The 144,179-nt window shown below is 36.2% G+C and overlaps 6 protein-coding genes and 1 non-coding gene across 7 annotated transcripts; 5 read left to right on the top strand and 2 right to left on the bottom strand.

Moving 5' to 3' along the window:
- Window positions 1–23,165: 23,165 nt before the first annotated feature.
- On the bottom strand, window positions 23,166–23,272 carry LOC127098842 (small nucleolar RNA R71). The gene has a single exon (XR_007793530.1). It is a non-coding gene; the product is annotated as a small nucleolar RNA R71 (small nucleolar RNA).
- A 38,667-nt stretch (window positions 23,273–61,939) lies between these two features.
- LOC127093770 (uncharacterized) lies at window positions 61,940–79,538 on the top strand. Its single transcript, XM_051032672.1, has 2 exons — window positions 61,940–62,438; window positions 79,444–79,538. The coding sequence occupies exons 1-2, from the start codon at window positions 61,940–61,942 to the stop codon at window positions 79,536–79,538; spliced, it is 594 nt and encodes a 197-aa protein (XP_050888629.1).
- A 2,993-nt stretch (window positions 79,539–82,531) lies between these two features.
- LOC127093769 (uncharacterized) lies at window positions 82,532–83,388 on the top strand. Its single transcript, XM_051032671.1, has 2 exons — window positions 82,532–82,874; window positions 82,994–83,388. Exons 1-2 carry the CDS (start codon window positions 82,532–82,534, stop codon window positions 83,386–83,388), a joined length of 738 nt encoding a protein of 245 aa, XP_050888628.1.
- A 16,485-nt stretch (window positions 83,389–99,873) lies between these two features.
- LOC127095810 (ethylene-responsive transcription factor ERF018-like) lies at window positions 99,874–100,597 on the top strand. Its single transcript, XM_051034447.1, has one exon. It carries the CDS (start codon window positions 99,881–99,883, stop codon window positions 100,595–100,597), a length of 717 nt encoding a protein of 238 aa, XP_050890404.1. The 5' UTR covers window positions 99,874–99,880.
- Window positions 100,598–104,020: 3,423 nt separating this feature from the next.
- On the top strand, window positions 104,021–105,638 carry LOC127093767 (DNA polymerase delta small subunit). The gene is made up of 8 exons (XM_051032670.1): window positions 104,021–104,071; window positions 104,147–104,276; window positions 104,416–104,522; window positions 104,840–104,966; window positions 105,077–105,090; window positions 105,171–105,274; window positions 105,410–105,500; window positions 105,585–105,638. Exons 1-8 carry the CDS (start codon window positions 104,033–104,035, stop codon window positions 105,636–105,638), a joined length of 666 nt encoding a protein of 221 aa, XP_050888627.1. The 5' UTR covers window positions 104,021–104,032.
- Window positions 105,639–105,918: 280 nt separating this feature from the next.
- LOC127093766 (uncharacterized) lies at window positions 105,919–106,957 on the top strand. The gene is made up of 6 exons (XM_051032669.1): window positions 105,919–105,948; window positions 106,033–106,109; window positions 106,193–106,289; window positions 106,403–106,481; window positions 106,577–106,652; window positions 106,746–106,957. Exons 1-6 carry the CDS (start codon window positions 105,919–105,921, stop codon window positions 106,954–106,956), a joined length of 570 nt encoding a protein of 189 aa, XP_050888626.1. The 3' UTR covers window position 106,957.
- An 11,695-nt stretch (window positions 106,958–118,652) lies between these two features.
- Window positions 118,653–124,173, bottom strand: LOC127093891 (polyadenylate-binding protein-interacting protein 7). The gene is made up of 6 exons (XM_051032787.1): window positions 123,839–124,173; window positions 122,201–123,075; window positions 121,234–121,681; window positions 121,084–121,154; window positions 120,432–120,556; window positions 118,653–119,255 (listed from the first exon to the last, which is right to left on the bottom strand). Exons 2-6 carry the CDS (start codon window positions 122,981–122,983, stop codon window positions 118,952–118,954), a joined length of 1,731 nt encoding a protein of 576 aa, XP_050888744.1. The 5' UTR covers window positions 122,984–123,075; window positions 123,839–124,173; the 3' UTR covers window positions 118,653–118,951.
- Between the last annotated feature and the right edge of the window lie 20,006 nt (window positions 124,174–144,179).

The raw sequence follows: 144,179 nt of genomic DNA, 5'->3' as shown, positions 1-144,179 counted from the left end.
GTCACTTGCAAAGTTCAAGGTAGTATTAATTGCAATTTTGTTAAAATTATCCCTAGATAATGATTGGAGAGAGAAAAAAAGTAAAGTGAATGTAATAAATAATTAAGGGTATTATAGGTAAAAGAAGAATTAGTGTTTGAAAAGTAACAATAATGATTAACTTCCTTGATATGTGTAAAAAGTAAAAAAATAACACTTAAAAATAAACGGAGGGAGTATATACATAATTGTTAGATTTAAATTTCAACCCTTTAAATATTTTTTCCACTTGCATCTAGGACTCTAAATAAATTAAATAGACCATGTCCTAAATAGAGCATACCTGAAATATCTATAGGTGTTTAGTTGGAGTTCACTCATATTTGCATATTGCAAATGTGTGCAATGTAACTAAAATATTAAAATAAGAAATCAAGACGTACCAAATTAACTTTTTAACATACTACAACCCAAATAAGGCATGCTACCAACTAAACCAAAATATCATTTCTTTGCTATGTTAAGCAAATTGTATTATACATTCCACACACACAAAAACGCAGTGGGAACTGCAGTACTAGTCATAATTGGCTCCGTCCATGCATATACTAACACACTAATTCAATTTATGTCTTTTAAGTATAATAACATCAAAAAGTCGGTTTTGGACCATTTTTTCATGGTCGTTGTTGACCTATAGAAAAAGTCGGTGTTATTTTAGATATGGAGATGAAATTGAATACTATTCTGTCATTGTCAATACACAAGTTAAGTCATAGTACTTTTAGAATTGGATTAAGTGACTAGGATATGAATCTAGAATGTGAATCTAGTTATGGAATGTTAAAAACTGTAGCAAAAGCGGCTAGAGAGCGTTAATATTGTAAAGCATGTGTGATAGAGAAATAATGGCATGATCTATATAGGCCTTGGAAGATGAAGTCTATAGACGTCATTTTAGGGCATAAAGCTAATTTCAAACATGCGAAAGACAAACATTACTTTATGTATTTAAGTGAGGTAAAAAGCTTACTTTTAACTATCCATATATAACAAAGTCAATCAAGTGTGAGTTTTTATTTTTAAAAAGTAACAACGCGAATGACTCATGATGGTTATTACAATTTATATATCCTAACTATTATGTTTAGTCTTATGCGATGGATAATCAAACTTTTTTTTTCCGATCATTCACTCGATTATTCAATATTATGTAACTATTTATTTGTAATAGTATAATTTTATAAGATAATTAGAATTTTCATTTTCACTATTACGAAAAAGATTTTTCATTTCAGTTAAGAAAGAGCTTTCACCACGATTAGGTGTCTGAGGTAACGTAGGGAGTTATGGAAAATCCGTCATTTTTCACCCGGACCATTGTCTGAGATAAAAAGTTGAAAAGTGTGTCACTTTACCTCTCAGTTGGATTGTTAAGCGAGAGAAAATCCCTCACTTTTCACATCGGGTGGGCTCTGAACCAAGGGGAAATCACCTCAAAGTGAGTCACTTTTGCCCTCTATCATGGTGTTAACCGGGTGAAAATCCCTCACATTTCTCACCGAGTGGAGTGTGAACTGATGAGATAGGGGTTAAGGGGCCACTTTTGACATCGATTGTGATTCTAATCAATGTAAAATCTCTTGTATTTTAAAGATAAATAAAAATGAAGAAAACTTCTTACAGAATAATTTTTTTGCAATATTTGGAAGAATCTAATATAAGATAAAGAAAAAATAAATGAATCATACAAACAATTTTAAAGTCAAATATCATTAATTTAATCATTTTTCATAAAAAAAAGGATCAACACAATCCCGCATAGTTCATTAGAATATAGAAATACAAAAGTTACTTTATGATATAGACTAGAAGGAAGAAAACGTCTTCTTCATATATGTAGATCCATCCTTAGGTCCTTTCTTTTTAGGCTTTGATTTCTTCTTAACCAGAGTCTTCTTTGATATTATAAGCTTCTTCTCCTCCACGAGTTTCTTTTCAACGGACTTCTTCTTATTAGTGTGCACCCTACCACATACAAATATATATATATATATATATATATATATATATATATATATATATATATATATATATATATATATATATATATATATATATATATATATATATATATATATATTATTTATAACACTCTGAAAGATATACACGACATTCTTTAATTAATTGTCAAATTACTCTCTGTGCCATTATATATAAAAAAACGTTCCGATAATATCTAAATTAGAGTTTGGAGAAGTTAATTCTGTAGTAAAATGGTGGATGGAGTGAAATTATATAGAAAAAAAGTATTCACGTGGTAATTGACTGGTGAGGGTTTCGTACGGATCGTTGATGTTTCATATGGATTGATGAGGTGACAATATCTTGATCAATCTTACTTTATAATTAGAGTGCAAAATTTTATTACCTAATTTTTCATCAAATTGGACAAAAAATTCCATAGGTTATCAACTCAGTCGAGGAAATATATCATAAATAAAAATAAATAATTAAAATTAAAAGGCGTTAAAATAAGATTTGTTGAGATTCGAATGAGGATTGATCAATTCTTTTTCCATTGGATTCCCCCTTAACTGAGGGAATAAGTCAAAATAAATAAATAAAATAAAAAACGCTAAAATGAGATTCATTAAGATTCGAAAGATATTGATCAAGGGACGAATGCATGTGCATGTATGGTGTGGCTATAGCCATACTAGATTTTCAATATATATATATATATATATATATATATATATATATATATATATATATATATATATATAACCAAAACCATCACCCCAAAATCCACATGAATTAAAAAAGGAAGTCCAAATTGAAAGACTTAACTCAGAGAAATACGACGAAATATATTGTAAAAGAAGAACTAGAGCCCAATGATTTATTTTATTGCAAAATATAGTAGAGCATGAATGTGTTGACACTTAAAAAAAAACATAAATGATGCCATTATATTTTTTTATAAATAAAAAAACAGAGAATACGAGTGCTTTAAAAGATAATTGATAAGATCATAAAGTGTATCAAATGAAATAAGAAACATACTTTTACCCTCAAAGTGTAATGTAGATTAAAAATACGTAGAAAACAATTATAGTTCTTAGATGTTAAATTATTTTCAATTTTTGAATTTATAATGCTATATTTCTTTATAATTTCCACTTTCTAATGATAAGGATGCAATTGTATTATTGCTCATGTTTTTGTTTTTATTTTGTATAAATATTTATAAACACTATTATGCCCCACTATTATGCCCCACTAGTTGAAATATCTAGATTAATCCATTTTAGTAACCAGTTTTTTAAGTGCATTGGGTTGAGGCCCTGTTCGTTTTAATTTCCCTTTAAGTCTTAAGTTAATAGATTCATGTGATGGATGGAGTTTAGTTCTCATGCTTTAGACCATAACAAAATAGTTTTGCGAAATATATGAACAAAGTTATCTTAGAGTGTATGAAATGTATGTTATTGAGAGTTGGATTGTCCAAAATTTTCTGGGATGAACTTGCGAGTAATGCAATTTATTTGATCAACATGTGTTCATCAATGAGAATGTAAGACCTGCATACAACTCAAATTTGGAGAACTTTGGAGCTTAGGCCTTTACGCATACCAAGAAAGACAAACTATATGCTAGACTTGTGAAATGTACATTCATTGATTTTTCTAGGTGTGGATGGTTACAAGTTTTAGAAGATGGTACATATGAGAGGATCCATATACATGTATGTTACTATAAATGAAACTTGCATGTGGATGAAGTACAAATATATTGAAGATTTTAGACTCATAAACAAGAGTGGAAAAGACTTAGTGTGAGGTGGAGTCTTTCACTTGTGTGACTAGATATGATGAAGATGATCATACTCCAACTTTTAATTCAAGTAGACTATAACCTACAATAGCCCATGATAACAATTGGAAAGAGATATAGATTGGAGGGATGTTGTTCCACTAAGAAGAGATAACTATACTAATCTTATTTTTTATGCTCTAAATGCAACTCAAAGTTGCAAGACTGAGCATCAAAGAACTTCAGGGAAGCATTTTATAACCAATAAAGCAAGAAATGGTTAAAGGAAGCAAAAGAGAAAAGGAATTCATGGGAAGGACTATTGGATATTTGTGCAAAATTTGTGGAAATAGATAAGTGCAATATATTCGATATGGTTTATAAGTTTATGAAGTTGGCTTTAGTCTTTCCGGTAGCAACTGCAAGGCACTAAAATGAGAGAATAGGCCATAAATAGGCCAATCGAGGGAATATACCATAAATAAAAATTACAAAAACTATAAAAGACACTAAAGTGAAGATGTTGAGATTTGGAGGGGAGTTTATCAAAACTTTTGCCATTGGTTCCCAGCTAAACCGGGGGAATAAATCATAAATAAGAATAAAAAAGATTAAAAGGCACTAAAATGCAATTGTAGGAAATCAAACTCATTACCAACGCCATGTTTCCCATCAGCTGCTAGGCCAAATGACGGAATAGAATGCTTTATTTTTAATTTTTTTTTTAAAAGGGAGAAAAATTGAATTGATTTACTTCAAACTAATATCTAACCGAGATGAAAACTCGTTAGAAAATATATATTTCGTTGTAGTGTTTTTTTATTCACACCATTATGTCTTATAGTTTGGAAGAATAAAATAATCTTTTTGGTCATTTATTCATCCTGCCAGTTGGACATTGAAATTCTGGTATCAGATATGAGATGTCGAAGGTAATGTCACGACACTAATATCTGAATAATATAAACAGGATAAAAGACAAAGAAACAATAGTACAAGTGACACAAGCAATTGTTAACCCAGTTCGGTGCAAACTCACCTACGTCTGGGGGCTACCAATCCAGAAAGGAAATCCACTAAACAGAATTAGTTCAAAGACTCTCAATAAACAACTTCAAGTTACAGTCTTTTCACCTAATCTCTACCCGTGTGACTTCTATCTAAGAACACTTAGATAAGAGACCCTACTCACTCCCCCTCAATCACAACAGTGATATAAAAACAAATATTACAAAGAAAGAAGACACTCTTCAAGAACACATACTTGATCTTGCTTAAAAGCTTCAACCAAGTAAACACACACTCATGCTTCAAAGCTTAGAGTGGACAAATTACAACACAAAAGTCAGTCCAATTCAATCATCAATAGGATGAATGAATGGCTCAAAATACACAAGCTCACACAAGACTAAAACCCTTATTCTCTCTCACTATTTCGTTCGTTTTCTTGTGTATTAAAACCAGGTTTTACATGGACTTTAAATAGAAGCATTTGAATGGGCTTGGATATCATAAACCCTAAATCTATTTTCCTTTCGTATCTCATTATTCACGACAACTGATCATATCTTATTGGAAAATAAATCAATCTGGTTTTAATTATTGCTTGAATGACGCGTTCAATCTCCACATCAATCACACACAGATTTGCATGAAAGGCGCAATCATAAGATACATAACATTCAGACTGAATGTTCTGTATACACATGTCTTAACATCTCAGCTAAATCCTGCACAACCATATTAAAACATCCTGCAGGAAACTGATATCACATGTCAAGACAACACTCGTGACAACTTGTGATAACTCTAGGTTTTACCAAAATTGATGCCAACACATAGAACCAACAAACTCCCCCTTTGGCAAATTTTGGCTAAAACATACATCCGATCATACGTTTCACAAGAAAATAATCATAGTATCAGTTCAGCAGCAGAAGTAAACAAACACACATTACTAACAAAAATAGCAACTAGTAAACACATAGCAAATACGCATGCGCTTGTGCTCAGAACACACCACCTTCCCCTTTAGCTAGCTCCAATCTGCTTTACACAGACATCATCTCCAACATCACAGAACTTCCCCATCTCCAACATCACCTGTAACATACATAACTTCCCCATCTCCAACATCACCTGTAACATACATAACTTCCCCATCTCCAACATCACCTGTAACATACAGAACTTCCCCATCTCTAACATCATTTGTAACATTATCTAGTATAACATAGCTACTTTAGCTACTTCTTCCCCTTTTTAGCCAAAAGAGACCAAAGAGACAAAATAAATGTCTATTCAGTCAAACAAATAGAATGTAAAGGGTTAAGTGTTACAGAGCCAAGTACATACACAGCTTTAACCAAGCTGAGATAAAATCCAACAAACCAGAAAATCCAGAAAAATACACATCAAGGCAGCAGAACATAACTGCCAAAAAAAACAGAACATCCAACAGAGCTAATAAAAAAATCATCTCATGAATGGGGGCCAACTTCAAAAAAGGGCTAATCAGAGGAGCTTGAGCTTGCATCTTCATCAGCCTCAGAAACAGAATTGCCACTTGTCTCATCTTTAGTTGCAGACCTCTCACTAGAGGTTTGGGCTTCAGCTTCCTTAGCCTGTCCAATATTCTCACTTTCAGCTTGCTCCAAGCTTGCAATCAAAGCCTCTAACGCTTCTTTTCTGGCTGTTGCTACCCTTATCCCTGCATCCAACTCTTTACAAGTTTCCTTCAGCTCAGCAATAAGACCACCTTTTGAGGCTGGCTTTTTCACAGCAGATGTCATGACAATGTCTTCGACATGACTGCCTTCAAACAATTTGTAGTGTACTGATAAAGGAGGTTTTCTTATACTAGGAAGGTCATTGGTGCTCAGAATTCCAGGGTCTTGACTCAGGATAATCCCACAAATCATTGAGTGAAAAGCTATAGGCAACTTTACTGCATTAGTAGAAGCATGCTTGACAATTTGTTCAAACATAAATCTACCATAACCAAATTTCAGCTTGGTTCCAACAGTAAAGATGAATCTTCCCAAGGTATTTGAAATTGTGGAAATGTGGTTGGTAGGCACCCAATTTGCAGATCCTATTTTATACAATATGGCATACTTAACAGCCAGCTTCCCAGCAGGAAGATGCTTTTTACTGGGCCACTCATTCACCTGCCTTGTTGTAATTTCCCTACAGACCTTATTGTCTGTAGCTTCCAGTTCACATGCACCTTCTATACCTCTTCCCAGAAACTTGTTAATGACAGTGGGAGAAAATGTGATACACTTCCCTCTCACAAAAACTTTACAGAATTCTTTGTTGTTTTTATCAGCAATATCTTCAGGAATATTTACAATGAATTCCTTAACCAATCCTTCATAGCAGTGAGATAACCCAACCACGGTCTTCATTAACCCAATATTTTTAATTAGGTCCATGACCTCTTTGACCTCAACAACATCATTTCCTAACTCTCTCTCTATAGCCACCCTTCTTTGGATCACAAACTTCCATTTTGCAGCTCCATCTTCAAGATGGAAAGAGATATTATCCAAATGTACCGCAACAACTTTCACATGGGACTTCCTCACAGTTGTCCTCTTCACAGGGGAGATGTCAGGGACATCTTCTTCAACATCTTCGTCAGACTCATACAATTTATTTGATCAACATGTGTTCATCAATGAGAATGTAAGACCTGCATACAACTCAAATTTGGAGAACTTTGAAGTTTAGGCCTTTACGCATACCAAGAAAGACAAACTATATGCTATATTTGTGAAATGTACATTCATTGATTTTTCTAGGTGTGGATGGTTACAAGTTTTAGAAGATGGTACATATGAGAGGATCCATATACATGTATGTTACTATAAATGAAACTTGCATATGGATGAAGTACAAATATATTGAAGATTTTAGACTCATAAACAAGAGTGGAAACGACTTAGTGTGAGGTGGAGCCTTTCACTTGTCTGACTAGATATGATGAAGATGATCATACTCCAACTTTTAATTCAAGTAGACTATAACCTACAATAGCCCATGATAACAATTGGAAAGAGATATAGATTGGAGGGATGTTGTTCCACTAAGAAGAGATAACTATACTAATCTTATTTTTTATGCTCTAAATGCAACTCAAAGTTGCAAGACTGAGAATCAAAGAACTTCAGGGAAGCATTTTATAACTAATAAAGCAATAAATGGTTAAAGGATGCAAAAGAGAAAAGGAATTCATGGGAAGGACTATTGGATATTTGTTCAAAATTTGTGGAAATAGATAAGTGCAATATATTCGATATGGTTTATATGTTTATGAAGTTGGCTTTAGTCTTTCCGGTAGCAACTGCAAGGCACTAAAGTGAGAGAATAGGACATAAATAGGCCAATCGAGGGAAAATACCATAAATATAAATTACAAAAAATATAAAAGACACTAAAGTGAAGATGTTGAGATTTGGAGGGGAGTTTATCAAAACTTTTGCCATTGGTTCCCAGCTCAACCGGGGGAATAAATCATAAATAAGAATAAAAAAGATTAAAATGCACTAAAATGCAATTGTAGGAAATCAAACTCATTACCAGCGCCATGTTTCCCCTCAGTTGCTAGGCCAAATGACGGAATAGAATGCTTTATTTTTAATTTAAAAAAAAGAGGGAGAAAAATTGAGTTGATTTACTTCAAACTAATATCTAACCGAGATGAAAACTCGTTAGAAAATATATATTTCGTTGTAGTGTTTTTTTATTCACACCATTATGTCTTATAGTTTGGAAGAATAAAATCATCTTTTTGGTCATTTATTCATCCTGCCAGTTGGACATATGTGAAGTTTTATCAATATTGGTGTGAATATCTGAATGGAAAGCCTTTTGTGACCATTTTCTTTCATCTCTTAAAATTTCACTATAGCTCTACGACTAGGACCCATGCTAGAGGATTAATCTATTTGGAGCCGAATGTGCACGATTTTAGGCCTCTTTTGGAGCTATAACCTTTCGAAGATCAGTTCTTTCTGGTAATCCCCCCATCAGTCCTGAAACGCATGCTATAGGTTATGCCATTGGAGACGGAGTAAAAAGAAAATGTGTTAAGTTGTTCCCTAAGTACTGGGTTGAGAGTCACTTTCTGCTGGGGAACAATATTTATGTGTTAAAGGAACATGATCTTTCTGATGAGGCTCGATACTAAAAGAAAAGTTTAACAAATTTTATTAACAACCTGGGATACTACAGATGAGGTTGAAAATAAACGCTTGCAGCACCTTATTGATGTTTGATTGATGATAGGAGCTCGCTCCCAACATGTGAGAAGAGTCATCTTTGGTAAGTTATGGAACCTTTAGGCTCTTTTGTTTTTAACTTTTCTGTTTATGATGCATTAGCTTTACCAATAATTGTGTGCATATCATATGAATGATAAAGTACAACTTCGGCTAATAAGGTGAGGAATACAACCGACTGGGAGTGACGTTATTTTGGAGACCCAACCGACTTTAACAAGTATCCCGAGTCTGAATTCCCATCCACGACTGACGGTGTCTAGCTCTTGCTCTGTAGGAGGTCGTCGACCCCTTTCTTTAGACGTGGATTACTCTCACTTGGCTAACTTGTCTAAGTCAGCTCTATAGGAATAAATGGATGCTTTGGTTCGGTATACCCGACTTGGCTTTACCGCTTTGGCTCTTGGCAGAGTTGGCCACTAGGAGGCTCTTTGGTCTGTTTGGCACCATGTTGGGAAGAAACGGCTGGAAGAAAGCATACAGGATCTAAAACTTCAATGGGATAAATACATGCAGGAAGTAGAGAAAGATTATACCTCTCTTACCAGGGTGGGGAATGCCTTGTTTTCCCTTAATCTTGCCGGTTCTCTCTTTGACTATGTGACTCATCTGGTGAAAACTGTGGTAAAGAACAACCATTATCTGACTTTTATTTAGAGCAGTATGTTGATGATAGTCTATCATTGCATATATTTAGTTAAAGAATCAGAGAAAAACAAGTGAAAGTAGAGCCAAAATGAAGAAGAATGACCAAAGAATGAGGGGGAAATAGTTAAGTGTGAAAATTGTGGACTTAGTGAAAATTTGAGTGAAAAAGGAGTAAAAAAGGATGCAACTTCAAAAATAATCACATGCACCATCACACAAAATCGTGTGTATGATAGGGTCATCAAAGCTGCATCGCGCGGGATGCATAGCATCACGCGCATAATAGGTACTTTTTCTGGGCTTTTCTGACACATTTTGGTCCATGATGACGCCTTTGAAAAGGGAGTTTATGCATTTTCACAAGGGTTACAAAATTGGGAGATCAATGCATAATTTTGAGAGCACAAGTGGAGATTTTTTGAGCATTTGAAGCCATTAGAGGCCATCACTTCAAGGGATTTCATATGTTATCTTTATCTATCAATTGTGGTATTTTTAATTGCACTATGAGTAGCTAAACTCCTCCAGGTTAAGTTGTGTTACGATGAACCCATTTCTATATTGTTGGATTATATGTTGATTTGACCATTATATGAACCTTTTGATCTATAATTCCATTCAATTGCTTATTGTTCTTAATGCTTTTCATGTGAGATACTCTTTTAATCTGATCTTGGGAAGATAGGGAATACTGACCATTAGTCTATGTGTTGGACATAGGGTAATTTTGTACTTACGCTGGTTGAATAAGAATAAGAGACCTGAGTAGTGGCATAGAGAATTAATATTCTATGCATCGCTTAACCTTGCTTACACTTGCAGATTAGGGATAGAAAACTCCGAGCAGTGGTTAGTGAGTTATTTCGTGAGGGAACGACTATAACAATTTTGTTAATTCATTGTGGTGTTATAGTGATAAGACCCCATTCATACAAGGCATCAAACATCAACAATAGAGGAACATTGGACTCTAAAATATAACTTGACCACTTTCGTCATATTGTTTACTCGTTTATTTACTTTTCACACTGAAACTCGAACCCCCCTTTTACTAGTTTTCTATACATTGCACACATTTTATCTTAGTTGAAGGAAGTCCATGTAGATTCGATATTTTTATTACTTCAACATTATCGGTACACATGCTGAGAAGTCATCATTTTTCATCTTCTTAGAAGGAGTTAAAGTCTTTGCGCCTTGATAACCCTCTGTTGACTCACCAATTTGTCTATCTTATGAGCATTATCCTTGAGGCATTTTCACAATCATTTTAGAATGATTTGCAACAACTGGAACACTTCAAACTAATATCTAACCGAGATGAAAACTCGTTAGAAAATATATATTTCGTTGTAGTGTTTTTTTATTCACACCATTATGTCTTATAGTTTGGAAGAATAAAATCATCTTTTTGGTCATTTATTCATCCTGCCAGTTGGACATATGTGAAGTTTTATCAATATTGGTGTGAATATCTGAATCGAAAGCCTTTTGTGACCATTTTCTTTCATCTCTTAAAATTTCACTGTAGCTCTACGACTAGGACCCATGCTAGAGGATTAATCTATTTGGAGCAGAATGTGCACGATTTTAGGCCTCTTTTGGAGCTATAACCTTTCGAAGATCAGTTCTTTCTGGTAATCCCCCCATCAGTCCTGAAACGCATGCTATAGGTTATGCCATTGGAGATGGAGTGGAAGGAAAATGTGTTAAGTTGTTCCCTAAGTACTGGGTTGAGAGTCACTTTCTGCTGGGGAATAATATTTATGTGTTAAAGGAACATGATCTTTCTGATGAGGCTCGATACGAAAAGAAAAGTTTAACAAAATTTATTAACAACCTGGGATACTAAAGATGAGGTTGAAAATAAACGCTTGCAGCACCTTATTGATGTTTGATTGATGATAGGAGCTCGCTCCCAACATGTGAGAAGAGTCATCTTTTGTAAGTTATGGAACCTTTAGGCTCTTTTTAAAATTCTGGTATAGTCAGAGTTCAGATGTTCTACACGAAGTCATGACATCTGATCCAACATTGTTACTAATACAGCAAGATAGTTATAAACATTAAAACCCAGTACTCATACACACTCAGTCACAGATGTCAATACATCTGCCAATATACCACCATGGAAAGAAGAACATCCAATTTTTATCCATCTAATGCAAACACACAGTAGAGATCAAATATAGCCCTTATGTTTATTTATCCTGCCCAGTTATCAGCATGATGTCTCAACATTGATTTGAACATCACCTGTCCCAACATTACAGATGGGTGAACTGTAACATACCAACCAGTCTATCAGTATCAGCAGTCAATAATGAATGTCATAACATTCTGTTTTGCAATCAGACTGTAGGCTATGTGTCAAGTCTGTTATTCTCTTCATAAATAGACTAGAAACAGATTGAGTTATAACAGACAAAATATAGTGTGCAGAAGGTAAAAACACCAGTAATTGTTAACCCAGTTCGGTACAACATTACCTACTCTGGGGGCATACCAAGCCAGGAAGAAGATCCACTATTAGCAGTATTAATTTAGAGTTAAACTCCCCCGTTTACAACTCTTCACTTAATCCCTACCCAATGCAATCTATACCTAGGCACTCCTAGATAGAAACCTCCAGTTTCCATTCCTATCATTACAAGTACCATGTAATGCTTAGGCAACTTGAACATGCTTCATAGCTTCGTTCAAGAACATAACAACTCTTGCCTATAGGCTTTGAGTTACAAATAATCTCATGCTTTCAAGCACTGAGAAACACTTGGTAACCTTCCCACAGTTTGGGAGGTTTACCTCACACATACCCCTAATTTTTACATTGTTTTAGGCTTACAAAACCTAGGTTACCATCTGCTATTTATAACCTAACCACCCAATTGGATTTGGGCCTTCAAAAATCGCAGCAAATCTTTCCTTTGTTGTTACAGAGCTGGCAGAATTCTTCTGCTACAATCAAGGTCTTTAATATTTTATTTCCTAAAAGATCTCCATATTTGGGAACTGTATATTCACTAAATATATTCACCAAATCTTCTGATTGAATCTTCAAGATCTTCACATAGGAGTTAGGATATTCACCAGATCTCCTAATTAATCACAAACCAAACCAGAATTAACTGATTCAGTTTTATACACATGTGAGATGTCACAGTCCCGATGTCGTGACATCTTACATGACATGTTGGTCCAGATGTTGAACTTCTTCAACCCAACATATTAAAACAACAGAGGTGATTACATTATTTGTTTTACAAAATTAATGCCAATCTTAAGGTACTAACAATCTCCCCCTTTGGCAAATTTTAGCTAAAACAAATAACCTAATATGGGTATGCACTTCCTCTTTGTCTTTGACAGCCCCAATGCCACCACCATTGTTAGTGTACATGAGGAAGAAGATGTACAAGGATCAGCTCCACCACAACCCTTCCCCTCAACAGTAGGGCTTCCTGAAGAATATGTAATGCTGAGTACATAGATAATGTAACTCAGATCACAAGACACAACTGTCTTCTTAACTCAGATCACAAGACACAACTGATATACCCAGTTAGTGACTTTTGTGTCTGAATCCATCTTCTCCTTGCTACCAGATATTGCTTGTTTCTGGTGCATCCTCAGGACAATGTTTCTCTCCCCCTTTTTAGCTAAACATTTATAAATGACACCTTCACAAAACCAGATCCAGGAGCAGTATGCCCAAATCTTAACAAACCCCATGGTTTAGAGGGAATGAAATGTCGCTCTTGTGAGAAGAGGAGTGCTGATACATCCTTTAAATAGGCCAGACCATGCTTAGGAATTAACGGTAGGAGTAAATGCTTGGTCAAGATCCATCCATATTTGCTGAGAATCAGTCAGAGAATCACCACCAATATCCCAGACAATCTTTGAATACCTTTTACAGCTCTTGACTGTTTTCAGAAACAGCAGTTCCAAGACTATTCCATAAATGTTGTCAGACACGTTACAAGCTATGTCTTAACATTTGATACTGCTTTTGTCTGTGTTCTTCATATATCCTTCCTATCACCATTTTCTAAAGCCACTTTCTCACCTCCAATGGTAGCTTGACATCTGGCACCACACATCCACATTTCCTTATATAACTTCCAGCAGGTACATAGGATATCTTATGTTAAGACATCACATATGACATCTTGTGAACACTCTGTCCTTTATTTTCACAAGGCAAAACTATCAGCAGTTTAAACCACATAACAGTAGTTTAATCAGCAGCAGAAGCAAAACCAATTACTAGCTATGGCTACTAGTAATACACATATGCACAAGGGTACTTCTCCTCCCCCTAAATCTGTGCAACAATCAACAAAATTACTAGTTATGGATGCAACTAGTAAGACACACAAATGCACAATGCACAAGGGTACTTCTTCTCCCCCTAAATATGTGCATTCACCAAAAAACAGCTACTGTACTCCAGTACATGTACCAGCCAGAATGTCATACTGACATCTGCTAAAACAACAGCACCTGTGCACCACATCCATATTTCCTTATGACTGAAGTTTCAGAAGGAAATAACAATATTGTCCAAGGCAATGTCATGACATCCGGTCAGACATTCTTCTGCTCACTCAGCCTTGACACACGCCCCATCATCTCACTAACTAACAAGGTGTCATACCCTGTTATTTGAGAACACATAGACCACAAGCTTGATGATTACTTGTAGTGCAAAGACAGAACTCCCCCTGTCATGAACAACCAACTCTCCTCTTGAAACTTGGAGATGAACATATCCAACACCCCAAAGTTGGACCTTCACATACTTCCTGATTCAAAGAGAACCCAGACAGCTTGATGAATGGAAAACATAAGACGCATCTTCATGTCTTCAAGAGCACACTCCCTGTTCAACCTTCTTGGCTGAACACATCCACACCCTGTGACAATCTCTCTTCTAACCAGAACAGAAAACAACATAACACCATCTGATATTCTTCAGATATCACTGAATCACAAGCTTGATCCAGACACAAATTGGGACATATACATTCTCATCCCATTACAAGAGATAATCTTCCATAGATAGCTCAGAGCTCCTTCCACAAGCTCCAAGAGATGAATAGAAAACACCTCCTTTTGTCTTCAACATACTACTTTTCTGCTCAAAAGTAACTTGTCTCAGACTATCCTCAAGAATAATCAGTTGCCATATGTAGATTATCTTGATTCTTCGAACTCACTTTTGAGATAGACCAAATGCCACTGGTTGACTACCTCCTTCATGAATCCTCATATGAAAAAGTCAAGTCTCATTTTTGACCTCTCCACGTTTATCAGACTTCTCCCAAAGATATTCTGACCTTCCAAGTGAGACTTGAACTTCAAGCTACATGTTTGAACACAACTTAGATTTTCTAAGACATGAACATGTAACAACCTTTCTATCCAGCAACTCCAAAGAACTGCAATGAGAACGACCTTTTTGAAGTATCCAATCTACAACCCTGTAGACCCTTCTATCTCAAGTTGATATGCCACTTCACCAACTAAGATTCTGATGTTTAACCAAATGTCATAACCTTGTGTTTTGACATCTAGCTGTTGAATTCAGCTCCTTCTTCTGCCACTTGAAAGAACTTCCTCCCTTCACAGAACAAGAGCTCAATGTTCTCATAGACTTGATTGTGGAACCAAGTTTGAGTAAACATCCTCCATCCTGCAGGTTTTCAGTTAAGTCATCCAAGCTCACACCTTGATGAATCCCTGCTTCTTCTCCAAAGACATCAGACACTCTGATGCATGAGTCTTCAGAAGGACCAGTTAGAAACTATCCCTTCAGCTATACCAAGGATTCCACTTCCTAAAGCAAAGCTGTTTCCATGATGTCAAGACTGTTGCCACTTGTTCTTGACACCATAGTGTGCGTTAGCTAATGCACTTTCTTACCTAGATCAGAAGTAAACTGATCCAAGTAACCACCATCAGGACTATGATGTTTTGTTCTTCTTGTACACACCCAGGATGAACATGTTTCTTGCTAGGAAACCTTTTCAGAGATCATATGCTTTTGCTGCCACCAAAGTGATAGATCATAAACCAATGTACTATCCTTCCTGTGATTCTGCACAGGATCTTGAAGATGAGATGTTCCAACATCTTTTAAAAACATCATTTATCTTGAGCTCCAAGGATAATCAATTAAATACTTGTACTTGGCACAAGTAGACATTGATCTTGAATCCTTTCCCAATATTCCTTTCAGATACTTCCACCATAAGACTACTTTGAAAATACTCTTCTAGTGTCAACATCTTCTGCTTGCAAGTACCTCAACAGTCTTGAAAATCTTCCCAGATTAAATTCACCCTTAGGAATGAGAGAGATGAATTCTTCCTTGCAAATGTGTCACACAACCACCAGAACCCATGTGACACAGGTCAACAGCCAACCAGACCCTAGGCTGACCGAACGTGAGGAGGTTAACCAAAACTCCCCCTCAAATTAACAATCATGGAAACTCCACACCAATATCCATGCATTGTACAGACATGTCTCGACATGACATACACCATCCCTACCAGTGGCAACTAACTCTATGAGTTATACCTATACATGCTCCAATCACACCAATCAGACTCCAGCTGACCATCAGTACTAGTGAAAGAAAACAACACCAGTCAATAGTAGATATGCATTGCCAGAGCATACTACCTCAACCAACCTCTGAATCTTCATATTCTCACTCCTTGAAAGAACTGCCACTTCTGAGCATGGTGTTTGAATAACAAGATTCATGGTCCCAATCCTCTTAAATGAAATAGCAATCAGGTTACCCTATTACTAACTTCTAATATCCAGGGAACTTGTCTTCCAACACAACATAGTACTTCAGGGAACAACTATCCAATCCTGATCAATCTATAGGAATAACACAGACAACAGGAAATTGCACCGTGTCACATCTCAACCAGCTCCACTTCTAGAGATCAGACGTCTAAAAGTGACCTTTTTGAGCATACAAACAGTTGATCCTACCCTTGTCAACTTAGCACCCACAGATGTCTCCTCTTCCAGGTCAGGAGTAGGTTCCAAACACACGTATCCCTTTGTTTGACACCTAAAACCATCTGCTCTTCAACCAGTAGCTGCATACTTGTTGAACAACATGTTCTAACATCGCATAGAACATTAGTTCCACCTCCTTGGAACAAACCCTCCTTGAAAGTCTTCAAGGTCTTCATATACACTACCCAAGAGAGTAAAAGAATCAGTGATCAGGTGATTCTTACAATCCTGAAGTGAGAACGTCATGATGAGTGGACTATAGGAGACTCAAGTATCTTTGACATCTTCAGTTGATTATGATGAAATCTTGAATACAACAGCCTTTCATCCACATGAGGGGAACCTTCATCAGAGTTTGAGTTTAGCCAGGTATTATGCAGCGGAAATCATAATACAACTCAACCTATGACTACGCACTTCACCAGATCAGCCTCCAAGAACATACCAAGTTTGAATATGTTTCAATACTAGCACAGTTGTTCCACACAAAGGCCAATTGCCAACCTCCAGAGACAGGCACACACAGTTCCTGTCATGAATAGTCCATCCACCTACTTCAAGGGACCATTCAGGGAAATCACAGAACCTTCCACAGGTTCCAACATCAGTATTGGCATAATTCCTTGCAAGATACCAGAAAGTATCACCCATGGATCTCATCCAGAAATAGAACAGGATGTCTGCTCTGATACCAATTGAAATTCTGGTATAGTCAGAGTTCAGATGTTCTACACGAAGTCAGGACATCTGATCCAACATTGTTACTAATACAGCAAGACAGTTATAAACATTAAAACCCAGTACTCATACACACTCAGTCACAGATGTCAAGACATCTGCCAATATACCACCATGGAAAGAAGAACATCCAGTTTTTATCCATCTAGTGCAAAGACACAGTAGAGAACAAATATAGCCCTTATGTTTATTTATCCTGCCCAGTTATCAGCATGATGTCTCAACATTGATTTGAACATCACCTGTCCCAACATTACAGATGGGTGAACTGTAACTGACCAACCAGTCTATCAGTATCAGCAGTCAATAATGAATGTCATAACATTCTGTTTTGCAATCAGACTGCAGGCTATGTGTCAAGTCTGTTATTCTCTTCATAAATAGACTAGAAACAGACTGAGTTATAACAGACAAAATATAGTGTGCAGAAGGTAAAAACACCAGTAATTGTTAACCCAGTTCGGTACAACATTACCTACTCTGAGGGCATACCAAGCCAGGAAGAAGATCCACTATTAGCAGTATTAACTCAAAGTTAAACTCCCCCGTTTACAACTCTTCACTTAATCCCTACCCAATGCAATCTATACCTAGGCACTCCTAGATAAAAACCTCCAGTTTCCATTCCTATCATTACAAGTACCATGTAATGCTTAGACAACTTGAACATGCTTCATAGCTTCGTTCAAGAACATAACAACTCTTGCCTACAGGCTTTGAGTTACAAATAATCTCATGCTTTCAAGCACTGAGAAACACTTGGTAACCTTCCCACAGTTTGGGAGGTTTACCTCACACATACCCCTAATTTTTACATTGTTTTAGGCTTACAAAACCTAGGTTACCATCTGCTATTTATAACCTAACCACCCAACTGGATTTGGGCCTTCAGAAATCGCAGCAAATCTTTCCTTTGCTGTTACAGAGCTGGCAGAATTCTTCTGCTACAATCAAGGTCTTTAATCTTTTATTTCCTAAATGATCTCCATATTTGGGAACTGTATATTCACCAAATATATTCACCAAATCTTCTGATTGAATCTTCAAGATCTTCACATAGGAGTTAGGATATTCACCAGATCTCCTAATTAATCACAAACCAAACCAGAATTAACTGATTCAGTTTTATACACATGTGAGATGTCACAGTCCCGATGTCGTGACATCTTACATGACATGTTGGTCCAGATGTTGAACTTCTTCAACCCAACATATTAAAACAACAGAGGTGATTACATTATTTGTTTTACAAAATTAATGCCAATCTTAAGGTACTAACACTTTTGTTTTTAACTTTTCTGTTTATGATGTATTAGCTTTACCAATAATTGTGTGCATATCATATGAATGATAAAGTACAACTTCGGCTAATAAGGTGAGGAATACAACCGACTGGAGTGACGCTATTTTAAAGACCCAACCGACTTTAACAAGTATCCCGAGTCTGAATTCCCATCCACGACTGACGGTGTCTAGCTCCTGCTATGTAGGAGGTCGTCGACCCCTTTCTTTAGACGTGGATTACTCTTACTTGGCTAACTTGTCTAAGTCAGCTCTATAGGAATAAATGGATGTTTTGGTTCGGTATACCCGACTTGGCTTTACCGCTTTGGCTCTTGGCAAAGTTGGCCACTAGGAGGCTCTTTGGTCTGTTTGGCACCATGTTGGGAAGAAACGGTTGGAAGAAAGCATACACGATCTAAAACTTCAATGGGATAAATACATGCAGGAAGTAGAGAAAGATTATACCTCTCTTACCAGGGTGAGGAATGCCTTGTTTTCCCTTAATCTTGTCGGTTCTCTCTTTGACTATGTGACTCATCTGGTGAAAACTGTGGTAAAGAACAACCATTATCTGACTTTTATTAGAGCAGTATGTTGATGATAGTCTATCATTGCATATATTTAGTCAAAGAATCAGAGAAAAACAAGTGAAAGTAGAGCCAAAATGAAGAAGAATGACCAAAGAATGAGGGGGAAATAGTTAAGTGTGAAAATTTTGGACTTAGTGAAAATTTGAGTGAAAAAGGAGTAAAAAAGGATGCAACTTCAAAAATAATCACATGCACCATCACACAAAATCGTGTGTATGATAGGGTCATCAAAGCTGCATCGCGCGGGATACATAGTATCACGCGCATAATAGGTACTTTTTCTGGGCTTTTCTGACACATTCTGGTCCATGATGACGCCTTTGAAAAGGGAGTTTATGCATTTTCACAAGGGTTACAAAATTGGGAGATCAATGCACAATTTTGAGGGCACAAGTGGAGATTTTTTGAGCATTTGAAGCCATTGGAGGCCATCACTTCAAGGGATTTCATATGTTATCTTTATCTATCAATTGTGGTATTTTTAATTGCACTATGAGTAGCTAAACTCCTCTAGGTTAGGTTGTGTTACGATGAACCCATTTCTATATTGTTGGATTATATGTTGATTTGACCATTATATGAACCTTTTGATCTATAATTCCATTCAATTGCTTATTGTTCTTAATGCTTTTCATGTGAGATACTCTTTTAATCTGATCTTGGGTAGATAGGGAATACTGACTATTAGTCTATGTGTTGGACATAGGGTAATTTTGTACTTACGCTGGTTGAATAAGAATAAGAGACCTGAGTAGTGGCATAGAGAATTAATATTCTATGCATCGCCTAACCTTGCTTACACTTGCAGATTAGGGATAGAAAGCTCCGAGCAGTGGTTAGTGAGTTATTTTGTGAGGGAACGACTATAACAATTTTGTTAATTCATTGTGGTGTTATAGTGATAAGACCCCATTCATACAAGGCATCAAACATCAACAATAGAGGAACATTGGACTCTAAAACATAACTTGACCACTTTCGTCATATTGTTTACTCGTTTATTTACTTTTCACACTGAAAGTCGAACCCCCCTTTTACTAGTTTTCTATATATTGCACACATTTTATCTTAGTTGAAGGAAGTCCATGTAGATTCGATATTTTTATTACTTCAACATTATCGGTACACATGCTGAGAAGTCATCATTTTCCATCTTCTTAGAAGGAGTTAAAGTCTTTGCGCCTTGATAACCCTCTGTTGACTCACCAATTTGTCGATCTTATGAGCATTATCCTTGAGGCATTTTCACAATCATTTTAGAATGATTTGCAGCAACTGGAGCACTTCCATCATCCTTAGGCTATCTTAAGGGAGCATATCCAACTGGATCAAGTGGTCAAAGATTCACAAATCGTTTCTTTGTGCAAGTAACCTAGTCAATCACTTTTTTGCGTATTATGATAACATGAAATAATATCACATTTTTGGACTCGATTTAATTAAATTATATTATTATTCACTTCAATTTATTTCATTTTATTCGATATTACTTGGTATTTTTCCTTTTATTTGTCTCAGATAGCTTATTTGAAGCACAAGTGAAAAAGGAAGAAAAGGAGGTGCAAAAAGAAATGAAGAGAAGCAAATTTCACCAAACCAAAGCCCAGCCCAAAAGTACCAGCGCTGAGCCTGTGACGAGCGCCACACATGGTGTGACGAGCGTCACACCCTGCAGCCTTGTGTTACGAGCGTAACACATGGTGTGACGGACGTCACACCATTCTCCTATATTTTTGGCTTCAGAAGCGCAACAGAGGCACGTTGAAGCCTATTGTTACGCTTGACCCTTGGAAACGTGAAGACCACTTTTACGGAAGGAGTTTTGGAAATCGTTACAAATTGGGATAATATAAATAGAGCCAAGGAGCAAACCCTACAGCTCCTCTCTTCTTCGTGTTTTTTCTCTTCCAGCCGTGCAAGCATACTTTACAGCATATTTTTTTAAAGTTTTTACTTTTCTTTGCAATTTCTATTTTCTTTTCCAGTCAATCTGTCAGCACTTAATTAATTTTTCACACAATATTTTCTACACCGGAAACTATTGTGTATCTTTTACCGGATCTAACCTTACGTTAGACCCTAAGTTTTTTTTCCTTCACTTTTATTTTCCTGTCCGATTGAAGAATTCAAGAACAAATCCAATCGGTCTGTGGTGGAGTGTTCAAGACTGCTATTAATTACTCAGGTCCTTTAATTATAATTTGAATTTATATATGCCCTGCTTTATTGTTTATTTACATTATTTGCCTGAGATGTTTCTATTTAAGCATGATGATTGTTTAGATCTGTTTAGCATGTCTGGCTAATTTATTTAGGTATCGGTATGTAAAGTAAGCGGAATGAAGGAATCAAAACTAAGTTGGTTTAATTACGTTTAAAAATAAAATCACTCTTTTTATGGTCTCAATTTACAGGTTTAATACCAAGGTTTTTGTACGAGAGTAAAAGACTAAAGAAGTTAAAATCAATAGAACGAAAGTTTGAGTTTTTAACTGGACAGTGTAAATTGGACATTAATTCTAGATCAGGGCGAAAGCAATTTTTAGAGTTAATTAAATTCTAATCTTTTTCAAAAAGTATTTTTAAAAGTTAAATGTGAGGACGAGAGTTAAGCATTTGAATTTAATTATATAATCTAAGTCAACAGAGTGAGAGTTTGAGACGAGGGTGTTTAAACGATTACTATTTCCTTAAAAAGAGTTTCTATAGATTCTATTGTTTTCAAAAGGTGATTTTGGACTTAACTAATAAGTGACAGCTACGTTAATACAAATTCATAGTCTATTCAACAGAGCGAGAGTTTGAGAAAAGACTTTTAATCAATAGTGTCTACTGAAAAGATTTATTTTAAAACCAAGAAACCAACGAAGATTTGATTCCCTAATCACGACGAACTACATACCGATATCCGCTTAATTGATATTTAACTTAGATCTTATTTTAGTTTTTACTTTTCCCCCGAACAATCAAATTATAATCCGCCTTAGCTTTACGAAGTAACCTTAGAAAACGGTATATCGATTCATAAGTCCCCGTGGGATCGATATCTTTTAAAACTACGCGATAGAACTGTGCACTTGCAGTTAGTACCCCAATTCGACTCATAAAGTCGCGATCAAGTTTTTGGCGCCGTTGCCGGGGACTTTTATTTAGTCGATATCGTAACTCTTCTGTTACGCTGTAGAGACTAAGGCAATTTTTATTTTTTCTTTTCTTTCTTTCGTTGATTTGTATGCCACACACTCGCTCACAAGGCGAGCCGTTTTACTTACGAATCAACGACATCGAACTATATCTCCGAGTCTTACGACGAATTCGGGAATATCGTGCTGCAAACAATCTCCCTCCTATCGAAGTGCCTGACCTCAAAAATCTTCTTCCTTCGCCGATACCCGAGATGGCAGAACCAGCTCGTGCTCTTCGAGATTACGCTACTCCATCGCAAGATGAGCCGCATTCGAGTATTGCTCCACCTGCAATCGAAGCAAACAACTTCGAACTTAAACCTTCTCTGTTGCAGGCAGTGCAACAAAATCAGTTCTCTGGAAATCCTACCGAGGATCCAAACCTTCATTTATCCGTATTTGTCCAATACGCTGATACTGTTAAAGCTAATGGTGTCACTTCAGAGGCAATTCGACTTCGCCTTTTTCCTTTCTCGTTAAGAGATAAAGCTAGAAGATGGCTTCAGTCTCTTCCTTCCAACTCAGTTACCACATGGAACGAGTTGAAGAAAGTCTTCCTTGCCTGATATTTTCCTCCAAGCAAAACAGCTATGTTGAGAGCCCAGATAAATGGATTTAAACAGAAAGATAACGAGTCTCTTTTCGAAGCATGGGAAAGATACAAAGACATGATGAGACTTTGTCCACGCCATGGTTTAGAGGACTGGTTAGTGATTCATACCTTCTATAATGGTCTCTTGTACAACACAAGGTTAACAATAGACGCCGCAGCAGGTGGTACACTTATGGATAAACCTTATGCCGATGCTTATCAACTTATCGAAAGCATGGCCCAAAACCATTATCAATGGGGAAGCGACCGAGCAACGGTAGAGAAACCTTAAATGAAAAGTGGCATGTACGAGATAAGTAGCCTTGATCATGTTAATGCAAAAGTGGAAGCCCTGGCCCAGAAAATTGAAAGTTTGAATGTATCACCTCCAACCACCGTGGTTGCCGCAACTCAAAATTGCGAAGTCTGTGGAATCCAAGGTCACACTCCTGCTGATTGTTAACTCCTAACAGGAATCCAAGCAAAATAAGTAATTATGCTCAAGGAAATCCCTACTCGCACACGTATAACTCAAACTGGAAGAATCATCCTAATTTTTCATATAAGAGTAATAATGCTTTATACGCACCAGGACAAGCTCTAAATCAAGCCCCAGCTATACCTCCTGGATATCAAAAGCCGACCCCATCTACACCTAACAATAATGTTCCTAGGAAATCCAACTTGGAGATAATGATGGAGAACTTCATAGCTTCTCAACAGCAAACCAATAAAGATTTCTTAAACCAGAATATACACACTAGCGAACAAATCAAACAACTAGCAAGTAAAGTAGATGCCTTGGCTACCCATAACAAAATGCTGGAAACACAAATATCACAAGTAGCTCAACAACAAGCGCCTACTGCTGCCCCAACTGGTGCATTTCCTGGACAGCCCCAACCTAACCCGAAAAGCCACGCTCATGCAATCATACTAAGAAGTGGAACGGAAGTGGAAGGACCAGTAGATCCAAGAAATGAAAACCAAAACTCTAAGAAGTCAATTGAGGAAGAAAGTACACCTAAGGAAAAGGAAGAGATTAATAAGGAAACCATAGAAAAGAAAGAATCTTATGTACCTCCACCACCTTATAAACCACCTATCCCTTACCCTCAAAGGCTTATTAAAACCAAAGATGCGGGCCAATTTAAAAAATTTGTTGACCTACTGAAACAGTTAAACGTCACAATTCCATTTACAGAAGCTATTACGCAGATGCCCTCATATGCTAAGTTCTTAAAAGAAATTCTTTCTAATAAAAGGAAACTTGAAGATAGCGAAACAGTTACACTCACTGCTGAATGTAGCGCTATAATCCAGAATATGCCTCCTAAACTTAAAGATCCAGGTAGTTTCTCTATACCCTGTCACATAGGAAAATTTGTCATAGATAAAGCCTTATGCGATTTAGGAGCCGGTATTAGTGTTATGCCCTTATCTATGTGCAAGAAACTTGAAATGGGAGAATTAAGACCAACTAAAATGTCTGTGCAACTAGCAGATCGTTCTGTTAGATATCCTGTAGGAATTCTTGAAAACATTCCCGTGCGCATAGGTCAATTCTACATCCCAACCGATTTTATAATTATGGACATTAGAGAAGATGAAGTTACACCCATTATATTGGGAAGACCATTCTTAGCAACTGTCGGTGCGATCATAGACGTAAAATGAGGACGACTCACTTTCGAAGTAGGAGAAGAGAAAATTGAGTTCATTCTTTCCCAATTTTTGAAAGCACCTGCAATAGATGACACATGTTACTTCATGGATATCATCGATGAATGCATAAAAGAAACAGAGTTAGAAAAGGACAAATCGTCTGACTATCTTGTAGAAGACAAACTCAACCAATGTTTAGCAATTACACCGGATCCTACGCAATGCCTTAAGAAACCAACCCTAGACCTGAAAACACTTCCCAAAAATCTGAGATATGAATTCCTAGACTTAGAACTTGAACGACCAGTGATAGTCAATGCAGACCTAGGAAAACTCGAAACCGAAAAACTCCTGCATATCTTAAGAAAATATCCAACCGCACTAGGATACAACATCACCGACCTTAAAGGAATAAGTCCTTCTATTTGTATGCACCGCATCATGCTAGAAGAAGACTGTAAAACTTCTAGGGAACATCAGAGGAGACTGAACCCGATCCTGAGTGAGGTAGTGAAGAAGGAAGTAACCAAGTTATTAGAGGCAGGTATCATATATCCTATATCTGATAGCAAATGGGTTAGTCCTGTACACGTAGTACCGAAGAAAGGAGGTATAACAGTTATTGAAAATGAAAAAGGGGAAACTATAACCAAACGAATCGAATCGGGATGGAGAATGTGCATTGACTATAAGAAACTAAACAAAGCAACCCGAAAAGATCATTTCCCTTTACCATTCATTGACCAGATGTTAGAACGATTAGCAAAACATTCTCATTTCTGCTATCTAGACGGTTACTCAGGTTTCTTTCAAATACCAATTCATCCTGATGACCAAGAAAAGACAACATTCACGTGTCCTTTTGGCACTTTCGCTTATAGACGAATGTCGTTTGGCTTGTGCAATGCTCCCGCAACCTTCCAAAGGTGCATGATGGCAATATTCGCTGATTTTCTCGAAAATATCATGGAAGTATTTATGGATGACTTTTCCGTATGCGGGCAAAGCTTTGAAGAATGTCTTGAAAACCTAGAAAAAGTTCTGGAACGATGTGTAAAAGTAAACCTAGTACTTAATTGGGAAAAATGTCACTTTATGGTACAAGAAGGAATTGTTTTAGGACATATCATCTCAAATAGAGGAATTGAAGTAGACAAAGCCAAAATAGAGGTAATTGAAAACCTTCAACCTCCGAAAACTGTAAGAGAAGTATGAAGCTTCTTAGGACATGCCGGTTTTTACCGACGATTCATTAAAGACTTCTCTAAAATAACTAAACCTTTGACCGGACTATTGATGAAAGATGCTGAATTCATCTTCGACAACAAATGTTTAGAAGCATTCCAAACGCTTAAACAAGCATTGATCTCCGCGCCCATAATGCAGACACCAGATTGGAATGAACCATTCGAAATAATGTGTGATGCCAGTGATTACGCCGTGGGCGCTGTTTTAGGACAACGAAAGGATAAAAAGCTTCACGTCATATATTACGCAAGTAGAACTCTAGATGAAGCACAAATGAATTACGCCACAACCGAGAAAGAACTATTAGCAGTAGTGTATGCACTAGATAAATTTCGTTCTAACTTGGTCGGAGCCAAAATAATCATTTATACCGACCACGCTGCTATCAAGTACCTCTTAACAAAAAAGGATGCTAAACCTAGACTCCTAAGGTGGATCCTGTTGCTACAAGAGTTCGATTTGGAAATCAAAGATAAAAAAGGAACTGAAAACGTAGTAGCAGATCACCTCTCTAGACTTGAAAACCTGGAACCGAAAACAACATCGATCAACGATGATTTCTCGTACGATAAACTTATAGCTACTTTGGAAGAAAATAAAGCTGATAAACAGGTAGAAACCACCTTAGCTGTATGTGTTACACCATGGTACGCTGATCTCGTCAATTATTTAGCTGCCGGAATAGTTCCACCTACTTTATCCTACCAGCAAAAGAAACGATTCTTCTATGACATAAAACACTATTACTGGGATGACCCTTTACTTTTCAAAAGAGGCCCCGACAGTATTTTCCGTCGGTGTATACCTGAAGAAGAGGTAGAAAATATAATCCAACACTGTCACTCCGCTCCTTATGGTGGACATGCAAGTACATCCAAGACCTGTTCCAAAATCCTACAAGCCGGTTTTTATTGGCCAAATATATGGAAGGATGTGCATGCGGCTATCAAGAAATGTGATAGATGTCAACGCACAGGAAACATATCTAGACGTGACGAGATGCCACAAAAGGGCATTTTGGAAGTAGAGATTTTCGACGTGTGGGGAATAGACTTCATGGGACCTTTTCCGTCTTCTTTCGGTAACAAGTACATACTCGTAGCGGTTGACTACGTATCAAAATGGATTGAAGCTATAGCTTCTCCAACGAACGACACACGAGTAGTAACTAGACTCTTTAAGAATATAATATTTCTAAGATTTGGTGTCCCGAGAATAGTAGTCAGTGATGGTGGATCGCATTTCATATCCAAGGTACTCGAAAAACTACTGTTTAAGTATGGCGTAAGGCATAGAGTAGCGACACCTTACCACCCTCAAACCAGTGGGCAAGTGGAAGTGTCGAACTGCTTACAAAACTCGCATAGGGACAACCCCATTTAAGCTTATTTATGGAAAATCTTGCCACCTCCCGGTAGAATTGGAACATAAGGCCTACTGGGCTATTAAAAATCTAAATTTAAACTATAAAGCCGCCGGTGAAAAGCGAATCCTTGATATAAACGAATTAGAGGAACTCAGACGAGACGCTTACGAGAATGCCAGAATCTACAAAGAAAGAACAAAACAATGGCATGACAAGCGCATATCAAGGAAAATCTTCGAACAAGGCGATACAATCCTGTTATTCAACTCTAGGCTAAAGTTATTCCCGGGAAAACTGCGATCTAGATGGTCAGGTCCTTTTCAAATTACTAATGTTTTCCCCAGTGGAGCGGTGGAAATTAAAGGAAAATCCATTGAACCGTTTATCGTAAACGAGCAGCGTCTAAAACATTATCATCATACAGAAAACATTGAAGATTCACAAGTCCTGCACTTAGACGTAGTGCCCCCAAATTTTATAGATTATATTTGATAGTTTATTGTCGAGCTTGCGACATTAAACAAAGCGCTTAGTGGGAGACAACCCACAAATATTTATATTTTCATTTCTTACTTAATTATTCTTTTAAATTTTATTTAGTATTCATTCTTAATCTATTTTAATTTTTCTTCTTCTATTCTTTCGGCATTTGGCCAAATCCTGACTAAAACTCTTGTTTTTCCTTTCTCTAGCTAACACTAACCTGATGGGACAAATTGATCGTATGGGTATCAAATTCAGAGGGAAAGCTCAGAAACACAAGTTTGAGGAACTAGCAGAGAGAGAGAGAGATGCTACCTAGTTTGTACGCTGATGACTGGGCAATGACTGCCCTTGGACTAAGAGAGAGTGTCTTGTATTTGCTGAGTCAAATAGGGTGGGAAACCACTCCTATCCGTAGACAATTCGTCACTTATCGGAGACTGACTCTAGAATTCCTTAGTTCTCTGATCTATCTACCCAGCCATGGAAAAGGAATAAGCAGAGGTTTCATTCAGTTCAGAATGTTCAACATGGAGTATCAATTTAATATTCAAGACTTTACCAACCTTTTAGGTTTCCCTACCTCCCTTGATACATTCACAGTGAGCCAAGAAGAACTTTTTGAATACAGAGAACTTGAACACTTTTGGGGAATCTTGACTGGAAATGACGATCCCGAGGAACATGAGTTTCTTTCTGGAAACATACATAACCCGGCCTTTCGTTATTTCCATAAGATCCTGACCCACACCTTATTTGGGAAGAAGTCAAACAGTACCTTAGTTTCACGTGATGAACTCTTCATCATATTTTGTGCTTCCCAGAACCGTCCAGTAAACGGTGCCACTTTTATGTTGGCAAATTTTGACCGCCTTATCCAAGATGAACGAGCACCAATTCAAATAGGCGGCTTGATAACCATGATTGGTAATGCTATCGGATTACGTCAACCTATGCTTGACTTAAGCCCTTTCTGTGGCATTGCGACTATGAGTATACCCTTCCTCTTCAACACTATGTTTATAGTAGACCTAGGGTCTGAAGAGTTTGAGCTTATAATTAGCAACCAAGTTCTTTGCCTATTCACCTTGCCTAGTCCAAGGACTAGTGTTCATAACCGCAACAACTGGCTCTACAATCTGAACGCAACACCCTCTCCTGCTAGATCTACTAAATCCATCCAGGACTATGAGATTTGTGACGACCAGATCCCTTATGCTGAATCTGACCCTCAGACACCATCTGGCTATTATGATATTGATCCTCCTCCTCAACCTGTCCCGACCGAAGAATCGGCAATACCCGATCTTAGACATCATGTGCCCGGAGCTAATTATAACACCACCATCCAGGCTTTGATGTCAGAACAGGACGCCCTCAGAGAAGAGTTAGCTAACATGGGACAAGAATTTCTGGGATACATGAACAGTATGACAAATCAGTTCCACGAGTTGCTAAACCGTGTTAACTCCTTTGCTCCTCCAGCCAGAGATCATGCAGATGGATAGAAGTTGTTTTTCTTAGTTACTTAGTTTTAGTTTAGGTTATTCATTAATTTTGTTTCAAATTATTTTAGTATTTGTTTTTCTTTCGCATGTTTGCTTTTGTCTTCCAATGTTACATTATGATTATTTTATGAAGCTATTGATTTATTTTACTTTATTATGACTTATGCAAATATCTATCAATAATGCTCTCTATTGTTGCCACCTACATGACTTATTAAAGATATATATATTATAAAAGTAGAATAGCATGCAAGGCAATTTAAAAGTGTCACAATAGCAAAATAAAATAAACATATGCATAACAAATAATAACAATAATATATAATGATAAAAACAAAGTACGTTACAAGAATGACTGTGTGACGAGCGTCACACAATCCATTACGGTCGTTACACCAAGTGCCTGTGACGCCCGTAACATCCCTGTCACGAGCGTGACACCGTCTGACTATGTGAACGTTACTAACCGTTGGGACACGACCGTTACACCATCCCACCTTTTTACCTTCCCCATTTATTCACATTTATTTACTTTTCAACCACTCCCTTTCCAACTCCCAAATTTTTTCCTATAAATACCCACCATACCTTTCTTCATACACCACAAACCATTCTATAAAATCAATTTCATTTCCCTTCTCTCCTTATTACCTCTTTCAAACCGCTTATCAGTATGGCGGGAAACCAAGATTTCGGAAATATCATCTTCCGATCCGAAGATGAAAATTATCAAAGGGAGCAGTTTGAGCGTTTCCAACAGCGAGGCGTCCAATCCACCAGGTATCCCGATTTACATTGTTTACAAGAATTAGGATTACTTCAAGGTATAGAATGGATGCTCCGCCTTGCTGATTTAACCTTTCTTTGCACTCATAATCAACCTACCTACCCCGCTCTCACCTTAGAATTTTTAAGTTCTTATTCGTACAACACTCCTACCGGTGAAGACGAGTACTTAACCGGTACCGCAACCTTCCGCATGTTCAACACCGAGTACTCCCTATCCCAAAACCAATTGAGCACCATGCTACAATTCCCTGTAGAAGGTCAAGTCCACCCTAGAATACCTCCGAACTCCCAGTGGCATATAAACGCCTTCGACCTCTTTAGAAAAATTTCCGGTGTGGAAACCAACAACTGGGATGTATTACTTGCTTCACATATACATAACCCAACCATCCGGTACTTCATCCGCATCCTGCAAAACACTATTTTTGGTCGACCGAACAACAGCAAAGTCAACGCTAAGGAATTATTTTTCCTCCACTGCGTCTTTGCAGCAGATACACAGGTAAACGCTGCCTCTTTCTTATTTCATCATATCCGCACCCTATGTGCTAGAGGCCGTCAACCTTTTGTAATTGGTGGATTAATCACCACCATAGCACTTGGCTTAAATCTTGGGGATCGACTTCAGAATTTACAATCTCTCCCACCCCTATTGATGGATATAAGCTACTGTCGGTCCAACCGCCTAATCAAAAACAGGGTAGGCGGAGGGTATTACCTTATGGTGAACAACCAGGAAGTCCCAAGCGTTGTTCTACCCAACATTGCCCTAACAGATGTCACCAATCCCAACCGCCACATCTATGATCTGAATACTCCCGAAGCTACCGAGCCTACACAAGCAAACCCGCCTTTAGACGAGTTTGCCGAAATGGAGCAGGGTGATCAGATTCCTGCACAACAATCAGTCCCGCTGAACCCTTCTGATAATGCAGCTGGTCCATCCTCACGACGTCGTCGACGAAGAAGGCCAGCAACCAACGACGACATCATGGATGCTATCGATGGTATGCAAGCGCAGAATCTCGAAGTGATGCAGATGATGCGCCAGATGCAACAACAACAGGAGGCGAGGAATGCATTAACCGATCAGCGGTTTGCTGAGTTGCTCAGCAGGTTTGATGATTTGGAAGTACGTCAAAGATCACCAGGTCCAAGAACACGCGGCGGAAGGCAACATTGACTTTAGTTTCTTTTTCTTTTTGTATTTCTTTTGTTTTCTTTGAAACATTGGGGACAATGTTTCATTTAAGTGTGGGGGGGGGGAAACCTTGTTCTTTAAATCTTCCCTTTTCAAGAATGTTATCTTTCCCTTTTCATTGTTATTTCTTTTTCTTATGAATCTATTGAAAAAAAAAAATTAATTATAATATATATTTATTCTAAATTAAGTCCCTAGTGTGAGAAAATTTATATTATCTATTCCCTCAAATTTTCATGAGCCATAACAAAAATTCAACACACTCAGTAAATATAAAGGTTGCTTATTTTATCAAACTTGAGAAAAAATTAAGACAAAAATTATTACCGCCCCAACGCTCTAAACAAACCTCAACATGTTTAGATCAGAAAGGTACCTGTTATACAAGTCCCTGGACTTTTAACTTTATAGTAACCCCGAGTAGTTTATACAAGAAGTCAGCACCATCTTAATAGCAAACTACGTGGAGGGCCGATGAATATAAGTGAATGATTCCCAAAATAAAAAAATATATATCAGGAAATGCACTAACTAAGTTAGGTGATCCTTACCAGATCATTTAATCTAAAGGCTGCATATCATATGAAAGCATAATACGAAAGATCCATTATGAGTTGGTTCAGCAGGTATCTGGTGCTGAACTTGGTAGGGTGAACTACGGTCAAATCCCCCGCAATTTGCAATGGACTAAATAACGAAGTTATCCGACTTATGTACCAGAGCTTCAAGCTAAAAAGGGGATCAGAATCACTAACCGGTCACTCCACTATGTGCGCAAAACGATAAAGAGCTTAATGTGATTTCGCTAGAATGAAAACGGGTGAAATAAGAGTAAAAGAACTAGGCTGGTTATAATAGCATGACTCAAACTGGTTTGAATGAGGTAAGGTTATCAGATGTTGTAACGGTAGTTCTTGATGTCAAGATTAGACTCAGGTTATTTCTAAACAAGGTTTACTTGCAACCTAGTACGAATTGATGTGTGTTTCGAAATTTCATCTGGCCAAATTTTTAAAACGATTTCTATACTTTATCTTGCTTGAGGACAAGCAAAGATCTAAGTATGGGGGAGTTTGATAACATGAAATAATATCACATTTTTGGACTCGATTTAATTAAATTATATTATTATTCACTTCAATTTATTTCATTTTATTCGATATTACTTGGTATTTTTCCTTTTATTTGTCTCAGGTAGCTTATTTGAAGCACAAGTGAAAAAGGAAGAAAAGGAGGTGCAAAAAGAAATGAAGAGAAGCAAATTTCACCAAACCAAAGCCCAGCCCAAAAGTACCAGCGCTGAACCTGTGACGAGCGCCACACATGGTGTGACGAGCGTCACACCCTGCTGCCTTGTGTTACGAGCGTAACACATGGTGTGACGGACGTCACACCATTCTCCTATATTTTTGACTTCAGAAGCGCAACAGAGGCACGTTGAAGCCTATTGTTACGCTTGACCCTTGGAAACATGAATACCACTTTTACGGAAGGAGTTTTGGAAACCGTTACAAATTGGGATAATATAAATAGAGCCAAGGAGCAAACCCTGCAGCTCCTCTCTTCTTCGTGTTTTTTCTCTTCCAGTCGTGCAAGCATACTTTACAACATATTTTTTTAAAGTTTTTACTTTTCTTTGCAATTTCTATTTTCTTTTCCAGTCAATCTGTCAGCACTTAATTAATTTTTCCCACAATATTTTCTACACGGGAAACTATTGTGTATCTTTTACCGGATCTAACCTTATGTTAGACCCTAAGTTTTTTTTCCTTCACTTTTATTTTCCTGTCCAATTGAAGAATTCAAGAACAAATCCAACCTGTCTGTGGTGGAGTGTTCAAGACTGCTATTAATTACTCAGGTCCTTTAATTATTTGTTTGAATTTATATATGCCCTGCTTTATTGTTTATTTACATTATTTGCCTGAGATGTTTCTATTTAAGCATGATGATTGTTTAGATCTGTTTAGCATGTCTGGCTAATTTATTTAGGTATCGGTATGTAAAGTAAGCGGAATGAAGGAATCAAAACTAAGTTGGTTTAATTACGTTTAAAAATAAAATCACTCTTTTTATGGTCTCAATTTACAGGTTTAATACCAAGGTTTTTGTACGAGAGTAAAAGACTAAAGAAGTTAAAATCAATAGAACGAAAGTTTGAGTTTTTAACTGGACAGTGTAAATTGGACATTAATTCTAGATCAGGGCGAAAGCAATTTTTAGAGTTAATTAAATTCTAATCTTTTTCAAAAAATTATTTTTAAAAGGTAAATGTGAGGACGAGAGTTAAGCATTTGAATTTAATTATATAATCTAAGTCAACAGAGCGAGAGTTTGAGACGAGGGTGTTTAAACGATTACTATTTCCTTAAAAAGAGTTTCTATAGATTCTATTGTTTTCAAAAGGTGATTTTGGACTTAACTAATAAGTGACAGCTACGTTAATACAAAGTCATAGTCTATTCAACAGAGCGAGAGTTTGAGACAAGGCTTTTAATCAATAGTGTCTACTGAAAAGATTTATTTTAAAACCAAGAAACCAACGAAGATTTGATTCCCTAATCACGACGAACTACATACCGATATCCGCTTAATTGATATTTAACTTAGATCTTATTTTAGTTTTTACTTTTCCCCCGAACAATCAAATTATAATCCGCCTTAGCTTTACGAAGTAACCTTAGAAAACGGTATATCGATTCATAAGTCCCTGTGGGATCGATATCTTTTAAAACTACACGATAGAACTGTGCACTTGCAGTTAGTACCCCAATTCGACTCATAAAGTCGCGATCATATTACATGTAGAGTACCCTGTAATGGAAGCGTATTTTTGTATATATATTATCATTTATGGAATGAAATGTTTTTTTACTTGTTTAAGGTGTATTTGGAGCATCCTGAGTGCATAGCTCTGGATCTTTGCGAAATTACAAGGTCTTCCCTCGAAGTTAATAGGATGTTAGTGGGGTCGTTCCTGGCCAAAGATCAGTTCCTCATTCCTCCGTTAGATGAAAACTCGATCAGGGGTAAACGTGTAGCCGACCCACCGTGGCCTCTAGGGTGGCTAGCTGCCAAAGATGGGACACCGTGATTGCATATGGGAAATTGATTGTTGTAGCCGGAGGTATAAAGAATCTCCTTCAGCACCCCTGAATTTAGGTGGGAAATTTATTGATGTAGTCAAACGTACAAAGCATCTCGGGCAGCACCCCTGACTTTAGGTGGGGAATCGATTGTTGTAGCCAGACTTACAAAGAGTATCTAGTGGCACCCCTGAATTTATGATCGTGTGCTCTCTGCTCATGAGGAATTGATTGTTGTAGCTAGATGTGAAAAGTGTCTCCAGAGAAACCTATGACTTTTGGTGTATCGAGCCTCGAGCTCATAGGATGTACCCCAGACTCTTCGTCAATATGAACAAATAAAAATAAATAAATATATCAAAAAATGGAATGTTTCATTTATAATCGTAAAATATCCTTGTACATAAGGATAACAGTTTTACTATCATAATATTTAATATAAGTGAAGGGAAGAAACATAACCAAACAGGATAATCACGCTTATTCCTTTTGCTATTCTTTGTTGGTCTATCCATTTTTTGTAGGAAGGATGCCCATCCTGCTAAGTTGTTCGGTGAGGGAAGATACATTGATCTTATTGGCCACGCCTTTTCCTTGATCTTTTTGGAGAGCTTGATAGACTCACTTATCCCTCTCAAGGTTGGTATTAATGGTTGATGATTCTCCCTAGAGATTGTGATATTTAAGCTTTAGATGCACCAGCGAGGCTACAGTGTCTAGCGTGGCTGCAAAAGGTCTTCCCAACATATAGTTGTAGACGCTCCTGCAAGGGACAATGACGAATTGTGAATTAACCGCCTGGATGTCCTTCTCATCACCTAAGGAGACCATAAATTCCATATATCACTAGGGACGAGTGGCTATTTTGTTGAACGCCTGGAGGTCAGGGCCTTCATACTGCCATAACCTATCTTTGTCAAGGCCCATTTTCTCGAATAACTATGATTACATAATGTTGTAGAAATTGTCACCATTGATGAAGATTTATAAAATGTCAAACTTCAAGATGGTAGCGGTGTTCAACAGGTAAAAATCTTGTTGGGGACGCCTCTGACCTTCTCTAAGTCCCGAAACCCAAACATGGGTTGGTTAAGAATCTTTGTCGATGTATCTACATCCTTTTTGTAGACACACATCATTTCGACGATCTTCCTTTTCATAGTCCCCTTAGAAGGGAGGTTTTACCAAGGTACTCCTTCGGTGATGGCAGAATTATATGGGCGCTTTCCTTTACTGGCCCCTCTGATTTCACTGTTAGTCTTGGCGTCACTAGTCATTGAAGGGAATTTGCCTTTAGGTGATTCCTCCCTATATCTTTTCCCCAATGACATGTTTGGCCAGTCGACCCTTCTTAATCATCTCTTCGATGGAATTCTTAGCTAGATGCAATCATATATGTTATATTTGTGACCTCTATGGAAGCAAAAATAATTTGATTTATCAATGAGAGATGTTTCTCTGACGAGATAAGGATGTCAGACTCATGCCTTCAGAAATTCGGTGGTGGCACAATCCTGGTAGATATTTTCTCAAGACACTGTTAAGGGGTATACTTGTCATATCGTCCTTGTGTACCTTGGTCAGATTCATCTTGGTTCCAGTGGGACTCCTTCTTGGGCATATAACTGGATCGGGTTCCGAATGATGATGAATTGTCGAACCGCGTGCTCATCTTTTCCTCTAAGTGAATGAACTTCACTCATGGTGAGCATTTATTGGATGTTCTTCACTTTTTTTCCTCCTTATCTTTGACTTGAATGAATGGTCTCTCAAGACGCAATTATTGAAGATCTAACATTAAAGGCCCTCTCCGGCCCATTCGACTTCAACCACAACTTGTGTGAACCGTTCTATATAAGTCTGCAATCTTTCCTTCTTTCCCCGAACAATCTCACTTAGGGCGGTTTCTGTCACTGTTCGTCTCTTCCGAGCTACGAAACTTTCAAAAACCCGTTCATATAAATCCATCCAGGATGTAATGCTCCCATCCGAAAAGCCATTGAACCATAGTCTGGCCAGTTCAATCAGAGTTAATGCAAATAGATTGCACTTAGATGCATCATCAACACTAAACTAATTCAGTCGATAGTTGATGAGCTGCATGTTCTCTTCCAAGTCCCGTTTCCCATCATACTTGCACATATTGGGTGAATTTTCTATGGATTTTGGTATCTTGCTTTCCAAAATCATGAGAGAGGATGGATATTTCAACTGCACCTTTCCTAGTTGATTTTCTGCTTGAGTCAAGGAAGGAGCATGACAACCTTGGTACCCCCCTGAAGTAGGTTATGGGGAGAAGTCTAATGCTTCATGCTCTTACGTTGATCTCTTGATCAATGGGATTCTTCTTTCTTACCTCATAACATGTTCGGGACAATAATATGGGTCCTCTTTGATGCGATCTTTTGGATTGTATTTCTCTGAGGTATAGTGTTGTTGAGGCTTTCCTCAAGGCATTATAGCCTTCCTTCGAGTGCGTTTGAGTTTTGCTGCCGAATGATGTTGTACACATTATTTAACAATTCGTTAGCACCTTACATTATGAGGTTCGATTGTTACACTTAGAGGCCAGGAAAGGTTTCAGGTTGCAAAACTGGAGGTGGGACAGGAAGACTGATTGGAGTAAGTTGAACAAATTTGGTTATATGTGTAGCATAGAACAAATCTGGATGTAATGGAATCATCGCCACAAGATGTCTTGCGGAGGAGGGAAAGATTATTTAATGATAGTTGCTAAAGCATCAACATAAGTTTCACGGGAAGCGGCGACTTCACACGTTGCAGCAGATCGAGTAGCTCTAGATCTAACTATCACTTGAAGTAGAAGAAACCAGAGATTTGGAAATTTGGGGAATCAGAATCGAGATGAAATTTAATTGGATTGAACATGAAGGATCTTTGAATTCGATTAAGATTACTCTTTGTTCGATGACCTTAGGAGGTTACGAGATGATAAATTGGAGAGCTAACGTGAAATAATGGAAATTGTAGGATTCAGAAGTCATTCCCATATCTGGCGCCACTGTTCTTCTCGGGAACCAGAAATGAGTTAAAAAGTGGTGGTGAAGATGGATCAAAGCTTTAGACATGATAAAGTTGGGGGACTTGAAAAGTTATCACTCAAATGTACAAGTTTGTATGAGAGAAAGAAGAATAAAAGTGAAATTAAATTTGAAACTTGTTACCTCAATTTGACACCTTATATATATATATATATATATATATATATATATATATATATATATATATATATATATATATATATATATATATATATGATCATAGGGGTAATAATTTTCGTATGCTGAGAAGATTTTGGAAGGAGTGTGACTCCTTCATGGTGGTCCGTCGGGGTTGATATTGTAACAACCCGATTTTTAAATTAATATTTTATTTAATTATTGGAGTGTTTATGTGGGTTATTTGTGTTATTTTGGTGGTTCGAGAGATTTAGGGATATTTTTGTAATTTAATAATTATTAGAAATATATTGTTTGAGAGCGGAGAAATAAAATATGATTTATTTAAATTATTAGAGATATTTAGATAATTTTAATTATTTAATAAGAATTGGAGTAATTAGAATGATTAAAGATAATTGCTATTTTTATAAATTTTCGTGAAATAATTATTTAATTGATATTTTTATTTAAATTAAATAAAAGTGTGACGTTTAATTGAAAATATAATTTTTTGTAATAAAAATAAAAGTTGAGATTTTATTAAGAATTGTCAGAATTATAGGTGGGTTGAGTAAGGGGAATGTGAAGCACAATTGAGATCTGGGGTAAAGTTTAGGTTATTATATATTCTAAAGTTAGAGGCAGAATTAGGTTACGTAAAAATTAGAAAAGTTTGAAAGCGGCAAATCGTATGAATTGGGATTGCACAAGGCTTTGGAAACCGATCGTAGGATAAGGAAAAACTTCAATTTCAAGGTAGGAGGATTTCTTTACTCATGGGTGACTCTAAGTAGTCAGGATGGTGAGGGGTCCTTACCCTCATATCTCTATATTTCATATTGTATGGTTTATGACCTTGTTGGTGACCAAAGAGCTTTGGCCAAAACCCACGAGGTTACCGATCGATTGATGATATGTGTTTGCGCCATTTGGGACAATATTTAATAATTGAATCATGATATATATGTAATTTTTGTTTGTATGTTTGTGGACAAAAAAGTTTGCGTTGAACCCTTCTGCCCTTTTCTTGAATACCTTGTATAAGGTTAGGAGTAAATATTTTTAGATTTCTGCCTTGCCTTATGATTGTATGATGAATCATATTTGTGTCCTTTGGGGGAGAATTTTTTTAATAATAACTGAATTAATGTATATACATGTTTGGAATCAGACATGTGTATTTTAGGGATGGTTAGAACTCAAATAGGCGAAATAGTCGAGTTTCGAATCTGTTCAATAGAGAGAAAAACACATGAAATCGCAAGTAGACATAGAAGGGGGTTGACCGTCCTTATTTCAGGCATAACTTGAGTTTCGTAAGTCGGTATGAAATGTTGTCAGTTGTGTTGGAAAGCTAACATAGTAATATTTCTTTTGAAGTAGAGAAATTGGGTTTAGGGGCACTATAACTGTAGCAGTTCGCTGGTTTTTATACCAGAGGCATAGCCAATTTCAATCCTACATTGGTCATCATGTTTCATGTGTAACTTGAGTTTCCTAAGTCCTTTTGGGGTAATGTCAGTTGCGTTAGAAAGAAAATTAGATGATATTTCAAACTGGAGAGTTTCATGATTTTATCATGAGTATATAAATTTTTGTGCTAGTTTAAAGTCATGCATTCTATTTTAGAGTATATGAAGGAATTCTCGCGATAAGGCTGAATTGAGATGAATAGAACTGGAGTTTCGTAACCGCTTGAGGTGCAATTAAGTGCTTTTGAAAGAGGGTTTAAAGGAATTTTGAACTGGAGAGTTTCAAAATTTTATCATAAGTCTATAATATTTTGTGATATTTTGAGGTGAGATAATTTTAGAGTTAGGTCTAGAGTTTTGAGAAATTTTGACTGTGGTGACCTTTAGTTACCTTTTTGATGAGTTTAAGGGTCTTATTTTTTTCAAGGGAAAAATGTATTTTGGTAGGATATTATGCGGGCATGATTTCCTGACACCCGTTTCAAACATAGTAGTTGCATATGTAAAACAAGGTTTGTTTGAGTAACTTGAAGGTATAAAGAGGACTTGGCCTTCGTCATGTCACTTATCTTTCCCCCATCCTATTGGGAATTTGAAGATTTTTGCCTAGAAATGAGTTTGTAAGTAGACTGGTGATTTTGAGATGGTGCGCCCCAATGTTTAGAACTTTGAAACTGATTTCCATCGATTAACCGATCTTTTGAAAGGTCTAGCAAGTCCTGAAGAGATTTGAGGTGGCTTTCCCCTGGCTTAACAGAGTCTTTAGGAAATTTGTCCTTGAATGTGATTACTCCTTTGGAATTGTTCGCCCCTAATGGGATCACTTACAAAAGATTAAACTCATTCACTGATTGCACATCATTGGAACTCCCCTAGTGCAAAATGCTTACTTGTGTAATACCTCAAAATTTGCCCCCCTCATTCATGCATTCATTTTTAGGTCATTTAACATTTCATATTGCATTTCATCATGTCAATCGGAATTAGATCCAAGAAGCTTGAATATCATCCAAGACACTTTGTGGGTCCTATTTTGGTGATCAGTCAACACAAGGGAATGGCTTGAGATACTTCCAACATGTTCAAATGGGGTCTATTCATCAGTCAAAACGTTAATCTTGAAGGAGCAAAAGTTTGTTCATGAGTTGTCATGCTCGCTAGGCGAGCAGAATGGGTCGCCTAGCGAGTCCCAAGAAAAGCCACCAGAATCACCTACGCTCAGAGGAATTTCTTGAACTGTCATGCTCGCTAGGCGAGCAGAATGGGTCACCTAGCGAGTCCCAAGAAAAGCCACCAGAATCACCTACGCTCAGAGGAATTTCTTGAACTGTCATGCTCGCTAGGCGAAGCCCACGCGTTTTGAAAATAAAAAAAAATTAAAAAAAAACGAAAAAAAAAACGAAAAACGAAAATAAAATAAATAAATAAATAAATAAATAAAATATAACAGAAAAATCTTGGACTTGGACCTCTCTCATTTGAGCCCATAAAGCCACGAAAATCAGGTTATAAATTCTAAAAAAAATTCAGTGGAAAAACCCTAGAGAGATTCTAACTAATTCAGAGCAACCTCCAGAGACTGAAGGGAACTCATCTGCAAAGAACCAATTCCCTCTCATATAAACCCTAAGATTGTTCTACAAAGCATACAGTGCAATTCAATTTCAATCGATCCTCCCCAATCAGGTATGCCCTATTTCCACTACTTTATACTTTCAACCTGAAATTTCTGAATATATGAGGTATTATGGGTGAATTTGGAAGAGTGGGTATCGTTAGGTTTTGCATGTGGGCACATGTTTTAGTATGTATTTCATGTCTTGATGTGTGGATCCTTGCCCCCTGACTTTGAATTTTGATACCCTTTTGATGCATGTGTTTGACAAGAGGTTTAGGCCTCCTACACTTGGTTGCTTTTTGTGAGCTCTTTTTGTGAATTTTAATGGCATGATTCATGTGGTTACATTTTGATATGGGGAAACTCTTGATTGCACCCCATCTTGTCACTCTAACCTGTTTGTTGAGTTTTTTGTGAGGGCTCACATGACTCCTGAAAGGATAGCTTGCTTGGCATTCCACTTTATTTGTGGGATACCATTTGGAGATTCATTCCGATTATCTGTATTGACTTGCTTTCTTTGATGGTGTCAGCTCGAGAGATCTATGGGTTTCTTATTTATTTAGCTGTTATTACTTCGGATCTTTATCCGTGTGGTAGATCTCTTGATCCTTTAACTTTCCCGCATTTCACCGCTTTCTTAGCTGGAAGACCTCAATAGGAGGCAATGTTTTCTTTTGTTTATTTACTTTTGTGCCCAAAGACCTCCAAGAAGAGGCATCAGTGCTAAAGACCTCCCTGAAGAGGCAATTGACGGATAAAAGGGATTAGTAATCAATCCCCCGTTATCCAGTGTGTCGTTCTTTATGCTCGCACTACGTGTCGAAGCTTCAGAACAAAAGCCCAAGATCTTTTGTCCGGTCGGTCAGTGGAGAGGGTTCCACCTTTCTGAATCCCCACTTTTTGCCATGAGCTCACCCTGTCCAGGGTTAAGAGCTATGAGGTCTTATCCTCATTACCCTTTTGATCTGCTCACCCTGACGTTCAATATCAGTGGTTAAGAGCTCATTTGATTACCTATTCCATGGCTTGTTTGTCGAGGTTGATATGACCCCTCTTGACTAAAGCCCTACCCATGTATGTTTAAGCCCCCTTGGTGGCATTTTACTTTGTGCATGTTTGTTTTGTATGGTGTGATTTTCTCCCCATAGGATTGATATGCTTCGTATAGTCTCTCGTTTGCATGTCAATTAAGGTAGCATTGTTCCTTCGTCTAGGAATTCCTTTTTTGCATGAGCTTTCCTAAAACCCAAACAAACTCATTGATTTTTCTTCTCCTAAGAACATGTTAACTCCTTCTACTACAGGCGAGTAAGTCTCCAAAGGTCGAGCATCCGGTAGATTGCGTAGTAATGTCGTTCATCTAAAAAACACAACCCTTAACCTGTAGTTAGCCGAACTACGATTTTCTCTGATTCTCATTCCAGATGAGATACGTAGGCATAAGACGCGATGTCTTAGCGAGCACACTCCTCTTTAACCCATAGGTAGCCGAGCTACGAAGACTCTGATTCTCATATTCAGATGAGATACGTATGCAGTGGATGCGACATCCGTGCGAGTCATTTTCTTTTGACCCCCTCTTTTAGAAAATAGTACATTAGATAAACTCACACCCTTTAGACAAGAACAACAAAAGTGGATCCCGTAGAGTACTACGGATGCGTAGGGGTGCTAATACCTTCCCTTCGCATAATCGACTCCCGAACCCAAGATTTGGTTGCGAGACCTTGTCTTTTCATTTCTTTTTTCCAGGTTTACTTCGAGCGTTTCCTTTCCCTCCTTTGGGATAAATAACGCACGGTGGCGACTCTTCTGTCATTTCTTTCTCGTCTGTTGTTTTTTCGCATCTCCTTTTTCAGGTTGCGACAACTTGCAGATACAATTATTCTTTTAAAATGGTAATTTTAATGTGATGCTCATGCAAATTTTGAAATCAAAATTATTACTAATATGATGTTGTGATGTACAGTGAATGGATCACAGTTTTATTCAAAGTGTGAAAGATGATGCGAGAATATGATGCCAATACATATAATTAACAAATCTCTAGAAGTCAGGTTAACGCAAGGTTGCTATAGTATGGTTCCCGATTTTTGAAAGAAAGGGATATAAGGCTCAAAATAAACCTTGCTTTAATTCGTTCTTTTGAATGTTATAATGTGGTCTGGTTCCCGATTTTTGAAACAAAGGGGTATAAGGCTCATAATTTTATTTTAACCCAACAAATTATCCTTGATGATCTTCAGTCTTACGTTTAGTTAATTTGACATATGGTTTCAACTTCTAAGAGAACTTTGAAGGTGGAAATGTGATTTTTTAAGAACTAATGAGGTTTTTTGGTCGAGGTGACAATCACCCTTTTTTTTGGTAGTCACACAAGTTTGATCTTATTTTTTCGTCAAAGATTTTTTGTGATCCTTCTTTTTGTTTTTTTCTTCTTTTTATCCCTAATTTTTGTATGGACTGCTTCTTTGAAGCTTTTAGTCTATCATGTTGGTATAATTCTTTTCCTAAGTTTCCTTTTATGGTTCTCAACTTAGCAGGCTCTTTTTGTTTTTTGGAACGATTTCTATAGAATTTGTTCTTTTTAAAGGTGTACAAATGGACAGGTTCTCTTGAAATTTGGATGCACCATTGAATTAACTGAAGACTACCTTACCCCAAGTTAAGATTAAAGGGTTTTTTGGTACATAAATAAACACCAACTTCTAGAATCAAAGGGGATGATTAGGGATTAACTCCTTATATCTCCAGTGTTTGGGAGTTGAAATAATGCCTTACATCATCAATAAAGTTTTATTCAAAAGCATATCGTCAGTAATTTTGGGTATTTCATTTTTCATCATTCTCCCTCCAATCTTTGCTTAAACAAAAAGTTGATAAAGGAAAGTGCAGTGGAAAAGTATTGATATTGTTTTTTTGTTGCTTTTATTAGAAAAAATGAGTGAACATGACATAACTGATTCAAAAGATGCAAATCTCATTTCAGTAAGATTATTATTCAAGAATATCAAGTTCAAATGCAAAATAGTACTTTTACAAACAAATAAATTGCAAAATGAAACGATTAAAGGGCCCAGTGACTATAAAGAACAAGGATGAGCTTTCATGTATAATCCAATGGCTTTAGGAGTGTATTGGAACTCATCAGGGCATGGGATTATTGACCATATTAGGACTAAAACCTTTGAATGTGAGTAACTTTTTGTCAATCATGTCCTGAACCTTTTCTTGGAGAACTCTACAATTCTTGGTGGAGTGTCCCACTACTCCATAATGAAAGTCACATTTGACATCTGGGTTGTACTCAGGAGTGAATGGAAATTTCATAGGTTGAGTTGGCCTTGGAGCTAGCTACTAGTTCTGAACCATAAGAGGCCACAATTTAGTGTACATCATTAGAATCGGGTCAATATGGCGAGTCTCCTTTTGCTAGCATCTTGAAGGTTTGTACTGATTTTGTTGCTGACTTTGATGTTGATACTGGGGATTAGCAAGTGCTAAATGGGATTGGCGAACATGCGTTCTTGCTGCATAGCATGGTTTTCCACCTTCTACCATAACAATGTTGGGTTCCCCTTCTTTCTTATTCTGGAAGTTCCCATAGAACTTCCTCATTCCACTCGATACCCCAACGACATCAGGAATATTTCCACTTTTTAGCCCTTGTTCAATTCTTTCTCCAATATTTACCAGGACAAAGGATCCAGATGATGTGCTGCCAATCATTTTTCGAAGAAAGGATGTTGTAAGGTATCCATAAACAAATCAACAAGATCTCGTTCAGCTAGAGGTGGCCCAACTTTAATAACTAGCTCTCTCCAGCGTTGAGCATACTCCTTGAAAGATTCTCTATCTTTCTTAGTCATGTTTTGAAGTTGTCTCCTATCTAGAGTCATATCTGCATTGTACTTGTATTTCTTCATGAAGGAATATGCTAGGTGATCGGTAAATTAGCAAGTGTACTAATCTTCCAATGTAGTAATAAGGGAAAATTTCCCAAGTATCAATCTCAATGACTGCTTGACGATACATAGTTTGTGTTTTAATTTAGTTAAACAAAAGACTTTTGAGGGTTTTGGATTGTTGGTTTTAAAAGTAGAAAATAAAGTGCAAAAGAAAGTAAAGGCTGCAGTTGAACAAATTAAAAGATATTATGAGTAAACATGTCATGGAAGGTGTATGATTGAATTCATTAGCAACAGTAAATTAACCTTGGAACAACTTAATTCAACGACATTGACTACCGGTTCTTAAGGGTGTTTACTCCTAAGTCCTTAGTGAGAAAACCTTTAATCATTCATATTAATCCCTATGTACATGGTATCTGCAGGCCTATGTAAATCTACTATGAATTATTCACAATTAAGCATTAACAATGGCGGTCAAACCTAATTATTAATCACAAACCAGACTCAATTTTTCTGAAAGAGAAAGCATTAAGCACAAATTGTAAATAAGTCATATATATCATAAAATCAAAGCTATTACACGGTAAAATTCTAAATTTATATCATAAATCCGAATCAGGAACACTCCCCTAGCATTTGGGGGTTTAGCTACTCATAGTCAAAAATAAAAACATCAAAAAGAGTGTAGACATTATAAATTAATGGAAGAAAAGAGGTATTCAACCATAAAAGTTCATTAAAATCTTGATCCACCACGAATTCTCCAGTGCTTCAGCCTTCAAAACATGTTCTCTATACTCCTAAATTGTTCAACCCTTGGAAATTCGTGTTTTTTTTTGTTGCTAAGATAGACAAATTTGGGTTTTTTTCCAGATCAGGACCACTTATACATGTATGACCTCTTCCCATTCATGTACGACTTTATTTCACACTTACTAACACACGTATGGCCTAGGGTGGGGCGTATGGCTCAACTGGAGCCATACGCGTAAGGCTTCTACTGCGTATAAGGACTTGACTTGGCTGGTGTCATACACGTATTGATCTTCCCATACACGTATGAGCAGAGACTTGTTTTTCACCCCCATTCTGCTGGTACACGTATACTGTGGGTGAGGCTGAGTGGCCATACACGTATGAGAGGCCTCATACGCATATGGGCAGGAATCATACTTTTTCTCCATTTTTTCTCCTGCTCGTGCATTTTCCGTTTGGTTTCTTCTCTGATCCAGCTCCTCTTGATCTTTTGGCCTTTTAAACATATCAAACACTACTTTAAGTGTAGAAAATAGATCATAATTATCCAAACACTAACAAATCAAACTTTTGTAAAAATCTACATAAATAACTTAACCTACTTCCCAAACCCCCAATAACTCACCTGCTTTTGGTATTCAAATGACATCAAAACTAACATGAAAACCACTTGCCCTCAAGCAACTTTCAGAATCAAAACATCATGTCACCAATCATCTGCAATATAAGGTTGAAAACACATACCTCTGAGATCTTTCATGGTTATCTTTCTTTCCTACCTTTCATTCGGTCTGATCATCAAGATCAAATGGTCTGTCACACCAACACTTAAGAACACTGTTTCTCCTGTCAACCCTGTTCACACTCTCACCATTTCTTTATGGTGTTAATGCATATACACTCAAAAGTCATAGTACGCATTACCATACTATAGGCTTGCATAAGCTCTTTTTCAATTACCAGATACACATTACACATACTTTTGGAGGTCTTTTCAGGTTGTAACGGGGCTAGGGCTAAGGTGGAATAATATATGGATAAATGGGCTAATGGTTCAGAATATTTCCATCATTCTTTTCACTACGATCACTCCAAAGTATCACTGCTGGAATTCCTTACATATTGCTTTCTTTATTCAGCTGACTAGACTTCTCAATTTTTCTACCGAGTTCTCTTTCTGGTGAGTGCTCCTATATATATATATATATATATATATATATATATATATATATATATATATATATATATATATATATATATATATATATATATATATATATATATATATATATATATATATATTTTTCATTAAGCCCTTTTTGAGCGTCTTTTTTACTTTCTTTTTAGGTGCACTCACCTTTTTGTATTGCTACATAGCTACCCCAAACTTAAAGGTTGTTATTCCAATAGTAACCCCAAACTTAGAATGAAACATAGATTCAAAAACAAAAGATAATACACTGAACAACGTAGGGAAGTGTTTTAGGCCATTGGTTCATGATGTGGTAAAATAGTAACAAACAAAGTGGATATAGGCTCAACATATGTTAACAAAGGATATATTAATATGAGGGATGTCTAGAAAGGCTCAGGGGTGTAAACAAATAACGTGCTTCAGTGTGTGTAATATGCACATGCTATCAGAAAAGAGAAGACGCAAGTTCTAGATGATAAAAACATACACGAATGCTCTCATATGATGAAATTTGTGCTTGGATTTTTTTTTGTTCGCACCATGTTGGTAAGGGCCAACAATGTCCACAGTGCTTCGCATGTGATGCAACTTTTCACACTTTCAACATGACCTGACACCCCTTTCAATAAAACATCCAGAGAAGCACATCAAATTGTTTCAAGAATATTGTGGTTGCCTGGTATTGGCATGATTTGGGCAGACAAACTTTGTCTAGGTGTTCACAGTGTTATCATCACTTAAATCACATAAACATAAAGATAAATTAACTAAAAATACCAATAATATAATAAACTCAGAGTTTTGGGCAACACATACAAAAACTCAAAATTGAAAGTACACCAGCTCATCAAGCATAAAAGAAAAGAAAACAAGAAAGAAAGATAAAGATAGAGCAAAATAAAACTAATCCTCGTCTGCATCCTTGTTTCTGTCCATCATCAGAGTGTCATAGCTGATCATGGCATTCGAGTCTCCATGATGCAGAAAGGCTGAAATCAGAGACATTTATCCTGTCTGACCTCTCTGCTCTGGACTCCTGATGGACTCTGCTGCTGTTGCGGGGTAGGTTGAGAGAATGGAGAATGGTGGTGCTATTGTTAAACTGACCCTCCAAGCTGGATCGATGTATCCATCCCAGGGTACTGGTAGCGACCGTATAAAGGTGCTAGAGGGTCACCTGAAAACCGGTCTCTGAAGTGCTAGGAAGCTCCGCATGTGTCCACCTGATGGGTCAGGTATCGACCAGGAAAGCCAGCATGTGCATAAAAATCCTACATAAAACAAAACATGGACATCCAATAGGCTTAACTCAGGTACATGCTAGGGTTGGGGCTTGTGTCTACTGGATCCATTAGGCTCAGCTGGATGTTCCTCAATAGGTGGTTTCCTCATAGGGTTCTCAACTATCCACCCAACATCCAATGGTCATTCCGGGTTCACCATGCGGCTATCAGTGAACTCAAGTACCCTTGCATTCCTGCATAAAAGAAGGATGACAATGGCATGTCCCAGAGACTTCTTAGTTTGACTTTGAGCCATCTCATCTATGTCAGCAACAATAATACAATTGGCGTTCATAACACGTTGGTTCAACATATAATATAAAGCCAGAGCTTACATAATGATGAGCTCTGACCCTAGTTAGTGTCTATAGTATGGTGCAAGAAGTAGATCCACGCCTTCGGAACAACATCGAGATCCACTACAGCTAGCTTCCTAGGAATCAGGCTAATAGCAGGCTGCCAATATCTTTCCTCGAGTGCCAAGCGATCCAGTATCGCTCGGTAAGGCCATCTAGTCTTAAAGGATATCTTCATTATCTGATACTCACAGTTCGGCTCTCGGAACTTCATCTTCAATAACTTATTTACCATTTTCTAATCGTACTGGATTTTCTTCCCTCTGGCCCAAGGGGGACATACCTATGGGTGTTTTGTACACTGTTATGTACGCCTATAATGCATCATCCAACTTTGTTTCCCAATCTTTTCTGGAAGCATTCACAGTCTTCTCTAGAATTTTCTAGATTTGTCTATTCGAAACTTCCATCTGCCCACTTGTTTGAGGATGGTAGGGGGTGGCAATTTTGTGCTTCACATTATATTTTTAGCATGTTTTCCATGAGGCGATTCAGAAAATGCGTACCTTCATCACTTATCAGTGCTTTTGGAACCCTAAATCTTGTGAAGATATTTGTTTTCAAGAATTTCACTATATATTTAGCATCATTTATGGGTAATTCCATAACTTCTACCCACTTAGGCACATAATCAACCGCCACCAGAATATAATTCTTTCCAAAAGAGGGTGGAAATGGTCCCATAAAATCTATTCTCCATACATCAAAGAGTTCCACCTCCAACATAGCATTCTGGGGCATTTGATCCCTCTTTGAAATTCTATCACATTCTTGTACAATGAATTGAGCATATTTGAAAAAATGTAGGCCAATATAACCTAGATTGGAGGACTTTTGTTGTTGTCCTATCTCCACTAAAGTGTCCTCCATATTCTGAATTATGACAAGCCTTGAGGATTTCCCTCTACTCTCCTTCGGGGACACATCTTTGGACCAACCCGTCTACCCCCTTTTTATAAAGGAATGAATCGCCCCACAGATACAACCTGCAATCATGCACAAACTTTTCCTTTTGTTAGAATCAAAATCATTAGGTATAACTCCACCTACCAAATAGTTTGCAAAATCTGCAAACCATGGAACACCCGTTATGGCCAAGATGTTCTATCAGCAAACACATCCTTAATAGGTGTGTCTCTTATGTTTCCTCAATCGGGGACATGTGGAACAAATGATCCACCACGGTGTTCTCACACCCCTTTTTATCTTGGATTTTAAGATCAAACTCTTGAAGAAGTAGGATCAATCTTAAGAGTCTTGACTTTGATTCCTGCTTAGCAAACAAATATTTTAAAGCAGCGTGGTCAGTGTAGACAATGACTTTGGACCCTAATAAAAAAGACCTGAATTTGTCAAAAGCATAAACAACTGCTAACAACTCCTTTTCAGTAGTTGCACAATTCATCTGTGTAGGATTAAGAACATGACTCGCATAATATATCACATGTAACAATTTTTCTCTTCTTTATCCCAACACAACCCCCACTGTAATGTCACTAGCATTACACATGATCTCAAAAGGTAGAGACCAATCTGGGGTGACTACTATTGGTGCATAAACTAAATTTCTCTTCAAAGTTTCAAATGTTACCTTACACTCTTTATCAAAATTGAAAGGCTTGTCTTTTACCAGCAAATTAGTCAATGACTTGGAAATTTTGGAAAAATCTCTTATAAACATGCGATAAACACCTCATGTCCTAATAAACTCATTATCCCCTTTTCATTTACAGGGGATGGAGGTTTGTAATAACCTCCACTTTGGCCTTATCAACTTCTATTCCTTGGTGTCAAATTTTATGACCAAACATTATACCTTATTGTACCATAAAATGACATTTTCCCCAATTCAGGATCAAGTTAGTTTGCTGAAACCTTTCTAAAACAAGAGACAAATTAGTCAAATAATTATCAAAAGAAGAACCAAAACTAGAAAACCCGTCCATAAACACTTCCATGTGCTTTTCGAGCACGTCGGTGAATATGGATGTCATACATCTCTGAAAAGTAGCAGGTGCATTACACAACCCTAATGGCATTCTCCTGTATGCAAAAATATCATAAAGGTTGGTGAATGTTGTCTTCTCTTAATCCTCGGGGGAAACAACAATCTGATTGTACCCCGAGTATCCATCCAGGAAACAATAGTATTCATGACCGGCGAGTCTCTCTAACATCTGATCAATAAAAGGGAGAGGAAAATGATATTTCCTTGTTGCGGTGTTAAGCCTCTTTTGTCAATACACACTCTCCATCCAGTAATTGTGTGAGTGAGGATTAAATCATTTTTCTCATTTAGAATCACTGTTGTTCCTCCCTTTTTTGGAACCACGTGTACGAGACTTACCTATGAGCTGTCAGAAATCGGATAAATCAACCCCGTGTCCAACAATTTCACCATTTCCTTTCTCACCACCTCTTTCATTGTTGGATTTGGTGTTCTTTGGGGTCGTACCATTGGTTTGTGAACATCCTCCATCAGTATCTTATGCATGCATATTGTGGGGCTAATCCCTTTAAAATCTTTAATGGTCCATCCCATGACACTTTTGTATTTCTCCAATACATGTACCAATCTCTTTTCTTCTGGTTCCTTGAGCTCAGAGCTTATTATTTCCAGATAATTTTTCTCAGAATCTAGATAGACATACTTCACATTATCCGGTAACTGCTTCAATTTTGCACCTGTCTCAGATTCCTTTTTGTTCTCAGCTTCCAATGGAACTCTTAAATCCTCCCACTGGTGTGGTTTTGATATCACCCGTTGAGGTTGTGCTTTCAACATGGTTAACACTTATTTCTCTTTTTTATCCTTATTTTACTCTATTTCTTAGGTTGATAAACTGAGAACTCTTTCCAAAGGTAATTTAGGAATTTGGCTCTTAACAGAGTGGCTTACTACTGTTTCTAGCACCTCAAATGATCTACTTATTCCCACATCATCTTTGTACTTCATAGAATTTCTAACATCAATTTTTAGCTCTTCATCATAAACCTTGAGGGTCATGGTTCCCTCCTCGATGCCCATCATGCAACTCCATGTTTCTAAGAAAGGTCTTCCTAAAATCAGAGGTATCTCTTCATCTTCAGGCATCTCAAGAATAATAAAGTCAACAGGAAACATAAACTTATCTATTTTCAATAGAACATCTTCTACTATACCATAAGGCCTTTTTACCGAGTGATCAGCAAACGGGAGTGTCATTTTGGTATCCTGAACTGAACCTATTCCCAACTTCCTATAGATGGACAATGGCATAAGGCTCACACTAGCTCCTAAATCAATTAATGCCTTCTTGAATTTTCTATCCCCAATTGTGCATGGAATAGTGACCGAACCCCTATCTTTCTTTTTTTCCGGAATCTTCATACCTTGCAAAATAGCACTACAAGTTTTTGTCATAAGTATAGGTTCAGTCTCAATGGTGCGTTTCTTGGAGATGATGTCTTTCATGAATTTGGCATATATAGGCATCTGCTCAAGTGCCTTATAGAATGGGATATTGATTTCAATCTTCTCAAAAACTTCTAAGAGCTTCTTAAAATTCTTTTCATGTTGATCCTTCTTCTTATTTCTATTAGGATAAGGGAGGTTGATGGTTGGCTTGAGCTCTTTCGGCTTTTCTTTCTCTACCACCTGTCGTGTGACTTTTGCTTACGGAACTTTATGGTTTTCTTTAATTTCTAGGTCTACTTCCATAAGATGGTCTTCTTCCCCTGATTTTTCTTTAGGGCCTTCAGTTGACTTACCACTCCTAAGTGTCAATCACTCACATTATTATGTTCTCTTGGATTAGTCATTGTTGCACTAGGGAGAGACCCTTGTGCCTAAGTACCTACTATTTGTTGGGCTATCTGACCCATCTAAACTTCCATATTTTTAATAGATTATGTAGTGTTCATTTGATTACTTCTTGTCTCTTCTTGAAATTGGGAGTTTTGAGATGCCATCTTTTCAATGGCTAATTTCCAATCTGCCTTCTTAGGAGCTTATTGTTGATATTATTGTTGGAACTGACTCTAATAGTTTTGTTGAGGTTGGTACTGCTGTTAATTTTGATACTGAATAGGATCCTGTTTTTGAACATTCCCCTGCTGGTCTTTCCAGGAGAAGTTTGGATGATTCTTCCAACCAGGATTATAAGTATTAGAGTAGGGTTGTTCTGCTTTAGAAAATTAACCTCTTTAATTTGTTGCACAATTGAAACACAATGTATGGCATAATGAGGTCCGCCATAAACTTCATAACTCACTGCTTGAACAGGTTGAACTTGAGCTACCTGTTGAGTACCTATATTCATTTCCTTGAGTCTTTTTTCAACTTTTGCCCCAACCTGGTCTTCTATCTTTATACTCTGAGTAGCTAGTTTCAAATTAATCTTTCCTTTTGGTTTGCTTATACTCCTATCATACAACACTAAGTCGTTATGTAAAATTAGATGAGCCACCGGCCTCTATATCAATAAGTTGTTTTGTCTTCAACCTGAGGGCATTAACAAACATTTGCATCTATTTAGTATGATCCAAGTTGTGATTAGGACAAGAAAACAATAATCTTTTGAATCTCTTGTATGCATAACATAATGATTCTTCCTCCTTCTGTTTAAAATTCATAATATCCTATATTTTTCTCAAAAAAAACAGAAGCAGGAAAATACTCATTAAGAAAATTCGTTTCCATCTCTTTCCAACTAGTGATACTTCCAACAGGAAGCGAATAAAACCATTCTTCTGCATCTTCAGCTAAAGTAAACGCAACGATTCTAAACTTTTTGGCTTCTTCAGAATGCCCCTCTATCTTCAAAGTAGTACTCATAGTAAGAAACTTTTGCAAATATTTATTTTCATCTTCATTTATTTTTCCTGTGAAAGGCCTCATCTCAAGCTGTCAGATAGTTGTTGGGTGTAATTGAAAATTTATTCCACATTCACCGGTTGGTTCACTATAGTCAGACGACCACCTGAGGAATTTTCTCTACCATAATCCCTAAGAAGTCTTTCTTCGGCAGCTTCGACCATAACCTCTTATTTTTCTTCTCTATCTGAATTTGTATATGTTTCAACTAAGCCATTTACCTCTTTATCAGCCAACCTTGCTTGCCTAAGCCGCACGTGCAACGATGTCTCTGATTATGTGTCAAAAGGAAAATCAACTGAGGGCTTTCCTCATATAAAAATGCTAAACATGTATTAGCAATAACCCAATAAGAATAGAAATAAAATACAATAATAATAAAAATGGAAATAAAATTTTAGTTGCAGAGCAAAAAAAAATTAACTAAAAATAAAATTGTAAACTCTATTATCTTTGGTAGTCCCCGACAACGGCGTCAAAAACTTGATCGAGAAATTAGCAAGAGTACTAATCTTCCAATGTAATAATAAGGGAAATTTTCCCAAGTATCAATCTCAAGGACTGCTTGACGATACAAAGTGCTTGTTTCAATTTAGTTAAACAAAAGACTTTTGAGGGTTTTGGATTGTTGGTTTTAAAAGTAAAAAATAAAGTGAAAAAGAAAGTAAAGACTGTAGTTGAACAGATTAAAAGATGTTATGAGTAAACATGTTAGGGAATGTGTATGATTGGATTCATCAACAACAATAAATTAACCTTGGAACAACTTAATTCAATGACATTGACTACCAGTTCTTAAGGGTGTTTACTCTTAAGTATTTAGTGAGAAAACCTTTAATCATTCAAATTAATCCCTATGTCCATAGTGAATCACAAATGAAGTTAAGCCTTATTTTAATCAAGAATATTCTGGTTTCCACAGGGTATCCCTAGGCCTAGGTGAACCTACTATGAATTATTCACAATTAAGCATTAATAATGGCGGTCAAACCTAAATATTAATCACAGATCAGACATGATTTTTCTGAAAGAAAAAGCATTAAGCACAAATTGTAAATAAGTCATATATATCATAAAATCAAAGTTATTACATGGTAAAATTCTAAATTTGTATCATAAATCCAAATCAGGGACACTCCCCTAGCATTGGGGGGTTTAGCTACTCATGGTGAAAAAGAAAAACATCAAAAAGAGTGTCGACATTATAACTTAATGGAAGAAAAGAGGCCTTCAACCATAAAAATTCATGAAAATCTTGATCCACCACGAATTCTCCAGTGCTTCAGCCTTCAAAACACATTATCTATACTCTAAAATTGTTGCCCCCATGGAAATTCGCATTTTGTGTGGCTAAAATAGACAAATTTGGGCTTTTTTCAGATCAGGTCCACTCATACGTGTATGGCCTCCTCCCATACGCATATGGATTTATTTCATGCTTACTCATACAAGTATGGCCCAGGGTAGGGCGTATGGCCCAACTGGAGCCATACGTGTAAGGCTTCTGCTGCGCAGGAGGACTTGACTTGACTGGTCTCATACGTGAATGGTTCTTCCCATACACGTATGAGCAGAGAGGCTTGTTTTCCACCCCCTCCTGTTGGTACGCGTATGTTAGGGGTGGGACTAAGTGGCCATACACGTATGAGAGCTCATACGTGTATGGACAGAAATCATGCTTTTTCTCCATTTTTTCTCCTGCTCATGCATTTGTCGTCCGATTTCTTCTCTGGTCCAGCTCCTTTTGATCTTTTGGTCCTGTAATCATATAAAACACTACCTCAAGCGTAGAAAATAGCTCAAAATTATCGAAACATTAGCAAATCAAACTTTTGTATAAATCTACATAAATAACTTAACCTACTGCCCAAACTCCCAGTAATTCACCTACTTTTGGCATTTAAATGACATCAAAACTAACATAAATGGTGATTTATCACTAGGTCCCTCTATGATTGGATCTGACCTCTCTCTAGATTCATGTACTATTTGAGAGATGCCCATGTCAAGCTATGTTGAAAACATTAGACCATTAACTTATCATTGAGAGAGTATGATGTCATCTTCCTGCAATATATTATCAGGTGAACCATTGGGCAACTAAGCCCCTTATATTTTTCAAAGTCTAGGACTTTGAATTTTGGAGGAAGGGTTACGTCAGGGACCAAGCACATATCTATAATCTCCAGCCTGAACATGTCATGCCCTTCGACAATTGTCAATCTCTTTTCTAAGATCTGATATTTTCTTTCAGATTCATCATTTTTTACTGTCAATTCATGATGGGTAACTTGAGGACCCGCAACGTGGAATACAAAAGGATGATCCTCAAAGGGACTTTGGTATGTTGAAAATCCAGCATGATACACCTCATTGACTATAGGGACTGGAACAAGATGCTGAATAGAGGGCCCTTGATCGGTGGTATTTACAAACGGAGGAGTATAATTGTGAGGTAAACCATAAATTTGACACTGGATGTTCACTCTTTGCACTGGTTGATGTCCAGTAGAGAAACCTAATGGAGTGATATCATTAGTATGCACATTTTACTGTGGATGATTTTCTTTGGTCATTAACACTTGCAGAGTCTCTAGGATTTTACCCATCGTACATTTGAGAAATTCAATCTCTTCCCTCATAACTTCTTGACCCCTTTCCAAGTTCTCCATCATTCTTTTCGAGTTAGCATGAGTTCCATAGGGATGTCGGGGAAACAACTTTTGTTAGATTTCTTAGGCTGGAAAGAAAGGAATGAGTTTCTTAATTTAGGAAAATGGTTATGTATGTTGATGCATTTATTTATGAAATGCAATGTCATGTTATGCATGGATGCAGAAAGGTATGATATGGTTTCAAACAATAGTTTCTCAAGATTGCTTTCCATATATTGATCAAGGTGGTTTTAGGGTTTAAAGGTTCCTAGAGTTACGAACCTTATTCGAACTTTCAACGCAATAATGGGCTAGCAATATCATGATGAAAATCCAAATAGATCTACTATAAGTGAGATCTTCGTAATGTTCCAACGAGGTGTAGACCGCTCGGTATAATACTACACAATCACTGATCCTAATTACAGGTTTCTTTGTTCAAGAGGTTATTAGAGTCACAGATCTTAATCAAAACTTCCAACACAATTATGGGCTAGCCACACCGTGAAGAAAATTACGAATAGATATACTTTAGGTAGAGTCTTCATACTGTTCCAACGAGGTGTAGACCCCTCGCTTTAATATTACACAACTTTTGATTCTAAGGTTATACTCAAAACTCGGGTACAGAGCTTATCTCACATAATATATCAAGCATATAGAGCACCCATCACAATATTAGACAACCAACTGATAGGTAACATAGATAACACAATAAGATAAAGAGAAAAATATGGAATAAAGGAAATAAAAAGACATTAACATTCATCGCAAGTTGAACTAAATTAGGCTAGACTCTCTCTTGCAAGAGAAATAGTCCCCAACTGTCGCATCTCGAAAAATACAAGCCTCCGCAAACTTTATTTATTCCAAATATGGAAAGGGGAATATCAATAAAACCCTTGAAAGAGAAAAAAAGATATTCGTCACAATCAAATTTGAGTTTGGGAGTCGATTACGAAAGGGGAATGTATAAGCACCCCTCACGTCCGTTGTACTCAACGGGAACCATTGAGTTGGATTTACGATTGAATGTAAGCTTATGTTAACTGTTTTCTTCGAGTGATTAAAATTTAAAAGAGAAAAGAAAAGGGGTCGCAAAAAATGTTCCTACGTATCTTCAGGCGCGATGAGAAATTCAAAGTGGTATAGTTCTGGGAAAGAAAAATATATTTTTGGGTTTTTGTTATAGTGTTTTAAGAGACATTGAATCTCTCTCCTACGTGTCCCCAAGTGCGGAGGGGAACTCAAAACTATATAGTTCTTGGTAGAAAATGAGTGTTGGTTGATTGATTTTAGTGAACGAATGTTTAGGTCACATTATAGTGGTTAAGCGTTGCTTGTGATCGCAATGAGAGGCTTAAGCGTTTGTTTATCTCATGGTAGAATGGATAAAAAAATGTTCTTTTTATGAAAAAAAATTGATCATTCGGGGGCGAGAAAAGATGAGTTTGATTAGTTGAATTTGTTTTTTAGGAAGATGAAGAATGTTTGAGCAATGTAGCGTGCGCCACCTATTCACTTATTCGAGGAGCAGAAAGGTGTGCATCACCCATTCCTTTTTCGTCCAAGTTTGAGATTTTGAAAATTATTGGCGGAAGACGAGTATTCGCAACAGCTAGGCATGCACCTCCCACTTTCTTACTTGAGGAGAAGCAAGAGGTGAGTCTTTCATTCCCTTTTGATCAATGTTTGATTAACATATTTTATTCGGAAGATGAAAGCTCGAGCAATATGGTATGTGCCAATCATTCACTTATTTGAGGAGCAGAATAATGTACATCCCCCATTTCCTTTTTGAATCAATTTTATTTGCAAAAATATTCTGAAAAGAAACTTGGTGTTGACCGAGGGATTTATTTTCATTTGAGGGAAATGATTTGATTGAGTACGAAAAAATGACTTGATGTTAATCAAGTGTTTGGTTCATAATTTGAACAGGACTTGATGTTGATCAAGTAATAAATCCGCGTTAGTTTTCAAAAACGGTTTGATTTTGGTAGTGAAAAGGTTTTGAGTTAATGGTGAAGTAGTGAGATATTTATGAAAATCACTTGATGTTGATCAAGTATTTAATTTGATTTTTGAATGGTTGATTTTATGTGTTCAAGTTGTTTAATTAATCAATTAACCAAATTAATCAATCGAAATGAAATTAATCAATTAATCAAGTTAATTGAAGATCAATTAACAAAATTCTTCAATTAAACAATTAATCAAGTTAACTAAAAAATTCGATTAAAAAAATAATCAATTAAAATAAATTTAATCAATTAATCAAGTTAATTAAAAAAAATAACAAAATTAATCAATTAAAATAAATTTAATCAATTAATCAACTTTAATTAAAAAAATTAATAAAAAAAATTAGTTAATTAAAACCAATTTCATCAATTAATTATAAAAGAAATAAAAGAGAACTAAAAAAAATAATAACATAACAAAAAAAGGAAAAAATGGGGTGGGGCATGGGCCCCACGCGCTCTTCTCTTCCCATGTTGGCACATGCAGAAACAGACAGTCTATTTGAAAAATATACTACTAGTCTATTTGATCCACATATAACTATCTTATTTTTTCACAAAGTCGAACAAATGAATAATGAAAATTCATCTATTCGATCTCATGACACAATGGCATGCTCAAAAATCAACAAACATCAACTAAAATATATGAAAATTAATCGTTTATAGTGGGATGCTCAAGAACACCAATTTTCTGGAAATTCATATTTCAAATTATTTTGCACAAATGATTAAAGGATATGAAACATACTAAGTGAAACAACAAGTTTATGTCAAGAAATCAAGTAAAAAGCAAGAATCAAATCTTACCCATGTGAAAAGCCTCAAAACACGAAGAACATAGACGATTTTCTTGGCGAGTTTGCAAATTTTGATCACCCTCCGATGAAGCTCCAAATAGGTACCAATCAATGTGATATGAATTTCTCTTCAATCCTATCATTTTCCTCTTTCAAATTCTTAAATTCCTTTCCATTTTCGAGCCAAAATTCAAGTAGTGAATATGATATCCTCTTCAGTTTTTTTGTGTGGTGATATGGTGTTGATTAAATAAGCTAAGATGAATATGAATAAACTCGAATGTGAGAGTCATTTTTGGAGGGAGTTAGAATGTGAAAAATGAAAATGGAGAATGATTAGGAATTTACCAATTAGTGATTCATGTAAAAAAAGTGTTAAATCAAGGGTTAGAATTGCATCTAAGTGTGTTTGTTGAAGTTAATTTTATTGAAATGAAATTGTAATTTGGTTAGGGGACAGAAACATGGATAGTGATCTAAGTGAAAATCATGGGAACAGTTGTGAGTTGTTTATGATTTTTATCAAATGACCAAGAGAGTTAACACAAAATAATAAGCAAATTAGGATTTTCACAATTAAATACATTGCCACAAAAATCCTTGGATATTTTTAAATGGTCAAAAATGAATTTAAAAAAATAAAATTCAAATCTTTTTAATAAAACCAAATAAAAATCAAATGATTATAGAATTGGTCTTATTTGCTTGCCATTGGAGAATCTTGATGTTATCTTTGGGATGAACTGGTTGGAGTTCAATCATGTTTATACCAATTGTTATAACAAGTCGGTGCGGTTTCTTACTCCTGGTGAGGAGGAAGAAGTTGGTTTCTTATCTACTAGAGAGTTGAAGGAGCTTTTGGAAGAGGAGGCTCAGATGTTTGCGTTGTTCGTGGCGTTATCTGCTAAGAGTCAGACGGTGATTGATGAATTGCAGGTAGTGCGAGATTTTCCAGAGGTGGTTCCAGATGATATTTCAGATGTATCTCCAAAGAGAGATGTGGAGTTTTCTATTGATCTTGCATTGGTACAAGATATGTTTCTATGGCACCATACGGGATGGCTGCATCGGAGTTAGCAGAGTTGAAGAAACAATTAGATGATATGCTAGAGAAGAGATTTGTGAGACCAAGTGTGTCGCCTTGGGGAGCTCCAACATTGTTGGTAAAGAAGAAAGACAGTAGTATGAGGTTGTGTGTGGATTACCGACAGCTGAATAAAGTGACGATTCAGAACAAGTATCCACTTCCGAGAATAGATGACTTGATGGATCAGTTGGTGGATGCGCGTGTGTTTAGCAAAATTGATTTGAGGTCAGGTTACCACCAGATCAGAGTGAAGGATGAAGATGTACAGAAGACGGCGTTTAGAACTTGATATGGACACTATGAGTATTTGGTGATGTCGTTGGGTGTTTCTAATGCACCTAGAGTATTTATGGAGTACATGAATCGTATATTTCATACTTACTGGGATTATTTTGTTGTGGTATTTATTGATGACATTCTGATCTATTCTAAATCAAAAGAAGAACATGTTGAGCATTTGCGAGTTGTATTGCAAGTGTTGAAGGAGAATAAGTTTTATGCTAAGTTGTCGAAGTTTGAATTCTTGTCGAAAGAGGTTAGCTTTCTTGGTCATGTTATTTCAGGTGGTGGTATTGTTGTGGATCCATCTAAGGTAGATAGAGTTCTTTAATGGGAGGCTCTGAAGTCGGTAACAGAGATTAGAAGTTGTTTGGGCTTGGTTGGCTATTACTGCAGGTTTATTGAAGGATTTTCCAAGTTGGCACTTATGTTAACTCAGTTGACCTGTAAAGGTAAACTGTTTGTGTGGGACGCTCGTTATGAGAACAGTTTCATAGAGCTAAAGAAAAGGTTGACTACAACTTCGCGTTTGATTTTACCTGAACCGGATGAATTATTTATGGTGTATTGTGATGCGTTGTTGATGGGTTTAGATGGTGTTCTAATGGGGGATGGCAAGGTTGTGGCTTATGCTTCATGATAGCTGAGGATTCATGAGAGAAATTATCCTACTCATTACTTTGAGTTGGCTGCGGTGGTATTCATGTTGAAAATTTGGAAACATTATCTCTATGGTTCCAGATTTGAAGTGTTTAGTGATCATAAGAGTTTGAAATACTTGTTTGATCAGAAGGAGTTAAATATGAGACAGTGCAGATGGTTGGAATTCCTAAGAGATTGTAACTTTGGCTAGAATTATTATCCCGGTAAGACGAATGTCGTGGCTGATGCTTTAAGTCGGAAGTCTTTGCATGTGTCTGCTATGATGGTTAGAGAGTTGGAAATGATTGAATAGTTCAGAGACATGAGTTTGGTCTATGAGTTGACACCATAGAGTGTGATGTTGAGTATGCTAAAGATCAATAATGATTTTCTTAGTAATATTAAAGAGAGTTAGAAGTTGGATGTGAAGTTGGTGGACTTGATGGTTGAAAGTTATCAGACTGAAAGTAATGATTTCAAAGTGGATGAACAAGGTGTGTTGAGGTTCAGAGATAGAATTTGTATTCCTGACAAAGTTGAGTTGAAGAATATGATTTTAGAAGAAAGTCATCGAAGTAGCTTAAGTATCTATCCAGGAGCTACTAAGATGTACCAGGATCTGAAGAAGACCTTTTGGTGGTCTGCAATGAAGCGAGATATGGCTCAGTTTGTTTATGCTTGTTTGACTTGTGAGAAGTCAAAGGTGGAAAATCAAAAACCTACGGGATTGATGCAACTGTTGGATATTCCATAATGGAAATGGTATAGCATTTATATAGATTTTGTGACGGGGTTGCTGAATACTCCGAGAGGGCATGACACCATTTGGGTAATTGTTGATAGACTGAAGAAGTCGACTCATTTTATTCCAATTGACATCAGTCTTTCTATGCAGAAGTTGGTAGAGATATATATCCGTGTGATTGTGAAGTTGTATGGAGTTTCGTTGAGTATTGTGTCGGATAGAGATCTGAGGTTTACTTTCAGATTTGGGGAGAGTTTGCAGGAAGCTTTGGGTTCGAAGTTGAGGTTGAGTTCAGCTTATCATCCGCAGACCGATGGTCAGACAGAGAGGAATATTCTGTCATTAGACGACTTGTTGAGAGCTTGTGTTCTCAAGCAAGGAGGTGCTTGGGATAGTCATTTGTCATTGATTAAGTTCACGTATAATAATAGTTTCCATTCTAGTATTGGAATGACACCTTTTGAAGCCTTGTATGGTCGAAGGTGAAGGACACCTTTGTGTTGTCATGAATCTGGTGAGAGTGTAGTCCTTTGACCTAAGATTGCCCAACAGACTACTGAGAAGATGAAGTTAATTCGAGAGAAGATAAAAGTTTCACATAGTAGGCAGAAAAGCTACCATGATAAGAGGAGAAAGGATCTTGATTTTCAAGAGGGAGACCATGTATTCTTGAGAGTCACTCTGGTGATCGATGTAGGACATAATTTAAAGTCGAGGAACATTACTCCTCGATTTATTGGTATATCCGGGCGAGTTGGACATGTTGCTTATAGAGTGGTGTTGCCACCGAATTTGTTAAATTTACATGATGTGTTCTATGTTTCACAACTTTGGAAGTATGTTCCGGATCTGTTGCATGTGATTTTGATGGATGATGTTCAGGTGAGGGATTACCTTACAGTTAAGGCTTTGCCTATAAGGATTGATGATCGAGAACTGAAAAAGTTGAGAGGCAAGGAGATTGCTCTCGTGAAGGTAGTGTGGGGAGGTGCTGCCAGAGGAAATATGACTTGGGAGTTAGAAAGCAGGATGCGAGAGTCGTATCCAAAGTTGTTCACATCAGGTAATTTTCAAAGACGGAAATGCTCTAAGTGGGGGAGAGTTATAAGATTTTTTTTCCAAAATAACCATTTTTTTCAATTTTTTTTTAAAATAACCAATTATTCAAAAAAATATCAAAATAACCAAGTCTGGTAGAGGATGCGTCAGATGAATTGGCGCATCCCCTAAGCTTAAAGTGGATGTGCCAATAGCATTGGCGCGTGCATTGGGCTCCTCATGAGGAGACGCCAATGCTAGTGGCGCCTACATTGGGCCTCATGAGGAGGCGCCAATGCTAGTGGCGCCTAGGTTCATTTGGTTGGTGTATACGCCAATTCATCTGGTGCATACACCCCCTCCTATTTTTTTATTTAATTTTTTAATTTTTTTAATTTTTAATATTTAATTTTTATTATTTAATAAATAAGAAATAGTGATGAAATTTTTTTATTGAATATGTAATAATTGGTTACATTGGACTGACAATAAACTAATGACCAACCCGATTATAACGTCCCCCGGTTCCATAACCCAGTGTGTTAGTTTGTCTCCGAGGTCTCCCAAGATTTTCTTGAGGTGTTTATGGTCTTTGAGTGCTAACCTAATCGAGCGATGGCTGGTTGGAAGGTCTGGAGGAAGTTCCAGCAGTATTTGACAGATGTGTTATCATTTGCTCCCAATATTCGGAGGGGCTCTGGCCAACGGCGCTTCCATAATGGAGTTCGGTGCCCATGTCATCGTAGTTAGGGAGTTGGGGTTGGGTGAATTGGGGATGGTATAGTTGCCCAAATTGGGCCATTGAGTCGTTTTGGAAACGAAGCAATGGTTCCTAGGTCGTACTATAGTTAAACAATGGTTGGGTGTTCATTGGTGGGGGGCTACGATGAAGTGACCCATATGAATCATCTAGGCTATAGACGGTTGTGGTTGTGGGGTTTGATTCTTGGTTTTGTGTTTGGGTGGGTGGTATGAATGGATTGCGACGTTGGATGGTTGGTGTAACACCCCGATAAAAAAAAAATAATAAGATAATTATTTAATTTAAGTTAATATTATATTTATTAATTTAATTAAATAATTGGAATTTTGGATTATTGGATTATTATTATTATTATTGGAATAATAATTATTGGAATATATATAAGTTGGAAATAAGAAAAGAGTTTCATTTTTTGGTAAAGAGGGTTTTACGTGAAAAGCAGAGAAGAGGCAGAGCAAGAGGAAGAAGGTTGGAGAAGAGAAGAGCTTGAGGCTAAAGGATTGCCTGATTAACTCAGGTAAGGGGGGGTTTATCGTCGTTTAATGGGTATTATGGGTTAACATGTAATGGGTAGTGATAAACCGTTGATTTGACCCTAATTGGGATGTTGAATGCTGAAAAATTGTGTTGGATAAGTTGTGTTAAAACTGAAATTGAATCTGTAATTGGATGGGTAGTAATTTTCCGAAAACGTAGCTTTTTACGGAATTGGAATCGGAGGTCCGGAAGTCCTCCAACGGCGGAAAATGCGGAGAATTCTGCATTCTGCTTCGTGTTAGCACAGGAGCAGCTTTCTGTCTTGCGTTAACCGGTTAACCCAGGGTGTTAACCGGTTAACACTGTTAGGAATTGTGAAGTATTGCTGTTTTGCTTGCGTTAACCGGTTAACCCAGGGCGTTAACCGGTTAACCCTGTTGTGATTTCTGAGAAATTGCTATTCTGTCTGCGTTAACCGGTTAACCCAGGGCGTTAACCGGTTAACACTGTTGAGTTTTGCCAGAAAGCGTGTTCTGTGTTGCGTTAACCGGTTAACCCAGGGCGTTAACCGGTTAACACTGTTGGAAATTGGAAAAATTAATATTTGAATAATGTGTGCATAGTTGGTGTTTGGCCTATATTGGCGTATGATGTAATAGGGATTAATTCCCGCTGTTTTGAGCAGTATAGGTATTAGTGGAGTGTGCTAATACTGTGATTAATTATTTGACATGATATGATGTTTTGATACATGTGCTGATGATGTGTGAAAATATGCATAATGTTGTGAATGTATATATTATGCATGTGTTGGTGAATGGACTGTTTTATGGCTTAGAGTGTGAGCATATGTCCATTGTGGATTGTTGTTAATGATGTTGCATTGCTAGGTGAATTAGCATGCATATTGTGGCCTTTATGGTGGTAGCTAATTCCCATGGTGAGGAATTAGTGAGTAAATCATTGTGGATTATTGTTGATGATTTTGCATTGCTAGGTGATTTAGCATGCATATTGTAGTCTGTATGGTGGTAGCTAATTCCCATAGTGAGGAATTAGTGAGTTGGTGGTAGCTAATTTCCGTGGTGAGGAATTAGTGAGTGAGTCACTAGGTCTCAAATGAGTGGGACTAGTGGGCTTGGTAGCCGTATCTGGATTTGATCGGTGAGGTGAACTATATGTTCACGAATAGTCGGTACCGCATGCATGGAGTCTCATTGCATAATGTATGTATGACGTATAATATGAATGGATGTATTCCAATATTATACGTGTGTTTGTGTTGGCATTGGGTATGAGTATGAATTGTGTTGGTATTGAGTATGCCATTTGAGTTGATGTGCCGTTACCGAATGTGTGATATGATTAGGGTGATTAATGTGTTATTTACTTAGCATTACATGATATTTTATAATGCTTATTATATCGATTGAGGAACTCACCCCTTACAACTATTTTTCAGGTAACGAGCAGTGATTGAGTAGAAGCTAGTGCTTGGAGTCTAGTGTAGTCTCCTTAGTGGGTCATGCTCTGATAGATGTAACATCGGGACGGGATGTTTTACCTTGTTGAATAATTTTACATGTAATATGTTACATGTTTTGCATGATTGAATTGATTTCTATCCGCTGTGTATTGTGCAAATGCTTTATGTTTTGAATTAATAAAAGAGCATGACAGTTATTATGGTGAATGGTGTGAAATGATTGTGTGACACCCTTAATTGCATAATTACTCTGATTGATGTATTGCTATTTTAATTAAATATTTGGGGTATTTTAGAAGGGTGTTACAGTTGGTTGTTGGGTGGTTGGCATGAACGGGTTGCAATGTTGGGTGTTTGGTTGTTGTGTGTATGTGGTTGGTTGATGTTGTGTGGTTGGTTGTTGGGTTTGGATGGGTTCACATTGGTGTTGGGTGGTGAATTATTGTGGGGCGTACGATGATGAAGCATGTTGGCGTGGATCCATCAAATACCGCGGCTCAGATACAAATTGATGAGTTGTTACCGACCTAAACCATGCCATATATTGTTGAGTCGGTCTTGCACCATGGATGACTGGTTCGTTCAAGATGTATTATCGTTGATTCCTCCATTGACGACACATGTCTTTTGCAAAGTCTCTCCAGTCAAAATAATCCCACTGTGCATCAACCCTTTTTTGATGCCAATTCCTCAAACACATGGGAGATTCTGGAATCTGTTGTAGCATTCCGAACTGCAGTTTGACCCGGTCACTCTGGTGCATTTCCATCATAGTGAATCGGATAATCGGTGTCTTCGTTGTCCAAACTGCAGCATCGTCATGGTTCACATCATGATCCAGATCCAGATATGGCCTCCAGACAAACTGTAAAACAATACGAAACGATTAGATGTAAAATAATTTGAGAAGTATTTTTAAATTAAAATATAGTTGGGTAGGATTATTACATCGTCATGTCCAATGTGGTCCAATAGATTTCGATAGACTACAATAGCGTGTTTCAGACATCTGTTGTAGTTCATTCCCCTTACTGACCACCTAAGATAAAAAAGAAGTGAAAAATATTATTTACTGTTAATTACAATATAAAATATAATTAACTAAATTGTGAATGGTAAAGTGTTAGACTTACTTGGTTGCAAACGGGAACACGAATTGGAGGGAATCCGAATGTTGTAAGAATGGGAGTTGCTCGTCAACTAAGTGAGTTCCAGAAGAACAATCCTCCAATGTTCAAGGGAGCATACGATCCAGATGGTGCTCAGAAGTGGTTGAAGGAGATCGAGAGGATCTTCCGAGTGACTGAGTGTGCCGATAACCAGAAGGTCAGGTTCGGTACGCATATGCTGTCAGAGGAAGCAGACGATTGGTGGGTTGCTACCCACACTGAGTTGGAAGCTGCTGGGAATGCTGAGATCACTTGGGCTGTGTTCAGAGAGAGATTCCTGAGGAAGTATTTTCCAGAGGATGTTAGAGGAAAGAAAGAGATAGAGTTCTTAGAATTGAAGCAGGGCAACCGGTCTGTTACTGAGTATGCTGCTAAGTTCACAGAGTTGTCGAAGTATTACACTCCCTATGATGAGGCTACTGGGGAATTTTCGAAATGTGTGAAGTTTGAGAACGGGTTGCGTCCCGAGATCAAGCAGGCTATTGGATATCAGCGGATTAGAGTGTTTTCTGATTTGGTTGACTGTTGCAGGATTTTTGAACAGGATACCAAAGCCAGAGCGGAGAGCTATCAGCAGAGGGTTGATAGGAAAGGCAAGAATCAGAATGATCGTGGGAAACCGTATGCAGTTGGCAAAGGTTTCCAGAGACAGAGTGGGATGAAGAGGCCTAGTGGGGGAGACTCTAGTGCCCCTGCTAAGTGTTACAGATGTGGTCAGGCTGGACATCGTGTCCATGAATGTACCAGTGCTGAGAGGAAGTGTTTCAAGTGTGGAAAAGGTGGTCATTTGGCTGCAGAGTGCCGGTCGAAGACTGTGACTTGTTTCAACTGTGGAGAGTTAGGTCATATTAGCCCACAGTGTCCTAAGCCGAAGAGAGAGAACCAGTCGGGAGGCAAGGTCTTTGCTTTATCGGGTTCTGAGACTTCTGCAGATGATCGTTTGATCCGAGGTACGTGTTATATTAATGGCTTTCCTCTTGTAGCTATTATTGACACAGGTGCGACTCATTCCTTTATATCTTTGGATTGTGCTGTGAAACTCAAGTTAGAGATATCTGAGATGCATGGAAGTATGGTGATTGATACTCCTGCGAAGGGTTCAGTGACTACTACTTCAGTTTGTTTAAATTGTCCTTTGAGTATTTTTGGTAGAGACTTTGGGATGGACCTTGTGTGTCTCCCACTAGTGCAGATTGATATTATCTTGGGTATGAACTGGTTGGTGTTTAACCGAGTTTATATCAACTGTTTTGATAAGACTGTGATTTTTCCTGAGATTGAGGAAGGGAAGAGTTTGTTTCTATCAGCAAGGCAGGTGAATGAGGAAGTAGCAGATGGGGCAGAGTTGTTTATGCTGTTAGCGACTTTGGAGGCTAAAGATAAACTAGTGATTTGCGATCTAGCCGTGGTGTGTGATTTTCCTGATGTGTTTCCTGAAGAAGTGAATGAATTACCGCCAGAACGTGAAGTTGAGTTCTCGATTGATTTGGTACCTGGTACTAGGCCGATATCGATGGCTCCGTACCGTATGTCTGCTGTTGAGTTAACTGAATTGAAGAGTCAGCTGGAAGATCTGTTGGATAAGAAATTTATTCGTCCGAGTGTGTCACCGTGGGGTGCACCAGTGTTATTGGTTAAGAAGAAAGAAGGTACTATGAGGTTGTGTGTGGACTACAGGCAACTGAATAAAGTGACGATCAAGAATCGGTATCCTTTGCCGAGGATTGATGATTTGATGGATCAGTTGGTTGGTGCGAGTGTGTTCAGCAAAATAGATTTGAGATCGGGTTATCATCAGATACGTGTGAAAACTGAGGATATTCAGAAGACTGCTTTCAGAACGAGGTATGGACATTATGAGTATTCTGTAATGCCTTTTGGTGTGACTAATGCGCCTGGAGTGTTTATGGAGTATATGAATAGGATTTTCCATCCGTACCTAGATCAGTTTGTTGTGGTGTTTATTGACGATATTTTGGTGTATTCGAAATCTGAAGAAGAGCATGCTGAGCATTTGAGAGTGGTTTTAGGAGTTCTACGAGAAAAGAAATTATTTGCTAAACTATCCAAGTGTGAATTTTGGTTAGAAGAGGTCAGTTTTCTTGGTCATGTGATTTCAAGGGGTGGTGTTGCTGTTGATCCTTCTAAGATAGAAGCAGTATCTAAGTGGGAAGCTCCTAAGTTTGTTGCTGAGATAAGGAGTTTTCTTGGTTTGGCTGGTTATTATAGGAAGTTCATCGAGGGATTTTCTAAGTTGGCGTTACCGTTAACGATGTTGACTAGAAAGGGGCAAGCGTTTGTTTGGGACTCAAAGTGTGAAGAAGGTTTCCAAGAGTTAAAGAGAAGGTTAACTACTGCTCCTATTCTGATATTACCGAGTCCGTCGGAACCATTTGAGGTTTTCTGTGATGCTTCAATGTTGGGTTTGGGTGGTGTGTTGATGCAGAATAAGCAGGTTATAGCTTATGCTTCGAGACAACTGAGGGTTCATGAGAGGAACTATCCGACACACGATTTAGAGTTGGCAGCTGTGGTATTTGTTCTGAAGTTATGGAGGCATTACTTGTACGGGTCAAGATTTGAGGTTTTCAGTGACCATAAAAGTTTAAAGTATTTGTTTGATCAGAAAGAGCTGAATATGAGACAGAGGAGATGGTTAGAGTTTCTGAAGGATTATGACTTTGGTTTGAATTACCATCCGGGTAAAGCAAACGTAGTGGCTGATGCATTGAGTCGGAAATCACTGCATATGTCTATGTTAATGGTTAAGGAATTGGATTTAATTGAGCAGTTTAGAGACTTGAGTTTGGTGTGTGAGAGTACTCACAATAGTGTTAAATTGGGAATGTTGAAGTTAACGAGTGGTATTCTGGATGAGATTAGAGAGGGTCAGAAATCCGATGTGCTTTTGGTTGATAAGTTGACTCTGGTGAATCAAGGTCAAGGTGGTGAATTCAGAGTTGATGAGAATGGTGTTTTGAAATTTGGTAGTCGGGTGTGTATTCCGGATGTTACCGAACTTAAGAAGAGTATTCTTGAGGAAGGACATCGTAGTGGCCTGAGTATTCATCCTGGAGCTACGAAGATGTATCATGATTTGAAAAAGTTATTTTGGTGGCCGGGAATGAAAAGAGAAATTGCGAGTTTTGTTTATTCTTGTTTGACTTGTCAGAAGTCAAAGATTGAGCATCAGAAGCCGTCTGGGCTAATGCAACCGTTGGCTATTCCAGAGTGGAAGTGGGATAGTATCAGTATGGATTTTGTTTCTGGTTTACCGAGGACAAGTAAGAATTTTGAAGCTATTTGGGTGATTGTTTATAGATTGACGAAATCGGCTCATTTCATTCCGATCAGAATGGATTATCCGTTAGAGAGATTAGCTGAGTTGTATATTGAGAAAATTGTAAGTTTGCATGGTATTCCGTCGAGTATTGTTTCGGACAGAGATCCTAGATTTACATCGAAGTTCTGGGAAGGTTTGCAGAGGGCTTTGGGAACTAAGCTGAGATTGAGTTCTGCATATCATCCGCAGACTGATGGTCTGACTGAGAGGACGATTCAGTCATTGGAGGATCTTTTGAGGGCTTGTGTTTTGGAAAAGGGAGGTGCTTGGGATTGTTACTTACCTTTGATTGAGTTTACCTACAACAATAGTTTTCATTCGAGCATTGGTATGGCACCGTTTGAAGCTTTGTATGGTAGGAGATGTCGGACGCCTTTATGTTGGTACGAGTCCGGTGAGAGTGTTGTGGTTGGACCGGAGATTGTTCAACAGACTACGGAAAAGATTAAGATGATTCAGGAGAAGATGAGAATTGCTCAGAGTCGTCAGAAGAGTTATCACGACGAGAGGAGGAAGTCACTTGAGTTTCAAGAGGGAGATCATGTGTTTCTTCGTGTTACTCCGATAACTGGGGTTGGTCGAGCTTTGAAGTCGAAGAAGTTGACACCTCGATTTATTGGTCCTTATCAGATTTTGGAGAGGATAGGGGAGGTAGCCTATCGTATCGCTTTACCGCCGTCACTTGCGAATTTGCATGAGGTTTTTCATGTGTCTCAGTTGAGGAGGTACATTCCTGATCCGTCGCATGTGGTCCAAGTAGATGATGTACAGGTGAGAGATAACCTGACTGTTGAAACATCACCTATGAGGATCGAGGATCGAGAGTTGAAGCAGTTGCGGGGTAAAGAGATTGCTTTGGTAAAGGTAGCTTGGGGAGGACCAGCAGGTGGCAATGTGACTTGGGAACTTGAGAGTCAGATGAAGGAGTCTTATCCGGAGTTATTTGCTTGAGGTATGTTTTCGAGGACGAAAACTCTTTTAGTGGGGGAGAGTTGTAACACCCCGATAAAAAAAAATAATAAGATAATTATTTAATTTAAGTTAATATTATATTTATTAATTTAATTAAATAATTGGAATTTTGGATTATTGGATTATTATTATTATTATTGGAATAATAATTATTGGAATATATATATAAGTTGGAAATAAGAAAAGAGTTTCATTTTTTGGTAAAGAGGGTTTTACGTGAAAAGCAGAGAAGAGGCAGAGCAAGAGGAAGAAGGTTGGAGAAGAGAAGAGCTTGAGGCTAAAGGATTGCCGGATTAACTCAGGTAAGGGGGGGTTTATCGTCGTTTAATGGGTATTATGGGTTAACATGTAATGGGTAGTGATAAACCGTTGATTTGACCCTAATTGGGATGTTGAATGCTGAAAAATTGTGTTGGATAAGTTGTGTTAAAACTGAAATTGAATCTGTAATTGGATGGGTAGTAATTTTCCGAAAACGTAGCTTTTTACGGAATTGGAATCGGAGGTCCGGAAGTCCTCCAACGGCGGAAAATGCGGAGAATTCTGCATTCTGCTTCGTGTTAGCGCAGGAACAGCTTTCTGTCTTGCGTTAACCGGTTAACCCAGGGTGTTAACCGGTTAACACTGTTAGGAATTGTGAAGTATTGTTGTTTTGCTTGCGTTAACCGGTTAACCCAGGGCGTTAACCGGTTAACCCTGTTGTGATTTCTGAGAAATTGCTGTTCTGTCTGCGTTAACCGGTTAACCCAGGGCGTTAACCGGTTAACACTGTTGAGTTTTGCCAGAAAGCGTGTTCTGTGTTGCGTTAACCGGTTAACCCAGGGCGTTAACCGGTTAACACTGTTGGAAATTGGAAAAATTAATATTTGAATAATGTGTGCATAGTTGGTGTTTGGCCTATATTGGCGTATGATGTAATAGGGATTAATTCCCGCTGTTTTGAGCAGTATAGGTATTAGTGGAGTGTGCTAATACTGTGATTAATTATTTGACATGATATGATGTTTTGATACATGTGCTGATGATGTGTGAAAATATGCATAATGTTGTGAATGTATATATTATGCATGTGTTGGTGAATGGACTGTTTTATGGCTTAGAGTGTGAGCATATGTCCATTGTGGATTGTTGTTAATGATGTTGCATTGCTAGGTGAATTAGCATGCATATTGTGGCCTTTATGGTGGTAGCTAATTCCCATGGTGAGGAATTAGTGAGTAAATCATTGTGGATTATTGTTGATGATTTTGCATTGCAAGGTGATTTAGCATGCATATTGTAGTCTGTATGGTGGTAGCTAATTCCCATAGTGAGGAATTAGTGAGTTGGTGGTAGCTAATTTCCGTGGTGAGGAATTAGTGAGTGAGTCACTAGGTCTCAAATGAGTGGGACTAGTGGGCTTGGTAGCCGTATCTGGATTTGATCGGTGAGGTGAACTATATGTTCACGAATAGTCGGTACCGCATGCATGGAGTCTCATTGCATAATGTATGTATGACGTATAATATGAATGGATGTATTCCAATATTATACGTGTGTTTGTGTTGGCATTGGGTATGAGTATGAATTGTGTTGGTATTGAGTATGCCATTTGAGTTGATGTGCCGTTACCGAATGTGTGATATGATTAGGGTGATTAATGTGTTATTTACTTAGCATTACATGATATTTTATAATGCTTATTATATCGATTGAGGAACTCACCCCTTACAACTATTTTTCAGGTAACGAGCAGTGATTGAGTAGAAGCTAGTGCTTGGAGTCTAGTGTAGTCTCCTTAGTGGGTCATGCTCTGATAGATGTAACATCGGGACGGGATGTTTTACCTTGTTGAATAATTTTACATGTAATATGTTACATGTTTTGCATGATTGAATTGATTTCTATCCGTTGCGTATTGTGCAAATGCTTTATGTTTTGAATTAATAAAAGAGCATGACAGTTATTATGGTGAATGGTGTGAAATGATTGTGTGACACCCTTAATTGCATAATTACTCTGATTGATGTATTGCTATTTTAATTAAATATTTGGGGTATTTTAGAAGGGTGTTACAGTTGGTTGTTGGGTGGTTGGCATGAACGGGTTGCAATGTTGGGTGTTTGGTTGTTGTGTGTATGTGGTTGGTTGATGTTGTGTGGTTGGTTGTTGGGTTTGGATGGGTTCACATTGGTGTTGGGTGGTGAATTATTGTGGGGCGTACGATGATGAAGCATGTTGGCGTGGATCCATCAAATACCGCGGCTCAGATACAAATTGATGAGTTGTTACCGACCTAAACCATGCCATATATTGTTGAGTCGGTCTTGCACCATGGATGACTGGTTCGTTCAAGATGTATTATCGTTGATTCCTCCATTGACGACACATGTCTTTTGCAAAGTCTCTCCAGTCAAAATAATCCCACTGTGCATCAACCCTTTTTGATGCCAATTCCTCAAACACATGGGAGATTCTGGAATCTGTTGTAGCATTCCGAACTGCAGTTTGACCCGGTCACTCTGGTGCATTTCCATCATAGTGAATCGGATAATCGGTGTCTTCGTTGTCCAAACTGCAGCATCGTCATGGTTCACATCATGATCCAGATCCAGATATGGCCTCCAGACAAACTGTAAAACAATACGAAACGATTAGATGTAAAATAATTTGAGAAGTATTTTTAAATTAAAATATAGTTGGGTAGGATTATTACATCGTCATGTCCAATGTGGTCCAATAGATTTCGATAGACTACAATAGCGTGTTTCAGACATCTGTTGTAGTTCATTCCCCTTACTGACCACCTAAGATAAAAAAGAAGTGAAAAATATTATTTACTGTTAATTACAATATAAAATATAATTAACTAAATTGTGAATGGTAAAGTGTTAGACTTACTTGGTTGCAAACGGGAACACGAATGGGCGCTCATTTACCGGGGCGAGCGACGGCATGCTTGACCAACCCTAAGCTTGAAGCAAATACGCACATGAAAAAAAAGTACAGGTATTCTTTTTTGCAGTTCTACACATTGCACTATATAGATGGGCCAACACAACTGAACCCCAACTATAAGTGTTTACCTTATTAATATTGCGTAATAAAGGTAAATATATTATATTTACAGAATTACCTGTACTTTCTAGAAACAAAAAATTACCAAATAAAATCATAATATAACACCGAGCTTTTATTATTTTCTCATACTCGGTTGAATTGTCGGACAATACTATACTGGCATAATGTTGTTTTAGGTATTTTAAATTTATACCTTGCTTGACCGGATGTGTCTCCCTCAGTTTCGTCCTCTAATAAAGGGGCACCCAATAATTCATTGCAGATATTGTTGTCTTGGTTAACTCGACCATTCACTGCCTTTCCGTTTATACGGAGACCCAACAACATGTACACGTCCTCAAGTGTGACGGTACACTCACCAATCGGAAGGTGAAATGTGTGGGTCTCAGGTCTCCACATTTCCAACAAAGCCAGAATGAACTTGTAGTCCACCGAGTACGAAACAATGTTTAGTAGATTTCCAAATCCACATCCTCTAATATATGGTTCTATTAAAGGATCGTGGGGTACATATTCATGTACACGGCATCTAAACCGCTTTGGATCCTAATAATAAAAAAGTAAGAAAATACAATTAGAAGAAGAAATACATACTCAACAAACACACATCTATAAGAAGTAAGAAAAACATAGAAAGTAAAAAGAGAGAGATAACAAAGGTATAAGACTAAAAACATAAAAAGTAAAAAGAGAGAGAGATAACATACAAATGTCGAGATATTCTCGAGTGTGCCTCTGTGTTCATCACCCATAGTCAACAAAGACATGATTTGATTTTGCAAAGCTTGAGTGTGGTAGATGAAAGAAGTGTGGTAGAAGAATATAATTGAGTATTGATGAAGATGATTTGATATTGTTGATAGAAGAGGCTATTTATAGATGAATGAGTGAGTAGGTTTACAACCTAAAATGAATGTGATTGGTTGCATGGAATGGAAAAAGGAGACAAGGGAATGACAAAGTTCAGAATGCATGTGAGACAAAGCATATAAGGAATCTCTTCTAGGCGCATGTGAAGAAAGCACATGCAAGGAAGGGGCGCCCTTCCTCTTGGCACCTTAGTGTGGGGCAATGGGAAGGGGCGCCCTTCCTAGTGGCGCCTAAGGCCATTTTTGTGAAGAGGCGCCCAACCCTTTGGCGCCCCAGTTACTTTATGGCGCCTAGGAAATGGGCGCCTAGGTGGAATCTTAGGGCTCAGGGCTCAGAGATTCTTTGATTCCCTGGTGCATGTGTGTTATTGTCATTCTTTTCTCTGCATGGTTTATTCTTTCTACTGTATGCATGGTCAAGTCTGTACAGACAATGACCAAGTTATCAATGCAACAACCAACTTAGCAATGACCAAGCCATTTATGTTGTGTAGATGAACAACTTAGCAATGCATTCAATTCCATTCAAGCTATCTGCATATTTAATATTTCAACAAAATGTCTTCCACACAACATTACATGATTAGTGCCCATGTCGAAGGTGAAATATTTGATCATCAGTTGTTCGGTTTTTGTTTTCGAAACACAGAGGTAACTCGGTTTACAATAAATCGTCGATCAAATTTTTCACATCTGAAACAAAGAATAGAAAAAAATTGCAGTGCAATAATGTGGACCAAATCATCTATAAAAATCCGGTTTGGTTTGTAGAAAACCAAGTAAAATTTTATCAGAAGAAGATTCGAGATGATGATGATGTTCAGCATATGTTTGTCAGTCACGAACAATCCGGTTACAACAATATAGAGTTGTATATATTACCATATCAACAACAGGTGTCTCAGTACATTGATCAGTCACAAGTGTTTTATGAGACTGATGACGAACAAACTGAGGTGAATGTTTCAGACGAAGAAGAAGAGGAACCTGAGATCATGGTTGATGCGATGGTGAATGATGAAGAGGAAGAGGAGCCAATACCAGCAAGTCATGTATACTGCCCACCCCAACACATGACAAGGTTAAATTTGGGTTCAAATGAACCTTCGGCAGATGTATGGTACAATCCTTACGTGCAGATGCAAGGATCTCTGAAACAAGGAGACACATTTTGCACAAAAGAGGAATGTGTAAAAGCCATTAAGAAATTCCACATGCAACTATCAGCTGATTTCAGAGTTGACAGAACTGACGCATCGAGGTATAAAGTTTATTGTTTGAATGAGCACTGCCTTTTTAGGTTGTTAGCTTCGTACCGGAAGAGGAGCGAGTCTTGGGAGATTGGATCAATGGGTCCAGATCACACATGCATGCTGACAAACCCAATGCAGGATCACCGTAAATTAAGCTCTCAACTAATATGCGATGAAATATTGTTTGTCATTGGCGACAATCCATCGTTAAAGGTGAGTACAATAATCTCGCATATTAGGGCAGAGTACGAGTATACTCCATCATATAGGAAGGCATGGATAGTTAGAACAAAAGTTGTTGAAAAAAGTGTTTGGCAATTGGGAGGAGTCTTACAAACAACTTCTAAAATACCTGTTGGCTCTAAAACAATATGCTCCCGGGACAATTGTCAAGATGGAAGCATTGCCTGCCTATACACCAGATGGTACGTGTGCTGTTGGAAATAGAATATTTCACCGTCTATTCTGGGCGTATCAACCATGTATCATAGGTTTTTCTTTCTATAAACCAATTATACAAATTGATGGTACATGGTTGTACGGAAAATACAAAGGAACATTACTAATGGCAGTGACACAAGATGGGAACAACAATACTTTTCCAATCGCCTTTGCCCTAGTTGAAGGGGTGACTACTGACGGATGGAGTTTTTTCCTAAGAAATCTCCGATTGCACGTTGCACCTCAGCCTAACTTGTGTTTGATCTCCGACAGACACCCCTCAATCATCAGTGCATATAATAACATTGATAATGGCTGGCAAACTCCTCCTTCGACGCATGTGTTATGTATTAGACATATTGCTCAGAATTTCATGCGGGAAATCAAAGATAAGACGTTGTGGAAGAAGGTTGTCAATGCAGGTTAGGCATTATCAAAACCTTCTTTCAAACATTACCGCGAGGAAATAAGATTGTCAAACGAAGATGCGGTACGATGGATCGATAGTATTCCATTGGAGAAATGGACTAGATTATACGACAACGGTCAGTGTTGGGGCCATATGACAACAAATCTTGTGGAATCAATGAACTCTGTCTTCAAAGGCATCTGTAACCTACCAATAACCGCTTTGGTGCAGGCTACATATTTCAGGCTAGGGCGTTATTTAAAACCAGATGCTCAAAATGGAGTTCAGTGTTGCAATCTGGACAGTTGTTCAGTGATGCTTCAATGAAATTCATCAGACACGAAGCTGCCATAGCAAACACACACGTGGTTATGGTATCTGACCAAACTAAAGGTTGGTTTAGTGTTGCTGAGTCCATGGATCATAATAAGGGCAAGCCGATGGGACAGTACAGAGTCGAACTAGATAGAGGTTGGTGCGACTGCGGAAAGTTCCAAGCCTTTCGTACCCCCTGCTCCCATGTCATTGCGGCATGCTCAAAGGTTCGAAGGGATCCATCCTACTTGCTATCTGAAGTTTACAAAGTCGTCAGTCTTTCAAATGTTTATAAAATTAGTTTTTCGGTAGTGACAAAAGAGGATTATTGGCCAGAATATCAAGGGGACATCGTCTGGCACAAAGAAGTTATGCGAAGGAAGAAAAAGGGTTGCGCTAACAGCATCCGAATTCGAATCGAAATGGATACAGTGAACACAATGGTTAGACTATGTAGTTCATGCTGTCAACCAGGTCACAATCGTAATAACTGTCCTAGTGTTGGAACGAGCACAACCAGATAAATTTACATGTACCTCTATTGCAATATATGAAAAACTAAATTTATTTCATATTAGACGTCTGTGACGAAAGTACCATTATATAAACAGTAACACAGATAATTGTAACAAATACAATATAAGAACTATGCAATTACAACCATCAAAACAATTTTGAACATGTAATGCATCATCCTACGAGCGTCTTGGTCGGTCTTAATATCCACCCATTCGCGCACTTCTCCGTATTGGTTGAACATGGACACAAACCATTGTATTCTTCTAATCTGTTCACCTTCTTCAATTTCTCCCTCTAACCAACTATACAACGTCCGATTAAGACGTTCAAACGTATCTGTGTTCCAAAGTTGAACCTGTATCGGAGCCGCAACGGCAGAAAATATTACATCAACATTTCATTTCTGAATGTATGCAGACATTGTTGAAACAGAGAGAATTGAAATTGATGGTTGAACTAGACAAATTATGTTATTAGGAGATGAGTTTGAGTGAAAAATATTGTATCCAAGGCGTGGTATTTATAGAGACAGAACATCCATTGTACAAAACTTGTGGGCGCCTAAGGGATTGGCGCCCACATGACCATCACATGCAGGCGCCAGATGAATTGGCGCACACACAACCAAACACACACAGGCGCCACTAGCATTGGCGCCTCCTCATGAGGAGCCCAATGCATACGTCAATGTTATTGGTGCCTCCACTTTAAGCTTAGGGGATGCGCCAATTCATCTGGCGCATCCTCTACCAAACTTGGTTATTTTGGTTTTTGTTTTTGAATAAATTGGTTATTTTCGATTTTTTTTTGAAAAAAATGGTTATTTAGAAAAAAAAATATCGAGTTATAACGCCCTAATTTTATTTAAATTATTTTTTATAAATTAATTATGTGATAGTTGTGGTTGTGTTATGTTGATTGGTGTTTTGATGTGTTGTGTAACCTTGGTGTGGGGTAGTTGCCTTAGAATTATAGAAATTAAGGTATTGGGGAGTGTATGAGCAAAAGTGTAGAAAGGGTGTTGTGGTGAGTAAAACTAATTAAGTATATTAGTTATTATTTAGTTAATTAATTAATATTAGATTAATATTGATTTAATTAATTTAATTGAGTGGATTATTATTATTATTATTATCATTATTATTATTATTATTATTATTATTATTATTAAGAAAATAGTGATAATATAGTAAGTTAGTAAAATAATAGGAATTATAATAAAAATAGAAAAGAGGATTTGGGATAGAAACTCAGAGAACATAACGTTAGGGAAGAAAAGAGAAGAACGAAGAAAGGGAGAAGAAGAGGTTAGGGCTCAAGGGGAGAATTCACCATTGTTGAAGGTCAAGAGTCAATTGCTAGGAACTCTAAGGTAAGGGTGGGGTTCTAATTATCTAAGGATTAACATGATGATAGTGGGTAGATTATGTCTTTTGTGTTTTTCTTCTCTATGTTCGTGATCATGGTGATATTGTTAATTGTTAAGTGGTGTGAATAATGAGTTGTTGTTGTTAGAATCATAAAGTTTGATTGGATTCTTTGTTGTTAATGTTATGTAAATTGATGTTGTTTCGAGTCAGAGTCGGAACTGAGTTATAAACATTTTTGGCATAAATAAATTGGGTTTTTGAACTTTGGAAAAGTGATTTTCGTGTTAAAATATGGTATAAACGATTTTTGAGAAAAATGGGGTTTGGGGATGATTTTTAGATGATTTTCGTTTTAGAAAAATTGTGGAAAATGTTTCTGCAATAGTGCAATCGGTTACCAGAATTGGAGTAACCGGTTACACTACTTAAAAATATATTTCTAGGCAAAATTTGAGGGGTGTAACCGGATACTGGTTTTTGAGTAATCGGTTACCCTATGTAATAGAGGCCATGCAGGGACTGGGATTGAGGGTGTAATCGGTTACCAGTTTTTGAGTAACTGTTTACCATATGTGTGTTGGCAGTGGGTTGCGCTACTGGATGTAGTTTAACCAGTTACTATTTTAAGGGTAATCGGTTACACTGGGAGCAATTTCTTAAAAACTTTAAAAAGTCATAACTTTTATTCTGAGTGTCCGATTCGAGTGTTGTTCAAAGCGTCGGAAAGCTGAGAGTGTGTACTATCATTTAAAATTAGTTTTAATACCTAAAAATGAATATTTTTCTGTGTGATGGTGTTGATATGCATTGAAATGTTTGTGTGGTGGTGTGACATGACCTTAAATGCACTATTGTTGCATATTATGTTGTATGTTGATGTTGTTGAGCTATATAACATGTGTTTGATGCATGATAGCCAATATTGGCGGTGTATATTTACTATGGAGGTGGGTAATTGTGCATGATGTTATTGTTGCATGTATTATATGTTGCATTAATGTTGTTGGACAAATGGTCGGTTGTTGGCCTCAAATCCCATTGTGTGGATTGGACCGGTAGCTGATATTGGAGGTGATGGAATCAATGAAACATTATGGGAGGTGATGGTAACGAACTGGTGAATTTGATCCTAGGAGGTGAGGATCAAAGTGGTGAATCTGAGTGTTCATGTATTGGTACCACATGCATTAAGTCGAGTTGTTGGGTCTTATTGCATTGTGCATTAGTTGCATTTATTGCTATGTTGGATGGTTTATTGTGTCATTATTATGTAGGATAGTTGTGATGTTGATATCATGTGTGAATAGTTGTTGTGTGGATTATGTGGAATTGTGTTGTAGAATGGGTGATGTGCATGTGATAATCTGATGCTTACTTATTATCATGATTTCCTTTATATAATTATGATATCCCACCCCTTCTGTTTGAATGTTGCCTCCACGTGGGTAACATGCAGATAATCCACAGTATGAGCTCAGATGTGAGTGGAAGATGAAATATTCCGTTTTATTTTAGTGTCGGCGTTTTCTATGATGTGTAACACTAAGGAATTGGAACGCTATGTCTTTATTTATATTTTAACATTTCTTATATGACATGTTATGTTGATGTTGAATATGTTGAGTTAACTAATTTTTATTGTTGTTCTGCTGCTATTTAATAAAAATTAACATTCATACATGTGGTCATTACTACTATTTTTATAAATGGCAAGTGTTACACGTCTTTTCGATTGAGCAGGTTGATTGTATGTTGTAGTGTAGCATCCTAAATTGCATGTTGAATTGTTTTACTCTGATAAATGTTTTAAATTACGCGAGGAAAATTTATGGTGTTATAGAAGTGACACTCTATGTGTTAATAATGATAAAGGAAAATTCATTTATGACTTTTGGTCATTTGGTATGTCAGATAAGATGTTGGAACATTATGTTCAACATTTGCAGTCTGAAATTAAGATAAGTCTTGAAGGAAGTTTCACCTACTTTCTTGAAGTACAAGTAAAGCTTCTAAGATATATTTGTACCAAGGCCTTAGAACATGTTCAGTGTGAATTAATAATGAGTGTAATTGGTATTTGCATGTGTGAAATCTTATGGAAATTAATTCAAGGGAGGCATGCAAGTTTAAAAGGAAATTTTCTCTCTCCTGTGATCATTGCAGCGCGTAAAGTAAGATAAATCTCTTCAAGTTCAAATTTCTCTCTCAGTCACTCGTTCCTAACACATAAGAGTAACCTAACTCCCTTTTTATATTGTGATATCACATTTGTTCCCCTCCATCTCTCTCAAACTAGTTTCAAAAAGAGCCAAAAGATAATTGGTGATAAATCTGTTGAATCCAAGCCTGTTATAAATTCATATGGGGTCAAGATGCTTGGAGTTAAAATGGGCGAGAAAGGAACTTCAAAGAAATCTAGGGTTTTTTATTCCAGTGACATTGATGATGAACCTATCATGTTTCTAGACCCAAAACCTTTAAAGATGATTGTTATAGTTGATATTTCAACAGATAAAGCAAAGAATGATGCCACCAAAAGGAAGAAGAAAATGTCTAAAAAGGTTAGTACCTTAGTGCATGATATTATTGAAACTATGAAGGTTAATATGGAAGCTGATTCTAAACCCCGTAGGAAAGACATGGATCATGATGAAATCATATTTGAGGGACCAAATGTGGAACCACATGTTGATCAACATGATGAACATAATGTTGAAGCATTTGTTCTAACATCTAGTTTCCCACAGGATGAACCCACTTCTAAACCAGTTGGTAAAACACTTAAATCCACTTATGAAACACATGTTAAAACAAATCCTAGTGTGAATCTTGTCATGGTCGATGGTCATCCTATTGATACTCCTGTCATTGATAAGCTTCTTGATGACGTTTTCAATGATAACTATGTCTCCTCTAAATATTCTGATAATGATATCCTCAATGAGAACCATCAAAATGTAGAGGATGAAGTTCAGAGTAAGAATGGTCAAGAGAATCAAACCATTAATACTCCTATTTTTTACTCAATTTTGAATGATAATCATGAGTCAAATGAAGAAGTGAGGAATGAGGAGGATAAGGGTCGAGGGGAAAGGAATGTAGAGGCTGGTGATAATGAGATTCCTATTGCTCATATCAAGTAGATGATTATTAAAAGTGTGTTTAAGCCTCACAAAGAAACTCAGGTGAAATCTAGAGAAGTGATAGGTGTAGATGAAAAGACTAAATCTGATGAATACTCTGCTATTAAAGTAATGAAGATTTTAGTTAGGTCTATGACTGAAGGGGTGAAAAAGAAGCAAAGAGAGAAAGAGGTGTCTCACAAAGCCTCCATGAAAAACACTGATATAGTGAAGAAACAAATCCCTTAAGAGAAGCCTGGGAATAAGAGAAGAAGGGTTGAAGCAAAAACTACTGAAAAGAAGTCTCTCAAGAGAAAAATTATGCAAACAAGTGACCCTGAGACAGATGTTAAAGTTGATGCTCTAGACATTATGTCGTCTTCCAAAAGAAAGATTGAAGGAAAAAGTGTTCCAGTTAATATTCCAATTTCCCCTGGACAATGTATCATTCTATTCTGAAGAAAGTGTACAAAAGTGGAAGTATGTTTGTCAAATAAGAGTTTCTCCTGAAAGAGAGCTAGGCAAAGATATCCTTGAATGGAAAGAGATCATGAATCTATTGAAGGATGCTAGATTGATAAAGATTGTTTCAGATATTAGACTTTGCTATGAAAATATTATTAAAGAGTTTATTGTGAACCTATCTCCTGATTGCAATATTGAAGGAAGTCAAAAGTATAAAAAGGTTTATGTTAGAGGGAAATGTGTGAAGTTTTCACCCTCCATTATTGATGCATATCTGGAAAGAAACAAGTCAGGTGAGTCTGGAAAAGTTCTCTCCATGGACAATATTTCCAAGGAAATCATTGTTGGACAAGTGAAACAATGGCTCAGTAAATGGTTACTTTATTGTGGCAAACTGAGTGTGAAGTATGTTGTTTTGAACAGGATAGGTGCACCAAATTGGGCATCCATGAATCACAACTCAAGCATCACTCTTACCTTGACCAAGTTGATTTATCAATTTGGAACCAAGTCTAAATTAAATTTTGGAGAATATGTTTTTAATCAGACCATGAAACATGTTACTCATATGTTGTCAAGCTTCCAATAGCTCTCCCTTTCTTAATTACTGAGATCATCTTGAAGCAGCACCCCAATATAGTGCATGTTGAAGAAATGAAGAACAAGAAGCCTCTGCCACTGACTCTTAACAAAAAGTTGATTGTGGGGACACATGTCCCAGACATTATGGTCAAGCATCATGGTCAGACTGTTGTTGGAATCTCTTCACCTGCATCCAAAGCCACCAGAAAAAATATGTTGTCTGAGCTGATGGAAGTTTCAAAAGCTTTGCAAGAAACTATTACCCCAAGTACCATAAAAAAGAGGAGTGTGGATGGCTTGATCAAAATTCTAACCAAGGAGAATGATGTTGAGGATGAAGACAAAGTTGTCACTGAATAAGAAGAGGAAAAGCACTCAACTAGTGATGAAGAAGCTTACAACTCAGAATCCTCAAGTGAAGAAGGAGAATCTATCTCTGAAGACTGATGTCATTAAGATGAAGTTGTTTTGATGTTTTAGCCTTTTGTTTTTAGGCTTATATTTATGGTTATGTAATAACCTTGTCTTATGCTACTTCGATTGTACCCATCTGTGTTTTGGTTTTGTTGCCAATAATTGTCCTCATGATCTAGCATCTTGTTCAACATTTGTCCTCATGATATTAGTTGATGTTTGTCTAGTAGTGATCTATTATGTGTATGTGCTAGTATACTGACATGTGTGTTGATTGACTGGATGACTTTTTGCAAATTATGGCAAAACGGAGGGGGGGGTAATGGTGTGTAGTGGAGTGGTATGACTACTGACTACTGACTTTGTGGTGTATGAGTTATGTTGGTTTAATATATGCGAATGATTGTTTTCTTAGTTCTAACTAGATGTGATCTGAATGTTGTGTGCTCACATGTTGGAGCATTTGAACCTTGTGTGAGCTGATATGTTTGTTATAGTAGTATCTACTGATTCTGACTTGACTACTAACTATGTGTGCATGCATGACTAATTGATCATGAATGATTGCATGTCTTGGCTGTTTATTGGAACATCATTGTGTGTTTGACTGACCGTTATATAGAAATCAACTACTTGACTTCTGACTCTGCTACTATTTTCTACTGCTCTGATTTGTGTTGCTGCTACTCTAATTCTTGCTACTCAGTTATGTTATATCTTGAAGAGTTATTTTGCCAAAATTTTCCAAAGGGGGAGATTGTTGTTCCTTTTAGACTGGATGCAATATGTAAAATAACATGGAGTGTTCAAGCTGTTTTGGGGAAGAAATGACACATGTGGCAACAGATATCCCATCATCTGGCCTTTGTCTGCAGGACAAGGTTGTTGTTGTTTTAGCGTGTATTTCTGCAGCATTATGCAACAAGATTTGTTGATATCTTTTAGCAATGTGTGATGTGATTTGTTTGATATCTATTTGAATATCAAATTAATTTAAATGGAGATTTAAATTTGAATTTAAGTTAAAAACAAATCATATCTTTTGTTGGAGACTTTGGTCGAGTAAATCAAATTCAATTGCATCAACTATAATTCAGGAAGAAATCAAATCAAACATCCAAAGGAGAAAAAGCCCAAAATTGCATTGCTATTTAAGGAGACTCTCACCTCATCATTAGGTGTGTGGGCTAGGATTGAATATCTTTGTGTTATGGTTTATTTGAGTCTTTTGTTTGTGTTTTTTGTACACCATATTATTTCTTCATTCATATCATAAGGCATAATAGTTGGTTTGTTTAGTTAACTTTTAAATTCAACATTGATCCTTTTGATTATTGTTGTTGATCAGTAGGGTTAGTGATTAAGAGAAAATGAGAGGAGGTTATCATATTTAGGGGGAGTCCTAAATATAAATACATCGAGGATAGAATTAAGAAGAGGGGCATTGAGCAAATGACTTGTTTATATAATACACTTTGTACCAATTCTATTAAAAGAGTGGATTTCCTTTCTTGGTAGAGTGCTCCTTAAATGTAGGTGTTGTTTGCACTGAATTGAGTTAACAATTCTTTTGTGTTCTTTACTGTTTTTGCTTTGATTCATTATTTTTGTCATTGTGTGTTAAATTTAGTTTAACAAGTTGGACAAGTTGTCTAGACATCTGGTCTAACATTTGTCCCCTAGGGAACAGAATCTCATAAAAGAAGAGAAACTTAGGTTACCACATTTATCGTGAAATAGGTAATGATCTTTGGAAATGCACCTCACTCTAAGTAAATAGCTATTAAAAGACTTATGTGAAGAATCAAACATTGAGAAATATCCCAGAGATAATTGACCACTCAAGGAACATTAACCAACTTTAACCATGACTGTAAGGATATAATTGTAGGAGAAAATTCCAATTTTCCAAGGCATTTTTCAATGCTTACCCACCAACTTGAAATAACTAATAATATACGTCCAATTATTAGAACGGAGTTTGGGTGGGAGCGACATTTAATCAACGCATCACCTTACAATCACACTTAATTAAAGGATTATAGAGATCAATCATAGTAATCATAGTTTGACAAACATAGAAAAATCTATTTCTTTCTTACCACCATTGTCATAGAAAAATCTATCACAATTCTGACAAGGGGCTACATGGAGGTCAGAATAATTATAATCTTCCTTGAGAATTGAATGAGATGCAACACGTGATTTAACATGACTCTCATCCAAGTATATGTAATATTCTTTTCGAATACTCTCTTCTACCCAATTGTACTTAAACAAGATTCTATCACAAAAAATCTTATTAGGCTTGTATAAAAGTACATGAGGTTATAACCCAACATCGTACATATCAGAAGAAGAAGAAGAACACAACAATGTGGCCATAGTTCAATTCTTTGAGTACATGACCTCAACCAATAGGTTATAAGCCATAATGGCTCTTTCAGAGTCGATGGTTTCAACACGTTAAGATTGACTATCTTAAAAACAGTACAAATAGGAACAAAAAGAGCATAAATCAGACAATCCGTGGAGAAAAAAAAGAAACTAAAATATCAGATGAAGTCGGAGAAAAAACCAAAAAAATACTTGAATGTTTGAAAGAACGCGTGAATTTATAAATTGTCTATAATGGAAATAATAAATTATATAAATGAGGGATGAAAATGCTGCTACACCAAGAGTTGCAAACACTTTGTATACACTCATAACAATTAAATGCTTACACAAAAAATGAATTCAATAATCATGATCGAGTCCCAACAAGTAATGCGAATATTAATTAGACATCTAAATCTATCAATGTGCACACACCATTTTAAACTATATGAAGCATATTTAAATCAAATATGTGTCATTCCACCTATCTTAGTGCCAATTACACTATCAAAGTCGTGTTTATATCAACCACATGTATAACGTATACGCCACAACCAATTTGCATACTTATAATATACATGCACGAGTATTAATTTATAAACAGTGGCTTAAAAATACTACATATTTGTCTATGTTTTGAACTGGCCGACATACAGAATAAGAAGATATATATTAGTGTAGTTAACTTTAGTGGGGCCTACATCAACCGTTTATTCTATGCTAGTTAATGATGATCATAGATGTGTATATAGTTGTGATGTGTTGCATACGTAGATGTGTACAATCGCAAAGCTAGTCGTTGTTCATACTGACCAAGAAGGGCAGGCGGTCTTTAACGAGAGAAAGCGAATGCAGATAATTGGCGGTGGTCAGCCCAAACATACTTCATACTTTTCCTACCAGAAAAGACTTTTTCATACACGTCAATTAAATTTTTTTGGAAGTTTTAGTGATTTCGAGACAACAAACTAATCATCAGAACTACCACAAAAGTATAAATATTTATTTGTCCCGTTAAAACAGTTTAATTAATAATTATTCACCTTTAAATGTCGTTAAACTTATTGAGAAAAAAATATCAATATAAAAAATTATTTTGCTTTAGATATGTCATATACTATCACTAGAATTATTAAATATATTAAAATTACAAGCATGCCAATAAATATCATTTTTTTTAGAGAGATGTTCATTACATTCTTATATGTGTCTCACATTTTTTAAAATTCGAAAGTATATTTAATATGTTCGGAGATGCATCTTCGAATACATTCGAAATCACATCAGACTTTGTTTTCTAATAGTTATTCCATGTTGAATAAACTATGATTCGGAGATGCATATCCGTATGATATTTTGGTGTATTTAGAGAGACATCTACGTAATATCTCATGTACTCATTTATGTTGTTTTTATTCATTGAATTAATTAATAACTTATTGATGTTTTCAGAGATGCATATCCGAAATTATCAAGCGGGAAATTTGATAAAACACCACCTTGCATGATCTTCTTCTTCATGCTCAAATGACACTCAATTTTCAAAACTCTTTAAAAAAAATCGTTTATTCTCAATCAACATTTCAACACCAAAATATCATTTTTGTATCATCACATCAAAGGGAGGAAAAGAAGCTGAAATTGCAGGTAAAATTTATTCATTTCATCTCTCATTTCTTGCATTAATCTGGTGTTTAAGCTAAAAAAAGAACGTTGAGTCCAGATATGCATCTCCGGACAAAGTTTGGCGTGGTTCGGATATGCATATCCGGATTGTTCTGATAGTTTGAGTTTTAAATTCTACTTTCTTTTATTTATTGTATTAGATATTACGCATCCATATATGTTTCCCAAAGCTATTGTGAGTGTGGATGTTAAATCGATTGAAGTGAAACATGTTGCTAAACCGGATGAAGTGAATGATGATGTTAAACTGGGTGTTCGACCGGTTGTTGTCGAGGTTGATGTTTGTGCATACTTTACGAATAAAAAAGAGTTTATGGTTCGTTAACAAATGTTACAATGGGTCTAAATGGAGACTAGGAAATTGGGGTTTGGCGATGTAATCGAAAGGTATGACAATGGTTCGGATAAAAGACGAGCATATGTAACAATGAGATGTGAAAGAAGTGGCATGTATCAACCACTGATTAGGAAACTGAAACGAGATGACACGGGATCGAGAAAATGTGAGTGTCTATTTAAATTGCATGAATATCGTATGACGGATGAAACATGGAAATTTAATGTGATTCCTGGTATACATAATCATGTCTTGACTGACAAGTTAGTAGGTCATCCATTGTATGTTGACTTGCTCCGTAGGAGAAAGGACTTTTTTCAATGATGACATTAAATATGGTGGCGCAAAAAAACATACTCGCATCTTTGGAACAGAAAAGACCTCTAAATGTTTTAAATATCAAGAAAATATACATCGTACATGCTTAAAACAATAAGGCCTTAAGAGGACTGAGATATGAGATGCAACAATTGTTGAAGCTTTTGGAAGATGACGCATATGTTTCTAGGTGCGGAGTTTGTGAGGATAAAGTCACTGCTCAAGATATAAAGTCACAATTTGTGATGACGCATATGCATCTCCGAACGCACCTTTAATACGTTAAATAAACAAAATAGGGAATTATACGAATGTGCATCTTCGTAAAACCCCTTGTTGATATGATAGGGTTAATAAGGTCTTTATTCATCTACAACTTCTATAAATATGGTCACTCATTCTATTTCTTTACACAAACCAGAATGAATACATATATCCATCTTGCATTTGTGGATTTCAATGACACAAAATCTCCACTTCAATTTTGGGTCTCAAAGGACATACTTCTCATCAATCTGAAAAGAAAAATGAGTAAACTCCTACAATGTCTAGAAAATCAGAAAGTTGTCAAGCTCGAGTACCATTCACTCTCGATTGACAACGAACGAAAGATATGTTTCACCATGATTGAACTGAAGACGAATGATGACTTGAAGATTATGTGGAATGTCTTTTACTGTTAGTCAACAAAGGGTCTGATTGAAGTGGATGAAACGATTGCAACATCGGCTGAAGATATTCTAAGGATGTTGCAACGTCCTGAGCCATCAGTTTATAATTAAATTTATTATTAAATTTATGTTAACTTTTATCTATGTAATGTTTATTTTGAAGTTAATTTATGTTATTTTTCCAAAATTTTGTCATTGTTTATGGTTTGAATTAACAGAGCATATTTTGGAGTTGCATCTCCAGAAAACTCATTGAATATTGAATTAAGGGGCGTTGTGGAGATGGATCTCCGGATTCATCTTTTAAACGTACTGAGATGCATCTCCGATTAAATTTTAACAGAGTAAGAGGATCTTAACAATATCGTCTAAGGCGTGTGAAAAAGATGCGTCTGAAGACTCATCTCCAGACATTAGAGGCAATTGTGACTTTTCATGATAACACGAAAGCATATTTAAAGGTGAAAAGAACAATTCTCTTATTTTATATTCATTTTAATTTAAGATCTATTTTTAGGTTGGCCGACCTAAAGGCCAAGTCACGTAAGCTAAAATTTTAAATCTCAGAGACACGAGTCAAATGAAAGGCTCAAAATAAATTCAAATTTCTTATAAATATATAATATGTTAAATTTATTATAAATCCTTTAGTTGAACGACTAGAAAAAAGTATCATATTCTCATTGTTTCAACTTCTTGATACATTTTTAACATTTATTTTATTGTATCAAGTAGGGTAACGACGGAAGATCACTATTTTGTGAATAAATGAGATGTCGCGGGTTTAAACTTGCGTCACTTATCTTATGTTTATGTACAAATACAAACTAAATTGTACTTAACGAAATAACTTTTTATTTATTTTAAATATTTCACTTTTGAATTTGTTTTAAATATTTTGCTATAAAAACTGTGTTAGACATCTATACATCACTTTTTAAATATACATCTAGTCTATGCAAATATATCACTTTTTATTCTTGGACATTAATTTTTTATTTCAACTTAATCTATTTAAAAAAAATTAATCTTAATTCTTTTGTTTTCTATCTTATAAAATTAATTTATATTGAGATTGGTCCATTTAATATATAAAATATTTAAATATGTTTCTCAAATTTTAATTATATAAAAACTAAAATAAAACATTTTAAAAATTACAAAAATCAATTTTAATATAAATCAAATTTATAATAATTAAAACAAATGAGCAAAAATTAAAAGTAAAATAACAACTTTAATAGTTGTGCAGGAATATTAGAGGAAGGGTGCATGTTCAAACATGCGACATATCACTTATTTATTTGTAAATGGTGAATTTCAATCACTAGATTATTTGATCCAAAAAAAGGTAAAATAATAAAGATTAAATATACGACACTCCCTTCAATATTAGCAAGTTTCGATTTACTCTCGTAAAAGATTTTTTTTATTCATCCTAGTAATATGAAGATTTCCTCCTTTTGACTCATGTGTGCACTATTTACTAACATGGTGTGTATATGTGTCATTTAATTTAATTTTTTTTATTTTTCTTTTAAATTTATGTCAACAAATAGTAAAAATAATTATAAAAAATTATGTGTGGCATTTAAAAAAAAACTTTTTAAATAAGAAATTAGTCTCTTTTTTTTAAATATATATGTTTTTTTATTTTTTTTATTACGAGGAGTAAACTAAAACTCGCTCACATTAAATATAATTTTTACTTCCTTAGTAATAAAAAAAATTTAAAAATTTTATTTAAAAAAACAAGCCGCGTGGAATTTTGTAAATTATTTTTTTATATTTTTTAATTAAAATAATTATTTTTTATATATATTAATTTTTTTATAAATGAGACATACGTGTCACGTTACCAAATAGTGCACAAAGGAGTCATAGAGAGAGAATCTTTATATTAAATGGGAGAATAAAAAAACTTTTTACAATGGATAAATCGAAACTCGCTAACATTGTAGGGGTATCATATATTTAACTCAAATAATAAATATTTGTGACGATTAAAATCAAACAAAATAATTGCATCAAAATTTGAAAGTAATATATTTATAAGGATTCGATTTCATATTTAAATCAAAAATAATTCACACTTCAAAATTTTATATTCATGCAATATTTTAAAAACTGGATCGATCATCAAATCGATGAAGATAATAGATCACTGATTTATTGTTTGAACCACTGGATCACTGATTAAATTGCATGACTAAATCGGATTAAATCGGATAATTCGGTTGAATAAACGGATCTTTATAACAAAACTATATAGTTATTAAACTTGTCAAACCAAATGATTCAATCTCTAAAAAATTACAACACCTACAAAATATTAAAATTTTCAAATATCATAATTTCACAAGTTCATTCTTTAAATTCAAATTTCAAATATATTCATCACACACAACAAAATAGTATAGAATATAAATCTAAATGAATTTTGAACAAAGTCTAATCACAACTTAAACTGAATAACAAAATAACTGCAGTGTCTAATGAATTTAATTTCAATGAGGGAAAGATGTTCCAAATAACTGCTGAATAAAGCCTACTTATATGTTTATTTTTAAAAAAATTATCAAAACAGTGTCGTTTTGTCTTAAGAAAAAAATAAGTATTTAACCCGACAATTTTCAAAACCGTCAATTCATTGGTTTTTACGAACTTTGGTCGGTTCTTGCCGGTTTCCAATGGTTTAATAGCTTACCCAATTAAGCAATCAAACCAGACTAATGACCTCTATGATTCCTAGTTTGATCGGTCAATCCAAGCTAGTTTTTAAAACATTTCATTCATGTTTATCTATTTTTATAAATTGATATTTTTTTAATGATAACACACGTAAAAGTACACGTGCGCGCATACACACACATGTTGAGTTTGAGCCCCTCTCTATATGGAGTCTCTCTCTCTCTCTCTCTCTCTCTCTCTCTCTCTCTCTCTCTCTCTCTCTCTCACACACACACACACACACACACATACAAACACACGCACGCGTGTTTTATTTGGGTTCCTTTCTATGTGGAAAAAGTCTCAAATATGTTTGTTTATTTGTGTCTCGCTTATCATAAGTTGATAGGATAATTTTAGAGTTGAGAGAGAGAGAGCGCGTAAAATGTTAGCTTCAAAAGAGAGAGAGAAAAAAAAGAGAAAATAACTCGCATTTTCTTGTAACCACCCTCAGTAAAACAACGATTCTATGTTTGTTAATCGTTGGATCGGGCTCTTTTTTGGAGGACGGGTTTGCAACATCTATGACTACCTTTTAAATATGAATATGGTATTATTGAATGGTTAAAATTACCATTTGTGGAAGGGAAATATGAAAGACTTACTATTTGTGAATAAATTGCAAGTATTGGTTTTATGTTCCATAAAGTCGGATTCTGGTTCTGATGAAAAATGGGTGTTTGAACATCTACAAGTATATGGTTTTATTAGGAAATATGTATAATACAATGTTTATAATCATATTTCTAATGAGACACGTGCAAAAACTTTGTAGGAGAAGATATAGTCCTTGTATGTCTATAAATTAGGGAATAATAATTGCTCTTGTTAAACACTTTCATAAGTTTGAAGCATAAGGAGGTGACTTCTATTTTACATCACTTGAGTAAATTTCAAGGTCTCCTTGATCAGTTGTTAGGAATGGTATCAAATTTGATGATGAAATTTGGGGATTATTTCTATTGTTATCTTTACTAGAGTCTTGGGAGACGTTTCAGGTTTATATCATAAGTTATGTTCCTAGAGGTATTGTTTCTTTGGAAAGAAGGTACATGGTTCTTTTATAAATTTGAAGTATAATAAGGCAACTTCTGTTTCAGATCACTTGAGTGAATTTCAAGGTCTCCTTGATCAGATGTCAAGAATACGTACCGAATTTGATTATGAACTTTTGGGATTATTTTTATTGCTATATTTACTAGATTCTTGGGAGACGTTTTTTGTTTCAATCAGAAGTTATGCTCCTAGAGGTATTGTTTCTTTGGAAAAAACTAAGGGTGGTATTATTAATGAGGAGATGAGAAGTAAGGTACACGGTTCTATATCTCAATATGAGATACTTGTCACTGAAAATATAGGGAGAACTTATAAAAAAGAATCGAAGGATGGTAGAAAGAATAGAATAAGAAAGTTTAAGTTGCGATACAAGAATATAGAGTGTCATTATTGTCATAAATATGACACATACAGAAGTATTGCTATCAGTGGAAAAAGGATAACAAAGGCAAGAGGGTAATCCTAAATAAAGAGGCCATGAAGATCATGATGATGATCGTGTTACTACTACTACTACTTGTGATGGCCTTGTTATTCTCCATTATCATGAGTCTATTGATCTCATATCACAAGAGAGGATTGAAGGTGGCAAGAAACACAAGAAAAGGGGTTTGAATTGGATTTCTAAAAATGAAAGTTTTTTAAAACCAACACAATCAAACAATAACACGAACAAGAAAAATAACATAGTTATTTTTATCATGGTTCGTTGTTAACAAAGCTACCTCCAGTCCCTCTGTCAAGGTGATTTTTCCTTCTTAATAAGGACTTAATCCACTATAACTGAAACTGATTACAAACACCACAAAGATAAACCACCTTTGTCTTCTTGAGTCTATATGACTTAAACCTAGTCACTCAAGGAAACCACTCAAATAATTTGAGATTTACAAGACTATGTTTTCAATATTGCTTCTAAGAAAGTAGATTAACACAAGTTAAGTAAAATGAATTTCTCACACAATAATGAACAAAAGCTTTATGTGTGTTTAGAAAGACTATACACAGAAAATATTTACTTCAGAAAAAGCTTTGTATATGAGCGAAATAGCAGCGAGAATGCAAATTAGAATTGGCAACTTGTCCAATCTTCTAAGTCTTCTTTATATAGGCAGTTAAAAGATCCGTTGGAGGGTAAAATTGGAATAGGAAAATTGAAATTGTCTCTTGGTATAACGGCTTGCATATAGCAGACAAAATGGTACAATAGTATTTTCCTTAGTCCACAAAATCAGCATAGTGGAGGGAAGGGTGATCTTGCACTGTGTACTATTTTCTTGATGCAAAACTTTTTGATATTATCTTTTAATCTTCAGATGTTTCTGAATAAATAATGTTGAAACATGCTTAGAAGGATCAAGATACTAGTTGAGAGAATCTTCAGAATCTTGATCTTCATAGTCTTGACACAGTTCCTCAGAACCTGGTCTTAAGAGTCTTCAGATCTTGTTCTTCAGAGTCTTTAGAACTTGAGAGCATAGAATCTTGAAGACTTGACAATCCTTAAAAGTCTCGTCAATCAGAGTCGGAGTCATAAGCTTTAGCATAAACGTTCATCAGAATCATTGTCTAAGAGCTTTCTAGAACTTGAAAGCATCTTGTAAAGCATCATGTATCCCTTTAGAGTCAGAGTGTGTTGAGTCCAGAATCTGATGACGTCACACGTCAATTCTTCGGAGTCAAAACATGTTAGAAAAAAGCTACAAACTAGACAAAAACCATTAGAGTACAAAATTTTTCTCTTAGAAACAATGCATTGTTATCATCAAAACTAAATGCCAGATGCAAAACCAAATCTTGTTCTTACAAGCATGTGGATAGTTGACAGTGGTGTTACATTGCATGTTACACCGAGGAAGGAGTTCTTCATATCTTATACTTTTGGTGACTCTGGAGTGTTGAATATGGATAATGATGGTGTATCTAAGGTAATTGGTGTTGGTGATGTTTTCTTGTAAACCAACATGGGAAAGAAATTGTTGCTTAGAGGTGTCAAACATGCTCCAAATGTCCATTTTGGTTTGATCTTTGTGCATATGCTTGATGATCATGGTTATGACAATCACTTTGATTCTTTAAAATGGAAACTCACCAAAGTTAACTTGGTTGGGGTTAGGGGGGGAAATTTTCTAAATTTTATTATACAAAATCTTTCATTTCTAGGAACAGTTTGAATGATATCGACATGGAAACATCTTTGTGGCACCGTAGTCATATTAGTGAAAAAGGGCTAAATGTTTTATTCAAAAAGGATGTAATTCCAGGAACAAATTCATATTTGGAGAAGTTATATCATTGCACAGCTGGTAAACAAACGAGAGTATCCTTTGATAGACATCATTCCTCAAGGAAGTCAGAGTTTCTTCAATTGGTCCATTCTGGCGTTTGTAATCCATTAAAGGTAAAATTATTTAGTGTTGCACTTTATTTTGTTACCTTTATTGATGATTGTTCCAGCAAACTATGAGTATATACCTTGAAGAAAAAATACCAAGTGTTGGATAAGTTCAAATAATTGCATGCTTTTGTGGAGAGGAAGATAGGTGAGAAGTTGAAATGTGTTCATTCTGAAAATAGTGGTGAGTAATGAGGACCATATGATTCTTATAGCAAGCAGTGGTGTATTTCACATAAAAATACTCCTTATAAAACTTCTTAGTTGAATAGTTTAGCAGAGAGGATGAAACGAACATTAATTGAGAGATTAAGGTGTGTTCTCTTCTGAAGCTAATTACTCTAATCATTATTGGGGTGAGGCACTTTACACGGTGGCGCATGTTCTTAATCTCACTCCTACTGTTGCTTTGAACAGTGAAGTTCTAGACAAAAGTTGGGTTAGAAATATTTCAAGTATGTCCGTTTGAGAGTCTTTGGTTGCAAGGGTCTTGCGCATATTCCAAAGGATGAAATGTCCAAGTTCAATGCAAAGTCAAAATAATTTATCTTCATCGGTAACGGGAAAGATGAGTTTAGTTATAGATTGTGTGATCCTGCAAGGAATAAGCTTATTAAAAGCCACAATATGGTGTTCATGGAAGACCAAACCATTTAATACATTGGTAAAGTGGAAAAAACTACACCCAAGAAAGATATTAGTTTGTCTAATATTGATCTAGTTTTATTATTTGTTCATAATCTGGATACTATTGGTGGTGATGATAAGAATGATGAGCCACGTGATTATTTTAATGATAAACAACTTGGAAATGAGGTAAATATTCCAACTAATAATGGTCAAGAGAAGAATGATGTTGAGCGAGAATATGATAATATAATGGTCTAGAGGGTAGGGGTTGAATAGACCTGCTTACAAATTTTATCGATTAAAACTTGTTTATTTCAAAAAGTCATAGTTTGAAAAGTGATTGAGAGGAGGAAAATATGCATACAAAATATATGATTTTTGACATAATACACATAACACTCAATCGATATATAAAAATTAAAAATAGATGAAACAAGCAACTAAAATCAATCAATTGGTTTATTGAATTTAATTGTGTTCACACGAATTGTGTAGAATGAATAATTTTAATACAATAAAAATTCTAGAATTATTGTTTCAAGATTTAATCAACAAAAAGAATGATTCGAAGTCTCAAACTAACAAAACCTACACTTATGAAATAAATAGCTATTTGTGCAATAAACCTAACCACATACGATTCTAAGAAAGAGATAAACCTAAATATGTAACTATGCATAAAATTAAAAAGAAAGGGATAGAGAAGATTGCACCATGATTTATATTGGATCTGAGCTTTCATTCTCACTTGTGCCTAATCTAGTCTCCAATGGTTACCCATTGAAAATTTGTTGTTCTTCCACTATGATTTTTACAAATTTTACAGATTTGTTTAGTTCAATCAAAATTTGAATGATGTTGAAAATTAAAATCTTTGATTTGAATCCTTGTTGACTTGTACATAGTATCTGACATCGAGCTCTTGTGAAATCTATAGTCGAATTCTACTTAAATATTCCAACTCCAAGAATGCTGCTCCAAGTTTCTATTCTGCAATGATCTTTACTTGATCTTATAGGTATCATGAGCCTTGGCATGTATGAAGATGAGAAAAACTCCAACTTTGTTTATAGACTTTCACACAGCTCTACCAAAGTTATTCTGGAGAGAATAACCTCCTTTTTTTTGCTAGATTTGTCAATCCCAATCATAACCACACACACGGTTGCAAACCCTTGAAATCTTCAAAAATTCTTCAAAGAAAATATTAATCACAATAATGATCCTCCTTATAGATCTCACATCCTAAAATGAGAGTGAGATCCAAATGACAATGGATGATGGAAGAGGGTGAAGACGAAAAGATTCTGGTTGCAAAATTCAAAACAAGATTCAAAATTCTTCTGAAAATTTAGAGAACAAGTGTGTTATGAATTCAAAAGTTGATGTGTATGTCTTTCAACATTGTAAAATGTATATATATATGTGTGTGTGTGTGTGTGTGTGTGTGTGTGTGTGTGTGTGTGTGTGTGTGTGTGTGTGTGTGTGTGTGTGTTGATTATGTAGAAAAAAAAGAGGGGGGAATGTTATTTGATTCGAGTTATAAGCAAAGAGTACGAAAAAAAAGTCAAGAGATCAAATGATATGAATTAAGATTCAAGAACCTCAAAAAACCGACCCTATAATTAAAGTCAAGCTTTCTATGATTTGAGTAAAAAAAAACTATGCATATAACCAAAATCCAAAAAACTTTTATATGCGTTTGATTCGAGTCAAGCACTGTGTAATTCGAATCAAACCACTCTAATTCGAGACATGGATTGTTGTGACTCGAATCATACAAACAAAAGCAAAGATTGTTTTTCAGAAATTTGTTTGATTCAAGTCAGAATATCTTTGATTCGAATCATGACTTCACAAGATCAATTCCTGGTTATTTTGTATCCTTGATTCGAACCGTGTAAGCTTGTGATTCGAATCACACTTTCAAAAACTTAATGCTTGCAAAATACTATGTGTTTTTCATAATTCAAACTTGATATTACTTGAACCATTCTCAAATGTGGCTCTTGATTCAAAACGTCAACAAATTGACTAGAAACATATTGTTATAGCTATAATCAAGCATTTTGATTTATCCATGCATTAAAACAAATTAAGAACTTAACCCTTAATGCGCAATCATGTGAGGAGACTTGGTAACAATAAAAATAAAACCAAAAGTTAAATGACAAGCAACAAAACATAAACTCTAGAAGGCAGAGACAACTTTAAATGATATGTCACAAAATAAAAATCTTGATGAAGTTCGAGAATCATCTCAAATTCAACTTAGGAGGTTTAACAGACTAAAACAGTCTTCTACAAGATATAATTTTGATGAGTATATGATTTTGACTGATGAGAGAGAACTTGAATATTTTCAAGAGACCTTAGAAAGTGATGAAAATAAAAAAAAATTGTTAGATATAATGCATGATGAGAGAAAATCATTGCATGTATATGACAGCAAATAAAATATAATTTTATTAAAATATTAAATATTTTTTAATAAAATATACCTTGTAGCAAAAATATCTTTAGCAAAGTTAATATAGAAACGAAAAAGCTTGAATTGTCCAAAACATTGGACACAACTTGTTGAGGAATTTCTCCATGTGCTCTTTCATACAAAATTGTTTTTATTATTAAATCAAGGTGTGACCCTACCATGTCCTCATGCATCATTGTCGTGGAGTAATATAGTACCCTATTTATATGCCACGTGTCACTTTTTAAAAGCTTTTTCTGATCAACACGTTTGAAGCTTCAAATTCTATCATGATGACCTAACTACTTCATTTCACCTGCACTAACCCTATCCCCGTCCTTATATAGAATTTCAATCACAAAGTTAAAAGAAATTAAGATCTTATATGATATATTTTGAGAATTGGCTATTATAATTTAATCTTATATGAAATCAAAGAGTTATTTCTAATTTTTTTCATTGTAAGAAAAACTATAATTTTCATTAGTTATTTGTTAGTATAATTAAAATCCTAAAGGTTTAACTGTTATTTCAATTTGGCTATTATAATTTAAACAATATTAAATAAGTTTATGTTACTTCAAATAGTAGTCGTATAGATATTTTATGTATTGAACTTCAAGTTTGAATTTGAAATTTATATTATATTTTTAAAGATTGTGATTCTTGTTACTATATTATTTAACAGAATAATACTAATTAGTTTTAAGTGAATGATAATTTATTTAATTATAACTTTAAAATTATAATTATACATGCTTAATTGACATGCGTAAGGTTAAATTTATTTTTATAGATTATTTGTATCTGATTAAAAATATATATTTATATCCACACCTCAAAATCAATAATGTTAAATGTGAAAAAATATATTATTGGATAGAATATGATTTGAATATATATATATATATATATATATATATATATATATATATATAATGATAATTATCATATTATTAATTAGATTAATATATATAAGTATAATTACATATTATTAATTATATTAATTATTATTGTTAATGTAAAATATTTTACACTACCAATTATCATATTATTAACAGAGATTAATTATTATGTACCGTTAATATAAAATATTTTACATTATCACTAATGATAAGATTAATATATATATATATATATATATATATATATATATATATATATATATATATATATATATATATATATATATATATATATATATATATATATATATATGAGGATAATTATCATACTATTAATGTGGTTAATTATTATGTATTGTTAATATAAAATATTTTATACTATCAATTTATCACTATTATTTATTTGTATAAATTTATAGATGGTTAAAATAAAAATTAAATCCCTTTTATCATTCCGCATCTATAATTATTTAATTGTGTAAAATGTTTTTAGCGTCTGTATTTCAGTTAAATTCTTTCTACGAATCAAAGTAATATTTTGTTCAAAACATGGTGAACATTAAAATATGAATGCATCTCATAGTCATTATCTGTATAGTAATTCGTTATATTGTTGCAGTCCAACTAATGTCTTTTGCTAGACCTAATTGTTGCTAACAAAATATATATATATTTATTTATGAGAAAAATAGACCCATGATAGAGTTAGAACTAAATATAACTTTTTTTCTATCTATATTTCATTTCATTAATGATGTAAACCCATTTAAATGAACCTATCATTTTCATGAATTCATCATCACAAAACTTATATATAAAAGCAAGCTAAACCCATATCCACTCATCATAAACCAACCATATATGAACACGCACATGGCTGGTTCTAATCCTACTAATATCATCCATGTTACCAACGATATTGATCACAATACATCTTGCTCCAACAATAACCCTACTAATACGAATAATAACAAGTTGTACAAAGGTGTGAGGAAGAGAAAATGGGGAAAATGGGTTTCTGAAATTAGGCTTCCAAATAGCCGTGAGAGAATTTGGTTAGGATCATATGACACACAAGAGAAAGCTGCAAGAGCATTTGATGCTGCCCTTTATTGTCTACGTGGTCCTCAAGCTAGTTTCAATTTCCCTAATACACCTCTTACCATCATCAATGTAGGTGTTGCTCATATTAACTCTCTTTCACCACAAGAGATTCAAGAGATTGCAGCTAGGTTTGCCAATGAGTACACGCCACCGCCGATGGAGTTGAGTAGTACTCATGAAGAAGAAGAAGAAGAAGATCAACAAGTACCATTGTTAGAGTCACAAAATGATGCTAATTCTAATTCTTATTCATGTCCTCTTTATGATAATGAAGGTGATTTGAGGAGGATGGATTGGACTTTTGAGGATATGTTGGATGAAATGAATGGAGTTGCTAATGGCTCTCATTTTGGTTATTATGGGATAGAAAAGATGCAATACTCGAGTGAGATACAATATTCTAATCAACTTTTTGAGGAGGATAGTGAAGATTCTTTTTCAAACCATTCTTTACTTTGGAGTTGGAACTTTTGATTCACATGAATGTTTCTTAGAGTAACAAATCTCTTCAATATCATTTGTCTATCTTTAACTTCAATTATAAATAACAACTTATATAATCTTAGAATATATCGGCTTTGGAACCGTTATAGATACTATTAGAAAATTTAAATTAGAAAAAATAATTTAAAAGAGAAAGTGTATAAGAGTGAGATATTCTAATTTCTCTTGACAATTTTAAGTTGTTTTTTAAGAGTGGGTTATTTCAAGTCTATAGCTTATTGTTTATCTTTATTCTTTTGATGGTAACGAAGCATGAGAACAAAAGATGGTGATATATTACTTGGCTAAGGCAAGAGTCTACATCATATCGACCATACCATGCCATAATTAAGTACATTATTGAAACTTTAAAGTGGCCACGTTTTTTTCGTGCCATCTTTCTTCTACTTGTTAGCTCTAGCTCGGGCTAAAAAAAAGAAATTATTGGCACTTGCTAGCAACTACCTAGTACCACTAATTAATTTATTTATTTATATATATATATATATATATATATATATATATATATATATATATATATATATATATATATATATATATATATATATATATATATATATATATATATATTTTGGTTATGAGTAATTTAGAATATTTATGTTTTATTATATATTTTTGTAACTTTTATTTGCACAAGTTTTGTTATTTATATTATTGAAATCCTAATTTCTTTCTCCTTTTCTTGTATTATTATCTCTATTGTTAATTTGGAATTTAGATTTTGTTCGATCCTCTTCAAATTGTCAGTCGCTTTTGCTTTGAGTTTCCGAAAACAAAAATTTGGGATGCGTTGATTTGAATTTTTTTAATGATAAATTATATTGAAAAAAAAATTATTGAGTTGTTAAATTGTTCTTGACATTTCGTATTCCACTTTTATGTGCATGAAGATTAGGATTTAATTATATAAGGATTCAGTTGATTCTTTAATTATTGTTTCTCATCTTGGTCATGAATACTCTTTCACACACACACACGCATACACACATTAGATTTTTTGTTTGTTTGGTTTCGTCTAGTTTGATTTTGTTTGTTAGTTTGGTTTTTTTCTTCTGTTTGGTTGATTCCCTCTCCATTTGTTCTTCTATTTGATTACTAATCTCCCTATTCGTTATTCTGTTTGGTTCATCTCATCTTCATTGATTTTTTGTTTGGTTACTTTTCTCCTTATTTGTTCTTCTGTTTTGCTATATTGGTTCTTTTATTTGGTAACTCCTCTCCCTATTGGTAATTGTGTTTTATTTCATTTGGATTGAATTAGATTGATTCTATTTGATCTAGTTTAATTCAATTTATTTTGGTTCAATTTTATTTAAATTGATTTGGTTTGGTTTGACTTGTTGGTCTGGTTTGGTCCCTCTCTTTAGATGCTCATCCTTTCTCGCTCTTTGACTTCTTCAATTTCTTATTCTCTCTTTGATAGTTGCTTCTCTCTATGATGATTCTTCATATAGTTGCTCTTTCTATTGATTATGGTATTAGTTAGTTTGGTTTGATCTCATACTTTTAGGGTTAATTTGTAACAAACATAATGTTTAACAATTTTAGATTGAAGGGAAGTGTTAGAGTTTTAGATTTATATTGTTTACTATTCATAATGTTTTTGTTTTTTATTTGACAAGCTCTTAATGGATTGTGAGGTGAGATATTAGATAATATGATATAGATGATTTTTTATAGTTGAAATATGAGTAATTTAGTCTATTTATGTCTTATTATATACTTTTTATAACCCTTAAAGGCTTCAGGTCTTCTAGTTCGAGGTGAATTCTTCCAAACACCTCCAAGTATAGTATGTATGCAGAACTTCTAGTTCAGTAAGGTTTTCTACACTCAAAATCTGGAGAGCATATTTATTGGGTGAGAATATGGAACAGAGAAATGGTCTAGAGGGGGTGAATAAACTCTAATTAAAAAATTGATGGATTTTCCAAAAAAAGAATATCATGGGTTTTTCAAAACGCGCAGAAGGCTTAAAGCAAAAAAAAATCTTATGTTTTTATTGGAATTCGACCATGTTGACAAATACATAATTCACAAATATCACAGATTGATCAAGCATTGATTAGTTGAGTAATTTTAGATTACATGAGATGTGTATTGTACAATAATTCAATTATGATTGGATTCTAACATCACTAGTTTTCCAGATTTTAATCAGCGTTAAAGCTCAATTAGGTATCAATTCTAACAAAACCAAACCTCACGTAATAAATCACTATCAACAAAAATAAATAATAAACTACTATGAGAATTGATAACTAAGTATGCAATATCCTATGAAAATTAAATTGAGAGAGAGAGAGAGAGAGAGAGAGAGAGAATTACAGAGGAGCAATCGTTGTTAAGTAGTGTATGGTTGTATATGCTTACTTACAATCACGATCTAGTGTCTGTAATAGAAAACTGGAATGTCTGCTACCTATCACCACAGTTGTCATACATAACTGTTTTGAAAAGTTTAAAGGCCTTTGGTTCGATTCCCATCAACGTCATTTTTGGGATTTAAATTATTTTGGATAGCGCTTAATATATAACCATGTGGGATTTAGCAACTGTGATGAAATCACTTGCTTTTTTATATATGTATTTCTGCTTTTATACATTTTTCCATTTTGCAACCTATATTTTTGTGAATCGTATCACACTAGAAACAGCAACACACATTTGTGAATCGTATCATACCGAAAACTATATTACATCAAATCCAGAAATTGTATATCACATCAAAACCAAAATAGTACAAAACAACCTAAAATTTACACATCATTACAGAAAATAATTATATCTTGGTGTTTTAGTTTCATGTCTCTTGGTGTCTTGTATATTGGTGTCTTTACTTTAAACACCTATAATTTCAAATAATCATATTTGTTAGTATATAAACTTAGAAAATATAACTTATAATAAAATAAAGAATAATATACTTTTTAATTTTCACTACGCCAAAAATGACTTTTAACAGCGCATCTTAGACAGCGCTTTTAAAAGAAAGCGCTGTCTAAGGTTAAAATTAAAATAAAACGCGGAAAATGTTCCAAAAAAATAATGAAAGAGCTGTCTAAGGGGGGGTCTTAGACAGCGCTTTCTAAAAGCGCTTTTAAATATAGACCTTAGTCAGCGCTTTTGATAAAGCGCTGTCTAAAGTCTTTAAATTAAAAAAAAAATTAAAACCAAAAGCGCTGTCTAAGGGGGGGTTTAGAAAGCGCTTTTGAAAAGCGCTGTCTAAGGCATACCTTAGAAAGCGCTTTCCACAAAAGCGCTGTCTAAGGTCTAATTAAAATAAAATTTCAGACTCCATTTCAATTTTCGTTCTCTGTTCTTTTGTTTTCCCTCCTGCGAACGTTGAAACCCTATCAGCGAAAACCATAACAGCGAACACGAATACACTTTTCCCGCCAAGCCATGACAATGGAGAGAGTGCAATGCTCCTATGAATCTCTGGTTCAGTGCTTCCCCTCTCTCTCATCGTCTTTGTGTTGTGAACTGTGAAAATACGCTAATTCGATTTTGGTGCAGGATGAAACGTTCGAAATTGGGAAAGAGATGTATCGTGGACAGCAATACAGTCAAATTTACTTCGCTCGTCTTCGCTTGATGAGAACTCTCTTGTATTCCCTTGTTTCCCAATGGAAACCTAATTCTCCTGGTTCGTACTTTTTATTTTCTATATTTTTATCAACTTAGGGTTTTGCTTTAAATCAATACTGACTTTTAAATTTGATAACTTTTTATGTTTGATTACTTGAAATTTTGTTAATTGATTGAGTTTCTGGTGATTCGGACAGTGTGCACGGTGTTGGGACTGGAAGAGGGCAAGGAGTGTGTTGTTGTTGGGACACTGTTTAAAAACATGAAATTGAAACCTTGCATACTTGATGAGTATTCTAAAGAGGTACTGTGGTTCCGGGTTTCTATTTTTTTTTTGTTGGAGGGGTGTGGTTGTTGTTTTTATGTAAATTTTGTTTTTTAGGGTTGTTGAGTAGCAACGACTATAATGTTGTGGGAGTTGAACAAATCACTGCTGTTCTGTGATAAGCTGTTTGGTACTAAATGTTTCCAAATATTAGTTACATTGGGCGCTATATCAGTTTTCGTAGTGAGTAATTGAACAAATTGCTATTTTCTGCGATTGGCAATAGTGGGTTTTGTAAGTAAAAAATAGGACAATGGTATGGCACAGTGCTGAGTTTCTTTGCTAATGATGTGCAGAGATCGGTTGTCCCGCTTGTCAAGCCGCATAACTTTGTGGACAAAGATGATTATCTTGTTTTGGAAGATGAAAGTGGAAGAGTTAAGCTTGGTGGGAATATTATTGTACCATCTGTCTATGTAACAGGTTTGTTTCATTAACTACTTAGTTGAACAACTTGGATTTCATGGTAGGATGACAGTTTGAAGACATTGGTACAAACTGCAGATTTCATTGGCCAAAAATTGATCCACAAGATATGCATAATCGAGTGAGTTTATTGTTCAAATCTTCTTTTCTAACACATTTGGTGGGTAAACTAGTTCTTTTTTGTTTACGTGTTCTCTGTAGATGAGGGAGCTCTACGATTGGAACGATGTTGCCAAAAGGACTGAAATTGTGTATGACCGTGCTTTGAAGTGTTCCAATCAAAATCTATTAGAGCGTCTCTCACGGTACACTCTAAACATCATAGGTTCAATTTGGACACAATGACAACATGTAGTAGAGAGTTGTTGATAGGCCAGTAAAACAAGTAGTAGGTGAATGAGGTGCTATTTTTACCATTGCTGATTTTCTCTTTTCTTTAGATATCTCGTATGTGGAGTGTGGGCAGGGAAGCTGTTTTGCTTGGTTATGATTGTTGGTTATCTGTTTTGGCAGCTATTGGAAATATGGCAGGTAAGCATTGGTGTTGGATGTGTATGACATTTTCATTATGATTACATTTTGGTAACTGCATTATTTGTGTATTTCTCTTATTAGCCTGCAGATGATATTGGCAACCATGAAGACGAGATATTGGAAAATGCACAATGATATCAATGACGTGTTTTGGTGTACCACGAAGTTATGCTTTGCTCATTAATCTGAAATGCAGGAGAATACTGACGGTGTTTTAGTCTACCACGAAGTTATGTTTTGCTCACTAATCTGAAATGCAGAAGAATACTGACCTTGAAAAAAGATAATTATTAGTCCTTTGCATTGTTGGTCGCGGAACTTGCGTGTGTCTGAAATTGGAAGCTGGAAGCACTCTTATTCACTTGCGAGTCTGAAATTGGAAGCCGGAAGCACTCTTATCGCGATATAGAGTACCATGGTAAGCTATATTAGTGTTAATGTCAATGTTTTTTTAGCATTGGTTTTTTGAGCGTGGTCATACAAAATTATTTAGTTTGTAAATTAAGGTTCTGAATATTTTGTACAATAGCATCTAGATGTTGGGTGTGAACAATGTGGTAGACCAAGTACCACCAAATGTTCACGATGCAAATCTGTCAGATACTGGTTAGTTAGTTACTGTTTCTTACTTATTATTACTAATGTTTTCATTATTACATATATCTGTTAAACTTTCATTAACATTTCAGCTCTACAAAGTGTTTGATTACCAACTGGAGATGGCATAAATATAATTGCATTGCAGGAGATGTCAATTCAGCTCAACCAGAAACACCTACTGGAAATGTAACTTTACTCCTTCATGCCAACATCAATATTTCATTTCCATTCTCAAACTATAATAAAAACTACAGTGCGTCGCTACTGAATTTGAATATATTTTAACTCTTTCTTTGTAGGTTGAATTGCTCAAGAATTCAAATGAAGAGAAAGAGAATATTCATTCACCTAGGCCACTCTATTTGGAGCTTCATCCTGGTTCCTTCATCTTTCTTTTAATACTTGTCCTTAATTCAAAATATTTTCTAAAATTTCTTAATTGTGTTGTATTATTTACAACTCCAATCTCTCAGTTACTACTACTAAGGAACCACAAGTGCATAAAACTCAATGGGAGAAACACCTTGAAGATGAACTAGTAAAGTCTAGGTATTTTTTTTAATTTGTTCTGTATGTTTAGTATGTCTTGTTGCTTGTATAAAAACATAAAACTTAGTATTTGCTTTCGGTTGTTAATGTTAGGAAAGAGAATTCCGAACTTCGGTCAGAGCGTGACGAGTGGAAGAAGCGAGCGAGTTTCGCTAGAGAAAGATTTCGAAGTTTCAAGGAAGAATCTGAAAAACAAGTAGTTTATCACATAATAACTTGCGCTTCAGCAATTGAATCAATTGAGAACTTCATGACAGCATTTACTTGTTTGTTTCTTCTTATAGTTGTCTGTGTTGAGAAATGAAAATGAGTCAATTACAAATGCTGAGAAGAAAGCTTGCATTGTGATACAAGGTTTACAAGAGAGACTAAACCACTTGCAGGTTTTGGATGAGACTAAGTATTCTATTGTTGAAAATTCTATAGTTCTGTTGTATGAATTCTTGTTGGTTAATTCAATTACCACATAGATTGCAGCACAGGATTACATTGCAGAGAAGAAAAAGTTTGAAAAACATATACAAATGGTAGAGGTATGTTATAGTTACTTTTTTTTTCCTTCCGGATTTCTTGTATTAGGTTCTTATATTTGACTTAATTCATCCTTGCAAGAGTGAATGTACTAAGCTGAAGAAAGAACTACAAGAACAGCATAAAGATATTCAGTATCTTACACTAGAATCTAACCGGAGTCACGAGACGGCACGAATCGCCACAAGAGAAGTTGAAGCAGTAAAACAAGAGCTTATAGAAGAGCGCAAAAATGTTGAACGAATTAAAGAGAATTTTATTAGAGATATTACATTCTCCGATATGTCGTGAGCAGATCACAAGTCATATTAAGTTGTTTTCTGGCTGACTCCCTGTTTTTAAGTGCTTTTGTGGTCACCAAATATAGGTTGTACATAGATTCTCATAGTAATTGGACCAGCATTGGGAGGTTATTTGGCTCAGGTACTTGATGCTTCATAGCTATTTTAATTGAAGACACTTTTATTCGTTTCGCTAATACTGTGTGAAATTTACATTGCAGCCAGCAGTGAAATACCCTCATCTATTTCCAAAAGACTCATTTTGGGATAAGTAAGTGGATTTTACTTGATTTTTAGTATCATAAAGTTCTAACAATTCAGCTTTTCCTTCGATCCTTATTGTTGATGTGATTATTTTAATTGTCAAAACATAAACCATGCAGGTTTCCATATTTCTTGCCTTCCTTGTCAGTATCAGCTTTTGCATTTGTGGTAGCAATTGCATGCATCTGGCTTCCGGTATGAGTAAGCAACTTCATAGTTTGTTAAACATGTATAAGCATTTGATCACAAAATTCCTGCATCACTGTAGGAAACACTTCACAACCACCCTCTAAGCAATGAGTCTATTGATGATGCTGAAGCTTTAGAAACTGGAAACATAAGTAATGACGACGACAAAATAATCCAAAAAGATGAAAACCTCTTCCTGAACTGGCCATTAATGTCATCTATTATTGTGTACAGCATTTTCTCACTTTCTAATCCCCCCCTTAGACAGCGCTTTTTACAAAAGCGCTGTCTAAGGTATACCTAAAAAAATTAAAATAGGGGGGCTTAGACAGCGCTTTTTGAAAAGCGCTGTCTAAGCCCCCCCCTTTAGATAGCGCTTTTGCCAAAAGCGCTGTCTAAGGTATACCTAAAAAAATTAAAATAGGAGGGTCTTAGAAAGCGCTTTTGGCCAAAGCGCTGTCTAAGGGGGGGGGGGGGCTTAGACAGCGCTTTTAAGATTTAAACAAGCGCTGTCTAAACCTTTAGCAGCGGAGGCTTAGACAGCGCTTTAAAGCGCTGTCTAAGGCTAAAAAAAGCGCTGTCTAAGGTCTTGTTTGGCGTAGTGTTTCCCATGTACCTTATTTATGATCATTACAAATAGCATGCACGTCATTTCTATCAACTTCATCATATGATGTAGGAACTTGTGTTGTGTAAGAAGGAGAGAAAGGAATATCAAAACTTTCATCACTATGAGGAATATATTTTCCTTGGATAATGATTGACCATCTCCCCGATATGTCTGAAGGGTCAGTCACATAGAAAATTTGTTTTGCTTGAGAAGTCATGATGAATGGTTCAGTCATATAAGTTTCCTTGTCAAAGTCAACCCGGGTGAATCATAAGTCATTAGTTTGTACATCATTATTATTGGAAACCCACTTATATTTAAATAAAGGCACTTTGAAAATAACATAATCAATCTCCCAAATCTCTTCAATGACACCATAAAACGCTCTAGATGTCAATATAAGATTCTTATCTTTCGAACTAGAGAAATACATGGATTTGACCTCAACCATAACCCCACTACCTTGCATTGTACTACGATCCTCTTTTGATTTTGTATAAAAGGAAAAAAGACCAATGTTGTATACAGTCCAAGTTATCACATTAAATTTTGGCATGTACGATAACCATTTAATTGTCTCGGATGTACTATCATCATTATATATTTCTTCATTAAACCAATTTATGAATTTCTTGTTATGCTCTGTCTACAACAACTTGTCACTCATTCGGGGATTTTTTTTCTTCATAAGTGTTTTGTGAGTAGCTATGTAAGGTTGAACTTCATCAAGATTATCCAATATATAGAAATATTCTTGAAGAACTACATTTTGAGTCATTGACTTAACATTTAAACCTTGAGTACCTCTACCCTCATAGCTGTCAACATGACGAGACTTTGGAATTTCTTTAGACTCTACTTCCGATAAATAGTTTGTACAAAACTCAACAGCTTCTTCTGTGATGTACCTTTCAACAATCGAAACTTTCGATCAGTGATGATTCTTCGTATAACCCTTAAATATCTTCATGTATCTCTCTATTGGATGCATCCAACTTAAATAAACTAGACCACGAAATCTGATTTATCTGACTAGATGAACAAGTAAGTGAATCATAATGTTAAAAAATGATGGAGGAAAATACATCTCCGATTGACACAAGATTATGGAAGTCTCATCTTCTAATTCATCTAATTTTTTGAAATCAAAAAATTTATTACATATAGCATTGAAGAATAAGCACAAACAGGTTGTAGTTACTCTCACATTTTTTGGTAAGATGCCACGGATAGCCACTAGTAGAGGTTGTTACATGAAAACATGACAATCATGAGATTTTAAACCAATTAACTTGAGATATTTCATTGATACAAGTTTTTTTATGTTTAATGAGTAACCTTGGGAAACTTTTATACCATGCAAACACTTTCAAAAAAAATTATTTTCCTTTTTAGATAGAGTGTGACATGTCGGAGACAGATAAGTTATTTTTTCCTAATTCTACTAGAGCCAACTGTTTTCGTATACCCATCGCCTCCATATCAAGACGGGAATTCTTACTATCTTTAGTCTTTTCTGGAATGCTTAGGAGTGTTCCAATCAAAGTATCACACATGTGTATACATCAAGACAATATCTTACATCGAGACTTGACCAATATGAAAGATCAAAGAACATAGACCTCTTTTTCCATATATTTTTCTCAACTGCCCCTTTTTCTTTTTTCTCTCTTTCCAAATACAACATTAATGTGTTTCTGTCATTGATAAACTTCATCCTCGATTAAAGGTTCAGGAGCCATATCAAACTACTACTCTACATTAAAAGCCTTCTGTAATCTACGATAAGAATGACCAGGTTTTAGAAATGTATGATGTCCAAGGTAAACTGTATTTTTTCCAAACTCAAGTTGGTGATAACAGGTGTTAGATTCGCATATAGGACACATTTTATGTCCTTTAACACTATATCCAGTCAAATTACCATATGCAGGAAAGTCGTTGATTGTGCAGAATAACATTGCACGCATCTTAAACTTTTCACTAGAATATGCATCATCAACTTCAACTCCTTCCTCCCACAAAATTTTTAAATCTTCAATTAATGTACTTAGATAAATATCTACATCGTTTCCAGGTTGTTGTGGTCCATAAATCATCATACTTAACAACATATACTTGCACTTCATGCACAACCAAGGAGATAGGTTGTAAATTGTGAGAAGAACATGCCATGAAGAATGGTTAGTACTCAGATTACCAAAGTGGTTCATTCCATCGGTGACAAGCCCAAGCATAAGGTTTCTTGGCTCAATGCCAAAATCTAGAAACAATGAATCAATTTTCTTCCATTACAAAGAATCAGCTACATGGCGAATGTTTCTATCATATTTTCTTTCATCTGCATGTCATCTAATATTATTTGCATCATTTGCATTAGTAAAAAGTCTCTTGAATCTTGAAATTATTGGCAAGTACCATAACATTTTAGCATGAGGAGGCTTTCTACTAACATTGGCAATGTCATCATCATTGTTGTCCTTCAACTTATAATGCGACACACCATATTACGGACATTGATCCAAATTTTCATACTTTTTCCTGTATAATATGCAATCATTAGGGCATACATGTATTTTGATATACTTCAAACCCATTGGACACAATATATTATTGGCATCATAACAACAATCCAGTAAATTATTATCTTCTGGTAGCATTTGTTTCAGCAAATCAAGTAATTTCGTGAAACTTTTATCCGACCATCCATTTGTTGCCTTCAGATTAAACAGTTTTAACACCGTAGACAATCGTGTAAGACTTGTGCACCCCTTATATAAAGGGGTGTCATTATCACTATATAAAGTATCCTAAATATGGACTTTCCTAAAATAAGATTCTGCAATATCACGGAACATATCTTCTAGTCGATCATCCATATCTTCATCTTCATCAGCTTCGTGAATTTATGACGTCGTGTTTCTCTTTTTATCCATTTCACTGTACCACATCCATATAGTATAATTTTGACATATACCATCACAACATAGGTGATAGAATATTTCTTATTTTGTACCTCTATTGATATTCCCACAAATAACACAAGGACAATAAAATACACCATCATTCTCAGGAAGACTTTGTTCAGCATATTCAAGGAATTCAATAACTTTTTGCTCATATACTATACCTAATCTATCATCTTCCTTCCAAATATGATCCATAATAAATTCTAAAATTTATATCAAAATAATAATATGAATGGCACACCAAAACCTAAACCTAAAGCATACTCATAACAATAGTATAACATTAAACCTAAAGCATAAGCATATCCATCACAATAATATATTAACAAAAAAAACACAATGAAATATGAACCAGGAACAATATGAACATAAGGTTTCAAAAATACAATGAAAGCAATGAAAATCAGCCATGAAAAGTAACGATAAAATTAACAAAAAAAGAATAAAAGCAATGAACATCAATCATGAAAAGTAACGTATCATACTTCGAAGATGGTGAATACAAAATGAAGATGGTGAAGATTTTAGTACCAAATGAATAAAGAGAGTGAACACAAAATTAAGATGGTGAACACAAAATGAAGATGGTGAAGATTTTCCTTCCAAGTGAATGAAGATGGTGAAGATGAATAGTTCACTATCGTCGTTGTCAGGTTCTCTTAGGGCATGTTATGAAAGAAATAAAGAATATGTTTTTTTAAGTGACAGGAAAGCCTTTCACCATGGTTAATATGAATAAGTGTAGTGAAATACATAACATGTTACCACGGGGGATAAATAGAATCGTAGTTAAATATTTTTTAATTTTTGTTTAACTTATGAATTTAAGGGACACACACTTTTTTAATAGGAAAATGAAAAAATGTTGTTGTTGGGATTTGAAGCTTGTAACACTTAATTTATCACCACGGTTGTTTCACATAACCGTAATGAAATGTCGTCTAATAAAATAAAATAAAAAATCATGCGCTTCCGATTTGAGATATTACAACGGTGGACTGAATGACCGTAGTAATATAATGTAACCAAAGGTATATTTTGCAATAGTGCTTGATTCTCTCTTCTTGAATCTTCCAGCTTCACTAATCTGATATAACTGGAGAGAAGCACCTCCTTTTTTTCACTGGAATTTGTCAATACCAACCACAACAACCATAATCTTGCAAGCTTCCTGAAAATGTTAACAAACTCTTCAAGAATGGTTAGTTTCGAGACACGTCTCCCTCAACAATTAAAGATATCCATAATCAAGATTTGAATCTAAATAAGAGGCCTAAGATGAAAGAAATTTTGTTTGCAAGAGATTTTGAGTTTTCAAAATGGAGGTTGTTGATTCTCACAAAATCACTTTGAATATGTTATCAGTTATGTGAGATGTGTTGAAAATGAAATGAAAAAATGAATTTATATGTGCTTGAGATTAAGCACAAAAATAGATGGAAAAAGTTAGGTAGATTTGAGTCCAAAACATTTCATCGTTTGAGTCAAATGAGTAAGTAGAGTGAAACAAGATCTCATAAAGAAAAGTTACCCATTTTCTTATGATTCGAGTCAGTTGTAAGTTTGATTCGAGTCATGAAATCTCATGATTCGAGTCATGTATAAACCTTGATTCGAATCAAATTGGGCTGAGCCAAAAATGGAAAACATAGAAATCATTATGATTCGGGTCATGTAGAAGTTGTAATTCGAATCAAACTGGACAATTGCTAATATGAGGTGTGTGATTCGAGTCATAGTGTTGCATGATTTGAATCATGTGTAAATTATGATTCAAATCACATACGCCAAAAAATCTTGTTCTTCTCTGTTTGATTTGGCTCTAGTCATGGATTGTGAGTGACTTGAGTCACACACAATAAATCTTAATTTTCAAGTTTTTCAAAATAGTTTGAGATTTCACTTCCCATATAAATTAAACCAATATCACATATGGTTCTTGTTCCATTAACTCAAGCAACTTAAAACATCATGATCAAACTAAAATACAACCAATTGAACTGTGCATTCTAAAAATGAATCGATTCAAAACTCAATTCAAAGATGTGCAATTGATGAGAAAACTCAATAAACTAACATAAACGAAAGCTTAGTTGGTTTCCCCGCCCCCGATGAATCCTCTTGTTATGGTGTTAAGCGTGTGGCACGCATCTTTACCATATTCGCTCTGAGGCACTTATTTGTCCTTGTTAGGCCTAGGGGCTTCCAATATCGTCTTGCCTCCGCGAATTAGAATTGTCTTATGAATGGGAGTAGTCGTCCTTCACATATTACTTGAGGTGTCCCTCGTATATTAGTCTCTTGATTTCCTTTTTGAACTGGTAGCAGTCTTCAGTATGGTGTCCCTTTACTCTATGGAACTTGCACCACCTTCCCGATTCATAACACACCACTTACGCATTAGGAGTGGGTGGTATAGGGATATTGTGTAGGTGGAGAACTCCACGTTAGGTCTTCTCATGGTGGTTATTCAGGGGCGTAAAGTTCTTTGTCACCTTGTCTACTATTTTGAACACAATTTTATCCTTTATGGGCGAGATATAATTGCTCTTCTTCTGGTGATGCTAGCCTTTAGAGTTAGGAACACGCTCCTTGACATCGTGCACCTTCTTTTTAGTGTTTCTCTCTTCACCCTTTATCTAGAACTCTAGTCGGGTGACCACTTCTACCAACGAAAGCGCTGACTTCTAGGTGGGGGATTCATTAAAGTGCATTGCCTTGAGTCCATTTTGGAACGCGCCCATAAATATTTCTCGATTCGGTGGGACAATCCTGATGGTTGCCTCTTTAAAGAGAACGAGGTAGTCTCTTAATGACTTTGATTTACCTTGGAGCGTGTTAAACAGGCTTGTAGTGGACATCTTCCTGTGGTGGCTGACGGTAAACCGGTGTACTAGCTTCTTTACCAGCTCCTGATAGTTATTGATTGAGGCACGGGGTAAACCCATATACCATCAAATGGTGATGTCCCTAAAAGTTCCAGATAAACGCTTGCATTCCAAGGAGTCGAAGGCTCTTATGATGGTCATATGTGTAGGGATGGAGGTGGCGTGCTTGTATGGGTCGCTTCACCTATCAAGCTTGGCTAAGGAGGGAGGTTTGAAGCCCTCAGGTAAAGGTACCCCTATATATCGTATGAGAGTGGCTAGGGATCCAACAGTTCCATATCCTATGGGGGATTAGACTCATGTTGGCGTTGTATGATGTTATGGACATCATCCTACGGTGTCAAGTTATGGCTGTGTAATTTGTCCATGGCGGCATGCATCTTTGTCAGGGGCGTCGACATCACCGTTACTGCTGGTATCTTTTGGCGTAGGGGATGAAGCTCTCCTGTTAACCATATCTTAAAATGGATAGATGTAGGAGTCAAGGGTAACAGCGGGAAAGGTGATGGTGATGAAGACGGTGTGGCTCCGGTTAGTATTACCAGGGCCCCACGGTGGATGCCACTGTATTGGTCAAAAATTACAGGTGTATGTGTTCCGCCAACAAAGGAATGGGGACTTAGAGGCGTTAGTCGGTATATTACGTTGTATGGTGGTTAAGGCTTGCCCACAGAGGAGAGAAATATTGTATGGTGGCATTTTACGGTGGTTTCGGAGTCCTGCTCATGTGAGGTGAAAGGCTCTGTAGATGAATGGTGTGCTTAGGTGTAAGCGTATATGAGGGGTGATCAGTATGAATTATGATCTAGCTAAGCTTTATGCCTTAGGATGTAATGATATGTCTCTTTCCCATAGAGGAAGAAAGATTTATATAACCATTTTGGGTCTAGGTTTTGTGTAACCCTAAGTGGCGACAATCACTCCCTCCTTATTAGGAAAAGTTATTGACCATATCCTTCAGGAGATATTGGATGACTCATTCTCCTTTGACTAATAGTATTACACGTCATTAGTGCCCAAGGCGAGTCCTTGGGCACTAATGACGTTATTCCTTAGGATGTAATGATATGTCTCTTTCCCATAGAGGAAGAAAGATTTATAGAACCATTTTAGGCCTAGGTTTTGTGTAACCCTAAGTGGCGACAATCACTCCCTCCTTATCAGGAAAAGTTATTGACCATATCCTTCAGGAGATAGTGGATGACTCATTCTCCTTTGACTAACAGTATTACACGTCATTAGTTCCCAAGGCGAGTCCTTGGATCATCACCTATGCGATACCACTCTTAGGTGAGGGCGCCCTAATTTAGTACGCTCACAAATATAACATTACACCTTCATTTACTTCAAGTATTTTCATCTCATGTTCAACTTAAGTGAGCTTTCCAAAAAGTGTTTACATATCAAGTGACTTTAGATCCTGAGATTCTTTGATGGCAATTACTTTTGGCTTACATACTTGCACATAGACCTTAGAATTTTATTATCACAATTTTGATTAGGAACACGGTCTTACACAACACTTCTAACTTGTTGAATATATGGGAGAACTTCATTTGCATCCATAGATTCTCTGGGTTTCATACGGAAGAGATCATACTCCTCTATTAAAGTGTTAATTTTAAATTATTTAAAATATTCATCTCCCTCGTGGAGAACCTAAAGTGCGTCCCACATTTTTTTAGATGTTTTAAAATGTGAAATTTAAAAATATAAGGTAGTGTTCAAGGAAGATATTAGCATATTCCTCTATTTTAAGTCATACGAAGCATTTTTAGTTTCTTTATAACTCCAATCCATGGGGAATTTCTTAACATAAATTCCATTGACTATACATTTAGGGGTAAAATGACCTTCCTTGATAGCAATTCAAAGCAATTTATAATCTGGCATAAGATGCATGTACATGCTTTTGCAGCGTTTCCAAAACTATTGGTGTTGTCCCACGGCCTATTGTTGTTGCATTCCCCTTATTTGATCATGAATAAAAGTGTCTTCTCATCATCAAACTCTTGTCTTGAAACCTTGAATTCATCCACTCGAGTTTTCTTCTTATTCGTATTATACTCTCTTGCAAAATGACCAAACTTTTGACAAATAAAGCACTGCATCTTGCTTTTGTCAATCTTTCTACTTTCACCTCTAAAATTTCTTTGACCACCAATTTTACTACAGATGCTCGCACCCTTTTGACAAGCCGGATTCTTATAATTTTGGAATTCTCTTCCACCAAAATTCTGGAAATTTCCTTTACTCTTCATGGACCATTTTCCTTTCGACTTCTAGTCTTTCTCATTGAAACAAGCTTGCAAAGTGATCTCTGTCTTTGACTTGTCACAATTTCTCTCCTTCATCCTTTCCTCATGAGTCTCAAGAGAGCTTTGTAGCTCTTTTTTGCTCATCGTTGCAAGATCCTTCAATTTCTCAATCGCTACGACCAAGTTGTCAAATCTTGGCATTAAAGAATGCAGTATTTCCACGACAACATATTGCTCTATGATCGTTTCTCCGTATGTTTTTACTTAGTTCACAAATCGAGTGATTCTAGTTGTGAAATCGTTGATCGTCTCTTTTTCCTCCATTTGAATCAATTCAAGTTGACATTTGTGAGTTCGTAACCTCACCACCTTCGCCTTGTCAGCCCCTGCATATGTATTCTCTAAGATTTCCCACGCTTGCTTCGACGATTCTCAATCACCAACTTTCTCAAAGTTATTTGTATCAACGCATTGATGGATTAAAAATAGCGCCTTGAAATATTTCTTCTTTTATTTCTTATGTGTAACTCGATGTGCATCTGTTGCACCTTCGACGAGAGGATTCACATCGTTCTTGGTCACTTCAAGAACATCTTGGTAGCCAAACAACATCTTCATTTTCTTGCACCATTTGTCGTAATTCTTCGTATCAAGGATGGGTAGGTTTGCAGGGATTCTTTCGTTGGAGACAGAATTCATGTTGCACACTAGATGTTTGGTGGATCGAACCAGGCTCTTGATGCTAAATATTAGAAGTTAGAATCACAAGATTAATAATGGGAGGAGAGAGAGAGAGAGAGGTGGGAGGGGGGGGTTAATTGTGGGTGAGAATTTTCATTTGCATAACATTGATAAGGATACCCCTTGGGTATTTATACAATTTCCAGTTGACTGGAATACAAGTAACATAAGCTAAAAACAAAAATTAACTACTTGTAATCGATTACGCAAAAGTTGTAATCGCTTCCAATTGCTGCAAAAAACTAAAAAATATAACAGTGGTGACTGGTTACTGTGAATGTATAATCGATTACCCTCACCAAAATCACTTATTTTAACTTATATTCTTTTTCACACAATTATAACTGATTACATTCCCGTAATAACCGATTATATCACTTGAATTATTAAATTTTCACTTAACGATATAAACCTTAAAAATACTCAATTTTATCATTATAGCACTTTAATTGTTTTTGTTAAAATAAAATAATCTCTAGGAACATTTTTTATTACTTGCAACAATATTTAGTACTTTTGCTAAATATCTATCAATATCCTATGAGCAATTTCGGTGTACTATATATTATTTATTCGGGATAATTTGATGTTATGTATTTTATTGAGCATGTAATGTTACTTTTTATTTCATGTTATAGTCAATTGGTGATCTTTTCGTGAAATATAGGTTCAATTATAAGTTGAACATGTGTTTTACTATAAAACACGAGTTTGAAAAACGATTTTATAAAACTTATTTCTAAAAGTGAAAAGAAAAAATTCAATTTTTTAAAACAGACTTTTCTGTTCGGATTGATAAATTGGAAAAAATGTATCTTTCCAAAAATCAGTAGAGGTTAAAGTAACTCCTTAGAAATGCATCGGATGCAAAGATATTGAAGTAGACAAGTACTAGATAATTTAGAAGAGAATCTCTATCTTTGCATATGACCAAAAAGTGAATTTTATAGCTTCACTTAGCAAGATTGAAAAAACCTATTGATGTGGTCCAGCACTTCCATCTTTGTAAAAAAAAACATTCCTTCTATTTTTACTATTTTTAGTACCTATATTTTATTTTCCAAATTAAAAAAATTGACCCTAAGAGACAACTTTGCTATCCCCTTTAGACACACCCTCATATAAATAAGGTCAAAGAGAATGATACAAGTTTGAAAAACCTTGTTCCGAGCTGGAAGATAGTTTGGCATTGAATCTAATTGGCAAGGTGAATAGTTCTATCATGTAATTGAGTTCTATCAGTTACATCTGAATCAAAAAAAGAAAAAATAACAAAAAAGGAATTTAACAAAATGAAAATTAGAGTACAAAATTAACAGAAGGAAAAACTTAACGTGGTGTTCCTGCTGACTATGCCTCATTGAGACCTTAATGGTACAATTCTACTACAACCATTCTCTTTGCTTCTAAATCTTTTTCATTTTTTCTCTCTAAAGACATTTTTTTTCCAGTTTTTTTTCAGTTGGCCATTGCCATTTCTTCCCATATACAGATACAAGAATGACTACAACATCTCTATGTTCATGGATTTTCACTGTCAAAAACTTGTATACCTCTCCTTTTTTGGCTCAATATATCACAACACGGATCAGGCCTGGCTGTGGTTCGGTGAAATCAAGACCCTCTTCTTCGAGTAGGTAACGCTGTACAGCTATCGGAAGTCTTGCAGGAGTGCGGGAACCTCTGGTATGATGACCGGTACCAACACAGATATAAACCTGCAAACGCTGCTCCGCAGCTCTGGCTGTGCTTCTTAGCACACTCAGTTCGTGTTTCAGCACGTGAATTGCTTCACTTACGTGGAGCCCGTGTAGGTCTATCATTCTCTCATGTCCTCTACCATTAACTTGCATCTCTGGACCAACCGGATTCCTGAAAAATCAACACTCACAATGACTACAGCAGTATCCAACATAAGGTAGCGTTTGCCATGCAGACAGAACAGCACTGCCTGTTAGTTCATAATATGTTATAAAGCCCATATACAAACACGAGCACGACAATGATACAACGAAACCGATAATATTTTGAGAAAATATAATTATTGAATGTAACAACATATGTCGGTGTCAGACACTGAAGCTCATCAGACACCCTGCGTTCAATCTGAAGTACCAAGGCTACATAGATAATATGCGCCTGATGAGAGTCCCGCATTTGATAAAGATAAGACATGATATATAAAAATATGTTCATAAGTGGGAGGCATCTCTCACCTTAAAAGCCGATTTTGTAGGGTTGTAAAGGCTCAACCCAAATTTTAAGAGCAACAAACATAAAACATAACTTGTGCCATATTTTATCCCTTGTTAACCCGTTTGTTAAATGTTACCTTAAAAACCAACCAAAATAACAAACAGGTATTTTCAACAGGCTTGGTTACATAGATCAATCGACTAACAGGTCCTGTCTTATATTATTAGGTAAAGATAGACCAGTTACATCCAAATCAATCTTGGCCTATAGTTGTTGCCAGTCCTCCCTACTGGTGGTATTTCTAACCCAGTCTTGTATTGTGTGGTTACACACTTATCAAAACAATCTCATATTTACAACACCGGGTTTACTTCCTCATTGCTTCGTACCGTTAAACAGCATACAGCATTGTGGGTCTTGTAGATGTGAGATAAAGTGTTCTTAAAACTTAAATATGGACTGGAACAGAGAGTCTGAGCAATTCAATTTCAGCCAAAGTGATGGTCAGTGGACCAATCAAAAACAATCTCAAATGGTCAAATTCTAGTTGAATTGACCAATTACAGCCAACCGTTATTCAAAAAATACTGTTTTTCAAATTTGATAAATGTTAAAAATTACTTTTTTATTTGATTTAAATTACTCGCATGAAGTCACATCCTGATTTGAGTATTCAGGCATTTGATAACATTGATTGAACCTCAACTGAAAGTCTTGCCAGTTCCTTTTCTAGACTGGCATTAACAATGTTGGAAATATATATTATCATTCTCATTATAACATGATACAGTTTTTGCTTTGATCAATAGTAGCATGGATAGGAAGAGTGGATAGCAATGAGGAACAACAAACCTTTGGCGGTAAATAGAGTCTTGAGCTTTCCCATGAGCTTCTTTCATATGCATGTTATGCAGTTGCCCTTTAGCACTTAGCTCCTTTGCAAGAGCTTTATTGCCAATAAGGTAAGCTTGCCGTGCCTGTTTTAAAATTATGAACAAATAAATAAAAGTTACACAAATTAGAGCAGGTCCTGCAAAATCCTCTTGTTACATCTCATCCCAATCTAGTAGTAGGTAGAGATTCGTGGTTGAAACTCAAGTAACAAAAATGTTAGCTTCCATTCCACTGGTGCAAAAATCTAAGGTTGAAAAAAATAGAGCCTGTTTGGATTGACTTAATTGAGCTTATCTTCTGATATAAGCACCAATGAGACAGTTTGGGAGAGCTTACGGAAACAACTTATGGCATGTTCATAAGCTATTTTCAACTTATTTCCATAAACTCTTCATGATAGGTTATGGAAACAGTTTATAGATGATAACACAATTTGACTTTATTTTATCTTGTTATAAAAATAGCTTATACATAAGCACTTAATTAAGCCTAGAAATTTAGGGAAAGCAGATTGGTATGAGTCAACCATGAAGTGTGTAGCCAAAATCATCACACTATATTCTCATAAAAATACCCACCAACTTCTCTGCAGCATGAATCAAAGACCCACCTGCTCAAAATATGCATTACGTAAGCGTGCATGATCACGAGCCTCCTCCCGGAATTCAGAATACATATTTGCTGTCATTCAAATTAGTTAAAGAAACCAGAATAAAAGGAACTTGCCTCAAAATGGAAACATATAAATATAAATATTTACCAACAGCGTCACCAGTTTCAAGCCAGACAGGAGCTGGCCGGCCAGAACCACGGTTTTGAAACCTATCCCCAAGGTTAGCTCTCCCCTGTCCGCCATTGTAGGCACTAGCAAGAACATTTAAACTCCTACTTGATCCAGTGGAAGCATCACCAGAACCATTTCTATCATACTTCCATATTCCAGAATCCTGAGAAGCCAATTTCCTGACAGCTGAAGCGAAGTCAGTAGCACCTCTAGATGGAAAAGAAGAGCCAGATTTGAACATGAGCAAGTCTTTGCCACTCGGTAAGTAAGGACTGCCACTTTGTTGAACATTATCTCCTGCATATTTTGCAGCAGTAGTCTGGCCGTTTGTTGAAGCAAGTGCTGGAAAGTCCATTCCAGTCAAATTGGGAGATGACAGCGTCTTTGGACTTGGGTTCTGGATGAAATTACTATCGACTTGGATCTACAAATTTGGAGGAAAAAGTAAATATAGTAAACATAAATGTCCCCAGTTAAGAAGTATGCCAGAAAAGGAACTTGTCTCAAAGTAGAAATATTCAAGAAAGTGACAAAAACATCCATAGAATGAAAAAGAAAAGCTTGAGACATGCTAGCATTACAATATCATATAACAAGAAATGATTATAAATCCAAAAATATGCAAATAAAATTTTAATAGTCCCAATCTCCTTATAAGTTCTATCAGATCCCTTGTTAGCATGACGCAAAGGGTTTAGGATTCAGGAAACCAGCTGGATTGAGTTGGTGTCATCTCACAAATTTATGGGATACTGGAAACTTCCCTGGCAAAACAAGGCACAAGTATTGCTCTATACATTTAGCTTCCATATTTTTAAAACTTAATATTGTATTAAAACATATCGCAAGATGAGCATTTCCAACGAACAATTGCATCACAACATGCTTTATTAAAAACCAAAATTTAACCACAAGTTAGTTGGTAAATGAAGATCAAACCCACCTCTAACTGAGTGAGCATCTCAATGGTCAAATGTAAATCACATCCATTGGCAAAGTAAACTTCAGCAAGGCTTTCTGACGCAAAACCAGGGAATAGAGAAGCTAAAAAGTCCAAAGGATTAAAATCAGTCTCATCCACAATAGCGTTCTCAGTCAAAACATCATTTAAAAATCCATGCCTAGCATTGTCATCATAAGCAAGTGCCTCTTGACCGCTGCTATGCAGATTGTTATTCCCAACTGGTCTATCCCAAGGCTTTGCAAATGAATTCAAAAAGTTTGCTGAAGATGGTTCTTCCCGGTAGGTTGAATTGGAAAACCGTAACTTATCAGCAATGGTATTTCCATTAAGGTGCTGTTGAGATAATTCTTGCTGCTCATTTAGTATATATCTACTTCCATTAGTAGAAGGAAACATTGAGGACTCATTTTCGTCGTGTATGGATAAGCCTGCTAAAGAGAGGTTGTTAAGACCTTGAGGCTCTTCTTCTTCCATGATGACTTTGAAATCAGGGGTGATATCATCTGGAAGTTGGCAACGCCAGTAATTGTGGGCCTCGTCATCAGAATTATTAGAAACAGATGATTCTGATCTATCTAAAACTGCTTTCCCAAGAGAACCAGAAGTTGTAAGCCTTGTCGTCGCATCTACCGAGCTAGTACTTCCAGATGGCAATGATCTGAGTGAAAAAGGAATAAACTCTGCGGCATTTGGATTCAAAGCAGCCTTGTTTGGAGAGCTCAGCTTTGTGTCTGTCGGAGACCCTTTCTTTGATAAACTCATTATTAACTAGACTATAATATGAACAAAATGACTATAACAAAGATAAACTTTGAAAACAGCAAAAGAAAGTTCCAAACAGCTTCATCCAAATCCTGCAGAATAATTCAATTCAATCATACTCGTAGATCAATAGTATCCGATATCACAAAATACATACACATGAAAAAGAAAAGAAAAAAAAAAAAACTCCACATTGAATTCCATCCAATCCGGCTCCGCAACTTAGAATTGCCGAATTAAAAGAGCAGTGGAACATGTATGAACGGGACGTAAATAAGTTGATTATCCCGAAAGCAAATAAGTAGCCGTTTTCATAATTGTAACTAGGAATCAATCCCATAAGCTAAATTGAACAATCGCGGAACAAAGTATGAGCTCCAACACAACTTTAGCAGATCTAATGATTATAAAAATGCACTTGAGAACACTAACCAATTTCAGAACTAGTAAAAAACAAACTTCAGGATAAGGTTAAAACCCTAAAATTTTCAGAAACAAGTAATTAAACAGTTTCCAAGATGAACTTCACAATTGAATTCATAGCTGAATAGTATTAGTAACTACATAAAAATCCAAACATCCAAATTTCCAAATCCCAATTTCATAGAAACAACAAAAACAAAAAGTACAAACAAATCAAACGAAAGTAAACAAAAAAGTAAATGAAAACTAACAAATAACAAAACCTTCAATTATGAAAGCCACAAAAATTCCTAGATCTTAAATTTAAATAAATAAATAAATAACCAAAAGTCAAATTAACCAAAATTGAATAAAATTACAGAAAAAAACAAGATTTAATGAGATTAATAAGTGAAAGATCTGAAATTGAAAACTGAAGCAGGAAAATTATACCTTTACGAATCAAATCAAAGGGATCCATAAATGAAAATTGCATGAAATCAAAGGGTAAGAGAGAGATAAAGAAGTGTAGAAAGATTATTAATATTTTTCTGGGAATTGGAATAAGGAACTAGCTTCAGTATTGTTATCTGAGTTATCAAGTTTTGATTTTTTTTTTCTCTCTCTGAAAATGAAAAAACCCTGTTAGGGTAATACTAACACCACCACCACAAAAATTGTAAAGAAGACACCCAACCTTTCGCCACTCGATTTGACCTCTTTCTCTCTCTACAAACTTTCTCTCTCTACACTATCATAGTGTGTGTAATGTTTCTATTTCATTAATTAATTTGCATGATTGGGATTTGGGTAGAAAAAACTCTTACAAAATTTATTTAAGAAAAAGTTATTACTTTACTTTATCTTTTTGACTTGAAATAATATGGTGGTTTAATATATGTTTTAATCTCAAATATAGTTTAATTTTTTAATTAAAAATTAAAAAATAATATAACTTAATCTCTTAAGACGGAAATGTATAACAAGGTTTAAGGTCCAAATATAATTTAATATTTATATTATAAAGTACGGTTTTTACTTAAGAGTAATAAATAAGTGAAGATAAACAACTTTAATCTAAGAATAAGTTAAATGGAAATTCTATTTTATAGTACAAATGTGGACTTCAAACTTTGTGGTTTTTTTACAAAAATAACCCACTTTTTCAAGGAAATTCCCAAAATACTCCTTGTGACATGTTCAGCATGCAAGAGACAAGACAGCCACGTGTCAGACATGCAGACACACACTCCAAATGGATTGGCGCCCCCACTCATTCCTTGCACATGGGCGCCAATTCAAGTGGAGACACCATGCATTCAGACCTCGAAACCAAGCAATCAGACCTAGGTCTTGCATGCATGTCCCTATGGAGGCACCAATTTGAATGGCGACCCCTCTTAAAGGTTGTACACGGTCGCCAATTCAAATGGAGACACCATGCAAGCACAACTTTTCATGCTCTCATCCATTTGCCTATAAATACATCCACTCCATCAACACTTCTTCCACGCCATCACTCTCACTACTTCTTCTACAATACTTCTTCTACAATTTCATCTGCAATAACTTCTTGTAGTTTCATCTACACCAATGCCCCGACAAAATGTCTATCCTCACAATGGGCGAAGCACATAGAGGAACGGTTGCAAACATCGCAACATATGTAAGTTTTTTCTTTTGTTAGCTTTTTATCTTTCATCTTCACCAACCCCCTTTTATTTTGACATACCAACTTAGTCAAGTTATTTATTCTTTCTTTTATAGGATGTATCAAGGTTCCGAACTCGGGTCCACGAATATGTCCATATGGACCCGATGATTCAACCTTATGTTGAACTCGCCGATTTTGGTCATATTAGCAAGATTTTGTCTTGGTCCATAGATAAAAAATTCATTATAGCTTTATGCGAAAGATGGAGACCAGAGACACACACATATTGGTTCCCAACCGGTGAGTGTATCGTGACGTTAGAAGACGTCTACATGCTTTTAGGACTACCCATTGAAGGTAAGGCTGTTAATGGTAAAACCAACTATGCAAACTCAATTTGCATGGAGCTCTTAGAGACTGATTTGTTAGATGATAATGTAAGAGGTCAAGGTATACTACTCTCACGCCTTAAGTCGTACTATAATAGTTTATACTTAGATGAGCATTCTACCGAAGATGCTCGAATAATAAAAACTAGGTGTTACATTATGTTGTTAATTGGCTCGTTTTTATTTCCCGAAGGTAGTGGTTCTAGCATGCATATTATGTACTTACCTCTACTTAGACATGTAGATAGAATAGGAAGTTACAGTTGGGGATCTGCTTGTCTAGCCTATCTCTATAGCTCCTTGTGCAAAAACTCACACAAAGACACATCTACATTTTTTGGATGTGCTGTTTTGCTACAAGCATGGGGTTGGTCAAGACTACCGTCTCCAGCACTGGTCAATAACAACCCTTTCACATTTCTGTATGCACAAAAGTAAGTTGTTTAAATTGCTATATCTTTACTTACTTCTTTAAAGTTTATTACCTCTAACTAATTTTTTTTGACTTTTTGGTGTAGATGGTCTGCACGTGGTATGAGTTACAACAGATGTCCAAGACATTGTATTACTCAGTATCGCAACTTGTTGGATCACCTTCGCCCGACAGACGTAAGCAAAATAACTTAATTATTTCGTTATATTTTGTTAACTTTTTCTACATTGATTATAATCCTATCTTCTTTTACATTTCAATTCATTTGGCGTCCATACCTTAATTTGGATCATGACCATGAGGTCAACGCTGAAGACGCAGCCGTATGGACTGCATACACACCGATAATACGGTTCACAACTGTGGAGATGCACAACAATGATCGTGTGAAGCTGCAGTTCGGTATGCTCCAGAATATCCCAGATCCTCCAGCTAGCCTAGGAGAATGGCATATGCGTAAAGTTAACGACCAATGGAACTTCAATCCATGGCAAAGCTTCGCAAGATCGGAGTGTTGCAAATGGAAGCACCGTCATGACCATGTGTTAACTGACGCAGTCATGCCAACTGAAGAAAAACCAAGTCGTACTTATATGGCTTGGTACAGATCGGTTGGTTTTCAGTTCATCGCCGAGGATATGTACCTATACGACCCACGCCAGGCAACTTACACACCAGAAGGATCAACATCTAACCCCCAACAACATTGTCAACCCGGTTACTCACAACCCCCTATCCGTCAAACTTTCCGTTCCACAAACACACAAACATACAACCAAAACATGTCATTCACCCAACCCCAATACCAAGAGCATACCCCATACCACCACCAACAAATTGACCATCAACCTGAGACCCAACATCACTTCGCACCCACCCCCATCACCCTACCAAAGTCGCCTTAGCCAAAACACAAACTGCCCCTCCTCCTACCGTAGCCAAGAAGCCCAAACATCACAAAACCAAAACATCCAACAACTCTATCTCTACTAAACACCCCAACAACCTTTCCAACCTTTCCTCGACGCATCGTTCACACCCATGGCTCCCTTCAACCATCCCGGTCGCCCATCCATGAGTCAACCACATCCCAACTTCTCTGGCATGGGTCATGAGCTCAGCTACGACGGTACAACATCGATGCATACTGAAGACTATGCCGATTTGTCTGAATACCTTAACGGACCTTCTCCTGTAGTTGGTAGTGACGCTCCTGGCCCCTCAGATGATCAAACACCGGTGCAGAATCGTCAACATGGGTTAGGGCCAAGGGTTAGGGTAGCTAGAGGATGTGGGACTGGAGGTCGGTTAGGTGATCCCGGTCATCACCATTAGGTTTCTTTGTGTAAACGCCAAACTTTATTAATATCAAGTGGTCTTATATCAAATTTATCCTTCACTTATACCATAAAACACACAAAAATGCATTTTATGAGGAGTCTCCAATTGAATTGGCGTCTCCTCTTAAAAACCTACACAGGGGCGCCAATCCAATTGGCGCCTCCGTTCAAGTTTTAAGAGGAGTCTCCAATTCAATTGGCGACTCCTCTTAAAAGTGGGGTATTTTGGGATTTTTTTTGAAATCAGGGGTATTTTTGGATTTTCCTTGAAAAAGTGGGTTATTTTTGTAAAAAAACCAAACTTTGTAGTACATCGAAGTCACCATAATTTGAAGTCACCATAATTTAATGTTTTTTTTTGCTAGAATTTGACAAAAAGGATCAAATAAGGCTAATATAAATGAATTTAAGGGACTAATTTCTAACGTTTTTTAGTTAAGAAACTAAAGTGAAACATTAAATTAAGTTATTCCAAATATTTCTTTTATAGGCGGTTCATATTTATTATTTTTTTATAAATCGGATATCCATTAGTTTAAGGTTAGATTAAAACTCATAGATGGTTAAATCGTAAGTTTAATATGTTTTAGTCCCTTAACATAATTTAATGTTTCATTTTAGTCTCTTAATTAAAAAATGTTACAAATCAATTCTTTAACTTTACTTTTGTTGTCCTATTTGGTCTATTCCGTCAATTTCTGTAAAAAAAAAACGTTAAGTTGTATGAGAGCAAGATCATTGATACAAATTTGAGCAAGTTTATGTAGTTAAAAACTGATATACGATTTAAACTGCATGGTTTCCTCGAAAACAAAACTTTTGCAGTTTAAACAATGTATCAATTTTTAACTACATATGTTGACTCAGATTTGTACTAATGGTCTTACTGTCACGCCATGTTATCCGAACTTAACTTTTTTTTTTAAAGAAATTGACGGAATAAACCAAATAGGATAACCGAAATGAAGTTAAGGGACCCATTTATAACGTTTTTTAGTTAAGGGATTAAAGCGGAATATTAAAGTAAGTTAAGGGATTTAGTGACTAATTATACCTAAATTGTAATAGACTCGTATCATCTCAATCAAACTCTTGAGTAATATTTATTGTTAATATAGAGTAATACACATGGTGAAAATAGGTCATGTCAACTAATAGGATATATGACCTAACCTACGTAGACTTAGGTCAAATTAGAATTCTTTTTTCAATAGAAAATACTCGGATTTTTTCATAAACATATTTAATTAAAAAGATTAGGCAATATATTGGGAAAAAACATTTTAAATTTATCATACACCGATCTATTTAAATAAATATGAATATTTTATTATTATTATTATATGGTGTTTATATTTTAAATTAAAATACAAATATAAAGTTTAGTTACTTAAAAGAATTTGTGAAAATAAGCTGAAAAAATCTTATGAACAATATCATAAGTTATTTTTATAAATTCTCTCAATCAAATAGTATCACAAAACATATGTTAATAGATAAATTTGAATAATTCAATGTAAATAATATTTTGTCTAATTAATCTTTTAATTTGTTAGTCTACTTTAATGTTAATTAAATTACTTATTTATAAATATTTAAATAAAATAGACTTTATGTAGGTCAATCAAACCTTCAAAATGATTAAATTCATATCTAAAAATGATTCTTTAATAGATAACATATCAAGTTCAGACTTTAAAATTCTTAACATATGAGATTCACATTTTCAAAACTTAATTCGACCAGATATATTTTCACTCCTAATAATACATTGTCATATATAAAATTAATGTAATTTAATTTGTTTTTTTTAATCATCTCAATTAATAATGATGTAAAATTATTCAATTTTAAAGATACAGGTTCGAATCTGCCACGTGTCATTTATTTATACTAAAAATAAATTTTAATCATTAAATTGCTACAAAAAAAATGTAATGTGTTTGTTTATGATAAGTATATTCCTGTGCAAAAAGAATCTTCAAGTATATAAGTACTACATATATTAGTGTGAAACCAAAGTCTAAAATGTGATAAATTGAAATTAAGCAAATTAATGTTTGAGTTTAAAACAGTCAAATTATATAAAATCAACATCTATTAGTTCGAATTGATTACTCTATTTAAAATCGAACATCCAAAATTAAATACAAGTTATTGAGTTTTTTTCTTTTGTTCTGCATTAAATTCAATACATGTTTTACTTGTTATAAATAGTTTAGGGCTTTTATTATAAAAAAAGTTCATGAAATTCACTAGCTTTGAAAAATATAATTGTAATAATAAATTTACTTAAAGATTGTGTTTTCTTATATTTTTATCTCTATTAACTATAATTATTAGTTATAATTGAGGAAAATAACTTAGATTTATATTTTACAATGATAAATTAAAAGTTTAATGAATCCTTTAATCTTTAATTTGATTTAAGATTTTACTTTAGTTTTTTATTTAATATATGTTACGGTTAAAAACTGTTATGTTAATTAATTTAGTTTATTATATTAATTTTTAATTTAATATATTATGTGAGATAATATTGTTGAGCCATTATAAATTTTATTATTTTTTTAATTTTAACTAGTTTATCTTTTTAAAAACATCACGGTTGAAAATTGATAGTAATCATTAACACATAAGAGTAACAATGCTAAATGTGAGCAAAATTACATTCCAAAAGAGTAACTATGCTAAATCATTCCTTCATATAAGTGTTCAGCAACAAGCAAATGTACTATAATTTGATGTTTTAAATATATTGATATTTTTAGCAGATTGTTTACTCTCGTTTAAGTGCACTTAATCTATGTTCTACTTTTATGTTTATGTGGTGGTGCTAAATAGAGTTTTGGAACAGTGGTTTATCCAACTCGGATTTGATCTAACGCTATCAAATATCATTTCTTAATGTATCTTATAAGTTTTTATTGCATCATGCAAATTTCCACAAATGTCCCTTATTTTTAAATATGTGTTTTCGAAAGCATCCCAACACACACTCAAGTAATACCATTCAGGGTGACATCCTATTGTTTGGTTTATTTTATTCTGGAGATACACCTCTGAAAAAAAATTGTAGTTACATTTCTATAAGATAGACATATCAGTACCAGATCCAAAAACATATAACATTCCAAATTAAAATTAAGATTCATAAAATAAAATTAGATTACATAGAAGAGTTCAACATAAAATGCAACATTACACTTCAATATCCAGGTGAACGCTTCAACATCTTCAGAATATCTTCGACCGATCTTGAAATTATCGCTTCAAACTCGAGCGGAACTTTTGTTTCGAAACGAAAAAACATGTTCCACATAGACCTAACATTTGTTTGCGTCTTGAGCTTAAATTTGTTGAACTCAATCTTCCATCCATTGTCAATTGACGGTGAAAGGTACTCGAGCTTCATAATCTTTTGATTGTCTCCGTAAGGTAGGAGATAATGGATTTCGGCTTTGATATCTTCTAGGGAGGTGAATTCGTTGAGCTTGAACGTGCGCCCGAGTGTACAGCAAGAGAACGAAACATTTGCAATATACTAATCAATGTTTAATTGTGACATTTGATACATTTTTAGTTTGTGTGAAATATAACATAAGAGCATCTTAATTTATAGACTAACATGCTGGTTCCGGAGATATATCTCCGGAAATGCACCTTATTATCTTTCAACAGTGTTTGGCACACCTCTAAAGCCCAAGTAAAGTTGTCCTCTTTTTCACACTCAAGAAATACAAACCCAGCAGAATATGTCTTCTCATTTGAGGTAACACCAACCATCTCCAATAATGGAAGTATATACTTGTTGGTCTTGTAGGTTGAATCAAGTATGAACATTATAGGAAATGTGTTGAACAACTTTATGGAATCAGGATGAGTCCAAAATATATCTCTAACGGTAACTTCATCCTCGTATGTTCGGTATCTAGACACGTAATTGTTATCATCCAATAGTTTCAAGAGTTGTTGCATCTTAGTTGTATCCCCCTAAGTGTCTTGTTAGTTAGGTACTGAATATTAAACACTTGCTTGATATTTCATATATTTTCGGGTTGTTTCCGTTCAATGTTGCAAGTATATTTTTCGGTTGAACCAAATTCAAGGTCATATCAGCAACACATTCCTTCTCTTCCGGCATGAGCCGACACCCACTAGGATGACCCGCTAATTTTTCACACAAATCATGGTTATGCACACCACATATCACATTAAATCTTCAGTTTTTCTTTGTCAACATGTAACCACGCACCTTGAACGGACACTCACATTTTCTAGAACCAGTGTCATCTCTTTTAAAATTCCGAAGAGGAGCTATATATTTCTCGCTTCTTTCGCACGTCATTGTCACAAAAATGCATCTTTTATCCAAACCATTATCTGACCTTCTGATAACCACACCATATCCAAGTTTATAGGTCTTCCTACGAATCCATTGAAGCATTTGATCACGAGTGTCATACGGTGAACTGGACTTTTTGTGTTTTTTATCGCAATGTCGCGGTTAGCAAGAGTCGCCACCGACTTTTCTTTTATCCAATAAGGAAAGGTGGAAAAGAACAGGAAAGACCTTAATTTAGATTTTTGGTTCGGGAGGTACATTATACAAAGGGAAGGTGTTAGCACCCTTTGTATCCATGGTTATCCATGGGCTCTTAATTGCTCGATCACTTATATTATTTTTGTCTGAAAAAAAAGTGTTTGTGAATTGTTTGGAAAATTGTTTTTGGAAAGAGAATTTAACTTTGTAATGATTCTTGTATGAATATATACAAAGTAGTTATCTCGTTTAGTTTTGGAAATTGTTTAGAAAAATATAACTCGGTAATGATTCTAGTATGAATATATACCAAGTGGTGATTTTCTAAAGATATTTTGAAAGGTGTGAGGTGTGAAAATTGTTTTTAGATTGTGAGCCAACAATTAAGAGTTATACCGACCCAAGGTCTTTATGAGCATTTCCTATCCTTATGAGGGTAAAACTGTCTTTATTATTGAGAAATAAGTAGTTTTATCCTTTGGATGTTTAAGGGTCATCGTAGGGTCATCGATAGGTCATTGAAGGCAACAGTTACGAGGATATCTTAGCATTCGAAGGGACTATCATCTTTTAACCGTAGGCAACATCGGAGGGTCATCGAGGAACAAAGTTGTATATTCGAAGGCAACATCCGAGGGACTATAATTTATTTTATGATGATTTAACCGAAGGGTCTTTGCTAAGGGTATCCCCACGTTCGCGGGACATGACCGTAATATCGTAATCGTAAGGCAACAAAGAGAGGTCCAAGATCACTTATTCAAAGGCAAAGTTTTACAATTAATTATATAATTAGGATGAAACTCCACATTAAAATTATTAAAATAATATATTAAAAAATTAATACATTAGAAATTAATACATTAAAAATTAATTTAGGGTGAAACTCCACAAGGGTATCCCACAAATAAAGTGGAATACCTAGCCAATAACCTTTTCCTGGGATATGTGAACCTTTACGAAACTCAAAAAAAAGAAACATGTCAGAACACCAAATCAGGGTGCAATCGAAGATTACACCGGAGAAATATCACAACAATAAATAGGATAGGATGAATAATGCATGGCTATGATAAAACATAAAAAAAACAGAATAGAAAAGTCAGCTACTGTCTCGTTCGCCTCTGCCTCGCCTAGCGAAGGCCAGGCGAATACTCGCCCCAGGCTCGCCTAGCGAGGTGCTAGCGAGCGGCCACGGATTTTGAATTTGAAAACAGCCCCACGTTAGGAACTTTGAATTTTATGGCATTTTATCACAGGAATAACATGATCAAACATTCAGGGTATTCAGGCATATTTAAATTCCCATACGAAAGCAAATTATATATCAACATTTAATCATGATGCATTATATATGTAGATATGGCCAATTGAAAGTATAAACAATAGAGATACGCAAACCTGTTTGCCAATTCAAGGTTGAAGGGATTGACCACTTGTAGTATCGGAATAAGTTAGGCAGCGGGAATTGGACGGCGATGGCTTCGGTGCAGATGGGCTGCCTTCAGGGTTTCTTTACTCTGAATTCTCCGGGTAGGCAGGGTTCCTATGCCAAAACTTCTATTCGTTCTTCTCTGTTCTCCTCCTCTTTTTTTTTCCCCAGTGAATCTCCCAGTGTATCTCCCAGTGTAACTCCAAGTGTAACTCCCCTACTGAAACTTCAGTATTTATAGACTAATTTCGTGGGTAATGGGCTTGGAATGAGGGAGACCCAAGTCCAAAATAATTTGTTATATTTTATTTATTTATTTATTTTAATTATTTAATTAATTAATTAATTAATTAATTAATTAAAAAAAAATTCTCTCTTTTTTTTTTTTTTTTTTTTTTGGGCTCAGAATGAAGCCCGAAATTTTTGTTGTCTGTCAGCTTCGCTAGGCGAGCGCGTAGCGAACAGGCCAGTTTGGGCCATTTTCTGGATTGGGCCATCCGTGAGCTGGGCCTTTGTTTCTTCAAGATCAGTGTTATATATGAGTCGGAATGCCTTGCAAAATGTCTTGAAATATTAATGGGCAAATTTTGGGGTATGACAGCTGCCCCTGTTCAATATTCTTGGACCGAGAGAGTTAGAATGGTGTATACGCCATTCGTGGTCTGGAGGTGGAAGATTATTGAACACTAGAATGCCCCAAAAATTTGCACTTGAGAATCGACAGTTGGTCTTGATGGAGATGGGCTTAAAGATGCCATCCGGGAGGTTTGATGACGAAAGCTTCAGATCGCGCCGTATATTAGGCCAATTTGAAGACATGGGTGCCACACTGGGTCGTACGTTAGACCGTATAATGAGTCATCCATTAGGCTGCCGACTTCGCTGGGGAGTCGGAGTGTGTCATATGCTGTTGGGGATAAAGGATCAGAATGGACCATACGCTAGATCGTATCTGAGTTGCAGAATGAGCCGTACGTTAGGCTGAATCTGATGACGAAAGGGGTAGTCGTACGTTAGACTACACTTCAGAAATGTACCGTATGTTAGGTAGGATCTGATGATGAAAGCGGTAGTCGTACGCCAGACTACACTTCAGAAATGTACCGTATGTTAGGTAGCATCTGAGGGTTGTAAGATCCAAACGGGTCGTACGTTAGACCGCGTTGGGGTTGTTGAAGTTCAGAATGGATCGTACGTTAGATCGTATCCGAGTTGTAGAATGAGCCGTCCGTTAGGCTGCATCTGAAAAAGAAAGTAGTCGTACGCTAGACTACACCCCTGAATGTACCGTACGCTAGGCAGCATCTGAGGATTTGAAGGTCCAAATGGGTCGTACGTTAGACCGTATTGGAGTTGCTGAAGAAGTCATATGTTGGGCTGAATCAGAATGAACCGTACGTTAGGCTGTATCTGATAACCTGTATATGTTGTACTTGCAATAAATGTCTGGGATGGGCTTAGAGATGCCATCGTTAGGAGGATATCGAAGTGTTGTCAGAATGAATGTTCCCATGAACTGTATTTGAAATATGTATCTGAATCTTGAATGTGATTGATAAAGGTGTCTGTCTGAATGAACCTTCTACTTTGACTATATCAGGAGGATAATTAACCTGCAAAGAAAAAGTTAGCTTCATGCTATGTCATGATGCATGAGATGTTTCGTGTTATGCTAAAATAAATGTGAATGTTGTATGCATGCGTATGCTGTGAAAGGATGTAATGAATGAGTTATGCGTATGAGAAGTTCTGCTTGGGGACTCTACTGGGGAAAATAAATCCCCATCTACTGATTTGAGACATTTGTATCGATGACCCTTTCTCGGCAGGGGGTTCTTGATTCTGTCTGATGGTGGAAATATTCAACAGAGCCTGGCTGGGGATGGATGAGATGATCAATCTGTCTGGTGACGCCGACCTCTGTTGGGGAGTAACTGGCTGTGCCTGGGGATACTGCCATTTTCTGAGGAAAAAAAACAGGCTTGCTGGGGAAGAGAATTGGTAGCGGATTCATTGGAAGCATGATTAGACCTTTTCCTTGATCCTGAAGTCGGGTAGTAATTGCTATTGCTATTCTATGCATGTATTTTTGGTAAACATCAGTCATATTCAAATGCACATATTAATTCAAATTAAATCAATGGACATTTACGCAACCAAAACAGAAAAGTAAAAACAAAAGCATCCTTTTTTTTTTGAAAGAGGGTTGTATTGATTTTGAAAGGAGGCCTATAAACAGGCAATTTGTGTACAAGGAGACAGAAATCCTAGTAAGAGGAAATTGTCGAAAACAAAGAGAAAGCTATGTGGAAGAAGTCCTATTGATTTTAAGCCTACTACTGTCATTATGTCTTCGAGCATCTCATCCCTTGCTGTCGGATAGAAGTGATTGGCTTGGTCAGTCCCTCGAACTTGGATGAAAGTTGACTGAGAACGGGACATAGTCATACGCTTTAATCCCTAATTTTTGCCTGGACTGCCTTTTCAGGTTTTCAGTCCACCAGGATACCCTTTTTTGCCCAAGCCGCCTTTTCAGGTTTTCGACTTGCCGGGTGTACATTTTTTTTATATATCCCTAATTTTTGCCCGAACCCTTTTGGTTCGCCGGGATGCCCTTACTTTTGCCTAGATACGTCGATCTAGCGGGTCTCTTTTATGCGTAGTATTTTTTAACTATGTCCGCGTTCACGGGATGTGGGAAGTCTTCACCATCCATTGTAGCGAGTATCATGGCTCCACCTGAGAATACCTTCTTAACTACAAATGGCCCTTCGTATGTGGGAGTCCATTTGCCTCTGGGGTCAGTTTGTGGTAGGATGATGCGTTTGATTACCAAGTCGCCAATTTGATACACTTGTCTCTTGACCTTTTTGTTGAATGCCCTGGTCATGCGCTTCTGATATATCTGCCCGTGACATACAGCCGCAAGTCTCTTCTCATCCATCAAATTTATCTGATCGAGTCGAGTCTGAATCCATTCGTCCTCGTCTAAGCCCGCCTCTTTCATGATCCTTAGAGAGGGAATCTGAACTTCCACTGGTAAAACGGCTTCCATTCCGTAGACTAAAGAGAAAGGAGTTGCCCCTGTCGAAGTTCGCACGGAAGTACGATAACCATGAAGAGCAAATGGTAACATCTCATGCCAGTCTTTGTATGTTACCGTCATCTTTTGTATAATCTTCTTAATATTCTTATTAGCCGCTTCTACAGCGCCGTTCATCTTTGGCCGGTACGGAGAAGAGTTATGGTGTTTTATTTTGAACTGCGTGCAGAGTTCAGTAATCATCTTGTTGTTCAAATTAGTGCCATTGTCAGTGATAATTCTCTCAGGGACGCCGTATCGGCAGATGAGGCTGTTCTTGATGAATCGTGCCACCACATTCTTAGTAACAGAAGCAAATGAGGCTGCCTCCACCCACTTTGTGAAGTAATCAATAGCAACAAGGATGAAACGATGTCCATTAGAGGCGGTAGGTTTAATCTCGCCAATCATATCAATGCCCCACATTGCAAAGGGCCACGGCGCGGTCAACACGTTTAATGGAGCAGGAGGCACATGTACTTTATCCGCATAGATCTGGCACTTATGACAAGTTCTGGAGTGATGGTGGCAATCAGTTTCCATGGTAGACCAATAATACCCTGACCTCAGAATCTTCTTGGCCATTGTATGTCCACTAGAATGAGTCCCAAAGATACCGTCGTGCATGTCTTCCATAATCTTCTCTGATTCCTTTCTATCCACACAGCGAAGCAAAGTCGAATCATGGTTACGTTTGTACAATATTCCATTACTCAAAAAGAATTTAGCGGAGAACTTCCTCAGAAATTTCCTGTCATTGATGGATGTCCCTTCAGGGTATTCCTGAGCTTCTAAATATCTTTTTATCTCGTGGAACCAAGGCTTCTCTTCTACTTCATCAGCGTTAAGTTCATAACAATATGCTGGTTCGTCTAGTCGTTCAATGGTAATCCGGGGAGCTTCATTGTCCCATCTGACTCTGAACATAGATGACATGGTAGCCAATGCGTCTGCCAACTGGTTCTCCTCTCGGGGAATATGTTCGAATGTGATCTCTTCAAAGTATGGGATTAATGTCAACACCTGCTCTCGATAGGGGATGAGGTTCGGATGTTTAGTGTCCCATTCTCCTTTGACCTGACTGATTACTAAGGCTGAGTCTCCATACACCCTCAAAAACTTGATTCTCAGGTCTATAGCAGCTCTGAGTCCCAAAATACATGCTTCATACTCAGCCATATTGTTGGTACACTCAAAACATAGTCTAGCGGTGAAAGGCGTATGGCCACCCTTGGGGGAAATGATCACGACGCCAATACCGTTGCCCAATGCGTTAGACGATCCATCAAAAACCATAGTCCATCGGGATCCCACTTCGGGTCCTTCATTCGGTCCAGGTTCTTCATAATCAGTAACAAGCATGACATCCTCATCTGGGAACTCAAAATTCATAGACTGATAATCATTCACGGCCTGATGAGCCAAATGATCAGCTAGCACGCTTCCTTTGATTGCTTTTTGGGTGGTATACTGGATATCATACTCTGTTAAAATCATCTGCCATCTTGCTATTCTTCCGGAGAGGGCGGGTTTCTCAAATATGTATTTGATAGGATCCATCTTAGAAATCAACAAAGTGGTGTGATTCAACATATACTGTCTTAGTCGGCGAGCAGCCCAGGCCAAAGCACAGCAAGTTTTCTCGAGCAGTGAGTATCTTGTTTCACAGTCGGTAAACTTTTTGCTAAGGTAGTATATGGCATACTCTTTTCGACCGGACTCGTCATGTTGTCCCAACACGCACCCCATTGAGTTTTCTAAAACGGTTAAATACATGATTAGAGGTCTTCCCTCAACTGGTGGCACCAGAATTGGAGGTTCTTGGAGGTACTTCTTGATTTTGTCGAAAGCTTCTTGACATTCATCATTCCATATCATCTCTTGATTTTTTCTCAGTAACTTGAAGATGGGTTTGCAAGTAGCGGTCAAATGGGAAATAAATCGGGCAATGTAATTCAAACGTCCCAAGAAACCTCTGACTTCTTTATCCGTACGGGGAACTGGCATCTCTTGAATAGCTCTCACCTTGGCTGGGTCGACCTCAATACCTTTACCACTGACAATAAAGCCCAAGAGTTTACCAGATCTTACTCCAAAGGTGCATTTGTTCGGGTTCAATCTCAACTTGTATTTCTTCAGCCTCTCAAACAGTTTGTATAAATGATCGAGATGTTCTTCTTCAGTATGAGACCTGGCTATCATATCGTCCACATATACTTCTATTTCATGATGGATCATGTCATGGAACAAAACCACCATAGCACGCTGGTACGTTGCTCCTGCGTTCTTTAAACCAAACGGCATTACTTTATAACAGAAGGTGCCCCATTGCGTCACAAACGTAGTCTTCTCCATGTCCTCAGGTGCCATTTTGATCTGGTTATAACCCGAGAATCCATCCATGAAGGAGAATACCTTGTGTTGAGCGGTGTTGTCTACCAGAACATCAATGTGTGGCAGTGGGAAATCATCCTTGGGACTCGCTCTATTCAAATCTCTGTAATCCACACACATTCGCACCTTACCATCCTTCTTTGGCACTGGTACCACATTAGCAACCCATTGAGGATAAGAAGTAACCGCCAGAAAACCAGCATCGAATTGTTTCATGACTTCGGCCTTGATTTTCTCGGACATTTCAGGACGCATGCGACGAACCTTTTGCTTAACAGGACGACAATCTTCCTTCGTCGGCAAACGATGCACTACTATATCGGTATCCAGCCCTGGCATGTCTTCGTAAGACCAAGCAAAAATCTCCACATAGTCATGTAGCATTTGAATCAATCTTCTTTTGACACTGATTTCCAAGCCTGCTCCTATTTTGACTTCTCTCTTGTCCACCTCGGTACCCAGATTTACAGTCTCAACTGACTCCTCATGCGGCTGTATAGTCCTTTCTTCTTGTAGTAACATTCTGGCAAGTTCTTCAGGTACTTCACAATCTTCCTCACTTCCATCTTCGGCTCGGTAGATCGGATTTTCAAAGTCATAATGAACAGTAGTAGAACTATTATCAACAGGATCCAGAGTGGATAGGGATCTGCAATTCGTTACGTGCGTGTGTGTAAGAAAACATAGCTCGTTTGAAAGATAATAGGAAAGACAAAGAGCGCAATATTTGAATGCAAAACGTCCATTGATTTATTGAATATAAATATGCTTATGAAAATGACAAAACCCTTAACAAATTAGCTATTGTGCCTCGGGCATAGACACAATGCTTTAAGAAGTTTGATTGTAAAAGAAAATTAAAATTTGCAATTCTAGAATAAACAATAACAATTACTCCTGACTAAAGGAAATCGGGATAATGTCTTCAGTCTTCCAATTGTTGAGTCCGTCACCAATTGTTGGGAAAATCCAGCTATCCAAGTCGCAATCACTATCAGCATCTTCCATAGCATTAATCTGATTTTTGACTATCTTTCCAGAGTTAAACCCCAGGCCAGCTTTATCAGACTTGTACGGTACATTGATCAGTTGACCCCAACCAGCACGATCACCATTTTCAATCGCGGCTTGAGCATCTTTCAGAGAGATCATGACAGGGGGAGCACGAACAACCTTGGGCACAAGGGGAGTTGGCTTAAGGACAGGACTGGGTGGAGGAACCACTTCAAATGACTGAGAAGGAGTCTCAAAGAATTCACCATCCATCTCGACGTATTTGAAGGCTTGCACACTACTGACAATATACTCTTCTTCTCCACATACAGTGACAACCATGCCTGCTATTGGATACTTCAGCTTTTGATGAAGCGACGAAGCTACCGCACCTGCCCCATGGATCCAAGGGCGCCCCAACAAGCAGGAGTAGGCGGGACGAATGTCCATCACGTGAAAGGTAGTGTTGAAGACTTGAGGTCCTATCTTGATAGGGAGAACCACTTCACCATAGACAACACTCTTCGCACCATCGTAAGCACGCACCACAACATCACTAGGTTTCAGTTCAATGCCTTTGTAGTCAAATTTATCGAGTACAGCTTTCGGGAGCACATTCAAGGAAGAGCCGTTGTCGATCAACACGTGAGCCAGGGTGATCCCCTCACACTCGATGGAGATATGCAGAGCTTTATTGTGATTCTTTCCTGCTGGCGTCAGGTCAGCATCGGAAAAGCCTAGGCCATTGTCAACAGTCAAATTAGCAACATAATGTTCGAATTGATCGACGGATGTTTCTTGAGGCACATGAGCGGTCTTCAAGAATTTCATCAATGCATTGGCATGGGATTCAGAGGATAATAACAAGGACAACATTGAGATTTTAGACGGAGTATGCCCCAATTGTTCCACTACATCAAAATCGCTCTTACGGATGATTTTCAGCATCTCTTCCATTTCCTGTTTGGCAACATCTTCAGAAGTAACTTCGACCGATGTCTCTGACTGAGGAGGATTGACTGGTCTTTTTCCTCGAATTTCGGGAGCGGGAGGTGAGATTTCTGGGGAGTAGATCCTTCCACTTCGAGTAACTTTACTAGTCCCCACAATATCATTAGGATTAGCAGAACTACCAACTTGCTTTATGCCATGGATGTAAACGTCGCCTCCATAGTTCCACGGAATAGCTTTGCTGGAGGAATATGGCACGGGGCCAGGTGCGGTAATAATCAGGGGAGCCACTTTGGGCTCAGCGGTAATCTTCACAGGCACTCTAGTAGCGGTAATCTTCACTGGAGCTTTGGACCTAGCAATCACAGATACCTCTTCAATAGAGTTGTCCACCTTAGGAACCCTTTCAAATAGAATTGTACGATCATCCATCAGCCGTTGAATGCCGTTCTTCAACTTCAAACAATCATTGGGTCGGAGTACACAGAGATCGCAATCTTCAGCACAACCTGGAAATAAACCAGCTTGCAATAAATTCTTCTTAACGATCAGGAGAGGAGATGCTAAATCAGCAACGTCAGTAACGTGAGAATTGTCGTCCACAACATTAACATTCTGGTCATGATTAGGCATAGGTGCTGTGATGACATTGGGGGTCGCCGGAGGATCAAATTCAATTTCTCCAGCGTCGATCATATCCTGAATCTTGTTCTTCAACAACCAGCAATCATTCGTATCATGCCCGGGGCTATCGGAGTGATAGGCACACCTGGCGTTGGGATTATAACGAGGAGAAGTAGTGTTGGGATTTGCAGGAGGGCCTCTGAGGGTAATCAAATTGGCCTTTAACATACTCTGCAGTGCTTGGGTTAAAGTCATATTGATCTTGGTAAACTGTCTTCTCGACCTGTCTTGTCTGTGTTGGAAGTTCTGAGATGGCGGTGCGGCAATTGTAACTGCCCCAACAGTATGGTCACGATTCTTCTTGTTATGCTTCCTCTCACTGTACACAGCATTTGATTCATTCTTTCCCTGATAGGACTTTTTGGTGCTTGCAGAAGTAGCTGCCTGTATCTTTCCACTTCGAATGCCGCTTTCAACCCGTTCACCTGTCAAGATAAGTTCAGTGAAACCTGACGAGGAACTTCCCAGTAGATGGCTGTAGAATGGGCCAGTCAGTGTACCCATGAACATGTCCACTAACTCTCGATCAGTCATAGGGGGTTTGACTCTGCCAGCCAAATCTCTCCACTTTTGAGCATATTCTTTGAAACTTTCTTTAGAGCCCATAGTCATATTTTGTAGCTGTAGCCGAGTAGGCGCTAACTCAGAATTATACTGGTAGTGCTTGTAGAAAGCTGTTGCTAAATCAGTCCATGTGCGGATGTTAGAGCTCTCAAGCTGATAATACCACTCTAACTGTGTGCCAGACAGACTCTCTTGGAAGAAATGGATCCACAGTTTCTTATCAGTAGTGTGCGGCTGAATCTTTCTCACATAAGCCCTTAGATGCATCTGAGGACAAGAGGCACCATCATACTTAGTGAAAATGGGAACCTTGAATTTGCGGGGAATGACCACATCAGAGACCAGACCCAAGTTTTCGAAATCCAGACCGGGCACTTTCTGCCCCTCCATAGCTAGCATACGTTCTTCCAGCAACTTGTACTTATCATCCTTCGGAGAGTACTGTTCATGTTCATAATCTTCATCGTCGTCCTCAGAATTGACGAGATTAGGATTCTCATCTTCCGAATCATTCTCGGTCTCTTCTTCTGAATCCTTCGGAATTCTAATCTTGACTCCTGTAACCTGTCCCTTAAGCCTTCTCCCCGGGTTGATGTAACCCACAGGTTTCTGGTCCTTCTTCTTCTCCATCAAAAGAGCTTTCAGTTCTTCCTGCCCCTTAGATAAGCTCAGCATCATTTCCTGGAATTGAGCATTCTGGGCCTGGAGATCTTTGACAGTTTGTTCGAGAGCCATTGTTCAATCTGTTTGAATCTGCTGGAATCTGTTTGATAGGAAAATCGTGAGAACACTGATCCTTTAGAATACCTGTTATGCGATGCAATGCAATGTATGAAATGTTTTCAAGGACTTTCGGGATTTAACTTTGCATAAACTAACAAAAAGAGCTTTTTTTTTTAGCAGAGTTAAATCCCTAAATCCTTGAAATGGTTAGTACAATGCCATGATGTTATGATGTTATGTTGTTATGATGTCATGTTGTTAGATAAATAACAAGCACAAGCAAGTCACACAACAATCATTCCTAGGTTTTAAGGCTTGCGTGAGTTCCATAGGTAAATACCCTCCCCACTGAAGTTTGGTTGGTTCAACCTGTCTTAGAATAGTAACCGGGTTCTAGAAGGATCTCAAATCATTGACCTTTCCTTAAGTCCACTTCAGTGCAACACCAAGTGGTTGACCGAAGCTTCCCTAAAGTCCAATCTCAAAGAGTGTAGTATCGAGTCTCAACCAACTCCAGTCGGAACCGAAGCCAGTTATCTCACTACTTTCTAATGGCCAGGATGAGTCAATTAGGGTTCTAAAGGTCTGGTTAATGCTTTTATGACACCACGCGAATGCCAAATATTTCCTCAACTAACATGAGGAACATCAGGACATCCAAAGTGCCACATTAACCGTAGCCATCATTTTGACCATTCCAGTATACGCCGGACAGTCGCGATGATCTCTTGCTACTTACCTAAGGTACACTAGATCCGGGTGTAGGATCTTTCACTCAAGCATAACATACCCAAGCAATCCCTTAAAAATAAATCAGACAAATTGAATAAGTGATCTTGTTTTTAAGGTAACCTCTCTTTTTAAATATTTAGACTCCCCAGCAGAGTCGCCAGTTCTGTCATACGGTGAACTGGACTTTTTGTGTTTTTTATCGCAATGTCGCGGTTAGCAAGAGTCGCCACCGACTTTTCTTTTATCCAATAAGGAAAGGTGGAAAAGAACAGGAAAGACCTTAATTTAGATTTTGGGTTCGGGAGGTACATTATACAAAGGGAAGGTGTTAGCACCCTTTGTATCCATGGTTATCCATGGGCTCTTAATTGCTCGATCACTTATATTATTTTTGTCTGAAAAAAAAGTGTTTGTGAATTGTTTGGAAAATTGTTTTTGGAAAGAGAATTTAACTTTGTAATGATTCTTGTATGAATATATACAAAGTAGTTATCTCGTTTAGTTTTGGAAATTGTTTAGAAAAATATAACTCGGTAATGATTCTAGTATGAATATATACCAAGTGGTGATTTTCTAAAGATATTTTGAAAGGTGTGAGGTGTGAAAATTGTTTTTAGATTGTGAGCCAACAATTAAGAGTTATACCGACCCAAGGTCTTTATGAGCATTTCCTATCCTTATGAGGGTAAAACTGTCCTTATTATTGAGAAATAAGTAGTTTTATCCTTTGGATGTTTAAGGGTCATCGTAGGGTCATCGATAGGTCATTGAAGGCAACAGTTACGAGGATATCTTAGCATTCGAAGGGACTATCATCTTTTAACCGTAGGCAACATCGGAGGGTCATCGAGGGACAAAGTTGTATATTCGAAGGCAACAT

This window comes from Lathyrus oleraceus, chromosome 6, assembly GCF_024323335.1.
Source record: "Lathyrus oleraceus cultivar Zhongwan6 chromosome 6, CAAS_Psat_ZW6_1.0, whole genome shotgun sequence".
In the NCBI taxonomy this organism is placed as follows: domain Eukaryota; kingdom Viridiplantae; phylum Streptophyta; class Magnoliopsida; order Fabales; family Fabaceae; genus Lathyrus; species Lathyrus oleraceus.
Note: the sequence above shows the minus strand (reverse complement) of the source record. Positions and strands in the feature narration are given on the sequence as shown.

What these genes read in the sequence shown, in the direction of transcription:
- LOC127093770 (XM_051032672.1), top strand. Translation starts at nt 61,940, where the DNA reads ATGAAGTTAATTCGAGAGAAGATAAAAGTTTCACATAGTAGGCAGAAA. An exon ending in TCCAAAGTTGTTCACATCAG is followed by an intron (nt 62,439 to 79,443) that starts GTAATTTTCAAA and finishes GTGTGTTGGCAG; the next exon opens with TGGGTTGCGCTACTGGATGT.
- LOC127093766 (XM_051032669.1), top strand. Translation starts at nt 105,919, where the DNA reads ATGGTAAGCTATATTAGTGTTAATGTCAAT. An exon ending in TGCAAATCTGTCAGATACTG is followed by an intron (nt 106,110 to 106,192) that starts GTTAGTTAGTTA and finishes TTAACATTTCAG; the next exon opens with CTCTACAAAGTGTTTGATTA. An exon ending in CTATTTGGAGCTTCATCCTG is followed by an intron (nt 106,482 to 106,576) that starts GTTCCTTCATCT and finishes CCAATCTCTCAG; the next exon opens with TTACTACTACTAAGGAACCA.
- LOC127095810 (XM_051034447.1), top strand. Translation starts at nt 99,881, where the DNA reads ATGAACACGCACATGGCTGGTTCTAATCCTACTAATATCATCCATGTT.
- LOC127093891 (XM_051032787.1), bottom strand. Translation starts at nt 122,983, where the DNA reads ATGAGTTTATCAAAGAAAGGGTCTCCGACAGACACAAAGCTGAGCTCT. An exon ending in GTAATGCATATTTTGAGCAG is followed by an intron (nt 120,557 to 121,083) that starts GTGGGTCTTTGA and finishes ATTTTAAAACAG; the next exon opens with GCACGGCAAGCTTACCTTAT. An exon ending in GACTCTATTTACCGCCAAAG is followed by an intron (nt 119,256 to 120,431) that starts GTTTGTTGTTCC and finishes TTGATTTTTCAG; the next exon opens with GAATCCGGTTGGTCCAGAGA.
- LOC127093769 (XM_051032671.1), top strand. Translation starts at nt 82,532, where the DNA reads ATGAATCTATTGAAGGATGCTAGATTGATAAAGATTGTTTCAGATATT. An exon ending in TGTTGTTTTGAACAGGATAG is followed by an intron (nt 82,875 to 82,993) that starts GTGCACCAAATT and finishes GTTTTTAATCAG; the next exon opens with ACCATGAAACATGTTACTCA.
- LOC127093767 (XM_051032670.1), top strand. Translation starts at nt 104,033, where the DNA reads ATGACAATGGAGAGAGTGCAATGCTCCTATGAATCTCTG. An exon ending in TTGATGAGTATTCTAAAGAG is followed by an intron (nt 104,523 to 104,839) that starts GTACTGTGGTTC and finishes AATGATGTGCAG; the next exon opens with AGATCGGTTGTCCCGCTTGT. An exon ending in CTATTAGAGCGTCTCTCACG is followed by an intron (nt 105,275 to 105,409) that starts GTACACTCTAAA and finishes TCTTTTCTTTAG; the next exon opens with ATATCTCGTATGTGGAGTGT.